The sequence below is a fragment of the Staurois parvus genome, unplaced genomic scaffold (genome assembly GCF_062004578.1).
Source record: "Staurois parvus isolate SC_StPar_1 unplaced genomic scaffold, SC_StPar_1.0 ptg000033l, whole genome shotgun sequence".
Classification (NCBI taxonomy): Eukaryota; Metazoa; Chordata; class Amphibia; order Anura; family Ranidae; genus Staurois; species Staurois parvus.
In genome coordinates, this window is record NW_028317829.1 from 148300 (window position 1) to 288337 (window position 140038).

The following is a 140038-nucleotide window of genomic DNA, read 5'->3' on the forward strand; positions in this document are numbered from 1 at the left end:
AGGTACTCCCCACAGTCAGTAGGCAACGCAGAGTCCGAGGAGGCACACAACACCTTAACAGGTCCACGGATGCAACCGGCCCCACACTGTGGAGACCACGAGAGAATCGGATTGTGCTTCTGAAGCCAGGGATATCCCAAAACCATGAAGTAGTGCGGGGAAGAAATTACCTGGAAACAGGCCAACTCCTTGTGAACAGCCCCAATAGCTACTTCCACCAGCAGGGTCTCGTGGGTAACCCTTCGGCGGTTGCAGGGGCCTGCCATCTATCGCCTTGAGGACCAATGGAGTAACTCGAGCCTGCAGAGGAATGGAGTACTGGGCAGCAAACGAACTGTCCATAAACAACCCGCCAGCACCAGAGTCTACCAACGCCTGGGCCATCACCGAGTCTTCTGCCCAAGAGAGGACAACGGTGATTAGCGGTTTATCTTTGCGGGAAACCCGGGGACGAGGAAACTCCACCCAAGATCTGCCCCCGACAGGATCTCAGGTGCGAGCGTTTCCCAGACAGACTGGACAGGACTGCCGAAAATGCCCACTGAGACCACAGTACAGGCAGCGACTCTCCCGACGCCGAGAGGCCCGCCCCCCCTCAGAAAGGCGAGCAAACCCCAGCTGCATGGGCTCACCGCCAGAAAAGCCATCCACCGGAGGCGTGGGAGGAACAGGTGGGACAGAAAACGTAGACGCCAATCGGTTAGGAGGCCTCCGCAGACGCTCCTTAAGTGAAGGCCTCTCCCTGAGCCTGGTGTCAATCAGGATTAGGAAGGAAATGAGTGCTTCGAGCTCCACAGGCAGTTCTTCGGCTGCAATCTCGTCCTTCAATGCATCTGAGAGACCATGAAAGAAAGCAGCCACCAGAGCCTCATTGTTACAACCCACCTCTGCCGCCAGGGTACGAAATTCTATGACGTACTCGGCAACGGTTTGTGAACCCTGATGCATGGACATGAGCAGCTTAGCAGCAGAGGCGGAGCGAGCAGGCACATCAAATACCATACGGAAGGAGGCAACAAAACCTGCAAACTCATGAATCACAGGGTTATCGTTCTCCCATAAGGGATTTGCCCAGGCCAAGGCCTTGTCCGAGAGCAGCGATATTAGGAAGCCCACCTTTGACCTCTCCGTAGGAAAAGTGTGGGGTATCAATTCAAAATATATGCCCACTTGGTTAAGGAAACCCCGACACTGACTCGGCTCACCCCCAAAGCGCTGTGGAAGGGGGGCTAAACCAGTCATACCTCTGGGCACCGCAGGTGCGGCAGCAGATGCGGAGGTAGGAACAACAACCGCAGCAACAGCGTGAGCGACCACAGGAGTGACAACCGGCCTAATAGCACCAAGAGTAAGCCAGGAAGGATGGTCGCCAGAGCCGGGGTCAGAAGCCAGGAAGGAGTCTTGCCAAAGCCGAGTCGGTATCCAGGAAAGCAATGAGAAACTAAACGAGCTTGCTGCTCTGCAACAGACAGGACACGAATGCAATGGACAGCTACAAACAGTAGACTTATATGTGATAAGCTGCCACCTCCTGGGGGAGGAGCCACAGGGGGCTGAAAGCATAAAGGATCCCACAATGCTTTGCAGACACCTAAGATGGATGCCAGTACCTGGAGCAGCACAAGCCCTGAGGAAAGGTAGGACCTTGACAACAGCAGGGAGCTCCGAGCTATAAAACCTCACTAGCTGGGTGCCTAGCTATCTAAGAAACTGTGCAATCTGGCATATTGTAAAAGCTAAACTAAGCCCTTCACTGAGTTCAAAGACATTCCAGAGAAGTAATAAACTAGATACCATATTTAAAATCCATTTTCTCCCTATGATTTCATATCTTGGAATATGAGAGACTTACATAAAAACCAGGCATATCGTCAGATTGGTTGTGCTAATACAAACCATTTGATATAGTATATTCCCTAGCTGGAATATATAGGAAAGCAGGAAAGTATATCTCCTAAACCATTCAAGTGCATATTTCATGTTTCATCTCTAACCATTCCACAGATGCGGCTGAGTATTAATATACTAGTGCCCAGGCCGGCAAATGTACCTAGGAAAAGTTATGGGCCAAAATATAAGCTATGAGAGATTCTGGTTGTAACTTAGGTCTCCACCTACACCTCCCTCCCCAAAAGGAGACCATTGGTTACTACTCCAAAGAGACACCCTGCTGAGATTCTAGAAAAAGGGCTGTTATGCTTGGAGTTGTGTGTGAGAGAAGAAGATCTCCCTGCCTTAACATCTAAACTACAGAGGGAGATCAAAAGCATCCTTGAGCTCAAAAGACTTGAAACTGCTTAAACCAAGGCAGATTGGCAAGTACTTTAACCCTTTAAACTCCTTTCTGTTTTCTCTTTGCTGTTCTGTTGTTCTCTGTATATTTATATATATACAGTCATGGCCGAAATTGTTGGCACCCTTGATATTTCTCCAGGAAATCATGTATTTCTCACGAAACGTATTGCATTAACACATGTTTTGCTATACACATGTTTATTCCCTTTGTGTGTATTGGGACAAAACAAAAAAAGGGAGGAAAGAAAGCAAATTCGACATAATGTCACACAAACCTCCAAAAATGGGCTGGACAAAAGTATTGGCACCCTTTCACAACTGCGGATAAATAAGAATGTTACAAGCATGTGATGCTCCTGTAAACTCACCTGGGGCAAGTAACAGGTGTGGGCAATATAGAAATCACACCTGAAAGCAGATAAAAAGGAGAGACGTTCACTTAACCTTTGCATTGTGTGTCTGTCTGTGCCACACTAAGCATGGACAACAGAAAGAGGAGACGAGAACTGTCTGAGGACCTGAGAACCAAAATTGTGGCAAAATATCAACAATCTCAAGGTTACAAGTCCATCTCCAGAGAACTAGATTTGCCTTTGTCCACAGTGCGCAACATTATCAAGAAGTTTGCAACCCATGGCACTGTAGCTAATCTCCCTGGTCGTGGACGGATGAGGAAAATTGATGAAAGATTGCAACGCAGAATAGTCCGGATGGTGGATAAGCAGCCCCAAACATGTTCCAAAGACATTCAAGCTGTCCTGCAGGCTCAGGGAGCATCAGTGTCAGCGCGAACTATCCGTCGACATTTAAATGAAATGAAACGCTATGGCAGGAGACCCAGGAGGACCCCACTGCTGACACAGAGACATAAAAAAGCAAGACTACAGTTTGCCAAAATGTACTTGAGTAAGCCAAAAGCCTTCTGGGAAAACGTCTTGTGGACAGATGAGACCAAGATAGAGCTTTTCGGTAAAGCACATCATTCTACTGTTTACCGAAAACGGAATGAGGCCTACAAAGAACAAAACACAGTACCTACGGTAAAATATGGTGGAGGTTCAATGATGTTTTGGGGTTGTTTTGCTGCCTCTGGCACTGGGTGCCTTGACTGTGTGCAAGGCATCATGAAATCTGAGGATTACCAAAGGATTTTGGGTCGCACTGTAGGGCCCAGTGTCAGAAAGCTGGGTTTGCGTCCAAGATCCTGGGTCTTCCAGCAGGACAATGACCCCAAACATACGTCAAAAAGCACTCAGAAATGGATGGCAAAGAAGCGCTGGAGAGTTCTGAAGTGGCCAGCAATGAGCCCAGATCTAAATCCCATTGAACACCTGTGGAGAGATCTTAAAATTGCTGTTGGGAAAAGGTGTCCTTCCAATAAGAGAGACCTGGAGCTGTTTGCAAAGGAAGAGTGGTCCAAAATTCCGGGTGAGAGGTGTCAGAAGCTTATTGATGGTTATAGGAAGCGACTGATTTCAGTTATGTTTTCCAAAGGGTGTGCAACCAAATATTAAGTTAAGGGTGCCAATACTTTTGTCCAGCCCATTTTTGGGGTTTTGTGTGACATTATGTCATATTTGCTTTTCTGCCTCTGTTTTATATTTGTTCCAATACATACAAAGGGAATAAACATGTGTATAGCAAAACATGTGTTAATGCAATACCTTTTTTGTGTGAAATACTTGATTTTCAGGAAAAATATCAAGGGTGCCAACAATTTCGGCCATGACTGTATATATTGGCTACATCTTTTTTCTGTAAATATTTTTATTGCACCCTTTTGACCTTTTAGTAATAAAATCTTACTTTCTGAAAGTGTTGAACTGTTTCTAAAGCTCTTTAATGCAACTTATGAATTCCTGCCGCTGAAGAGGACTACTATGTGTGTTTAACCCTCTGTATAACCTGTCTGCGGTGACAGTGGTATACAGACGATTATTTCAACCATCATAGTGTTATTGCTGATATTGCTGAGTTTCCTCTTTCTCTGTACAAAAAGGAGGTGGTGGCAGTATGAAAGGTTAATTGCGTAATTAATCTGACACAGTAACAATCGCGCTCAGGCTGCCGGTACATCGGTTGTGGTCCATTAGCTGGAAAATCGGTGTGCAGGGTGCAGCTGGGCGTGGCATTGTTACGCACGTGACATCGCGGTATATAGATTGGCTAGTCCTTTGGTCACGAGTTTGGTGAGAAGGGCAGGGGTCTGATGCCGCGATTGTCACATTAGCCAAAAAAATAAAATTGCCAAATGTATCAAAAATGCAACACTTGGATTTTCTTGAGGGGCTATTGAAGTCTAATACAAGCAAAACGCAATCTGCTGTGTGGAAAAAAAGTCCCTGACCCGTTCAAAAAAGCACACCAGCTCAAAACACACGGATGTGAACTGGATCCATGGGAAACCATGTTAAATGGACTGTAATGATTTTCTGCATAAGACACTAAAAATGCATAGGTGTGAACCAAGGCTAAGTGTGGATTCAAACATGTGCCGTGCTGTGCGAATTGAAGTTCACAGCTAATTGACAAAGTAGTAGTTCAACAGTCCAGGATGGTTTAGATCATGTCAGGATTTTATCCTGCTCACAACTGATGACGTATGCCATTCAGAAGAGTTCCCATAGAAGTCAATGAGCCTGAATTCGCATCTGAGGCTGATCGCACTGCTCAAAAAACTGACAGGAGCAATACAAAGTGGGACATAATTTTGAAGTGGAAGGAAAATGATAAATGGTTTTCAAAATTTTTTACAAAGAAATATCTGAAAAGTGGGGTGTGCATTTTGTATTCAGCCCCCTTTACTCTGATACCCCTAACTAAAATCTAGTGGAACCAATTGCCTTCAGAAGTGTTACAAGTTAGTCTGCAGCCTCTTGTTTGTTTGTCTTACCTCCTTGCTGTTCCTTCACATGTGTGTTTCTCTGTGCTCACCTATGGGCGTCATCTGCTATTCCCTGGGTTTTATGTGCTTCCCTTTCATCACTTCCTGGCACAACTCCTAGCTGGCTTGTCTATTTAAGACATGCTCAGTCTGTCTCACTTTGCCTGCTCCAAGTCCATCCCCACCATCAGGGGCTCTGGTGAACAAGCAGGCTGGGGCTTAGACTCTGCGCCCTGGGGAACCCCAAGCTGTGGATTAAGAGCTCACTACCACAGGTGCTGACAGTTTGCTCAGGATACGAGCTCCTCCGAGACAACGCGGCCTCTCCTGGAACAACTTCATGGCTTGGTGCAGAGAGTCAATGTCCAGCAGGCCTATCAAGAACAGATTATGCATTATCTGCAGGAACTCTCCTCCCGGTTGGATCAGCTACAAGCGGGGTCCACCTCCTCATCCCCTGCTTCGGCTTCGGGCCCTGCTCCGGCTCCTGCTGTTCCACCTTCCGCTGTTCCCCCTGTGGAACCCCATCCTTCGAGACTCCAGCTGCCTCCACCACCTCACTTTACTGGTGATCCTAAGGCCTGTCGAGGCTTTATCAATCAGTGCTCGATTCATTTTGAGCTAGCAGCCGATCATTTCCCTACCGATCGTTCCAAGGTGGCATACATGATCTCCATCCTTTCAGGTGAAGCACTGGCTTGGGCCTCACCACTGTGGGAGCGTCAAGACCACACTATCTCCAGTCTCCCAGCCTTCCAGCAAGCTTTCCGGAAAACGTTCCATGTGCCTGGCAGAACTTCATCTGCTGCGGGAGCCCTTCTTCGGCTACGCCAAGGTAGCATGATGGTTGGTCAGTATGCAGTTCGGTTTTGCACCTTGGCTTCAGAACTTGCTTGGAATGATGAGGCCCTTTCTGCAACCTTTTGGCAGGGTTTAGCGGACCGGGTTAAGGACGAATTAGCCGGAAGAAACATACCCACCATCCTGGATGAGTTGATTGCTCTTAGCATCGAAATTGATGTCTGCTTCCAGGAACGAGATCTGGAAAAGTCTGGTCCACGTCACTCCCAAGTGGGTTCGTATGCTCCTGTTTCCCAAAAATTCCTTGTACCACCTACCTCTGCAGCTGGGCCGACTTCCGAGGAACCATTGCAGCTAGGCCGAACACGCCTCACTCCACAGGAGCGATCGCGTCGCCCAAGACTTGGTCTTTGCCATTATTGTGGGGCTAAGGGTCATGCTATTAAGTCTTGTTCAGGCCGACCAGGAAACTCCCGGGTCTAGGTCACTTTGAGGGAGGAGATCTAGACCAGAACCTGAACTCCGCTTCCTTCCCTCGAATTGTTATGCCTGTCTCCATCCATTGGGCTCTGAACTTATACCAGGTTTCGGCTTATGTGGACTCTGGGGCAGCCGGGAATTTCATCGAACAATCCTTGGCCGCTGAATTGGGCATTCCTCTTGTTCCCTTGATGATGCCCCTATCAGTATCTGCAGTTGATAGCTCTACCTTGGCTTTAGGACCTCTACACTTTCGAACTATCAGCATAACTATGCATGTGGGCGTTCTTCATCGTCAGGAAATTTCCTTTCTGGTCCTTCCTATGTCTTCAAGTTCCATAATTCTGGGACTTCCATGGTTGCAGAGACATTCACCCTATCTTGACTGGAACTCTGGCCAAGTATTGTCGTGGGGCTCACAATGTCATCAGACTTGTCTTCCTGAAGTGAGTCTTCCTAGGTGTGTACCTGTGGCTGAGGTCATCACCTCTCCAATACTCCCTCCGCACTATCAGGTCTTCCAAGATGTCTTTTGCAAGAAAGCTGCTGACTCCCTGCCGCCTCACCGTCCCTATGACTGTGCTATCGACCTCCAACCTGGGTCTTCTCCACCACGAGGTAAAGTTTACCCTCTCTCCATTCCCGAGACTCAAGCCATGTCCAAATACGTCCAGGAGAATCTGCAGAAAGGTTTTATCCGGAAGTCCAATTCTCCTGCTGGGGCTGGCTTCTTCTTTGTGGAGAAAAAAGATGGTTCGCTACGACCCTGCATTGATTATAGAGGTCTCAATGCTATCACCGTTAAGAATCGGTACCCCTTACCTCTGATTTCTGAACTCTTTGACAGACTCCGAGATGCTTGAATTTTCACTAAACTAGATCTCCGTGGAGCATACAATCTGGTTAGGATCCGTGAGGGTGATGAGTGGAAGACAGCTTTCAATACCAGAGACGGGCATTTTGAATATCTTGCGATGCTCTTTCGGCTTGTGTAATGTTCCAGTCGTCTTCCAGAACTTTGTTAATGACATTTTTTTCTGATCTGCTGTATGTTTGTGTCATTGTCTATCTGGATGATATACTCATTTTTTCTCCAGATTTAGAAACTCATCGTCAGCACGTGGGTACTGTTCTCCTACGTCTTCGAGACCACCGCCTGTATGCTAAGTTGGAGAAGTGTCTCTTCGAACAAACCCAGGTTCCTTTTCTAGGCTACATAGTCACGGATAAAGGGCTGCTTATGGATCCTGCCAAACTCCAAGCCATTTCCAATTGGCCTCAGTCCTCTGGGTTGAAAGCCACACAGCGCTTCTTGGGATTCACTAACTTCTATCACCAGTTCATTCCTAACTATTCTTCGCTGGTGGCCCCAATCACTTCTTTGACTCAAAAGGGTTCCAACGCCAGAACCTGCCCTTCCGAGGCAGTTGATGCATTCCACAGACTAAAATCCACTTTTCTCTCTGCATCGATTCTCATACGTCCAGACATTTTTCAGCCTTTCTTCTTGGAGGTAGACGCTTCTTCTTTGGGAGTGGGGGCCGTCCTGCTCCAAATGCATGATGGTAAACTCCGTCCTTGTGCCTTCTTTAAGAAATTTTTGGATGCTGAAAAGAATTACACTATCAGTGATCGGGAATTGCTGGCAATAAAGCTGGCACTGCATGAATAGCGACATCTGCTGGAGGGATCCCCACATCGCATTCTGGTTTACACTGATCATAAGAACCTCTAGTATCTCCAGTCCGCCCGGCGTTTGAATCCCAGACAAGCACGATGGGCTCTCTTCTTTGCCAGATTTAATTTTGACATTACCTTCCGGCCTGGTTCCAAAAATGCCTGTGCGGATGCCTTGTCAAGATCATTTGACAGTGATGATTCTGAATGTCATATTGAACCAGAACCTATCATTTCTGCCAATCAGATCTTAGCCACCACTCATCTTCAGCCTAAACGCATCCCATCTGGAAAGACCTTTGTGGTCCCCGCCCTTCGTCTCAAGCTACTCAAATGGGCACATGACTAAACTTTCTGGACATCCTGGGGTACAAAGCACCTGTGCCTTCCTGCAGCGTCATTACTGGTGGCCCTCACTGCAAAAGGATGTTGAAGAATATGTTCAGGCTTGCGCCATTTGTGTGCAATCTAAGTCCTCCATGTCTACTCCAGCAGGTCTCCTATTACCTCTACGGGTTCCAGATGAGCCTTGGCATTGCATTTCCATGGACTTTATTTCCGAGCTACCCCCTTCTGGTTCCACTGTTATCTGGGTGGTTGTGGACAGGTTTTCTAAAATGTGCCACCGAACTCCACTTCCGGGACTTCGGCCGTCACGTTGGCCTCCACCTTCATTAAGGAGATCTTCTGTTTTCACGGTATGCCCTCTCACATTGTTTTGGATACAGGGGTTCAATTTACAGCTCGCTTCTGGAGGGATCTAGCCACGTCCTTTGGAGTCAAGTTGGACTTATCTTCAGCCTTCCATCCACAGTCTAATGGCCAAACCAAAAGGGTCAACCAAAACATGGAACGCTATATTCGTGCCTTCATTTCGGCCCATCAGGATGATTGGGTAGACCTTCTACCATGGGCTGAGTTTGCCCTTAATAACCATGCCAGTGCCAGTACTGGCGATTCCCCCTTTTTCATGTTGTATGGCCATCATCCTTCGGTGCCATTTCCTGTTCCTATCTCCTCTACGGTTCCTGCGGCTGCAGATAAACAACGATCCTTCAATTCCATCTGGGCAGAGATTTCCAAGAATTTACATCTGGCAGCTTCCAAGTAGAAAATGGCTGCAGATCGTTATCGCCGCGTAAGTCCCAAATTCCTCCCTGGTGACAAGGCTTGGCTCTCTACCAAGAATATCCATCTAAGAGTAACCTCTGAAATTTGCTCCTCGTTTCATTGGTCTATTTACCATTCTCCGCCAGGTCAATCCTGTTGCTTTCAAACTTCACCTCACTTCACAGCTGAGAACCCCTAATGTTTTCCATGTTTCTCTTCTGAGACCCTATATTATCAACAGGTTTTCCTGTCCTCATAGTCTTCCTTCTCTAATAGCGAGTATTTCGGATCAGTATGAAGTCAAGCAAATCTTGGATTCTAAGTTCATCAGAGGGAATCTTTTGTATCTTATTGACTGGAAGTGATATGGTCCTGAGGAGAGGTGTTGGATTCCTTCTGCTGATGTTTCTGCTCCCCGTCTGGTGGAATTTTTTCATTGGAAATTTCCCCTTAAGCCTGGCCCTAAAAAAGTGGGGAGACCTCGTAAGAGGGGGGATACTGTCACAAGTTAGCCTGCAGCCTCTTGTTTGTTTGTCTTACCTCCTTGCTGTTCCTTCACATGTGTGTTTCTCTGTGCTCACCTATGGGCATCGTCTGCTATTCCCTGGGTTTTATGTGCTTCCCTTTCATCATTTCCTGGCCCGCCTCCTAGCTGGCTTGTCATCTATTTAAGACATGCTCAGTCTGTCTCACTTTGCCTGAGCAACATTTGTTGTCCGAGCTCCCCTGTGTTCCTCTGAGAATCCGTTCAAGTATATCTGTGTACCAACCCCGGCTTGTCCCTGACATTCCTCCTATATTGTCTATCTGTGTACCGACCTCGGCTTCGTTCCTGACATTGCTTGTCTTCCGCCTGTCCTGACCTCGGCTTGCCTACTGGATCTCCTGAGTTTACTTCTATTGTACCCTGCTCCCGCTAGTGGTCTCTTCTACCTCAGCTGGGTGTACCTTGGGCTGCGACCTGGTTCCAACCTGCTCCAAGTCCATCCCCACCATCAGGGGCTCTGGTGAACAAGCAGGCTGGGGCTTAGACTGGGGCTTAGACTCCGCGCCCTGGGGAACCCCAAGCTGTGGATTAAGAGCTCACTACCACAGGTGCTGACAAGAAGTAAACTAATTAGTCCACCTGTGTATAATTTAATCTCAGTATAAATACAGCTGTTCTGTGAAGCTGTGAGGCTTGTTAAAGAACATTAGTGAACAAACAGCATCATGAAGGCCAAGGAACACACCACACAGGTCAGGGATAAAGTTGTGGAGAAGTTTAACGTAGGGTTAGGTTATGAAAAAAACCCCCAAGCTTTGAACATCTCACGGAGCACTGTTCAATCCATCATCCGAAAATGGAAAGAGTATGGCACAACTGCAAACCTACCAAGACATGGCCGCCCAGTCGTGCACTCCACAAATCTGGCCTCTATGGAAAAGTGGCAAGAAGAAAGCCATTGTTGAAAGAAAGCCATGAGAAGTCCAGTTTAGGAGAAGCCATGTGGGGGACACAGCAAACATGTGGAAGAAGGTGCTCTGGTCAGATGAGACCAAAATTTAACTTTTTGTCCTAAAAGCAAAACACTATGTGTGGCAGACAACTAACACTGCACATCACCCTGAACACACCATCTCCACTGTGAAACATGGTGGTGGCAACATCATGTTGTGGAGATGCATTTCTTCAGCTGGGACAGGGAAGCTGGTCAGAGTTGATGGTAAGATGGATAGAGCCAAATACAGGGCAATCTTAGAAGAAAATCTGTTAGGGCTTGCTCACAGTTGACTTTATTTCTAACTCTTGCCAAACACCCCTATAGCATTTGACAGGTGTTTGGGAAGCGTTTTTAACGCTCCTCAAATGCTCCCCAAACACCCTATGTGCGGTTTTGAAGTGTTCGATAGGCGCTTGCCAAGCGAGAAAACAGCACCACAAATGCCTATAATGAAGTTAAATGGAATTAATGCTCCGCAAACGCCTTGCAACCGCACAACAAACGCCTGCCAGGCGTTTGAGGAACGGCACCATGGACTTGAATGGGAGGCTTCAACTCCTCCTGACTCGACATGAGGCGCCAATTTTGCCGCGACGCAACGCTTCAGTGTGAACAGCACTGTGTGCTGCCACGTGCAGAATTTTCATAGGCATTTGAGAAGCATTAAAAACGCTTCCCAAACGCTTGTCTGACGCCTGCTGACAAAGCTAGTGTGAACGTAGCCTTAGAGTCTGCAAAAGACTTGAGACTAGAGCAGAGGTTCACCTTCCAGCAGGACAACGACCCTAAACATACAGGCGAAGCTACAATGGAATGGTTTAGATCAAAGCACATTCATGTGTTAGCATGGCCCAGTCAAAGTCCAAACCTAAATCCAATTGAGAATCTGTGGCAAGACTTGAAAATTGCTGTTCACAGACGCTCTCCATCCAATCTGACAGAGCTTGAGATATTTTGCTAAGAAGAAATGGGCAAAAATGTCACTCTCTAGATGTGCAAAGCTGGTAGAGACATCCCCAAAAAGACTTGCAGCTGTAACTGCAGCGAAAGGTGGTTCTACAAAGTATTGACTCGGGGGCTGAATACACATGCACGCCACATTTTTCAGATATTTATTTGTAAAAACCATTTTAAAAAAACATTTATCATTTTCTTTCCACTTCACAATTATGTGCCACTTTGTGTTGGTCTGCACATAAAATCCGAATGAAATACATTTACGTTTGTGGTTGTAACATGACAAAATGTGGAAAATTTCAAGGGGTATGAATACTTTTTCAAGGCACTGTACGTGAAGAGGCACAATAGAAACCAATGTTATTTCACATGTCATGCAACTTGGATGCAGTTCAAAACGTATCCAATTCACATATATGTGAACAAATTAGAATTCTCAAAGCTTAATTGAACAAGCTGAAATTAGAAGGTGTAAAGGAAGTATATGTGAGCGCACACATGAAAGAGCAGCTAAGCACAAACGTAAACAAAGCAACAAACCTAATATGAAATAATAAAATAATAGTGCAGTGCTAAAATAAATTTAGACCCTTCTTATCGCTGCCATTTACTTCCAAGCTCCTTGAGTGCCTGGCCAACAATCGCCTAAGTGCCCACCTCACTGATAACAACCTCCTTGATCCACTACAGTCTGGCTTCCGTCCCCTACACTCCACCGAAACCGCCGAACTTAAAATCACCAACGACCTGCTAACCGCCAAAGCTAATGGCCATTACTCAGTCCTCCTACTCCTTGACCTCTCTGCGGCCGTCGACACAGTTGACCACCCTCTCCTCCTTACTAAACTGCACTCCCTTGGCATCAGGGACGCTGCTCTCTCCTGGTTCTCCTCCTACCTATCCCAATGCTCCTTCAGCGTCACCTATAACACTGCCACCTCCCCCTCTCTGTTGGAGTCCCCCAAGGCTCTGTCCTTGGACCCCTCCTCTTCTCCATCTACACCTTCTCCCTTGGCAAACTAATACATTCCCACGGCTTCAATTACCACCTCTATGCCGGCGACACACAAATTTACCTCTCCACCCCCCACCTCACCCCCTCACTCTCCGCCTGCACCCACCTCCTGAACATATCAGACTGGATGTCGCTCCATTTCCTCAAATTAAACCTGTCCAAAACCGAGCTCCTGGTTTTCCCCCCAGCCCGCGCTCCCCCCCATCCTCTCCATCACTACTAGCAACGCCACCATCATTCCCACCCCACACGCCAAAGTCCTGGGGGTCACCCTGGACTCAAACCTTTCCTTCCAACCTCATGTCCAATCACTATCAAGGTCATGCAGGCTCCACCTCCGCAACATCTCCAAAATACGTACATTCCTCACCCCAGACACTACTAAACAACTCGTACACTCCCTCATCATCTCATGCCTGGGCTACTGCAACTCCCTTCTCACTGGCCTACCCAAACAAACGCTATCCCCACTCCAGTCGATCCTGAACTCAGTGGCGAGACTCATCCAGCTCACCAACCGCTCCACATCTGCCAATCCCTTCACTGGCTCCTGATTGCCCAGCGCATCAAATTCAAACTGCTAAGTCTGACCTACAAAGCCACTCACAACGCTGCCCCAAACTACCTAACTGACCTGATACCCAAATACCACCCTACCCGTGCCCTTCGCTCCTCACAGGTCCTCCTACTCTCTAGCTGCCTGGCCTCCTCCTCCCACGCCCGATTGCAGGACTTCTCTAGGACTTCCCCCATCCTCTGGAACTTCCTACCCCAATCCATCAGACTGTCACTTACCCTCCTCACCTTCAGGCGCACCCTGAAAACCCATCTCTTCAGGGAAGCCTACCCCACCCTCACCTAACAACTGATCTCCTCCACTTCTCCCACCACTCCATCCCCCACAGCCACTTCCTCCTGTACCACTTTCCCCTCCCTCCTAGATTGTAAGCTCGAAAGAGCAGGGCCCTCGAACCCCTCGTGTATTGTATTGTTACGTCTTGTCTCATGTTCTGTCCCCCAGCTAATGTACAGCGCTGAGCAAACCTTTTGGCGCTATATAAATACTGTATAATAATAATGATCATAAAATTAATAAAAAGGCTATATACCTTGTCACCATGAGGTGACGAGGAAGTGGCTGTGTGATCAGGGTGTTCTAGGGTGATGGCATCATATAAAAAGGAGCATTGAATTTGCAGATGCCCTGTAAGTGAGACCGATCCATCCCAGTACCCAGAGGGATCCTGCTTATCCAGGAAGCAGCATCCACTTAGCCCTAAAGGTTCGGAACTCTGGCTGTTTGGTCTACATGTAAAGTCCCAGGATTTGACCATCCTATCATCCTGCCCTTTAGAGGGAGTCAACTTGATTACCATACCTACCTTGATGACTTCAGGATAATATCTTGTTGGCGCATGTTTATTGCGTGTCTGGTGAGTGTGCAATTCGCCTCATACCACTGCACAAGCACAGACGTATCAGAATTGAAAGCACCCATAAGAGCACTGAAAGTCACTTTATGACCTTATTAATTAATTTTATGAACTTTTGGTATATAGCCTTTTTATTAATTTTATGACCATAAATTTATTTTAGCGCTGCACTATTATTTTATGAAGTTAGAAGGTGATTGGCTAACCACAGCTGCACCAGATTCTGTATGCTCCAGTTTTAGTAATGGTGCCCATATACTAGATGAAAAATCGTTTGAAAATCTGTCATTTGGACGGTTTGTTCATCTTTCATCCAGGTAATGGGCACAAATAGAAAATCAGTTCTGATGTTTTTGAGCCAAAAAAACTGAAGGAAAAGTTTGGAAAACTTCTACCAAATGGACAATAAATTGAAAGGTTAATGTGATACTTACCCGTAAAAAAATCAAACTGTTGGTACTGTGTATATATGATGAAACGAACGAAAAACTAATTTATGTCCATTAAATGACTTAGGCTCCATGCACACGGGGCGTTTTCATAAAGCTGGTAGTGTTAGCTGTGTAAAGTCACGTTTAAAACTTGAGTTTTTCAGCGTTTTTGTATTAGTGTTTAGCCGCGCTTGCAGTTTTTAGTTTTTTTTTAACAAACGAAAAAATTTTTTTGTCACAAAAAAAGTCCAAAAACGCTGGATTGCCACAACTTACCGTGTTTTGCGGCGTTTTTCAGAGTTAGAGCGTTTTTACAGCTAAAAAACTCCTCTAGAAACCCACTAGTACTGGGTTTTATTTCCAGCCAAAGAACGTTGATTACAGTCTGTGTGTGCATGGACACGTAGGATAACATGCTGGGGGGTTTACTGGCTGTAGGAAAAAAAAAAGTCAAAAGCCAAAAACAGCTGCATTAAAAACGTCCAGTGTGCGTGAGGACTGATTGTTCAAAAATCTGTCATTACTTTGTGGCGATACCATTTTTTTCTCACGACCATGCGTTTTTGTTAAAACACGCTTGAACGATTTGTGGATTAGTGTATGGCTAGCAGAAACCTCCCCCACTGTGTTCAGCACTACACAGGGTTATGTCTTTGCAGTAAACTGGTGATTGTACCCCCCTGTCCGCATCTACAAGAGGTCACCCTTCATCAATGACATAACATTCATAAGGGGCTAGAATCAACGGGGCTACAACAACGGCTATGGTAGAGGGCCTTTACCACGCCCACTTTACATCATCACTCGGCTCCCTGGTGTTTCTCATTCAGCGTCTGCGCCCTCCTCGTCTCTTACGTCGGACCGGAAGCGAGTGGATGTTCCGCTAAGGTGTGGAGAGCGCGGCCTGTATGGGAGGGTTAAGCGGGGAGGTGATGGTCTGTAAGAGAAGGGGAACCTCTACAATGGTAGAGTGTAGCCGCCGTTCCCTGAACGGTTTGACAAGCTGACAGCAATGAGTGTCCCGTCTGCTGTAAGAGGATGGATTCCTATGTAGAATCTAGAGGGAGGTGACATACACATACTTCTTTAGGTTTCTTCAGAACATGTTAGTGTTTATTAATGTGGAGCCATCTCATGGTCATGAAAGGTACAACACGAGTTCACTCCTGTAGTCCTATGGTGTAACTACAGATTTCATAGTATAGCAAGTGCCGTATCCCAAAGGATAGCAAGTGCCGGGCCCCTTAGTGTAGCTTGTGCCGGGCCCCTTAGTGTAGCTTGTGCCGGGCCCCTTAGTGTAGCTTGTGCCGGGCCCCTTAGTGCAGCGAGCGCCGGGCCCCTTAGTATAGCGAGGGCCGGGCCCCACGGGATAGCGAGTGCTGCGCCCCACGGTATAGCGAGTGCTGCGCCCCATGGTATAGAGAGTGCCACATCCAGTAGTGTACCGAGTGCTGCATCCCAATCTCAGGGTTTTGTAGAGGGGTGTGTTGCATGTCATGACCAGCAATGCTTTTCCACCGGGCGTGGGGGTGCCATTAGGAATGACTGAGAGAGGAGAGGCTATGGCACTGCAGAGCAGGCCCCCATTCCTCAGCTCAGGACACACCACATGAGGAGGAGATGTCCACCACTGGGGCTACTACAGCTTGTCAGCCTTTCCCCATATCCTCACACTCTGCCACATGGCACCATGCCCCTCCCCACTCCCCCTCTACATCAGTGTCCCTACCCCTCCCCCCAAGTTCCAGATGTTTCCTCCTCCTCTCAGCTGCTGCTGCGGGAGCTCCATCTAACTGCCTCTTCTACTTGGACTGCCTCCCATCCCTCCTCCTGTCATCTGTCCTCCAGGTTCCAGCACCGTCTGTCCATCTCTGCCCAACTTCCTCTCTCACAGTCCGACAGCGACAGGTCCCCACTTCTTACTCTGGTTCTGTCTTCTTGCTCCTCTGACTAGGGCGGAGCAAGCATGTGGTTGGTTGCTTAGGACACTGGGCAATCAACCACTAGAACTGTAAGTGGGTGTGACGGGCAGGAGGTGGAACGGTCAGGGGCAGGCAGTCAAAAAAAAAAAAAAAAATCCATCCATCTCCAGGCAGCACAGGCAACAGCGGTAAAGGACATTTACTGGCAGTTGACAGCTGCCCTGGCCGCATGTGTCCCTCAAGTTGTATACTCCTGGCCTAGAGAGTGCAATGCTCCAAAGTATGCAATATACAGCACAGCCTAGAAAGTGCAGTTGTCTGGAGTATGTGACATGCAGCACAGCCTAGAGAGCGTAGTGGTCTGGAGTATGTGACATACAGTACAGCCTAGAGCAGGGGTGGACTGACAACTCATGGGGCCCCGGGCAATAGGGGATCATGGAGCCCCTGTGTCCTTGCCCAAACTCAAAAAAGCCTATGAAAAAGGTATCGGGCATCTCATGGGGCCCCCTACTGACCCTGAGTTTCCAAATGGTCAGTCTACCCCTGGCCTAGAGAGTGCAGTGGTCCAGAGTATGAGATATACAGCACAGTCTAGAGAGTGGAGTGGTCCAGAGTATGTGATGTACAGCACAGCCTGGAGAGTGCAGTAGGCCAGAGTATAAGATCTACAGCACAGCCTAGAAAGTGCAGTGGTCTGCAATATGTGACATACAGCACAGCCTAGAAAGTGCAGTGGTCTGAAGTACATGATATACAGCACAGCATAGAGCAGTGGTCAGGAGTATGTGATATACAGCACAGCATAGAGAGTGCAGTTGCCTGGAATATGTGACATACAGCACAGCATAGAGAGTGCAGTGGTCTGAAGTATATGATATACAGCACAGCAAAGAGAGAGCAGTGGTCAGGTGTATGTGATATACAGCACAGCATATAGAGTGCAGTAGTCCGGAGTATGTCATGTCCGGCATACAGAGTGCGGTTCTTCGGAGTATGTGATATACAGCACAGCCTAGAGAGTGCAGTGGTCTGAACCATGTGGCTAGAGAACAGCAAAGAGAGTGCAGTTGATGGAAGCATGTAATGCCCAGCATGGAGTATACAGCACAGCATAGAAAGTACAGATGTCTAAAGCATGTATTGTTCAGCATAGAGTGTAGTGATCTGGAGTATGTGATGTACAGCATCAAGAACATAGTTGTCTAAAGTATGTTATGTACAGCACAGCATAGAGAGTTCAGTCATCTGGTTTATATGATGTAGGGCACAGCATAGCGAGTGCAGCAGTTTGGAGTATTTGATGTATGGCACAGCATAGAGGGTGCAGTGACCGTAAGATCTGAACAGCAGCACATCCTGGAAATTACCTTTATTCTCTTATTTTGTACAACAGCAGACAGGCACAATGGAGAGGGAGCCAGGTAAAAGGCCCTTTTATCCAGCAACCTCTCCATTGTGCCTTTCTGCTGTTTAACAGCTCGCTGTTCCTAGCTGCAGTAGGGGGCTGTGTGGTGCATGATTCAACGCATCACACAACCCCCCCCCTTTTTTTTGTTTTGTAAAAACATTATGTAAAGTATACTAAATGTATACTTTATTCATAGCAATGTACAACAGCATATGCTGCGATGCTGTACATTGCCATGCGATGCTGCGTCCTGCACTGTAATCAAATGTGGCATGTCTAAATTTTATGCAGTGCGGCGCATGCGAGGCCGCCGGGATCTGATGTGCTGGCGATAGCTCCGCACACCTCCGGCGCCGATAACAGCCCATATAAGGGCATAGTGTGACACAACTCCCGGGGCCCCACCCCCGGACCTAGACCGGACCTCAGACACCCGCATGATGCTGGGAAAAACATCGGGGAAAAGCTGTGGTGGTTCCCAGATGCTGCTCACTGCGGGGACTGGGAGGCCCAAGATGGCGCCCGGATCGGCGCCCGTGGCTTCTGTCACCTCCTCTGCCTCTCCAAAGGCAGCATCTCTCCCCCAGAGGGGAAAATCAGGCACTTCATCCCTACCAGGATCGAGGAGGGCTGTGTCAGCATCACCGGCTAGGGTGAGTGACCCCCTGCAGCTCCCCCCGGTCGCCTTCCAGCCCTGTACCACCAGAGTCCCAGGCTTCGGCCTGTTCCTTAGGCCGTGACTCCCCTGTCTCCTCGCCATTGAGTAGCGAGATCGCTGCCATCTTCTCCAGCCAGAATAGCGGTCCAGAGCCCGCAGATGACAGCCCTGCCTTCTCGCCAACAATTCCTCCAGACCTGCCACAATATTCAGGTGACGCGACCCTGATAGCTCGGTTCGCAGATTTGCTGCAACGCGAACTGGATAGAGCTACCTCAAAGTTGGTGGCTGACCTTAAGCAAGATTTCCAGGTCCTGGGCCAATGCCTGGACAGTATCGAGGCTAAAGTTGATGCGACAGCCCATAGTGTCTCCCAAAATTCCAACATGATCACCAACTTGCAAGATCGCCTAGAGCAGTGGTCGGCAAGCCGCGGCTCGCGAGCCTCATGCGGCTCTTTACACGCTTTAATGCGGCTCTTGTGTGCCGGGCGCCCGCTCCCCTCCCTCCTCTTGGGCGGCAGGGACTCTGCAGCGTGATCCAGAAAAAAACAGCCAGGGCAGCGTGCTCAAATGCAATGATTGGCCAGTCTCGCTGGCACTCACATCCTGATAGCCAGTGATTGGCTGTCAGGATGTGTGTAGGCGAGGCAGCGTGACGAACGTGAGAGGAGCTAGGCTCCTCTTACAGTCCGCCCTGAAGACCGGAACGGCGCGGGAACACGGCGAGAGGAACGCGCGGAGCAAAGGTAAGTGAATTGACACGGGGGACTTGGCTTACTACTTACTACTATATGAGGGATGAATTAATAGGGGGGATGAATTACTATAGGGGGGATGAATTACTATAGGGGGGATGAATTACTTTAGGGGGGATGAATTACTATATGGGGGATGAATTACTATGTGGGGGATGAATTACTATGTGGGGGATGAATTACTATGTGGGGGATGAATTACTATGGGGGATTAATTACTATAAAAACTTATTGAAACTAAAAACAGTGTACCATCCTATGTATTTTCAGTTTTAAAAATGTGGCTCTCAAAATAAATTTCAATCGTGGTTTTGGCGAGATTTGGCTCAGTTGAAAAAAAAGGTTGCCCACCACTGGCCTAGAGGAAGCATACTCTAAAATTGATTTGGAGAATCGGGCCAGGCGATGCAATTTTCGCAGTCGAGGTCTCCCTGAGTCGGTTAAGGAGCTCGCTAGCTGCGCACAAACCCTCATGCGGTCTGCTTTGCCCGATATTGATGACTTTCACCTTGAGATAGATCGTATCCACAGAGCACTGATCCCCCCTCGGCAGGGGGGGCCTCCCAGGGATGTCATCGTCAAGCCTTATTTTTTCAGGGTCAAGGAAGCGGTTATGAAGTATGGCAGAGAGAATTACGGGGCACAAGATATACATTTTTGCTGATGTCTTTCCGGCCACTATCCAGAAGCGACGATCCCTCAAGCCACTACTCTCTCACTTAGTACAGAAGGGCGTTAGGTATCGCTGGGCCTACCCCTTTCGCCTGCAGTTCACTCTAAATGGCAAGCCCTATGGGTTTTCTACATTCCAGGATGGCGAGGAATTGCTGCTTCAGCTGGGTGTTATCTCTCGCAGTCCAGCATCCCATTTCCCTACGGGATCGGCTTCTTACCATTGTGGACTATGCCAAATTCTAAGAAGAGGGGGTCACGGAAGCCACCTGAGAAGACCTCTTGAACTTCTTTATCCTTTTGGGGTCCTTTTACTGTGCTTTTTGATAGGCGGTGGCCTCTCTGTGGCTCCTGGGGAGCGTTGGCCGCTGCTGCTTTGTTATTGTGGGGGGGGGGGTGGAGAGGACCAGGGGATTACATTGCATTTGTTTGCTGAATATAATTTAAGAAGGTTCGATTGTTTTGCTCTTATTTTTATATGCACTAAACTTTTGATATATTGCTGATGGGTTACTGTTACTATCGGTGCCGGAGAGTGTCTTTGCACTTTCCTTGACTGGAAGACTCTTCCCTGAGATCGTTTCTCTGGGTAGATCCATTCCACTACAGGGCTATTGCTCTGTTTTTCTTGGTACATAGTCTACTTCGTTTATATAGTATTGTTTCGTTTACCGCTCTTGGGTTGCTCGACATGCATTTTTTTTGTGCTCCGCATGTTTTCTCTTTTCTTTTTCGCCACTTCTTCTCTTCTTATCTTTCCTTGTTTTCCTCCGGGGTCAGCTGGTGACATTTAGGGACACTTCTGACCATTTTCACTTGTCAGGAATGGAGGGTCTCTATCCTACATAGTTCCTTGATTGTTTATAATGACTTCCTTACGGTCCACTAGAGGAGTGATTTGTCTACTTTCTCCCAATGTTCAGGGGCTCAATTCCCCCTCCAAACGCATATAGGCTTTTAGCTCATACCATGCCCTTGGCGCGGATATTGTTGCCCTACAGGAGCGTCATTTCCCCCCCTCCTTCTCTCCGCGATATATCCATAAGAACTACCCTGTCTGCATATTTGCTAATGCTACGGAGAAGAAGCGGGGGGGGTGGCTCTTTGCTTTTCTCGCCGACTATCCTTTACTGAATCTAAAATTGTCTGGGACAGGGAGTGGCGTTATCTTCTGGTGAAAGGCCACTTGGGAGGAAACCTAACCATCTTTCTAATTTATTACAATACAAATACCAATCAGGTGGAATTTTTTCAGTCCCTGTTACGCTCTATGGCCAGGGAATTTGAGGGTGATGTAATTCTGGACGGTGACTCCAATTTAGCACTGGACCAGACTCTGGATCATTCCCAAACCGTTACGCTTCAGCCCCCTTCTAGATGGAGCCGTAAGTTGGCCCAACTATTATTTCGCTATGACTTTATTGATGCGTGGAGAGAAGCTAATCCTTCTCGAGATTACTCCCATTACTCCAGGGCTCATAACAGTTACTCCCGCATTGATCATATATTTCTTCATACGCATTCACTCCCCAGACTTCTTACTGCTAAAATTTTCTCCATGCCCTGGTCTGACCACGACCCAGTTTCTATAACTTTGTCATCCGGGACACTTGGTAAGATAGCTTTTCTTTGGCGTCTTAATGACTTAATCTTGGGTAACCCCTCTCATTGTCGGGAAATCTCACACTTGCAAGCATTGTCGTCAATGAAGGACGAGTTAACCCTACTTGCATGGGTTCAGGCGTGTCAGCTGTCTCCAGGTATCGATTTCCAGCCAGCGGAGCGGACTGGACTGGGACGTGGGGTAACACCCACGTAGGTCTCTGACCCTGGCCAGGCCTTTCCATCCTATGTTCCCGCAACCGTCGGTCAATCTGGATAGCCAGAGTGATGAGGTCCTCCAATGTGGCTGGTATGCCCACTCTGGCTAGTTCGTCCTTTAATGGCTCAGACAATTCTATGCAGAACTGGTGGCGCAGGGCCGCATCGTTCCACTGCGTGTCCCCCATCCAACATCTGAACTCCACAGCATATTCTTCGGCTGCCCGGCGACCTTGTCGGAGTGTTTGTAGGGCCGATTCGGCCGACGCGGTCCGCTGGGGGTAGTCAGAGAGTAGTGCCATTGCTTCAAAAAAGGTCAATACAGTCTCTAACTGTGGTTGACAGATCTCCAGTAGTCGGTGTGCCCAGGCCTGGGGTTTGTCCTGAAGCAGCGATATAACGAATCCCACCTTCATGGATTCTGTGGAAAAGGTCCACGGCTGTAAGCTGAAATAAAGCTGGCAGGCATTGCGGAAGGCCCTGAAATTTGTGCGGTCCCCATTGAACCGTTTCGTTATCGGCACACGAGGTTCCGGTAAAGGCATAGAGGTCGCTGCTCCGGCAGGCACTTCTGAGGGACCTCCGGCCGAAGATGAAGGACCTGAGTCTTGGGGTGGTGAGGCGGACGTAGTTAGCATCTGAATTCGTCCTTCCAAATGAGTTTAACCCTCCTGCAGAGTTTTCACCGCCTGGCTTAGCGCCGCCAAGTGCTGGCATATGTCCTCTAACGGGGATGGTCCTCTTCCAGGCGCCGACATTTGGCCGTTTGGTACTGTCAGACACCGCCTGGTGGTATCTCTAGTAACCCACAGTGCGGGGTTCCTCAAGGCGCGGGGTCTAAAAGTCCCAATCTGCTTATTCACCAGGGCCCCTGATGGTGGGGATGGACTTGGAGCAGACTGAGACCAGGTCGCGACCCCTGAGTACATCCGGCAGTGGTAGAGAGTACCGACAGAGGTGTGCGGGAAATAGAGCCTGACGTGAAGAGGCTGGCAGTCCTGGCAGCAGGGACTGATCTGTGCGGGATGTATGGACAGTCAGAGTAATGTAAGGCGTAGTCAGGCAGGCCGGGTCAGCAACGTGCAGGCAGCGAGGTACCAGAGGAGCAGGCAAAGAATGGTCAGGCTCACGAGCCGGGTTCAGCAAGTAACGGGCAGCGATGTACCAGAGGATCAGGCAGAAGAGTGGTCAGGTCAAGCAGGAGACAATCAGCAGGGTTCGGCAACAGGAAGCTTCACAAATCAGATCACAGGAACAGGACAATAAGACCAAACGGCAGTTGCACATACCTTCTGTCCCGTTTAAATAGTGCGCCCTGCGCTGTCATTGGTGCCAGGCGCGAGTCCGCGAGTGCGCATGCGCGGCCGTCGCCGTGATTCCCCAGGTCCCGCTGCCCGCTGGCTAGAGCGTGTCGGTGTTCTGCGCATGCGCCGCTCGGCGCATTGTGGCAGAACACCCGATCCCTGACAGGTACCTTGAGGATCCAGAGGAGAGGTTTATTTGCTCTGTGGCCCTGCAGGGTCATGATGTGGAGGTGAGAGGCCATTGCAGCCATTCCTTTTGGGTTTACAAGGAGGGTGCTTGGACATCCACGTCGTGCATGAATAAGAAGATCACCACACCATTTATGGACTTGATTTACACTTTATATGTTTATATGATATGTGTTTCACATGGTGTTTTTTTTCTGATCCCATAGCAGGGACTCGCATTTGTATTTTCATTGTGTCACTAATAGGACGCCTGGGGGGTCACGATTTATTATATCGCCATGTGGATTGGGGGCACGTGTGTTGTGTGATTATTGGTTGGTCTACTTGTTAGACTTTTTTTATTTAGACCTATATACCTGTTTTATACCCAATATTGTTCTCTGTACTTGGATTAGCGCTGCATCATCTATGTGTGTTTATGATTTTAGACCTATATGGTATAGGAGAGGATGCTAGCTGCTGTCTTATTTAATTTATATTATATATTTATACATTGGTTCTGCCCTACATAAGAGCGCAGGAGGATCTAGCCTTTTTTACAAGGTAACATATCTGTCACCTCAGGGACACACAGGAATCAATTTAGCGTGCTGCATTTTATCGAAGCTCGCTGTGCTGAATTGCACAGCAATGCAGCACATCGCACTGCTGTACATTGCCATGAATGTAGTGTACATATTGTACAATTAAAATAAAGGTTGTAAAAAAAAAAAAAGACCATGTGATGCGCTGAATTGCGCACCACACTGCCCCCTACCTCAGTCCAGAATATATGATGCATGGTAGTAGCTAACTAGAGCGTATAGTTGCATAGTTAGTCTGGCTGAAAAAAAAGACAAGTCCATCCAGTTTAACCATTAAAAAAAAAAAAAAAAAAGTTATAATCCTATACCCACAGTTGATCCAGAGGAAGGCAAAAAAACCAATTTGCTCCTGCAGGGAAGAAAATTCCTTCTTGATCCCCTGAGAGGATATTCCCTGTATCAACTTTACTTATAAATGTTAGTAACCAGTTATATTCTGTGTATCCAAGAAAGAACCCAGGCCTTTTTAAGGCAATTCATTGAGGGGGCCAGAACCAACTCTTGAGGGAGTCTATTCCACATTTTCACAGCTCTCACTGTGAAGAAACCTTTCCGTGTTTTTTGGGGATTAAATTTATTTTCGTCCAGATGTAAACAGTGCCAACTTGTCCTCTGTGATGACCTCAAGGTGAATAGCTCTACACCGAGTTCACTATATGAACCACTGATGTATTTATAAATGTTGATCATATCCCTCTCTAATCTCTTCTCAAGAGAGAATAAATTAAGTTCCTCTAATCTTTCCTCATAGCTGAGCTCCTTCGTGCCTCTTATCAGTTTGGTTGCCCTTCTCTGTACTTTCTCCAGTTCCCCAATGTTCTTTTTGTGAATTGGTTCCCAAAACTGAACTGCTTTGCACCCGGGTAATATGATATCTCTCTCTCTGGAGTCTATACCTCTTTTAATACAAGAGAAGATTTTGCTAGTTTTAGAAACCGCAGCTTGGCATTGCATGCCATTATTAAGCTTGTGATTTACCAGAACTCCTCCCAGATCCTTCTCCACCATTGATTTCCCCAGTTGTACCCCCCCCCCCCCCAGTATGTATTACGCATGGATATTCTTAGCCCCCAAGTGCATAACCTTACATTTATCAATATTAAACCTAATTTGCCACATAGTTGCCCAATTAAACAGTGCATTGAGGTCGGCTTGTAAGTTGGAGACATCCTGTAAGGACTTTATTCCACTGCACAATTTGGTGTCATCTGCAAAGGCTGAAATGGGATTTTTAATCCCAGACCCTATATCGTTTATAAATATATTAAAAAGTAAGGTTCAACACTGAACCTTGGGGTACACCACTGACAACCCTAGACCATTCAGCGTATGAATCATTAACCACTACTCTTTGAATACGATCTTTCAGCCAGTTTTCTATCCATTTACATACGGATTTTGTCAAGCCCATAGACTTTAGCTTACACATTAGCCGTGTGTGGGGAACTGTGTCAAACGCTTTTGCAGAATCCAAATATACCACGTCCACCGCCACCCATCTGTCCAAGGTTTTGCTCACCTCCTCATAAGAAATCAGATTTGTTTGACAACTTCTGTCTTTCAAGAATCCATGCTGTCTGTTGCTTAAAATATTTTTTTCCAGCAAGAACCCATCTATGTGATCTTTTATTAAACTCTCCAGTATCTTCCAACTATAGAAGTTAAACTAACAGGTCTGTAATTACTTGGTAAAGATTTTGACCCCTTTTTAAATATTGGCACCACATTGGCTTTACACCAATCCAGTGGTACTATGCCAGTAATGAAAGAGTCCCTAAAAATGAGAAACAATGGCTTTGAAATGACAGAGCTCAATTCTTTAAGGACCTGTGGGTGTATGCCATCCGGTCCATGTGCTTTATTCACCTTTATTCTGTCTAAATATTTTTGGATCATATCAATTGTGAGCCAATGTGGATCATCTGGAGCTGTGTCAATACCATGCCCATTCTGAACAAGAGCTCTCCCATGCTCCTTTGTATACACAGAGCTGAAGAAGGTATTTAATAAATTTGCCTTCTCTTTGTCCCCAATCACCCACTCTAGATTATTTTGTAAAGGGCCTACATGCTTGGACCGGACCTTTTTACTATTGTTATATCTGAAGAATGTTTTGGGGTTGGTCCTGCTATCTTTTGTAAACTGTTGTTCGTTTTCAATTTTTGAGGCCTTTATTTCCTTTTTACATATTCTGTCACATTCTTTGTAATGTTTAAGCGATAATAAGATTCCTTCATTTTTATATTTAATAAAAGCTCTTTTCTTATTATCTATAGCTTTTTTAACTTTGGCCGTAAGCCACATAGGTTTGATTTTTAGCCTTTTAAACTTGTGCCCATGGGAATATATTTTGCAGTGTGTTCACATACAGTCTTTTTGAAGAACTCCCATTTCTGTGTTGTGTTCATCAATGCCAATATTCCCTCCCAGTCTGAGTCTTGGAGAGCAGCTCTCAGCCTTGGAAAATTAGCTCTCTTAAAATTGAGCGGTTTTATTTTTCCCTGTTCACAATTAACAATAAATTAAATCATGTTATGGTCACTACCCAGATGTTTTTTTATATGGACATTCGTAATAAGCTCTGCATGGTTTAAGATTATCAGGTCCAGCAGAGCATTATTCCTAGTTAGGGGCCTCTATAAACTGTACCATAAAATTGTCCTGTAGTAGGTTTAAAAATGTTTGCTCTTTAACTGTTCCTGCAGTACCATTACTCCAGTCAATTTCCATGTAGTTAAAATCCCCCATTATTATCACTGTTCCAGACTTTGAAGCCCTTTCGATCTGTGGAAGGAGCTGAGTCTCCACCTCTTCATTAACACTGAGAGGCCTGTAACAAACTCCAATGAGTTTTGTAGCATGCACCCCCATGTACATTTCCACCCATAACACATCAGTCTCATCACACTCTCCATCAACTAGGTCCTTCACACTCCCTCTGAGATCACTTCTCACATAGAGACAGACACCACCACCTTTCCTATTTACCCCGTCTCTCTGAAAGAGAACATAGCCAGGAATATTAATGTCCCAGTCATGTGAAGAATGAAGCCAGTGTAGAGTGTGCCATGGTCTGGGGTGTGCAGCATACAGAACAGCCAAGAGCATGTTGCAGTCAAGAGTATGTGATGCAAATAGTGTTTTTCTGCGGCATGTAATATTCAGCACAGCATAGTGTTGTGCAGTGGTCCAGAGTATGTAATATACAGCAGTTCATAGTATGTGACGTAAAGCACAGTGTAGTGTGTAGTGGTCCAGAGAATGTAGTTTACAGCACAGCATAGAGGGTGCAGTGCTCCAGGGTATGTTATGTACAACACTGCATAGAGAATGCAGCTGTCTGGTGTATATAATGTAAAGTACAGTGTAGAGTGCCATGGTCCAGAGCATGCAGGACAGCTTAGAGAATGTAGTGGTCCGGAGTATGTGATGTATGGCACAGCATAGAGGGTGCAGTGGTCCAGGGTATGTGATGTTCAGCACAGGGTAGAGAATGCAGCTGTCTGGAGTATATGATGGGCTGTCATGGGGAGCTTGCAGCAGTCCCAAGTATGTGATGCACAGCATAGAGAGTGCGGCGGTCCTGAGCATGTAATGTACACCACAGCATGGAGTAGTCTAGAGTTTGTGATGTAAATCAGTGTAAAAGATGTAGTGATCTGGTATGTGTGATGCAAAGCATTGGTATGGAATATGTGATGTAAAGCACTGTTTAGTAGGGATGCACCGATATATATTGGAGGCTGAAATGTATCGGCGGAAAATAGTGTTATTAGCATTTTGCTGATAGGAAAAAAGGTGCTGACAATGGCTGCTGAAAATGCGCGATTTTACAGGTCATGTGATTAAAAAAACCCATCAAAACGCAACGTGTATTTTTTTTATGGGTTTTCAGTGCATTTCAGGCCTTGTTCGCTGCAATTTGCGGTTTTTTGTCTGTTTTGCAGTAGTTCTTGCAGTGCGGTTGGCATTTTTGATTTTTTTTTTTTTTCTATGCATTTTACATTTTTTAAATTTTTTTTTGCTGGGCAGATTGAAAATACAAAACGCAGTACAAATGCGTCACAAACGCACTACATGCATTCTCTGCAGCATCGCCATTGAAGTCCATTCAACCAAAAATGCAACGGTTTGCGTTTAAAAAAAGTCTGACCTTTTCCAAAAATGCAGCAGCTCAATAAAGCATAGATGTGAATGTGTCCTATAGGAAACCATGTTAAATGGACTGTAGTGTGTTTTCTGCCAAAATCCCTAAAAAATGCACAGGTGTGAACCAGACTTAATGGGGAGATGCATTTGTGTTTTTTTTTTTTTTTCTCACTCACCAAATATGTACCAAAAATGCGGCAAGCAGGGTTTCTAACACTGCAAGGGAAGTTCAACAGACCAGTGTGAAGACATACATTGAATTTAAAGGGATTAATTTTTCTTGACCTTTTCTTGTGCCCTTCTCTTTTTTTTTTTTTTTTAACGCAAAATCGTATATAAAACATTTTGGTAAAATGCATCCTGAATTTTTCGGTTTCGGTCCAAGAATTTTCATTTTGGTGCACCGCTACTGTTTGGATAGTACAGCTGTAATTTTTATGTAATTCCACACAGCCTATAGTGCCAGCCGCCACCCCCTGCCTGCTATATGTCCCGGGCTCTGCTTGCCCATCTGTGGACCTGGGACTGGTTCAGTGGGTGCCGGCGGTATGCCGGTATGGAGGAGGTAGGAGTGTGGACACATCCGCTCCCCACCCCTTCTTACCCTGGCCCAGAATTGATGTGATATCACTTCCGGGTCCCTGTTGAAAGATTCCCAAACGTTGAGGCCGGGAAAGACCCAATCATAGAACCCCCCCCAATTTTTTTTTTTTAAAGGCCTCCCCATACCCACATACACTATTTTGCCAAAAGTATTGAGACACACCTCCAAATCATTGAATTCAGGTGTTCCAATCACCTCCATGGCCACAGGTGTATAAAATCAAGCACCTTGACATGCAGATTCGTTCTACAAGCATTTGTGAAAGAATAATGCGGGCCATAGATGGAATGAAAATCGGCCGGAAAAAGAAATAGGCCAATTTTCGGATCGTTAGTGTGGTAATCGGTCGGCTGATTTTTAGTGATTTTTGCCCTTTTTCAATTATCGGTCCTGCTGGAAAAAAAATCGGACAGATTTGTCGTTCTGCCGATTTTCGCAGGAATGATGGACAAATCTGCCTTTTTCCAATTTTTAAAAAAATGGGCATGAGCAGTGGCATGAAAGAAGGAAAAGAAGAAAAGAAAAAAATAGAATATGAATGAGAAGAAGAAATAGAATATGAAGAAGAAAAGTTATTGCCTTTTGTGCCCTAAAATTAACTTAAGTGTATTTTTTACTGACATTTTGCATTTCCTAGACCTTTGTGATAATATTGTGTGATATAAAAAGTTGGAACAACCGCTATTTTATTCTCTAGGGTCTCTGATTTCAGAAAATATATAATGTTTTGGAGTTTTGTGTAATCTTCAGGCCTTAAATAATTTTATACGTGTGAAAAAAAAAGTCTAAGCCGGACACTCCCCTTTCCTGACAATCGCCCAATCTGTGCTCATTACACGGCAAGGTCTCTCCCCTCCTTGCTAGTCCCCAGGTGCTGTGCTGGAGATAGGCAGGGAGGGGAAGAGGAGATAAACAGCAACATTTTAAAAATATTAATCGTGCAAGTCGCCATAAAGCCCCAGACATTACTTAACCTCCCTGGCGGTATTCCCGAGTGTAGCTCTGGGTTAATTATTAGTGCCAAAAGCGGTACACTGGGGATTACCCTGCAGCGTTGCTCTGGGATTCCCTGTTTCACTTACTTTGTCCTGTGCTCCCGCGATGTTCCCTGTGCAGCGTCCCCGGCCATCTCTTCTGGCCGATGCCGGCATCGTCTTCCGGGTTCCGGTCCCTGCGAGGGTCGGGACGTACGGGGGCCGGAATTGGCGGGAAATTAAAACATTTTAAAAAGTGACATTCACTAAATACACTAAAATTGCATAGTAAAAAATTACTGTATCAAAGCATTTCACATACATTTTGTCCCTACTGTTTGTCCTGTGCCCTGCCTGCATTTTTACTGTTCTTTCTGCCTTGAAACTGAGAAAAGTCCATGGCGTCTAAAAAGCGTCCCTTTATGTCAAAAGTGGTTTTAGACCAGCTAGAATACAGCGATTAGTAAATCGGAACCAGTTGCAGAATTGAGTGATAATGATTCGTGGGGAAATTTGTCATCAGACACTGAAAACAATTTTGTGACTAAGCTCAGTGATGTGCGAACTTGGCGCTCTATTTCAAATTTCAGTGTTTTTGGTTTGATTATATTATTGAATTAAATGTATTATATTTTTTTTATGATTATTATATTATAATATTATAATTTATGATTTCGTGATTCAAATTTTATCATACCCGGGATGTTTACTAGACTCTTGTTCGGACAGATTTCAGTGAGTTATTCCTAAAAATTACAGGCCTACAATAAAAGACATATTTCCATGCAAAAAAAAAGGTACCTCTTTGAGCGCAGAAATACTGACATAAGCTAGGGAGGTTAAAGCAGATTTAAATACAGGATTTAAATTTGAGAAAAATGTATTTATTTTTATCAGGTAGATTGTCATGAGGGACAAGTAGATTGGGACACAGATTTAGTCCCTGGACAAGTAGTTTTTTCAAAAATGTCCACACCCCTGTTGAACCTAAATGAAAAGCAGTATGTAATTAAGTTAGCTGATCTGCATAATTGATTAGTTAGTCACAGGAACTAACAGGAGGGTCTAAAGGTATGGAGCCTTTCTCAGTAGGGAATACAGACTTCACTGACTTTTGTATTAGAATGGCCAGAAATCCCAGCACCGACCATGTGGGCTGAGTTCTCTGCTGATCCCAATGTACAATATAGCAGACCTGTGCTAAAACAAGGAAGTCAGTCTTTTACTGAGCTTCCCCCAGTGATGGACACAAGGGAATTGCTGAGTCTGATGGTCCGGTATGAATGGGATACTACTTTCTGGACCGTGGGACTGATGGGACATATAATTCCATATTGTCTGTGCTGTGTGAGGCTCTGAGCTGTGGCTAGAGCCCCCCCCCCCCTCCTCCAAGAGCCTGTGGACTGCATCGTGCCTGTCCTGCTCCTTCTACCGGCCCATAGCCCTTTCTGCCTGCAGAATTACTGCCATATTCTGGGCTTAATCCTCTCCTGGGGAACATTTGCTCTGTGTGCTGGATTTAACACTATTCTGCCTGAAACTTTTGCCCTGCGTGCTGGATTTAACCCTGTTCTGCCTGGACTCTTTGCCCTGTGTACTGGTTTGACCCTGTTCTGCCTGGACCCTTTGGACTGTATGCTGGTTTGACCCTGTTCTGCCTGGACCCATTGCCCTGCGTGCTGGATTGACCCTGTTCTGCCCAGACCCTTTGTCTTGGCCTAAGCCCCCCTGCTTCATTTAGACTCTGGCATGTATTCTACATGGACTGTCTGTGCGGTGATACATTGCTACTCAATGGACTATTTTGTTGTACTGTGTCTTGTTACCCCTACTGTACCCTCAAGTTCTCCAATAAACACCCATACGTTGGGTTTTGTATGATTTGCCTCAGTGTGCTCTCTCTGCACTCCTAGTTTGTCACAGGCACTGATAGGCAACACTGATGGACACTAATAGATTGCACTGATGAGGCTGCATGATAGGCGGCATTGATGTGGCTGCACTGATATGCGTCACTGATGGGTACTGAAAGGCTGTCACAGCATGAGGAAAGGACTGCCAATAGCGAGCAAGTCATTTTGCAAGACTTGCCCATTGTAAAAAGCTGATCACATGGTAAAGGGTCATTGTGATTGGCCTTTTACTGCAATCTGTGATCAGCTCACCAGGAGGCACAAAGGAGGCATGGTTCTGGGAGGACGTTTATAGACGCCCTGTAAGAACTGGATGACCGCGTTGTAGCCGTCTTTTAGCTATAGTGCCGTCAAGAACTGCTTAACTATCAAGGTCTAACAAAATAGTAATGAAAACTTAGTAAAATATAATAAAACAAATGTCACTGTAAAAATTAACTTGGCCTACCTTTAAAAGTGGACGGTGCCAGTGGTTTTCATGTTTATTATTTCTTTACAATTATTATTATTTTTTTTTTTTTTAGCAGCCCTGTTGGGGGGGGTTTTTGTGAAATATCAGGGGTCTAAGCAAACCCCTGACATCTCATTTCTGAGTCAGCGAGAGAGTGATTGCGGACACAGTCCTCAATCACCATCTCTACAGCCTCAGCTGCACAGAATGAATGAAAAGGAAGAGCTATGAACAGTCTCCCTGTTTATTTACAAACCAAGGCATAGTAAGCACAGTAACTATGCTTTAGTTATGAATGAACACAATGTGTGGTCAGTACTGCTGCTGCAGGAGGAAAATACAGGTATCTGTTCCAGGAAATGCCACCCCCGCTCCTGTCCAGGTTCCAGGAGGTGGCCAGGAAGGGATGCGATCTGGCCATCACTGGCCTGCGATCAATGGATTGCAGACCTCTGGCCTAGGGCTAGCATACTGATCCAAGCTTTGCTACATGGGTGAATTGCAGACCTGAAACAAGCATGCAGCAGGGGAAGCATCAGGACATATATTTGTTCTAGGTAGGTAACATGCCAAATCAATCAAACGTTTTCCACTATTGTTCGTAGAACAGTTTAGACACTAAAGTAATACCTCTGAAAGAGTTTGCATTTGGAATTTTTATTTTAATTCGCATATAAATGTTCTCATGCATTTTATGGATTTGTAACTTGTTAAAGAGAGAATGCACTTTATTTTTGTATACTTTAAGTTAAGATTTCTTCTAGTGACATTTTGTTTTATTTTCAAAGTTTTCCTTACTATGGAGTCAGGCCTTGTTTGTTCATTTCTTAACCATTAGCCGCCTGGCCAATGGCCGTTTGGCGGCTTCAGATGTGCTCCTCCATTCCGGGTGCACGCCATTTGGCGTGCTCCCGCACATGCGCCGTTTGCGATCTGTCGGCGGCCGTGCACCTCGGCCACGGCCGATGACAGATCCGAGTACCGGCTCCCATTGCTGGTACCCTGTGACCTGCTGTGACCAATCACAGCAGGTCACATGACAGTTGTATACATGGATGGCTTCATTCATGATGCCATCCATTGTATACTAGTGCCTAGCTGTGAATGGTCACAGCTAATCACATGCACATGTCATGTGATTAGCTGTGACCAAATCACAGCTAAGCACAAAAAAAAAAAAAAAAAGCTGAACGAATCGATTTCATTCAGGTAAATGCTTGCTTATAGCAAAGTAATTCTTTGCTATAAGCAAATTGTGTAAAAAAAAAAAAAAAAAAAAAAAAAAAAAAAAAAAAAAAAATACTGATCACTTCCCCAAAGTAGTACAATGTTACTATGGTAACATTGTACTATTTTGGTCATAGTAAAATATGAAAAAAAATTTAAAAAAATGTACTAAAAAATTAAATATAATAAAAAAATTAAAAAAAAATATATAGATTTTTTTTTCATACTGTCACCAGTCAGTGTCCCTGTTCACCGCCATGCCAGTTATATGATGACGCTGTACTGCACTGGTGACAGTATGTAAAAAAAAAAATAGTGAAAATAATTTTTTTCATTTTTTCATTTTCCGAAAAATTATGACAAAAAAATACAACTTCAAAAAACTCGCCATGCCTCTTATGAAGTACGTCGGACTGTCTACTCTGCAAAAAGGGGTCATTTGGGGGATATCTGTACTGTTCTGACATTCTTGGACCTCAAGAAATTAGATTGGCTGTCAGTACTTCAGGATTGATCAATTTTCAGATCTATACCATAGTTTGTGAACTCTATAACTTTCCTACAAACTAAATAATACATCCTAATTTGGGTTATTTTCACCAAAGACATGTAGCAGAATACATCTCGGCCTAAATTTATGAAGAACAATTATTTATTTGTAAACTTTTATAACAGAAACAAAGAAAAATGTGTTTTTTTTTCAAAATTTTTGGTCTTTTTTTGTTAATTTAGCAAAAAATAAAAACCCCAGCGGTGATTAAATACCACCAAAAGAAAGCTCTAGTTGTGTGAAGAAAATGATAAAATTTTAGTTTGGGTACAGTGTTGTATGACCGCGCAATTGTCATTCAAAGTGTGAGAGCGCTGAAACCTGAAAAATGGCCTGGGCAGGAAGGTGTAAAATTGCACGGTATTGAAACGGTTAAAGTGTTACTAAACCCACAACAGTAAAATCAGTCTGTATATGCAGTAAAGCATGCTTGTTATACTCACTGTGGAACATAAGTGGTTAATCATCTGCATTGTGTAAAATGCTGTTTGATCCTGTCTTCTATGATCCTCCCCTTCTTCCAGTGTCCCCCTCTTATCTGATAAGACATATCGTGTAGACTCACTCTGCACATGCCCAGTTTGGTGTATATTATTAGAGATTTTTTTTTTCTTGGGAGAGTGCATATGATCAGCACAGGGCCAGTCAGCACTAATTAAACACTTCTCCAGTCTGTTCTCATGTTGCTTCTGTCACTTTGCTGGGGCTGGAAGAGAGGGAGTGAAGGAGGAAGCCAGGTGAGAGTGAGCACAGAGACTGTGATTGCTCCTGGGAGGAAAGTAGGAGGGAAATGTAGTCTTAGCATGGGGCTGATGGTAGAGAGAGATGAGGCTCTGTGAAGCGCAGGGACACACAGCAGCGCTGTTTTTGAAAACTAACAAAATTTAACAGAAGGTACACACAAAGATTGTGACAAGAATGCAAATGTAAGTTGATTCCTGTGGTCATGTATGCTTCCATGCTTCATGTTACACCCTAAATATGCCTGTAGCATGGGGAGAAAGGTGACCTTATTCTTTAAGGAAAAAAAAAAGGAACGGTATCTTTCTCATGCCTCTATTTTCACAGCTTCCCTGACACTGTGTACAAGCACAACAAATCTTGGTAAAATCTGTAGAATTTTATTACTGAAGGTGAACTGAAACTTCCTAAGCATGATGAAGGGCATACATACATATACACTTCAGGCTGTTTTTTTTTTCCTTTTCCTCTTTGCTGATTTTTTTTTTTTTTTTTGCAGGTGATTACACTAACATTTCAGTATGGACTTGACTTCCGGTAACAGCATCCTGAACAATTTGATTGGAAAGACTATCAAAATTACAACAACCAATAGGTGCTTTCAAGGAGTTTTATTCAATGTTCATGCAGATCGTGCTGTCACTATAATAAAAGGTAAACAATATATATTTACTACTTATCAATTTTTTATGTTCAGACCCTTAAGTGTCCTTATCCATGATGTATACTGTGAATTGCTTGAATTTGTGCATGATGCCACATTGGATTGTAGTTACAATAGTAACTTGTGTGAAAGTGAACTTGATTGGTTAACTGAGAATTTGGTTATAACCGGGAATTTTAAAGCAGCAGTAAGCCTTCTGTTTTAGTTTAACACATTAGGTACAATAATATAAATATTCCCTAGTAAACTATTTGTTAAAATTCTTATCCCGGCATTTGCAGTTTATAACTATCAATGCTGCTGACTCCTGCCTTTTCAGTTCTGCTTCCCTGAACGAAGCAGTGAACAGTACAGTCTTGAGCCAGTCTCTTGACTTGGAGGAGGGGGAGTGCCTTGCAATCCTAGTCCTCAGAGCTGTGTGCATCTATTAATGCATGCAGAGTAGGGACACACAACTCTAATCCCTGCAGGCAAGGGTGGCTTTATAGGACGCTGCAAAAGAAAGACACACTGAAACAGGAAACTTGGGGCAGTGGTCATAGGTTCAGCTTACAATGGAACATGGGAAAGGATTAAAATGTGAAGAAGTTGCATACTGCATAATTAAATTAGCTGCTTAAATTGCTGAGCCTTGTATATCACTTTAGTAGCATAATTCTGACAGCTGGGGATTTAGGCTTTGTTCACACCATTGTGCAGAGATGTCAGTTTTTCTACACGCGGTTTGCAAGGGCACAGTGCTCCGTTCACAACACTAGTGTCATCTGCAACTTGTATAAAACTCACTGAAACGCGCATGAAAACTGATGTGAACTCATGTCTCTGCAAGTCAAAGTGTGCGTTTTTTTTCTCATCCGTTTTTATGCATGTAGGGTTTTAAAGCCAAAAACTGCAGGAAATTTCTGAACACTGTTTTCTGAAAGTGCCAGTGCTACAGTCCTACAAGCTATGTGGCTCTACATTCTATAAACTAACAAAAATACTTCCAAATCATCTTCCAGGACAGCTACCTAAAAAGCAGTTAAAAGGCACTTCCCATCACCTCTTTCTCAGTTTCATTCTATTTCTGACCCTCCAAGTGAGGATATTTTGTGTTGTTTTTCCCTGGTGGTTGATAGTGGTCATTGGGCCCCCCCCCTTCTAGGGAAGGCAGGGAGTCTGGAGGTTTACCAAGATGACGCCTGATGGTTATTATTGTGGAGGGTGATGACATATTTCCCAAGTGCTGAATGACTCAATTTTAGTTCACTGGCTGCTGTTCATAGTGTCACTGTAGGGGTGGATAAAGCCCTGATTTCTCCCTCCTCCTGTATCTGGTAGTTTGCAGAGGCACTGGTCTCCCCTGCACCATGCACCTTGTTATGAAGTGAGGAAATAATACAGACCCTAAAGGGACTTTCACATGAACAAAGTCTGGCTTCTCCTCTAGGACTAGATCTTAGTTATCAGAGGTAAGACTGTGGTGGGCACATTTTTTTTTCTTCTTTTTCTTCAAAGATTGTCCCAAGACTAGTCCAGAAACTGTGGCATCAGGATCTCAGACTTCTATAGCAAGGCTTTATGTGAAAAAATGTATTATAGTATTTGCAGGGTCTGAGACTGCTTCTATTATGATAGATTTTATGAACTTCATGCAGGATGGGATGATCTCTAGATTTTGCAACTTTAGATCTTCCATCTTACAGTTACAGACAGTAAGTTCTCCAGCAGTTTCCAATTTCGAGGGGAAGAGTCGCTCTTTGGAAGTGAAAGTTCACTCTCAGGAAGTCAGGAAGAGAGAGATGATACAGTGGGAGGCTATGCAACCAGGTTTTTAGTTTTTGTAGAGTAGACAAACGATTTTTTAAAGGCAGTTTATACCTCTGAACAGACTGAGGATGTGCAGCCTGTTCCATAATCCTAGGATGTCATGTTTCAGGTTTTCCCAGAATGTAAGAGTAGAACCTTTCTTGTCCATCAGTCCTTTAAAAGATATGATTTTCAGAATGTGGAAAGAACCTGAGAGGAATTTGCTTATGTCCAGGCCTTAAAAAAAAAATACTTGAAGGGAAATCTACATTTATCTAAACTGCTCTAATTTGGATGCAGCTTTATCACAGGTATCTGAAGACACAGATCTGTCTTTTAAAGATTCTGTGTTTAATGAAAAATCAGATGGAATGGAAAGCAGAATCCTTGCTTGAAGGGTAAGTTCTCTTTAAAAAAAAAATAATAATAATAATAATAAATGCACATCTTTTGCGGGTATTAGAAATCTGAATGTATTATTTATTTATGGATTTTTTGCAGGAGCCTGTAAAGCATTGCACCCTTGACCAGCAGATCACAGGTGCAACGCAGGACTCTTGCAGACTGTCAGTGTATCTGTCTGCTCGTACGGGCAGGCAGTTACACAATGACAGACTCAATAAACTACCTAGAGTGCTCTCCAGTGCCCCGGTAGTTTATTGAGAACTAGAAGCCGCAAAGACTGTCGGTACTTGTAGTTCATTCATTCACAGAACTCTGAATAACATAGCTGTGTGGAGCTCAAATTGTGGAAATGGGTTGGGGGGATCCCTTGCCTGTTGTCACAATGCGGGGGGGGGGGGGGGGCTGCAGGAGCAGGAACATGTTACATATTCCACCCTAAAACTGCCTGGAACACCAGGGAGGCGGACCCTGCTGGAGCCTGGAGCAGCGGATGCCGGGTGGTCACGTGGCCTCCGCGAAGGAGTACTGGGAAGCAGAGACATTGTCTGGCTATGTACGGAGGAGAGCTTGGCCCCACCGACCCAACCATCATAAGCCTACTCTGACTGCTCAGGGGCCTAGAACCCGCAGAACTGTACAGAGGGTGATTCCCCCCCACCAAAACAGTTTGCCATCATTATTGGGGAGATAGGTTGGCTGACAGTGCAAGAGTTCCAAGCGACAAAAGGCAGCCCATCCGTAGCTGAGGCAGCTCTAACTGAAGGAAAGGGGCTACAAGAGGGGACCACTCAGAGGGGCCAGAAGGAGCAGGCTTAGAGGCATAAGAGAGGTGAAGATGCTGGAGACCCCTAGGGAAAAGAAAACCAAAGAAACACTACTCTTGGATGGCTATACCCCCAATTTGCCCAATAGAAGTTAATTTCCAGGTTGGGAAAAGATAGAAAATACATCAATATCATGAATCTTAAAGCGGCAATTGGGGGGGGGGGGTACAAACACATCTCAAATAAGCTCAATTAAAAAATACATACCCCCACAAGAAAAAAATGTGGAGGGACAAACCCCAGAGAGATAACCAGGAGTGAGCATCAGACGGGAGATGGAAACCACCAATGGGGATCGTAGACTGGCTAGGCCACTCCAGGACCTTAATGTTCTTCTTGAGCCACTCCTTTGTTGCCTTGGCTGTGTGTTTTGGGTCATTGCCATGCTGGAACACCCATTCACGACCCATTTTCAATTCCCTGGCTGAGGGAAGAAGGTTCTCACACAAGATTTGACAGTATATTGCTCCATCCATCGTCCCTTTGAATCGGTGCAGTTGTCCTGTCCCCTTAGCAGAAAAACATCCCCAAAGCAGAAAGTTTCCACCACCATGTTTGACAGTTGGGATGGTGTTCTTGGGGTCATAGGCAGCATTCCTCCTCCTCCAAACATGGCGAGTTGAGTTGATGCCAAACAGCTCGATTTTGGTCTCCTTTGACCACAACACTTTCAACCAGTCCTCCTCTGCATCATTCAGATGTTCAGTGGCAAACTTCAGACGGGCCAGGACATGAGCTTTCTTGAGCAGAGGGACCTTGCGGTAACTGCAGGATTTCAATCCTTGTCGGTGTAGTGTGTTACCAGTTGTTTTCTTGGTGACTGGAGATCATTGACAAGATCCTCACATGTAGTTCTGGGATGATTCCTCACTGTTCTCATGATCATTGACACTCCACAAGGTGAGATCTTGCATGGTGCACCAGATCTAGGGAGACTGACAGTTGTTTTGTGTTTCTTCCATTTGTGAATGATTGTACCAACTGTTGTCACCTTCTCACCAAACTGCTTGGCGATAGTTTGGTAGCCCAGTCCAGCCTTGTGTAGGTCTACAATCTTATCCCTGACATCCTTGGACAGCTGTTGGGTCTTTGCCATGGTGGAGAGTTTGGAATCTGATTGTTTGATTGCTCCTGTAGACAGGTGTCTTTTATACAGGTAACAAAATTAGATTAGCCGCACTCCCTTTAAGACACTGCTTCTAATCTCAGCTTGTTACTTGTATGAAAGACACCTGGTAGCCAGAAATCCTGCTGAATGATAAGGGGATCAAATACTTATTTCCCTCATGAACATGCAAATCAGTGCATAATTTGTTAGACATGCATTTCTTTTGAATTTTTTGTTGCTATTCTGTCTCTGTGTTACAATACACCTACCATTTGATTTTTAGAATGATCATTTCATTGTGAGTGAGCAAACATTCAAAATCAGCAGGGGATCAAATACTTATTTCCGTCACTTTAAACTGGAAGATAAGGAGAACAGAGACAGAAGGTGTAATCTGAGGATACAGGGTTTACCTGAGACCTCGGAAGGAGAAGACCTGTTGGGGACTATGGGGAAAATGTTCAATATAATGGACAGACCAGGAACAGAACATCTGAAGATCGACAGAGTGCACAGAAGAGGAAGAGTTCAAGGAAGAGGAAATGGAAACCCAAGAGACGTGACTGTTCGATTCCATCATTCTAAAGATAAAATTGAGTTATAGAAGAAGATAAAGTGAAAACCAGTATTACAATTTGGAGATCAAATTTACAGATTTTTTCTGATTATATCATCAGAAACATTGGCTAGAAGTAGAACGCTGACGCCATTACTGAACAAATGAAAAAAACAAAACGTGCGATACAGCTGGGGGTTTCCTGCATGCCTAATTGGCTGGCAAGACAGTTGCTCTGCAAGATTGAGATTCCTGGAAGATCTGAGAGACTTTTGTGAGAGACTTGAATTACAGCATATAGATATTCCAGGATAGGAGAAGGGAGTAGAAGAGAATATGGGAATAGAAAGTGATTTTTGGCATAAAGCCTCCAAAAACAGAATACACCATAGATAGAATAGGGGAGGAACAGGAGGGAATTTCTGGACGTACGTAGGTACCTTCCGCTTTTTTTTTTTTTCTTTTCTAGTACCTCCTAAATAACGGTAAAATTAAAAATGTGAGGTGAGAAACGGGAAGTCACAGACACATCCAGACATGTGACCCAGGGTCTCGGAACGCGGTCTGGATGGGCTTTTGTGGTCAGAGCTCCGCCCCAGCTCAGAATCTGGTGGGATTAGGACTACAAACGATTCAAAGGCAAGGTATGAGCTCAGGGGGAGGATTGCTCCATGCTCCTTTGAAAGGCTGATGGTACCCTTGGTGGGAAAAATTTAGATGGAGGGAAAAGGAAATGGGAAAGGAGGAGGAAAGGAGAGGGAAAGAAAAAAAATATATATACAGGAGAGATGAAGGAAGTTAATTTTATGATTTATAACGTTAAGGGATTGAATATTCCATAACAAGGCATAAGATCCTTAGGGAATTACAACAACGATCTATTCGAATAGTGGTTTTAGAAGAGGCACATTTATTACAGGAAACAAATGTAAAATTTTACTCTAGATATTACCTAACCTAGTATTATGCTGACTCACTAACTAAGTGTCTAAAGGAGTGGCAATTGGTATAGCTAAGAACTTAAGATTTCAGTTGGAGGATCCTGAGTGGCGTTTTTTGTTCTTGAAGTGGAGATTACAGGAAACTGAGTGTACACTGGCAAATATCTATTGCCCTAACAGAAATCCAGTGGCCTATCTGAAGAATATACTGGGCAGGCTCTTGGATTTCAAAATGGGCAAACCGATCCTGTCAGGGGATTTTAATTTTTGCATGGATCTTCCAATTGATACAACGTGTGCAGAGAGAGGGAAGTAGATGTCGGAAAGCTATGCGAAGCATATAATCGGTGTCAACTACTAGATGTGTGGAGAATTAAACATCCTAGAGATAGACTATACATTCTACTCTCTGGCACATGCAATGTATTCAAGATCAGATTATATATTGATTGAACATAGACTATTAGAGTCCCTGGTTAAAGTAAATATAGAAGTTACAACAATATCGCACCATGCACTAGTCACAATAAAGCTATTATGGGGGAGAGAGCAGAACAAGATAAATATATGGAAGTTAAGTGAGACACTCCTTCAGGATCAGGAGACAGAAGTGAGAATAAAAAAAGAAATAGAGCAGTATTTTGAAAGAAATGCGACTGAAGGAATTTCAATGGCCACAGTTTGGGAAGCCCATACGACATATATCAGGGGAATTCTGATAGCAATTGGGGTAAAAAAAAAAAAAAAAAGGAACAGCAAAATAAAATTAATATGCTATTAAGGGAATTATACAATCTTGAACAGTCACATAAAAACAGAATCGCAACAGACATACAGCAGTAAATAATAAAAAAAGAGAGAGAAATTAGGTTTTAGAGGCGAAAAATATTCTGAACCAATGGACTGCAGACATAGAACAGATGACCAGCGACTGCGGACACAGTAGAGGAGATGACCAGCGACTGCGGACACAGTAGAGGAGATGACCAGCGACTGCGGACACAGTAGAGGAGATGACCAGCGACTGCGGACACAGTAGAGGAGATGACCAGCGACTGCGGACACAGTAGAGGAGATGACCAGCGACTGCGGACACAGTAGAGGAGATGACCAGCGACTGCGGACACAGTAGAGGAGATGACCAGCGACTGCGGACACAGTAGAGGAGATGACCAGCGACTGCGGACACAGTAGAGGAGATGACCAGCGACTGCGGACACAGTAGAGGAGATGACCAGCGACTGCGGACACAGTAGAGGAGATGACCAGCGACTGCGGACACAGTAGAGGAGATGACCAGCGACTGCGGACACAGTAGAGGAGATGACCAGCGACTGCGGACACAGTAGAGGAGATGACCAGCGACTGCGGACACAGTAGAGGAGATGACCAGCGACTGCGGACACAGTAGAGGAGATGACCAGCGACTGCGGACACAGTACAGGAGATGACCAGAGACTGCGGACACAGTGCAGGGAAAATACCAGGGACACAGTACAGATGACCAGAGACTGCAGACAGTGCAGGGGATGACCAGAGGATGCTGACCTTTGGGGAGGGAGGAGGAGCGGGTACCTGAATTTGACAGGTACCCGCTTCCACTTTCGCGGAGTTGTCCTTCCCTCTTCTTCCCGCGCCAAGTTCTGTGACAGCCGGGTGCCCACTGCACATGCGCGAGAAGCGCTGCGCTTTGTGAATGGCCCGGCGCCTTCTGGGACCTGTCGTGTCCCATAAGACACCGGACCATTCACAAAGAGCAGCGCATGCGCAGTGGGCACCCGGCTATCACAGAAGCCAGCACGGGAAGACTGTACAGCGCTGGAGTGAGGAACTGGTAAGGCCCTGCAGGACAGAACAGCTGAGTGGCCGGCCCGGTATTCTGACATGGTGGCGGCAGAAATACTGGACCGGCCGCTTTATATTCGCTCCATAAGACGCACTGACATTTTCCCCCCTTTTTTGGGGGGAAAAAAGTGCGTCTTATGGAGCGAAAAATATGGTAAACTGGGTAAGTATTTATTGAGAGCAGAGAGAAAGAAGAAACCCATGAATTCTATCAAGAAAATGAAAGATAATGGCGAATTGGTGTATTTCAGGGGTTACAATTTCGCGTCCAGACCTACTAGCCGGTCACAAAACTTACTCTCCACCAGTTGCCCCACCCAACCTTGCCCAGGTCTGCCCCCAACCCCACCCACGCCCCCTTAAAACTTATGAAATTAAATTTTTTCTTCAGAATAAATAGTCCAGAATATAAAACTGTACACAGTAATGTATATTCCAGCTCCCTTGTACTCCAATATAGTGATATGACATGTATACAGTAATGATTACTGTATACATGCCATATCACTATAATGGAGTACAGGGGAACTGGAATATACATTACTCAGATGAAAGATGGGACTCAATGTGCCAGTTACAGGCCTATCTCTCTGTTAAATACATATACTAAACTATTTGCAAAGATCCTGGCAACTAGGTTGTAAGACCTAATGCCCGAGTGGATTCATCTGGGTCAAGTGGGATTTGTCCCCGGGAAAGAGGGAAGAGATAATGGGTTAAGATCATTACTCATTCAGAAAAGTAAGAGAGAAAAAACCCCTGTATTGATCTTGTCAGTTGACACAGAGAAAGCTTTTGATAGGGTAGATTTGGGGTTTTATGTTAGACACGCTGGAGATTTTGGGAATTGGTCCCAAGATGAGAGAGTGGATAAGAAAGCTCTATAGTCAACCCTCAGCTGCAGTAAAAGTTAATGGTTCGTTATCAGAATTTTTCAGGGTGTATAATGGGACAAAACAGGGGTGTCCGCTTTTACCTCTGTTGTTTGTTCTATCTTTTGAACCCCTCTTGACAACAGTAAAAAAACAATGTAGACCTAAAATTGATCTGGATAGGGAAGATGGAACATAAAGTGGCAGCATTTGGCGATTGATATGTTGTTCTATGTGGCTAGCCCTATGTTGTCATTGCCTAATCTAATGAAATACTATGGGGAGCTGTCAAATTTTAAAATTAACCTAGTAAAATCAGAGATCTTAAATGTTAATGTTCTGATAATGGAAAAAAAAATTCTGCAAAGAGAATTTCCCTTCTTATGGAGGGAAAGAGAATTAAAATATTTAGGGATAAAACTAACCTCATCTCTAAAGAACTTATATAAAATAAACTATATCCCACTAATAAACAAGATTGAGGAGACTATCCGTAGGACCACTTTCTTGGATAATCTGATAAAAATTGTAATCGTCCTGAAAAAATCCTATATAAATTTCATATGCTGCCTATACAGTTCCCGGGAGCCTTTTTAAAAAAATGTAAACAATATTGAGATACATTTGGGAGAAGAAAAAACTGAGAATAAGCTATGAAGTGTTATGTAGAGACAAGAAGAATGGGGGTTTAGGTGTTCCTGATTTTAACCACTTGCCTACTAGGCACTTATACCCCCTTCCTACCCAGGCCAATTTTTAGCTTTCAGCGCTGTCACACTTTGACAATTGTGTGGTCATGCAACATTGTACCCATATGAAATTTTTATCATATTTTTTCACACATAGAGCTTTCTTTTGGTGGTATTTAATTGCCGCTGGGTGTTTTTTACTTTTTTGCGCTATAAACAAAAAAAGAGCAACAAATTTGTTTCTATTATAAAATTTTGCAAACAGGGAGTTTTTCTCTGGCACTGATGATGCTGTACTGATATGCAACAATGATTGGCACTGACTGCCGGCACTACTGGGCGGCACTGCTGGGCACAGGTGGGTGGCACTACTAGGCACTGATGGGCACTTGTGGGTAGCACTGATGGCACTGATCATCGGTGCCTATTCGTCCTCTGACAATTCCCGGTTATTGGCAGTACTTTCCTCACGTGACAGCGTGAGGAAAGTGCAGCTGATAACCGGCAACTGCATTTACTGGTTATCTGCTGTGTCATTGGACACCGCTGATCACGCGGTAAAAAGCAGCTGTGATTGGCCTTTTACCACATCACGTGATCAGCTGTGTCATGGAGATCGCCGGGGGGCGCGCGGAAGGGTGTGTTCTGGTAGGACGTCATTTAACGCCCTTCTAAAACAGAATAACTGTGCTGTAGCCGTCATTTGGCTATAGTGCGGTTGGCAAGTGGTTTAGAGATATTATTATTCAGTGTTACTTTCACGTATTTTCGATGGGACATAGAACACACTAAGGAAAGGTTGGGTGAATATAGAAAACACACTGAGACACAATTGGATAAGATAGAATGGATACCACATCAATATTGTATGTTAGTGGAAAGTACAAGCACTTACACGAAATGTAATTAGGGTTTGGGATATGATTCACAAACAAATGGGTTGGGAGTTCAATTCTATGTTGATGCCATTGGTAGATATAGATTTCTTCCCTCCAGGGAAGGAAAATATTTCAGGTAAATGGATAAGAAAAGGGAATGTACATTTAAAGGATATAATGGATGGGGGAAAATGTGCTCCTTTCAAGGGGTTAAAAAATGAGTTGTTTTTCACAATAATTGAGTGGAGATATTTTCAGTTAAAACATTTTGTTTTAACGCTCCCTAAGCCCTTAAGACCAATGACGGATTTAAATTTACTAGAACAGCTATTTAATATAAATAAACATGGAAAAATGTTACCTCTCAGATCTGCAAAAATTCTTACCGAAATAACAGAAGTTATTCCTCCTTTATACATAGAGAAATGGGAAAGAGAACTTGGAATATCATTTGAAGAACAACTGAAAAAGAAAATATTTAGATTAGCACATGGGGCTGTAGATATGAGGTTGGTGGAAATTTAATATAGATGTTTAGCAAGGATGTGGGATGAAGTGCAAAATGACACAAATATGGTAGGAGTGTCCTAAAATCCAGGGGTATTGGGGAGAAATAATCAAATTCAGGAGATAATGGGGGTTGTTCTGAAAGACGCAAGCACATGCCTATTCCATAAAACTGAGACTACAGTAGAAAAATATAAGAATTTGATGGTATTCCATCTGATAAATGACAGGGATTGATATCTAAATTTTGGCAGGAACAGGAAGTACCAAAAATAAAGTATTGGATAAGTAGGGTTGACTATGTGTACAAGATGGAGGAACTCTACCACTCAGAAGAAGATAGAATGGAGAGATTTAGAGAAAGGTGGGAGAAATGGGATATGTTTAAAGAGCAATTAAAAAAACAAACAAAATAGCTGAAATGGAAAAAATAGAGCATAGACAGAAAGGAAGAAGGGTGTCTTGAAAGGGCTGAGAAAGTAGGAGGAGTGGAGAGCTAAAAGGGAAAAATTGGGGAGTAGATTGAGGAGGGGGAGGGAATGGGAGGGTGGGTTTTTAGAATGAAGATATATAAGTAAATTGTTTATTATTGAATATTTTGATAATTTATTGGTGTAAAGTAATATACTGAAAATTAATACTATTTATACAAAAATAAAAAATAAAACTGCCTGGAACCAGCAGAACAGGTCTCAGATGAGTTCTAGCACAGGTCAGGCTACCAAGAAGAGATAGTCATTTGACAGGAACAAGGTGGCCCTCTTCATTTCTAGTAACATCCTAAAACAAGTGATGCTAGCTTGGGGGTATAGAGACTTGCACACACACTCACACACACACACCTCTTGCCATTTTTACATCACAAATCTGCCAAGAGTGCAAAGGAAGGCAGAAGCTCTGTTTTTTTTTTTTTTTTTTTTTTTGTGTTGCACCTATCGGACCAGAAAGCTATAGCACATGTCCCTGTGCCTCCTATGTATTTTTGGTATGAAAATTTAGGAAGATACAGAATGATCAGATACTCAACAAGTTTCTCCTATTTACAAGAAATTTACATGGAGGGCATCTAATTGGTGAGAACTTTGCTGCTGTAGGGAGTCTTCATGGTTACTCTGGGTCTCCAGGATACCTACCTGCATGTTCCCAAACATCAACCTTATTAAGGTTTATAAGGTTTACTATTCAAAAGGCCTGCTATATTGACAGTTTCAAGTTCTTCCATTTGGTTTCTCAGCCGCACGGCTTCTCTTTTGAGTTTTGGGTATTCTTTATATTTTCTTATCTAGACTTTTTTTTTTCTGATTTTTCACAAACCAGGGAAAGGTTGGCCTCAGACCTCATCGTAGTTCTCCAGACTTTATGGAGCCAAGAGCAGTTGAACTTTACTCCAAGCCAAGTCCTAGTTTTCCTAGGTTACAGGATAGATTTGGTTCTACAAAGGATTTTTCTTACAGAGGAAAAAATCAATGATTAGATTTCTCAAGGAGACATAACCATCAGGCAGATCATGCAAATGCTAGGCTTAATGACAAGTGCCATTCCAGGTGTAGGTTGGGTTCAGTTGTACACCACAAAGTCTTCATTGGGTTTTGTTGGGAGAATTGGGACTGCAATTGCAGATTCCTGGATATCATGGTCTTGTTGGCAAGAGGAGATTTTCTGGATCTTTCTTGGTGGACCCATAGAACTTGAGTCTGAGACTTAAGGGACACATTCTCTAACTCACATATGGGAATTCTAGAAGGGTTATGCTTTTCTGCCAATTTCAGGATGGTTCTTAGATCTCATGCCCCTGCCTCCTTCCTCCACAGATTCTGCCAGTTCAGTTGGATCTTCTTTTTTCAGGGACCAATGCCATTTAATGGCCTGGAGGCTGAATGAAGGATTCTTGGGGATAAGGGATCTGAAGAGAAAGTGTTTGAAACTATCCTGAGAAGCTTTACATTTTGTACAAGGAAGATGTATGCAAATGTTTGGGAAACATTCTTTACCTGAAAATTAAAATCGGGGAAACAGTTTTGTCACCTAGTAAACTTACCCCTGGTTCACGCCAATGCATTTTTTTAGTGCTTTTTGCAGAAACGCACTACAGTCCATTTAACATGGTTTCCTTTGTGATATGTTCATAGCTATGCTTTTTTGAGCTGCTGCGTTTTTGGAAAGGGTCAGGGACTTTTTTAAAATGCAAAAAGCAGAATTTTTTTCTATAATAGAGTTCAATGGAGAAGCTTCTGAAACGCATGTAGTGCGTTTTTGCCGCATTTTGTGCATTTTTTATTTGCCCAGCAAAAACAAAAATTCCACTTTAACCAAAAAAAAAAAAAATAAAACATGGCAAAAACGTGTGTGTGAAAACGCAAAGCACAATGCAAAAAGCATTATAAAATGGATCAAAAGCATAGGTGTGAACCAAGCCTTAAAGTGCAAGCTTTAAGTGGCAGTTTTTTTTTTTTTTAAGGCTATTGATGGATAAAGTGATTTTATTAAGCTGGAACCCATGTATCTTTTGGATTTCCATAAGCAATGGTCCTTTCTACATTTTGCAGCTTCCCTGTGAATGGAGAAGGAAGTTTCTGTTCAGCTTGACATTTAGGGATTCCTTCTGAAGTATTTAGAGTTTACTAGGGATTTCAGAATATCTAGTCACCTCTTGGTTCTGTTTAGTGGACCAAGTAAGGGTCTTAGGGCTTTCAAAGTTTCGATATCCAGGTGGAATCGTGAAGCTGTTCTCACAGCCTGTGGAAGCCTGAGGCATCAGCCTCCATTTAATAAGATTAGGACACCTTTCACAAGGTCAGTGGCAGCATTCTTCTAGGGCAGAAAAGGCAGGAGCCTCTTGGAAAGGGCTTTTTAGAGCAGCAGTTGGTCTACTGACCATGCTTTCATGAAGCATTACTGTGTGGAACTTCTGTCCTGCAGGCTGTAGTCCCTCATTGTCTTCCGATCTGAGGTTAATTCTTATGTTTGAAGTGGGGGATTCTGGTGCAAAATGTTCTTTTTAATACTGCTACCTTAGAGGCATTATACAGTGATAGGTGCTTTAGGGGCTGTGGCTAACGAGGGAATGTTGTATATATGTGGTGGACCTGCCCACCCCCTCCGTTTTTTTTTTTTTTTTGGCAATTGGTTTATGCTTGCCTTCACTTCTGACTTTCCACAGTATATTCCTAGACTTGGGTAGGTTCCCAGACTTGGGTCATTCTTGCAGACCCACAGCTCCTGCCACGAGGTCAGACAGTTAACATTTTATCCTACAAAATTGCTATGTTCTATATGATTGTACCTACGTTATTACTTGATGCCTCTTCATTGTGATCCCCCTGCGTGGGTGACCAACAGTTTTGTTTTCAAATCTTCAATAAAAATTATTTTACCAGCAGTGGGTAGTTTTGGGGTTTGTTTCAAGGTGCATTTAGGTGGCAGTTCTTACTTTTGATAACCGAGGACAAGGGAGTTGGAGGGGCCTTTTAACTGCTTTTGGCTTTCCTGTAAAAGGCAGAGACGTCATCTCGGGTAGCTGTTGTGGGAGACTCCTTGAAACCGTGGTTTTATGAGGACCTCCTGTAACCCATAATCCCATATGTATGCTACTTTATGCAAAGCCAAGATCACAAAGCATTTCTCCCTGTAGTCACAGTGACAAGCATAGGTAATAGGCTTCCTAACGAATGAAGATGGCCTCCTATTGTAAAGAAACTCAGTCTGATTATTTGGAAAGTTCCTAGTTTTCTAGAGGCTTATGATCCTCTGACAACATGGTGTGTCAGAACTTTAGCTCTGAGAAAATAATCGGTATATAATTTATGAAAACAGGCAAGGACCTGGAGTTAAGGAGATTCCCTAATAATTTTCATAAATCAACTGATAATCCGAGTTCTTTATTTGCACTAATTTGAAGATGAAATAAAAAGCAATAAAATGCAAAAAAAAAAAAAAAAAAAAAAAAAAAAAAAAAAAATATATATATAAATATATATATATATATATATATATATATATATATATAATAAAAATCCGTGCAAATGGTAATTAAAAAGTATAATTGGTGATGGTAAATAATTGAATTGCATTTATGATTTAATTATTCAAAAAGAATGGTTACAAATTCAAACCAGCAAATATTATCAAAAATTAAGGAATTAGGACCAACTGTCTAAATAAGCAGCGTAGGAAACTATCAGTAACTCAGCATAATATGACAAAGGCTATGCAATTTGATCACATGATCTCTCTACAAGCAGATATTCAAAGTGTACCGTTGCAATGAACTGATTTAGCATATCATACACCGGTCAATCCAATAAGCTTAGAATCTATCTGAGGTCAAGAACAAATGTTCACAAAGTTGTCTACTTTGTCATATCTACCCAACTAAACCATTGACTAGAAGCTGAAATCAGCTTGGGGGATATTCCAAAGAGAATCCTTCCCCCAGAGAATCGAAATGAAGATAATTTATACTGCAGTTAAAATTATTTCAAATCCACTCTGATGCTAATCATAACCGTTATCAGACTAAACGATTTAGCTGGAAATATAAGGCGAGCACAAATTTCCCTGCTGCAGAAAATGATTTATACGCTACCAATCTAGATTCTCTTATATCAGTGATGTCCCCTTTAGGTCAACTCCTGTGCAATGTCAAAAGTCGACGTCCTAACTTTCAGCTAGTTGGAATGCAATAAACTTAAGAGGTAGTCGCTCTTTTGACAGATTTGGTTAGACAAACTGGGACCAGTGTCACTTGAAATAATGTATTACCTAAGTGATTCTGAAAAAAATGATGTCTTTACATTTTACAGACATTCGCTCAGGTCATTTGTGCTGAGATTTCTTAATTCTCTAACATTTTCCGTAGCATACAGACGCTGTAATATAATAAACTCAATATAATTATTTATAATGTCGAAAACCTAATATCCAAAATACAGTGGGGATCGAAAGTTTGGGCACCCCAGCTAAAAATTTGTATTAATGTGCATAAAGAAGCCAAGGAAAGATGGAAAAATCTCCAAAAGGCATCAAATTACAGATTAGACATTCTTATATGTCAACAAAAGTTAGATTTTATTTCCATAATTTACACTTTCAAAATAACAGAAAACAAAAAAATGGTGTCTGCAAAAGTTTGGGCACCCTGCAGAATTTATAGCATGCACTGCCCCCTTTGCAAAGCTGAGACCTGCCAGTGTCATGGATTGTTCTCAATCATCGTCTGGGAAGACCAGGTGATGTCAATCTCAAAGGTTTTTAATGCCCAGACTCATTTGACCTTGCCCCAACAATCAGCACCATGGGTTCTTCTAAGCAGTTGTCTAGAAAACTGAAACTGAAAATAGTTGAAGCTCACAAAGCTGGAGAAGGCTATAAGAAGATAGCAAAGTGTTTTCATATGTCAATATCCTCTGTTCGGAATGTAATTAAGAAATGGCAGTCATCAGGAACAGTGGAAGTTAAAGCAAGATCTGGAAGACCAAGCAAAATATCATACAGAACAGCTCGCAGGATTGTGAGAAAAACAATTCAAAACCCACGTTTGACTGCACGATCCCTCCAGAAAGATCTGGAAGACACTGGAGTTGTGGTACACTATTCCACTATAAAGAGATACTTGTACAAATATGGTCTTCATGGAAGAGTCATCAGAAGAAAACCTCTTCTACGTCCTCACCACAAAAATCATCGTTTGAACTTTGCAAATGAACATATAGACAAGCCTGATGCATTTTGGAAACAAGTTCTGTGGACCGATAAGGTTAAAATTGACCTTTTGTGGCCGGAATGAGCAAAGGTACGTTTGGAGAAGAAGGGGCACAGAATTTAATGAAAAGAACCTCTGTCCAACTGTTAAGCATGGGGTTGGATCAATCATGCTTTGGGGTTGTGTTGCAGCCAGTGGCACAGGGAACATCTCACGAGTAGAAGGAAAAATGGATTCAATAAAATTTCAGCAAATTTTGGATGGTAACTTGATGCCATCTGTGAAAAAGCTGAAGTTAAAGAGAGGATGGCTTCTACAAATGGATAATGATCCTAAACACATCTCGAAATCCACGGGGGATTACATCAAGAGGCGTAAACTGAAGGTTTTGCCATGGCCTTTACAATCTCCTGACCTCAACATAATTGAATATCTATGGATAGACCTTAAAAGAGCAGTGCGTGACAGACAGCCCAGAAATCTCAAAGAACTGGAAGACTTTTGTAAGGAAGAATTGGCAAAGATACCTCAAACAAGAATTGAAAGACTCTTGGCTGGCTGCAAAAAGCGTTTACAAGCTGTGATACTTGCCAAAGGGGGCAGTACAAGATATTAACTCTGCAGGGTGCCCAAACTTTTGCAGACGCCATTTTTTTGTTTTCTGTTATTTTGAAAGTGTAAATGATGGAAATAAAATCTAACTTTTGTTGACATATTCTAAGAATGTCTAATCTGTAATTTGACGCCTTTTGGAGATTTTTCCATCTTTCCTTGGCTTCTTTATGCACATTAATACAAATTTTTAGCTGGGGTGCCCAAACTTTCGATCCCCACTGTATATACCAATATGTATTAATTGCTAAAATCGATTAATATAGATACAATATATATAAATATGGAGATTGAATATAGTAATATAAAACCCAAATTACTCTATTTGTGGGGAAAAAAGGACATACATTTCATTTATGTACAACGTTGCATGACTGTGCAATTCTCAGTTAAATTAACACAGCGCCATATCGCAAAAAATGGCCTGGTCAGGAAGGGGGGCAAATCCTATGGAGTGGTTAACGGAAAAACACCTTTTTTCTTCATTTTTGTTATAAAATTTTGCAAATAAATAATTGTTCTTCATTAATTTAATGTATTCTGCTACATATCTTTGGTGAAAAGAACCCATATCAGTATTTTTATTTTTTAGTTTGTGGGAAAGTTATAGAGTACACAAAATATGGTATAAGGTGCAAAAATTTCAGGACAGTACAGATATCCCCCAAATTACCTGTTGAAAGCAACATGTTGCCTGGTAACTGCGTGACAGGTGCAATGATACCGGAAAAGTTCTTAATGAATTTCCTATAGAAATTAGCAAATCCCACAAAGCTTTGTACCGCTTTCCTGTCTCCTGGGACGGGCCACTCTAATACAGAGGTCACTTTTTGAGGATCCATAGCAATGCCATTAGGAGTAATCACAAGTCCGAGGAATTGTATGGTCTGTTTCTCAAATTCACACTTTTCAGCTTTGGCATAGAGGTGATGTTGGTGTAACCTACCCAGTATCTTCTTCACATGGTCCCAGTGTTGTTCAATTGAGCTTGAGAAGACTAGGATGTCATCCAAATAATGATAAATAAATCAAGATAGTCCCGGAATATATCATTAACGAAATGTTGGAATGTTGCTGGGGCATTACAAAGGCCAAGTGGCATAACCAGGTATTTGAAGTGCCCAAAGCGTGTTCGAAAGGCCGTCTTCCATTCATCCCCTTCACGAATTCTGACTATATTGTATGCACCTCTCAGATCTAGTTTTGAAAAGACACATGCCCCTCGTAGCCTTTGGAACAATTCAGGAATCAGAGAAAGAGGATAACGGTTCTTGACTGTTATCTTATTTAGATCACGATAGCCCACACATGGTCTAAGAGTATGATCTTTCTTTTTGACAAAGAAGATGCCAGCTCCTGCTGGTGATGTAGAGGGTCGAATAAACCCTTTTTCCAGGCTTTCATCTATGTAATTCTGGAAAACCTCTAGTTCCAATTCGGAGAGAGGGTAAATTTGCCCAAAAGGGATCTCAGCACTGGGTAGGAGTTCAACAGGACAATCGTAAGGCCGGTGCGGGGAAGGAGCATTGTCACTCTTTTTGTTGAATACATCCAAGTAATCATGGTAGACAGCAGGGACAAGTCTCATCATAAAAGATACAGTAAACTGATCTTTTACTGTAATCTCGCGAGATTATAGTAAAATCAACCGTTTTCCAGAGTTTGTAGACCGTTCTCCAGCATTTGGAGATCGTTCTCCCTTTGTTCGGAGAACTACTTCATAAACTGCATTCACAGGAGAACTGTGTTCTCCGAGAATGCCGGAGAACTGAGCAGCGATCTATTACCGCTGGTTCATAAATGGACACCAGTATTCGGAAGAAAAGAGGATTTCCCCGGAGAGCCAGTTAATGGCTGGGTTGTGAGCCCTTAGCCAGGGCATGCCGAGGATGACCGGAAACATTGGTGAGGTTATGACATCCAGACTTATAAGTTCCTGATGTCCTGAGGATGAGTGGCAGAAGATTGGCATAGTCTCTTGCGTCACTGGGCCTGAACTGATACCAGAGTCATCAGCCAGATGGACCGAAAATCTTTTTTTCTTCATATAGAGAGGGATATTGTATTGATGAGCAAAGGTAGAATCCATGAAACAGCTACAGGCACCAGAGTCTATAATTGCTAAAACAGAAATAGTTCTTCCAGCAAGTTTCAAGTGAAGAAGGAAGGAGAGGTGCGTTTGACTCGTTCCTTGTGGGTGCATCATATGGAACCAGCTAGGAGAGGGCTTAGGAGGTCTCATTGGACATGTCAGTACATAGTGACCCGCATCACCACAGTAGAGGCAGAGGTTGGAGTCTTGTCGTCGAAGACGTTCAGCAGAGGATAACGGTGGTCTCCAAAAGCTCCTACGAGGAGAATTACGAAGCCCCCTTTTGCTGGAGGGTATGTCTGATGCGACAGCAGTGAGTGAGGGGACTGGAGTCTCTATTTTAGAGCAGATCAAGACACCCCTGCTATTTCTTTTGCCCTGCCTTTCCCGGAGCCATCGGTTGATTTGAATGGCTAGGTTTATCAGGTCCTCTAGCCTGGTTGGTACCCCAACTCGAGCAAGTTCATCTTTCAAGATGTTAGAGAGACCAAGGCGAAACTGATGGCGGAGAGCAGACTCGTTCCATTGAGTGTCGGAACTCCATATACGGAACTTGGTGACATATTCCTCTATAGGCCTTTGGCCTTGCTGTAGTTTGCTAAGCATAGATTCCGCAGTCTGGCAACGGAAGGGATCAGTGTAAAGTTGTGACATCGCTGAGAAAAAGGAGTCCGTAGAAGTCAGAGCCGGATCATGTTGCTCACGAAGACGGTGTGCCCAGGATTGGGGTTCATTCTGAAGGAGTGAAATAATCCCACTCTGGTGCTTTGTGATGCAAAGGTTCTTGGTAGCAGAGAAAAATATAGCTCACAGGAGTTATGAAAGGTTCGAAACCTCCTGCGGTCCCCCGTGAAAAACTCAGGTATTGGAACCCGGGGTTCCGGTGGAGGAGAAGTTCCATGAATCATGCTGAGCTCTGTCTGGGTAGTTATGTCTGAGACTGCAGAAAGACCCATGTCTGTTGAGACATCTGACTTGGTTGGTAGTTGGTTTTCCATGTGCTTAAGGTTTCTTTGCAAACTCTGCACCATGTAAGACAAGGCAGAGATTGATTGAAAGGGAGGTCTCTGCAATGGGGGACATCTGTCAGACTCCATCACTGGCTGACTGGTACTGTGATGTACCTGATTGGAGACTGAAATGACGAGGTCGGCCTCACTTGTGTCACTAGCCCTGACCCCACTGGAAGTAAAACAGAGGGTGTCTAGGGACCAGGGGGACAAGAGTGCCAGCAGATGTTGTTTGCAGCTCTTGCAGTTGGAGACTTTGGAAGACTGATGAACCTCCGATTCAGGCACAGTAGTAATATGCAGAGCTGGTATGGTTGATCGCCAGGTGTGCACCAGAGCAAGGCAGGAAGCAGGGATGGGAGACAGGAGCAATGTCATAGGAATAGCTGGGGTCATCCAACGGGCGGACAGTGAGGTACCAAATCATAAGCAACCCAAAGTCAGGAGCAGAGCCGAAGTCAGGAACAAGTATCAAGCAGGAGAGTAATCAGAGTCAGGTCAGGAACAAGCCGGGTCAGCAACAAGGAAATCACACAGGAACGAGCAGGAAACGGGGAACAGCTGAAGACCAGTCAGCACAGGCAGAGGCACCTTTTTAAATAGTCTGTCTGGCGCCAATCTTCACCGTGCATGTGTGTGATTGTGCATTTCTGTGCACATGCGCACGTCTATTCACCAGCTGTCTCATGGGAATTCCCTTACATTACCCCTTTTTGCCAAATACCTTGGACTGTCTACTTTGCAAGAGTTTATTTTTAAGTTGATTGTAATTTTTTGGCGTTTTTCATTAATTTGTTTAATAAAACTGGATTACACTATGGAGGATCTTTTTTGTCTCATTACTATGATTCTCTGATGGAGTGTGAGCGGTATTGCGATTATCTATATCTGGAGGGAACCCAGGAGGAGTAAGTGCTACTTCTGATGAGATCCAGTTCGGTTATCTTCCCTGTGACGTATTAGCTCCTGTAAGGATTGTGGTTGATCCAAAAAGCGAGCTGGCCCTTGTGGTCACCTTGAGGAGGTGAGGGGGCACTCGGTCTATTGAAGGATATTTACACCATTGCTGTGAGCACGAGTTTCACTTCATCACATACATGATCTTCGTTTATGGATCACGTGTATATGTTCACATGTGATTTTTTCAATTGGACTGGCTTTATGCGGACTGCAATTTTTTATGTTATGCATATTCACCTATTTTGTCACTATTATTTGTTTGATGGTTTATTGTGGTTAAATGTGTTTATTTGTGACACTTATCACTTTGAGTTTAGTTTATTCCCTTGTCAGGGGACACACTTTATTATCTTCGTTTTAGGGAACTCACCTTTATATTCACCATATCCTACTATTTTGATTTATTGATCCCCCAGTTGGGAATAAGGAGTTGTGCATATACAGTCAGGTCCATAAATATTGGGACATCGACACAATTCTAACATTTTTGGCTCTGTACACCACCACCATAGATTTGAAATGAAACGAACAAGATGTGCTTTAACTGCAGACTGTCAGCTTTAATTTGAGGATATTTACATCCAAATCAGGTGAACAGTGTAGGAATTACAACAGTTTGCATATGTACCTCCCACTTGTTAAGGGACCAAAAGTAATGGGACAGAATAATCATAAATCAAACTTTCACTCTTTAATACTTGGTTGCAAATCCTTTGCAGTCAATTACAGCCTGAAGTCTGGAATGCATAGACATCACCAGACGCTGAGTTTAATCCCTGGTGATGCTCTGCCAGGCCTCTACTGCAACTGTCTTCAGTTCCTGCTTGTTCTTAGGGCATTTTCCCTTCAGTTTTGTCTTCGGCAAGTGAAATGCATGCTCAATCGGATTCAGGTCAGGTGATTGACTTGGCCATTGCATAACATTCCACTTCTTTCCCTTAAAAAGCTCTTTGGTTGCTTTTGCAGTCTGCTTTGGGTCATTGTCCATCTGCACTGTGAAGCGTCCAATGAGTTCTGAAGCATTTGGCTGAATATGAGCAGATAATATTGCCCGAAACACTTCAGAATTCATCCTGCTGCTTTTGTCAGCAGTCACATCAATAAATACAAGAGAACCAGTTCCATTGGCAGCCATACATGCCCACACCATGACACTACCACCACCATGCTTCACTGATGAGGTGGTATGCTTAGGATCATGAGCAGTTCCTTTCCTTCTCCATACTCTTCTCTTCCCATCACTCTGGTACAAGTTGATCTTGGTCTCATCTGTCCATAGGATGTTGTTCCAGAACTGTGAAGACTTTTTAGATGTCGTTTGGCAAACTCTAATCTGGCCTTCCTGTTTTTGAGGCTCACCAATGGTTTACATTTTGTGCTGAACCCTCTGTATTCACTCTGGTGAAGTCTTCTCTTGATTGTTGACTTTGACACACATACACCTACCTCCTGGAGAGTGTTCTTGATCTGGCCAACTGTTGTGAAGGGTGTTTTCTTCACCAGGGAAAGAATTCTTCGGTCATCCACCACAGTTGTTTTCCGTGGTCTTCCGGGTCTTTGGTGTTGCTGAGCTCACCGGTGCGTTCTTTCTTTTTAAGAATGTTCCAAACAGTTGTTTTGGCCACGCCTAATGTTTTTGCTGTCTCTCTGATGGGTTTGTTTTGTTTTTTCAGCCTAATGATGGCTTGCTTCACTGATAGTGACAGCTCTTTGGATCTCATCTTGAGAGTTGACAGCAACAGATTCCAAATGCAAACAGCACACTTGAAATGAACTCTGGACCTTTTATCTGCTCATTGTAATTGGGATAATGAGGCAATAACACACACCTGGCCATGGAACAGCTGAGAAGCCAATTGTCCCATTACTTTTGGTCCCTTAACAAGTGGGAGGCACATATGCAAACTGTTGTAATTCCTACACCGTTCACCTGATTTGGATGTAAATACCCTCAAATTAAAGCTGACTGTCTGCAGTTAAAGCACATCTTGTTCATTTCATTTCAAATCCATTGTGGTGTACAGAGCCAAAAATGTTAGAATTGTGTCGATGTCCCAATATTTATGGACCTGACTGTATTTGTGTGTTCACTTCACAGGATTTCTCGTGTTACACGATTCACTATAGTATCCAATTTACACTATTGGATCCAGAGAGGATCTTATCACTTGTTTTTTATATAATGTTATATTTATATTTTTGTGATATGCACATATATTTAATTTGTTTGATAACATTTTTAGCGCTACACCATTTTATGTTCATTTGTTGTTTCAACTGTTGGGTTTAGGATTGGGTGTGAGCAGCTTAGGTATAGGGATCATCCATTGAAGCGCAAGAGGATTCATTTTTATTTTTTGCCAGTGACAGCTCTTGCCACAGCATTATCAGGGAGGACGCCATATGACACTCACCCGGATTGAAGAGAGTACCAGTCAAGTGTCATTTTGCTATTGACCGGGCAGGACCTGGTTAAAGTGGTTATAAACCTTTTTCACCTTAATGTACTCCTTGCATTAAGGTAAAAATGTTTACTCCCCCCTCACTTCCTCTTTTACTTACCTGAGCCCCCATTCGATCTTCCGCTGTGCCCATCTGCAGCTCTTCTCTCCCCTTATTTTCTGGTCTTACTGGCTTGTTTGCCAGGTCCGCTGTAAGCAATCCCATTGCACAGAGCAGGTAAGTTTTTTTAAACTTTTTTTTTTTTTTTTTTGGCACCATAATTTCCAGACTGTTCAGTTTAACAAATGTCTTTATATTTCAGTTAAGGATTTGAAGACTGGCGAAGCTGTGCGGGGAGCAAGGCTGTTTTTTGGCCAAAACATTCTGAATGGTAAAGTAAATATCATTTTATTGATTGTATTAACCTCAAGAAAATGAGATGAAGACCCTCATGAGATAGTCATTATTTAATTGTTATGGATATCAAAAATCTGAAAAGGGGGAGGGTAAAAACCCATTTGAAAGTGTTACTAAACCCACAACAGTAAAATCAGTTTGTATATGCAGTAAAGCATGCTTGTTATACTCACTGTGGAACCTAAGGGGTTAATTTGCATTGTGTGAAAACACTGTTTGATCCTGGCTTCTCTGATCCTCCCCTTCTTTCAGTGTCCCCCTCTTATCTCCTGATAAGACATACCGTGTGGAGTCACTCTGCACATGCTCAGTTTGGTGTGTATTGCTAGAGAGGTTTTTTTTTTCTTCTTGGGAGAGTGCATGTGATCAGCACAGGGCCAATCAGCACTGTCCAGACAGAGGGTCAGGGGTTATGCAGCCTCCAAGAGCAAAATGAAAACTCCTCCCACAAGCTTTCACCAGTGCTTGTCTGGAGACTTAAAGAAGTCTCAAGACTGCTCTGTTTATGAGAAAAGGTATTTATTGCATTTCCATGTTCTGTGTACTGTGGGAGACCAGATATGCAGAGTCCTGGGTTTTGTAACACTTTAAAGGATTTTTTTGGGTGCCTTTTCTCTTACCCCAGCTTTTTTTCCTACCTGAAACCACTTTAGAGGGAACTTTGATTTGAGGCCTGAAGGGAACGCTGCACAGCTTCATATTTAGTCTTCCCTGTCGCTTAATTTTCCATGCATGGGTTCTCCAAACACCTTCGACTTCGGGGGGGGGGGGGGGGGGGCATCTGCATCCCCTGAAATGCTTGCATACTGCACAACGAAAAGCTCTCTGAGGCTATGTTTCAGGTAATTGTGCTAAATTACAGAATTGGGAAGATGGTCCAAAATGGTTAAAAGTATCTTGAAGACCTTGTCCACATGGATGTTTGGAGAAAAAGGCAGGGTCTGGTGTACAAATTCCCACATTTTCCCAAGGCCAAGGAGCTGCAGGTGACATGTACAGCCATCTGTGAGGTGAAAGACTGTACATACAAGAAGGGAGTTGGAAGCTTTGGTGCATGAAGAGAACTGTGATTTAATTGGTATGACTGAATCTTGGCTCTGTTCAACACTTGATTAGGCTAATAATATGCCTGGCTATGCTCCTTCAGAGAGGGGGTCAAATGAAAAGGTGGCGGTGTCTATGTGGGAAGGGATCTCAAGAGTGTATTTTAAGAGAATGGGTGGAACTGAATATGGGCGTGTATATGTTAAAGTTAATTATTGGAGTTTGTTATAGACTACCCAGTGTTAATGAGGAAGTGAAGACTCGGCTCCTTGCACAGATATAAGAGGCTAAAAGGTTTGGCACAGTGATGATAATGGAGGATTTTAACTACTTTGGCATTGACTGGAGCAATGGCGCTACTGGAACAGTTACAGGGTCAAAATTTGTATACCTTTTACAATTTTAAGGTACAGTTTTATAGCAGCCCTAACAAGAAATTATGCTCTGCTGGACCTGTTTAATCTAGAACATTGCTGATCATATTTTTTTTAATGTTCATATAAAAGAACATGTGGGTAGCATTGACCAAAAATGTAATGATTTAATTTTAAGTGGGTGTAAACCTCAGACAAACCTCTGAGCAAAGCACATATTTCTGTAGTGTTTACTTGCCTCTCTCCAAAGCACTAATGCCTAGTACACACAATGAGAAAATTGGATGAATGATTGTTCAGAGTTTATTGCATGCTAGTCTCCTATCGAATACGAGAGTGCTACTATGCATGCAAAAACTTTTGCACGATCCAGTTCACCTTCTGTATTTCAAGTGATGTCAACATTATAATATTTACAGAGTGTATACATATCTTTATAAGAAGATCTGCAGATTATAACCAAAATTGTGTAGCATTAAGATTCATTCCATTATTGCAATTAAATATATTTCTGTCCTTTTTGTATTCGAAGATTGTTTTCTTTGCCATATATGTGATCCATGCCTCCTCTGTGTTCACGGGCAGGGGGAACGAATGCGCCCAGCGGTGCTGTGATTCGGTACAGCACGATCACTCATCAGACTCGGGCCAATGATGTTTGACCGAGACCTGCTGATTTGCTGTACTGAATCAGAGATCTACCTGTACCTGTTTTTACATTACACAGGCACAGGAAATGATTTAATCTTCTCTCTCTGGAGTACATGCCATTTCAGAAAAAGAAGCAGATCCAAGTGAGTAAAACCAGCACACTTACACAGTTAAAGCGCTGCTAGACCACATTCAACCCCCCTGATCGTCCCCAGTTAACACTTTCACTGCCTTGTCACCAGTGTCATTAGTACAGTGCACAGATTTTTTTTACTGATTTGTGTCGCAGGCAGCTTCAGATAGTGTTAGCGTCCCTCCCAGACAGCGTCAGATTGCTTGCCACTACATCAGTCATCACATTTAAACCTTTGATTGCCAGGAACTTCGCTCACATACGGATCAATATTTTTTGATCAGATCAGAACTATACAGGCATTCACAATAGTATAGTGTCCCCAAAAGTGCAGCATTAGCAGGATCAGCCCGGACACCTGCCAGTACCTGCATTTAGCATGAACAGGTAAAGTTTTTGCAGTAGTTGGAGCAGTCCCTGACAGGTGCTCTTTTTTTCCCATGAGTCACACTAGGTACCTCTAAATTTAGTGGCCAAAATGTCCAACGAAAGGTACATTAGCCACTTGCCCGCTGCCCCATAGCACATGTACTGCTACAGGATGGCTGTGGTGTACTAAATCACATAAATATGTGATTTTGCATTTCCGGGTAGGGGGCGTGTGCGCCACCCTACACATGCTGCTGTTGGCTGCTGAGGATGTCAATCATCGTGTCCCGGCTGGTGGGCAGAGAGATAGAAAGCAGCAGGTCTCCTCAGTAAAACACAACAAGGTACACAATCTAATCACTCTCTAACACACATTTAACCCTTTGATTGCCCCTGATGTTAACCCCTTCTTGCCCAGTGTCATTAGTACAGTGTCAGTGCTTTTTATTAGCACTGATCACTGTATTAGTGTAACTGGGGATATCAGTGGCAGATAGTTCCCACCCAGTGTCAGAATGCCCACCGCAGTCCAGCTATAAGTCGCTGGTCGCCACCATTACTAGTATGAAAAAATAAATAACAATTCCAGTATGTATACCGTTATTTGTAAGACGCTATAACTTTCACATTAACCAATTAATATACATGTATTGGGATTTTTTTTTAGGAAAGACGTAGCAGAATACATTTTGGGCACATTTCTGAAGAAATTTAATTTTTTTTATTGGATATGTTTTTTTTTGTTTGTAGCGCAAAAAATAAATGCAGCGGTGATCAAATTCCACTGAAAGAAAACTTTGTGGGGGAAAAAAAAGGACTTACATTTCATTCATGTACAGTGTTGCATGACTGTACAATCGTCAGTTAAAGTAACGCAGCGCCGTATCACACAAAATGGCCTAGTCAGGAAGGGGGGGGGGGGGGGAGGATGGAGGCCACACCATAACTTTCTCTCCTTTTATCCCCGTAGCAGCCATTGATGCAGAGGTTTTCTTTGCAGCATGAGGTGGTGCATTGTCATGCATGAAGATTATTTTATTACGGAAAGCATAGTTCTTGCTTCTGTACCAGGGAAAGTGGTCAGTCATAAACTCCACATACTTTGCAGAGGTCATCTTTACACCTTTGGGGACCCTAAAGGGGCCGACCAGCTCTGTTCCCATGATTCCAGCCCAAAACATGACTCCACCACCGCCTTGCTGACGTCGCAGCCTTGTTGGAGCAGGGTGGCCGTCCACCAACTATCCACTACTCCATCCATCTGGACCATCCAGGGTTGCACGGCACTCATCAGTGAACAGGACTGTTTGAAAATTAGTCTTCATGTATTTTTCTGCCCAATGATGCTGTTTCTGCTTGTGAGCATTGGTTAATGGTGGCCGAATAGAAGGTTTATGCACAGTTGCAAGACTCTGGAGGACTCTACACCTTGATGTCCGTGGGACTCCAGAGGCACCAGCAGCTTCAAATATCTGTTTGCTGCTATGTAATGGTATTTTAGCAGCTGGTCTCTTGATCCGATGCATGGATCTAGCAGAAATCTTCCTCAATGTGCCTTTATCTGCACGAACCCGTCTGTGCTCTAAATCAGCCACAAATCTCTTAATAGTGTGATGATCTCACTTAAGTTTTTGTGAAATATCTAATGTTTTCATACCTCGTCCAAGGCATTGAACTATTTCACTCTTTTCGGCAGCAGAGAGATCCTTCTTCTTCCCCCTATTGCTTGAAAATGATGCTCTGCCTAATAATGTGGAACACCCTCCTTTAGTAGTTTTTCCTTAAATTGGGCTCACCTGCCAATCTATCACAGGTGTCCGAGATTGTTTTCAGTGATCAAAAGGGCCCTGAGACACCATCCATGAGTTAAACTGAAAAACAAAATATTTAATCTTTGTGACACTCAAATAGAATTTGCATAATAATTTGGAACCGGGTAGCTAGAGATCATTGGCACCATTCTGGTCTCCAGTCAGCTCTATGGTCAGCTGGCAGAAACACCGGCTGCATTCTCAGGTTCCCCCGATGGCATGGGACTGCCCAAGAAGTCCGTGGAAGGCAGCAGGGGAGGAGGGACATCATCTACCGCTGCTTGTAAAAGCAATCCTGCAGCTAATTAGACACTAGGTTGCTTTTACATGAAAGCCGATCATGGGCTAAAAAAAACGATACCAGGATGATGCCATGATGATCGAGAGAAGGCAAGTGCATTGTGCTTGCAATTAGGCTAGATGGTAGATCAGAGGGTCTTAGTCCCAGTTCCGAAGGAAGAGAGGAGTCAGGGGTTTTATTCTCACATTTTCGTGGTGAAAAAACCCTCAAGCAAATTTCGCCTGATCCTGAATTTGGGACTACTCAACAAGTCAGTAAAGTTAAAACATTTTCGTATGGAGTCAATATACTCTCTCAGGAACACCCTGCGGCAGGGTTGTTTTATGGTGACCTTAGATCTGAAGGATGCATATCTTCATGTACCCATTCATCCTTTTTGTCAGAGGTACCTGAGAATGGCCATCAGGTTGAAGGAGAAGTTTCTGCACTGGCCGTGCAGAGCACTCCCTTTCGGGCTGTCTTCAGCCCCACAGATTTTTTCCAAAGTCCTGGGAGAAGCTCTGGCTCCACTAAGATTAAGGGGCATTTTGATAGTTCCTTATGTAGACGATCTGCTATTACCAGCTCCCTACGAAGAGCAGTTGCAGATAGATCTAAAGTTTACCCAGAATCATGTTCAGGCACTAGGATGATTGATCATCTGGGAAAAATCAAATCTGGAGCCATGTAAGCCAATAAGATTTTTGGGGTACATCATAGACTCAACAGTTGAAAAAGTATTTCTCCCTGCAGACAAACTAGACAAAGTGACGTACCGGGTAGCACAGCTACAGTCAAATCTTCCGGTTCCCCTGAGGGACATTTTGGCAGTATTAGGTCTCATGACAGCGTGTTTTCCAGCAGTACCTTGGGGCCGTTTTCACCAAAGGCCTCTATAGCATTTTGTGCTCAGAGCCTGGGATGGGTGAAGGGATACCCTAGACCTCAGAGTTCTTCCAAGAAGATTCAAGCAGTCTCTATGGTGGTGGAAAACGGAGGCACATCTCACCAAAGGGCTAGAGTGGGTCTGGCCATTTTCCCAAGGATAACGACAGATGCCTCCTCATGGGGTTGGGGGGCACACATACAAAGATTGATCCAGGGCCAGTGGTCAAGGGACGAGGCCAGCTATTCCTCAAACCAAAGGGAACTCTTGACTATGGAAAAGGCAATGACAAGTTTTCAGGTGCAATTGAAGGGTCATCACTTGCAAATCCTCACTTGCAAATCCTCCTAGACAACAGTACATCAGTGGCTTATTTCAACTAACAGGGAGGAACCAGAAGTTCGCGACTGCAGACAATTGCAAAGAGGATCTTGATGTGAGCAGAGGTCTATCTAGCTTCAATTTCGGCCTTACATCTGAAGGGTTCCCTAAACGTATTGGCTGATTTTCTCTTTCAGCTTTCTTTGAGAACGTGCATGGCACGAAACATGTCAGAAAGCTGCCCTCAGTGACTTTCTACCCACGTGGATCTCTTCTGTCTGGCCAACAGGCCCTTGCATATCATGTGAGTTATATTTTTAACCATTTTTTTGCATTTGAATAAAGCAATGCTGCACTTAGATATTTTCGTTTTTTGGCTCTTTTTTTCTTGAGCCAATTTTCCCTAAGGAAATCATGGGATATTCTCCAAAGCTTTATCTCCCTCTGGTGGTTGGTGAATGCATACCTTTTGGTATACTTGGTTTGAGGAGATCCTGGTTGCTGGCTCCCTCTGGTGGTCTACAATCAGAACTCTGCTATTCAGAAACCCTGTTGAAATGCTGGGATAGATGCTGCCACTAGTCAGAATACCTGGGTCCAGATGCTCACGCCTAGATGATCTCATCATCTACATGCGTTTTATATAGCGCTATCTGGTTAGTGCAACCTATTCTCATTTTCCACACCATTGATGTCACGAATATTGTTCGTTCACTACATATAGACTGTCACCCACCTTCACGTTTCTATTTTTGAAGTGAATTCATGAACTTATCCATGCTTGGTGACTCATAGTTGTGTGCGTTTTAAATTATCTTGCACATATATATGCCTAATGTCATTTTCAGAATAATATATTTATGTCTTCATTTGTATTTGCTTTATACCATTGATAGGAGCGCTGCATGTTTGCTTTATATATATATATATATATATATATATATATATATATGTCATCCTAAGAGGTTTTCTGAGGTTTTACCTTTTCTTGCTAGCTGCTCCATTACACAGATCTAGCGCTCGTTTCTTCTAGATATTTGTTTGATTTTCTCAGTCAGGCGGTGCACCAGGAGGAATGGTCGCTGGCGGAAGAGGTTTTCTCTTGGCTCACGGATATGTGGGGCCAACTGGAGATAGACCTGTTTGCCTCTCAAGCAAATGCGAAGGTTCAGAGATTTTTCTCTATGAATCCAGGGGATGCAGCAGTGGCCTTAGATGCTCTGTAAAATCTGTAGCCTAGCTTACGCTTTTCCCCCCTTCAGATTCACCCTTTCAGATTAGTCCCAGCAGTAATACGAAAATTTCAGGTGGAGAAGTTGGATCTCATCCTGATAGCGCCACATTGGCCGAAACACCCTTGGTTTGCCCTCTTGAAATCTATAGCAGTTTGCCCTCCAGTACTGTTCCCAAAAAGGGAGGGTCTGTTGTCACAGGAGCTGATTCGTTTTCCAGGCTTGGACATGTTAAACCTCTGGATGATGGAGATGGGGCATACAGAGACTTCCATTCAGATAATCTTAGATTTTTCTTTTAGGAGGGAGCAGACAAGGAACTATCTCTCAGCATCATAAAGGTCGAGGCAGCAGCCTTGGGAGCTTTTCTGAAAATTTCCCTCCTGGGGGATCCTACAGTTTCCCACTTTTTTAAATCCGTGGCTAGAATGAGACCGGTGCCTTCGAAGTCCTGCCCTTCTTGGGATCTTTCTTTAGTTTTACAGGTGTTGACGTCCAGTCTGTTTTAACCCTTGACAGAAGCTTCCATTAAACTACTTATGTGGAAGACAGCATTTTTGGTGGCTCACTACGGCTCGTAGAATAAGTGAGCTGCTAGCTCTATCAATCAGAGAACCTTTCTTGCGTGTTTTGATGACAGGATTATTCTAAAAACAGACCTGGGTTTTTTGCCAAAAGTAGCCACGACTTTTCACAGGTCACAAGATTTTGTGCCTCTGCCTGGAATGAAAGGGAAGAAAATTTTAGTCGACTGGATGTAAGGAAATGTTTCTTGCATTATTTAGGTCTGATGCTCTATTTATCCTCTTTGCCGGCAAACGTCGAGGATTTCAGGCTTCTAAGCAAACTATTGCGAAATGGATCAAGCAAGCCATTACTTGTTGCTACCAGACCAGGGGGCTACCGGTGCCTTTTATTAATACACATTCTACTAGGGCCTTATCCACATCCTGGGCAGAGTGAGCTGGTGCTTCCCCAGATCAAATTTGTAAGGCGGCAACTTGGTCGAGCTTCTCGGCATTTATCAAGCACTACCGGGTGCATCTCCTGAACAGTCAGGAGCAAACATTTGGGCGTAAGGTCCTCCAGGCAGTGGTCCCACCCTAGGTTGGTAAGTTCTTGCTTATTGTCTTATGCGCTGTCCTGGAAGATAACTTGGGAAAACCGGAGTTAGACTTAATGGTAAATATTTCCAGGAGTCTTCCAGGACAGCTGGATTCCCGTCCGATGCATTATGTTATGCTATGTTATGTTGTGTTGTGTTTTCAGGTCCGTCCTTTGGTACTTGAGGTTTACTGAGGCTGGAGCCTGGAGGGACCGCCTTTTATTCTCTGTGGGGATACATGTTTCCATTTGCATGGGAGGAGTTCTCTGTCTCATGGGCTGTCCTGGAAGACTCCTGGAAATAGTTAAGTCTAACTCCGGTAAGTCTAACGTCTAATCTCTTTTCCTACAGACGTAAAGGGTGCCCCCTTGTCCTCTGTGTTGACTTAAGCGTGAATAACTCTACACAGAGTTCACTATATAGACCGATGATGTATTTATACGTTGATCATATCCCCCTTTAATCTCCTCTTATCGCGAGAGAATACATTCAGTTCCTGTAAACTTTCCTCATAGCTGATCTCCTCCATGCCTCTTATCAGTTTGGTTGCCCTTCTCTGTACTTTCTCCAGTTCCCCAATGTTCTTTTTGTGAATTGGTGCCCAAAACTGAACTGCCTATTTCAGATGAGGTCTTAATAATGATTTGTACAGGGGTAATATATCTCTCTCTTTCTGGAGTCTATACCTCTTTAATACAAGAGAAGATTTTGCTTGCTTTAGAAACCACATTTTAGCATTACAGTACATGCCACTATTAAGCTTGTGATCTACTAGAACTTATTGATTCCCCCAGTTGTACTCCCCCTAGTATTTATGATGCATGCATATTCTTAGCCCCCAAGTGCATAACCTTACATTTATCAACATTAAACCTCATTTGCCACATAGATGCCTGTGACGGAAGCGTAGGCAGGACAGAACGCACAAAAAAGATGGTAAACACACAAAGCTTTATTGAGCTATGAAAGGCACTCAATCAGGACAGTTCATGGCACTCCAACATGCGGCTTATAGGGACACCCACGGTAAGTGGGCTCACGGGGACTCAACGGGACCTTGGCGATGGGGCCTGACCTCAGCACAACCCACACACAGCTTTCTAGGGACAACATCAGGCTCACAGGGACTCAACAGGACCTTGGCTGTGGAGTCTGGTCTCAGCACAGCTCCCACACAGCTTACTAGGGACAACATCAGGCTCACGGGGACACAACAGGACTTTGGCTGTGGAGTCTGGCCTCAGCACAGCTTACTAGGGACAACATCCGGCTCACGGGGACTCAGTGGATAACGATGGCTCATGCACTCAGGGGGGCAGTCCAGGTATCTATACTCCGGGCACGCCATGGGGCAGTTCAAACAAGGGTAGTCTGAGCACACAATAGGGGCAGTTCATGACAAGGGTGGTCTGAGCGCACAAAAGGGGCAGTTCATGACAAGGGTGGTCTGAGCGCACAAAAGGGGCAGTTCATAAGGGTAGTCTGAACGCACAATAGGGGCAGTTCATAAGGGTGGTCTGAGCGCACAATAGGGGCAGTTCATAAGGGTGGTCTGGGTACACAATAGGGACAGTCCAGGGCACTCCGCAACATGCGGCTTGTATGGACACTCACGGTAGGCGGCTTGCAGACACTCAGCAGTAGGCGGCTTGTAGGGACCCTCAGCAACAGACAGCTTACAGGGACACTCAGCAAAGGGTAGCGGCCCTCACAGCGGTCAGCTTTCCAGGGACAGCAGCGGACTGAGATTCTCTCAGGGCTCAGCTTTCCAGGGACAGCAGTGGTCAGCGGACCGAGATCCTCGCAGGGCTCAGCTTTCCAGGGACAGCAGCGGTCAGTGGACCGAGATCCTCGCAGCGGCCAGCTTTCCAGAGACACTTACGGCCCTGGAGGGGCAGCGGGCTCTCCCTACCCTGGGGTTTTTAGCAGAGAGGCAGCGGGTACTCCCCACCCTGGGGGTATTTAGCAGAGCGGCAGCGGATAATAGTCCTGACCTTTGGGGGGGGGGGGGGGTCTCCTGCAGAGTGCTCAGTGGGGATGGCTGCGGAGGCCCGGACCTCCAAGTGGCTTGTAACTCCAGCAGCAGCGGACAGCACAGGAGGAAGAGACCGGCCTGGTACTGCGCCAGCCTTTTTAAGCTGCGTGGGAAGCTTCCGGGTTGCCGCCTGTTGCCGGGGCAACGAGGCACGCCCCCTTGACTCAGGCCGCGCCCTCATGAGCGCAGCCTTTGTCACTGGTGGGCGCAGAGCGCGGGAAGCCCTGCGCCCAACAGGGCGCGCGCGTAGACCTCCTGGCGGGGGGGGTCACAGCTCCTCTGGCTAAATTGCCAGGGGGCTGTGATCCTTGCCGCAGTTGTCCCCTCCCCCGATCCTGCACAGCCTGCTTCAAGGCTGTGTGCAGAATGAGAGGATGCGGCAAGGGGGGAGCGAGCAGGGGCAGCTGGGCACACATGACAATGCCCAATTAAACAGTGCATTGAGGTCAGCTTGTAAGTTGGAGACATCCTGTAAGGACGTTATTCCACTGCACAGCTTGGTGTCATCTGCAAAGACTGAAACTATATTTTTAATCCCAGACCCTATTTTGGTTATAAATATATTAATAAGGGTCCCAACACTGAACCTTGGGGTACACCGCTGACAAACCCTAGACCATTCAGAGTATGAATCATTAACCACTACTCTCTGAATACAATCTTTTAGCCAGTTTTCAATCCTTTTACATACTAATTTTTCCAAGCCTGTAGACTTTACCTTTCACAATAGACGTGTGTGGGGAACTGTGTCAAATGCTTTTGCAAAATCCAAGCATACCACGTCCACCGCCACCCCTCTGTCCAAGGTTTTGCGCACCTTCTCATAAAAAGAAATCAGTTTTGTTTGACTACTTCTATCTTTCATGAATCCATGCTGTCTGTTGCTTAAAATAATTTTTTTTCCAGCAGGAACTCATCTATGTGATCTTTTATTAAACTCTCCAGTATCTTCCCAACTATAGAAGTTAAACTAACAGGTCTATAATTGGTAAAGATCTTGATCCCTTTTTAAATATAAGCACCACATTGGCCTCTTGCCAATCCAGTGGTACTATGCCAGTCATTAGCCACTTGCCCTCCAGAGGATTTACCCCCCTTAACCTCTTCCCGTCCAGCCCATTGCTGATAAACGGCCAGAAGGGAGTGCTGCCGATGCGGGTGGACGTTTCTAAATGTCGTCCCGCATCCATTGCCTGTGCGCACTCCCTGGGAGTGCGTGGCACCGTGAATGGTGCCTGCTGTGTCCTCCGGACACAGCAGAACACAGATCGATGTACGGGACATCTGTGTGAGGTCCCAATTCATGTGATCACTGATTAGCCAATCAGTGATCACATGAATAGTAGTAAACAAGATGTCACTTCCTGATATCATTGCTTACTACTTGTGAAATCTGTGAATGATCACAGAGGTCACATGGTACAAGGCTATTCACAACAGCCTTGTACCATGTAACAAACTGTGACCAATCACAGCTCACACAGTATCTCTCAATGGCAGCAGGAATGCCAGAGAGAAGGAAACATGATTGCTTTTTACAGCCTTTATGGGTGTAAAAGCAATCATTGTAAAAAAAAAACCCCATAAATAATAATATAAAAACTAAAATAAAAATGTAAAAATTTTTTGGGAAAAATTATAATTTTTGGTTATAAACTAATTTTGTTTTTTTTTTTTTACTAAAAAGATTAATACATTTTGGCCACGATTTATAAAGAAAGATTATTTGCTAAATTTTATAAGAAAAACATTTAAATTTTTTCAAAATAGTTTTTTTTCATTTATATAGCAAAAAATAAAAAATCCCAGTGGTTAATAAATACCACCAAAATAAAAGTTTTATCTGCCTTAAAAAATGCTAATTTCATATGGGTACAGTGTTGTATGACCGCACAATTGTCATTCTCAGTGTGATAGCACTGAAAGCTGAAAATTGGCCTGGACTGGAAGGGCGTGAAAGTGTTTGGACTTGAAGTGGTTAATGACCAGGCCTCTTTTTGCTATTCGGTGTTGCACTATTTCAACTATTTCAAATGATGATTGTGCGGTCATGCAATGCTGTACCCAAACAAAATTTTGTCTTTTTTTTTTTGCACAAAAAGAGCTTTCTTTTGGTGGTATTTGGTCACCTGTGCACTTTTTATTTTTTGCGCTATAAACAATAAGACCAAAAATGTTGACAATATTTTTTACTTTTGGCTATAAAAAAATATATAATAAACTCAAAGTTGGTCATAAATTTAGGTCAAAATGTATTCTGCTACATGTTTTTGGTAAAAAAAAAAATCACAATAAGTGTATATTGATTGCCTTGTTTGAAAGTTATAGCGTCTACAAACTATGGTATAGATATTGCAGTTTACGCCATTTTTTGCGATACAGCACTGCACTAGTTTAACTGACAATTGCGCGGTCATGCAATACGGTATATTAATGAAATTTACGCCCTTTTTTTCACACAAATAGAGATTTCTTTTGGTGGTATTTGATCACCTGTGTGCTTTTTTATTTTTGGAGCTATAAACAGTTTTGAAAAAAAATATATATTTTTTTATTTCTGTCATAAAAAATATCTAAACTCCAAATTTCGTCATAAATTTAGGCCAAAATGTATTCTGCTACATGTCTTTGGTAAAAAAAATCCCAATAAATGTATATTGATTGCTTTGTGTGAAAGTTCTAGCATCTACAAACTATGGTATAGATAATAGAATTTAAAAAAATTGCTAAAATATCAGGACAGTACAAACACCCTAAATGACCCCTTTTTGGAAAGTAGACACCCTAAGCTCTGCTGAGAGGCATATTGAGTCCATGGAAGATTTATTTTTTTTTCCTCAAGTTTTTGGAAAATGCCAAAAACATTTTTTTTTACACAAAGTTGTCATTTAAATTATATATTTCCTATACAAGCCATGGGTTTATGTGGAATTACAGCCCAAAATGCATTCTGCTACTTCTACTGAGTATGGGGATACCACATGTGTGAGACGTTTTGGGAAGCCTAGCCACATACAGGAGCCCGAAATCCAATGAACACTTTGAAAGCCTGAAGGTGTGTAACTTCCTCATTTCACTTCTTCACTACCTATCACAGTTTCGGAGGCCCTGAAATGCCAGGATAGCACCCCTTTTTGGAAAGTAGGCATGGTGAGTATGCTGTTATCTTGGCATTTCAGGACCTCCAAAACTGTGATAGGTAGTCAGGAAGTGTAATAAGGAAATAAAGCCCTTTAAAAGCCTGATGGTGCTTATTGGATTTTGGGGTTCTGTACTTGGCTAGACTTCCAAAACGTCTCTCACATTTGGTACCCCCATACTTGGGAGAAGTAGCAGAATGTATTTTGGGGCACGGCATGTGTGAGCAATAAATCCATTTAAGTGACAATCTTTGTGTAAAAAAAAATAAAAAATAAATAAATAAATAAATACATTTTCTTGTCATTTTCCAGAAACTTGTAGTAAAAAAAATTATTCTATTGACTCAACATGCCTCTCAGCAAATATTTTGGGATGTCTACTTTCCAAAAAGGGGTCGTTTTGGGGGTGCGGGCATTTTATACCCAGCATTAGTTTATACCACACATCATTCACTCTTCTAACCACCTGAAGACGAAGCCTTTTCTGACACTTTTTGTTCACATGAAAAATTCAGTATTTTTTGCTATGAAATTACTTTGAACCCCCAAACATTATATATACTTTTTTAAAGCAGACGCCCTAGTAAATAAAATGGTGGGTGCTGCAATTTCTTATGTCACACAGTGCTCGCGCAGTGATTTTTCAAAAACACAATATATTGGCCAATTATTTGGTAAAATATAAAAGATGATGGTATGCCGAGTAAATAGATATCAAACATGACATGCTTTAAAACTGCGCATGGCCTGTGCAATGGCGACAAACTGCATACATTTTAACTATCCATAGGCAATGCTTTTAAAAGCCTTTACAGGCTACCATTTTAGATTTACAGAGGTGGTCTAGTGTTAGAATTACTGCCCTTGATCTGACGTTTGCGGCAATACATCACATGCATGGTGCAACCGCTGTTTACATACCGGCACAGGGCATATTTTTTAAGTTATTTTTACACTGTCCTTTTCATTTTTTTTTTTTTTTTTTTCTAAATCACTTTTAGTGCCATCACAGGGAATGCAAATATCCGATATGGGCCTTGTCATATATTCTTTTTTGAGAAATCTGGGTCTAGCAGACTCTAGATCTCTCCTCTGCCCTTACATTATCTAATCTCACCAAGATCAGTGTGATCAGTTGCTTTCCCAATTTACAAATGGCACTGTTTATATCCTGTGAAACTGAAGTGATAAAATGTATTTAGCTTCCGATTTTGTTAGACTATAGAGATGGTTGGCACCATTCCAGCCTCCAATGAGTTCTATGGTCAGCTGGCAGAAACACCGGCTGCATTCTCCATTTCCCCAGATGCACGGGACTCCCCGAGAAGGCCATGGAAGGCAGTGGGGGAGGGGGGGCATAGTCTTCTGCTGCTTTTAAAAGCAATCCTGCAGCTAATTGGCCACTAGGATTGCTTTTACATGAAAGCCAATCGCTGTCTGACGATACTAGGATGATGCCTGCAGCTGTAGGCAACATCCTGGTAAAAGCATTCTAAGTCCAGTGTTGTACCAGTACATCACTTGTCCTTGTTGGGTATATATGCTATGTTCTCTCTTTTTTTTTTTTTTTTTTTATTCAGCCTGTGTGCTGAATGGAATAAAACAGAAGAAATCTCTGCCAGAAAAAGTGTGTGATATGCCCACCATTAGAATATACCGCTCTGCATCCACCCTCTTCTAATGGTGGGCAAACATTAGGTCGCACGGTGCCACATGCACCAATTCCAAGATTGTACAAAAGTCTAAATAGGGGCACGCTTGAATAAAAATTGTCCACACATAAGTGGTACCCCATATGGAAAAAGGATGACACCAAGTCCAAAAGTATCTTGCCATTACTCCCCATGTAGTCTGGGCATCCGGGGGGCTCCACATGTCTTTTCTCTCGTTAATCCGAAACTTATATGTATAGCCTGTTGCCTTTTCACAGGTCTTCTACATCTTGACCCCATATCTGGCACGCTTGCTGGGGAGAAATTGTTTGAATGGAAGGTGGCCAGAAAAATTAATGAGTGACTCATCAACACAGATGTTTTGCTAGGGAGTATAGACATCTGTAAAGTTTTGGTTAAGGTGATTTACAAGGGGCCAAATTTTGTGTAGACGGTCAAATTCATGGTCACCCCAAGGACGACAGAGTGTGTTGTTGTTGAAATGCATAAAACACATTATACTGTCATATCTATGCCTGGCCATGGCAGCAGAGAACACGGGATATGATGAATCGGGTCTGTGGACCAATACAACCGCATTTCATTTTTTTTAGTAATGCCCATGTTGAGGGTTAGGACTTGAAAAAATTTACATTCAGAAACCATAATGGGTTTCCATGCGAATGGTCTGGCAAGGTTTGAATTTGTGTTGGCAGCGATAAACTGTTGTGCATATAAATTTCTTTGATTCACTATCAATGCATACAGATCTTCCATGAAAAACAGCTCCACAAAATCAAGGGGAGTAGTTAAATTTGCTGTCTCCATCTGAATTCCGGGTTGGGCAGTGAATGGGGGAAGTACAGGTGCTGCAGAATATGTGGGTTGCCAATCGGGATTTGCAAGCACATCCGGAAGGATTCTAGGAGCTCTATGGGCCTGTGTGCAAATTCTTGGTGGTTGCAGGACAATACTTGTTCTCGCCATCACACCAGCTTGTACTGCACTTATGGGACTCGCTATGGGATACTGCAGTGCTGGTATGTGAAAGACCAGGATGTACTAGGCTGCTGGTGCTTGCCAGTTTAACAAAAGGTACAGCGGCACTAGTGCTGGTACTCTGCTGCATGTGAGAGTCATCAAAATTTACCGGCAAGGGCTAACAGAGATCAGGTCTGATTCTGCAAACACTGCTGTTTTGTGTGCAATGTATCAAATGACAGTGACCTACTGACACTGCACTTTGGGGGGAGAAGGGGGGTAAGCGTAGGGGCTAAATGCAGGTGCTGGCAGGTGCTGCCACTGATCCCGCTAACGCTGTGTTTTTGGAGACACTATACTAATGTGAACGCTGGTATAGTGCTGATCTGATCAAAGATATTGATTCGTTCAGACACTATAGTTGCAATGGAGGTTTATTGTGTATGAGCGTGTTCCTGGCAATCAAGGGGTTAAATGTGATTACTGGTGTACTAACAGGTAATCTGACGCTATCTGGGAAGGGCGTGAAAACCACGGGAGCGCAAATCATATATATATATATATATATATATATATATATATATATTGTGGCAGTATGAAAGGCGAGGTGATCAATGGACGCTATGGCCCTGATTCACTATTGGGCGTGGGCGCATATTCATGGGCTTAAGCCCAATTTTCATGGGCGTCTGTCTATTTTTTACCCTGCAACCTAATTCACTATCGACCAGCGCCCATAAGCAGATGTCCAATCTAATTCACAAAAAGACACACGCCCGGAATCAGATTCACAAAGCAGACTTGCTAAGAAGCAAGTCTAACACCATGAAAAATCACTGCAGAGACATGTTCACTTAGAAATTTGCTTTGCCAAATATCAGGACTTCACTTTAAACAATATCTGCTATTTCAAAAAAAATTAAGAATGTGTTAAAAATCGTTTTTTTGAAGGAAATCGACACAGTAAAAATCTAGACGCCCGTGCAGTGTTTTTGGCAGATACAACTGAGCATGTGCAGAACACATTTTAGACTTCTGACATGGGCGTTTGTTTTTTAGCCACTGACTAATAGTGAATCTTACTGTGGATTCCTCTGACAGCCGGCACTCGGTCACGTCTATTGTGTTTAATAAACAGCACTCGGCATATCTTCATGTAATCTAACTAGATTTCTTTAGTTCTAGTGATTCTATTTTTGTTTCTTATCCTTTATAATTATTTCTGTAATGATTTTACTTATTTCAAAGGTCTAGATAATATTTATTTTGACAGCTGAATGTAATAATAAAGGTCCGCAATAAAAAAGAAAAAAAAAAAAAACAGCGTGGGTCCCCCCTCTCATCCTTACCAAGCCCTTCAGGTCTGGTATGGATATTAAGGGGGAACTCCACACTGAAATTAAAAAAAAAAACAGCGTGGGTCCCCCTCAATATCCATACCAGACCCTTATCCGAGCATGCAGCCCGGCAGGTCAGGAAAGGGAGGGGGACGAGCGAGCGCCCCCCCTCCTGAACCATACCAGGCCACATGCCCTCAACATGGGGGGGGTGCTTTGGGGCAGGGGGGGCTCCCCCCCAAAGCACCTTGTCCCCATGTTGATGAGGACAAGGGCCTCTTCCCCACAACCCTGGCCGGTGGTTGTGGGGGTCTGCGGGCGGGGGGCTTATCAGAATCTGGAAGCCCCCTTTAACAAGGGGGCCCCCAGATCCCGGCCCCCCCCCCTACGTGAATGAGTCTGCGGTACATGGTCCAGCAGACTTATTCACAAAAAAACTAAGTGTGGTGTAAAAAAAACACAGTACAGGGTCTTTGACAAGTCCTTTATTAAAACAATGTCCCCCGAAGTAGATCCAATGTGAATTGCGGCGGCAGGGACCCGAAAAAAGAAAAAAAAAAAGGTTCCGCTCCCGTCCGAGGCTTCCAGCCTTGTGAAGAAGAGGCTAGCTGACATTTCTTATATAGGTATGGGGCGGGGCCAGCCGGGGACATCATCCGAGTGACCCGCCCCATGTCACATGCTTGCTGTTCCCGGCTGGCCCCGCCCCATAGCTATATAAGAAATGTCAGACTGTCTCCTGCATTCAGCTAGTTAGCCTCAGTGGAGAGACAGGGTGACATTTCTCAAATAGGTAAGGGGCGGGGATGATGTGCCCGGCTGGCCCCGCCCCATACCTATATAAGAAATGTCAGCTAGCCTCTTCTTCACAAGGCTGGAAGCCTCCGACGGGAGCGGAACCTTTTTTTTTTTTTTTTTTCTTTTTTCGGGTCCCTGCCGCCGCCGCCGTGATTGACGTTGGATCTACTTCGGGGGACATTGTTTTATTAAAGGACTTGTCAAAGACCCTGTACTGTGTTTTTTTTTTTTTACACCACACTTAGTTTTTTTGTGAATAAGTCTGCTGGACCATGTACCGCAGACTCGTTCACGTAGGGGGGGGGCCCCCTTGTTAAAGGGGGCTTCCAGATTCTGATAAGCCCCCTGCCCGCAGACCCCCACAACCACCAGCCAGGGTTGTAGGGAAGAGGCCCTTGTCCTCATCAACATGGGGACAAGGTGCTTTGGGGGGGAGCCCCCCCTGCCCCAAAGCACCCCCCCATGTTGAGGGCATGTGGCCTGGTATGGTTCAGGAGGGGGGGGCGCTCGCTCGTCCCCCCCCCCCCTTTCCTGACCTGCCGGGCTGCATTCTCGGATAAGGGTCTGGTATGGATATTGAGGGGGACCCACGCTGTTTTTATTTTTTTTAATTTCAATGTGGAGTTCCCCCTTAATATCCATACCAGACCTGAAGGGCTTGGTATGGATGAGAGGGGGGACCCACGCTGTTTTTTTTTATTGTTTATTTAATTCACGGAAATAATTTGAAGTTCAGCTGTCAGTGGGAAACCCCGATGACAGCTGAAACATTCCTTCTGTCCCTGCAGAGAGCTCCGCTATTATATTTGACATTAAAAAGTATAGAGACTGCAACATTGTATCTATTTGTATCCATTCCGGATATAGATGTTTTTATTCGGATACAAATAGATACAATGTTGCAACCTTTATACTTTTTAATGTCAAATATAATAGCGCAGCTCTCTGCAGGGACAGAAGTAATTACTTTGCTATTATATTTGCTGGCCATAGACGGGGCGAAAATCGAACAATTTTTTTACCATTGGTGGTAAAGTGGGCCCATTGAACAACCGATTTTTTTTTTTTTTTTTTTAAACGGTCAGTTTTCGCCCCGTCTATGGCCTGCATTTTTCTTTTTCTTATTCTTTTTTTTTTATTCTTTTTCTTGCAGGTCATGGCTCATGTGCAGATTTTTTATCTGTTAAAAGATCTGCCAATTTGCCGATCATTGCAGCTAAAATCGTCCGATCTGCAAAATCGACCAATTTTTATCCAAATTTACCAATTAAAGAAAGTTGCAAAATCCCCCAAAATGGCTGACCAATTAACCCACTAACGGGCCGAAAATCAGCCGATTTTTTTTCCGGACGATTTTAGACCCATGTAAAGCAGGCCATAGATGGGTCTAAAATCGGCCGATTTTTCTGCCGAAAAAAAAATCGAACTATTTTCGGGCCGTTAGTGGGTTAATTGGTCAGCTGTTTTTCGGGATTTTGGCACATTTTTTTTATCAGTAAATTTGGAGCAAAAAATGTTCAACTTTACTGGTAAACAAAATATGCTAAAATCCCAAAAAATGGCTGACCAATTATCCCAATAACGGAAGAGGCCCTTGTCCCCATTAACATGGGGACAAGGTGCTTTGGGGGGGAGCCCCCCTTCCCCAAAGCACCCCCCCATGTTGAGGGCATGTGGCCTGGTATAGTTCAGGAGGGGGGGCGCTCGCTCGTCCCCCCCCCCCCTTTCCTGACCTGCCGGGCTGCATGCTCGGATAAGGGTCTGGTATGGATTTTGGGGGGATCCTCAAGCTGTTTTTTTTTTTTATTTCAGCGTGGAGTTCCCCCTTATATCCATACCAGATCCGAAGGGCTTGGTACGGATGTGAGGGGGAACCCCACGCTTTTGTTTTTTTTTTTTTTACATTCAGCTGTCAGTGGGGAACCCCGCTGACAGTTGAAACATTAACACATGGCTGTCGCTCCTACAATCCCGCATTAGTTATGTTATCAACTCATGCAGCATTTTAGTAGCGAAAACCAATGCAGCGCTCATGTTTAAGCTGTCGGCGGAGTTCCCCACTGACAGTTGATGTAAAAGTATTGCAGGGAATTATAAACAATTTGTAAAAAAACCCGGCGTGGGGTCCCCCATCCCATCCATACTAAGCCCTTCGGGTCTCGTATGGATGTTAAGGGGTAACTCCACGCTGAAATTAAATAAAAAACAGCATGGGGTACCCCCCAAAATCCATAACAGATACTTATCTGAGCATGCAGCCCAGCAGGTCAGGAAAGGGGGGGGGGGACAAGCGAGCGCCTCCCCCCCTCCTGAACCATACCAGGCCACATGCCCATACCAAATTATTCAAACATTTGTAAACAGACCGATTAACTGAAATGGTTTGGCATTTGTACCCCAATTATGACGTTCCCTGAGGCATTGGTAAACCGAGGTACGCCTGTATTAGTATTGCAATCCTTTGTATTGGGATACATAGAACCAACATACATCTGAATTGGCAACATAGCACAACATTTGTGTCACATTGGAGATATCTGGCTAGTTACACTGACCTTGCCCAGGGACCTAAGATTGATTCACAGCACAGAAATACAGGCTGGATTAGCAATGTAGCTCCGTGGATTAGTGGTTAGCATTACTGCCTCACAACTCTAGGGTTGTCGGTTTGAATCCCAACCACGGCAAGGAAGTAGTATGATCTCCGTGTGTGGCTGTCTTCAAATAGATGTTCTGGCAACATCTTTGCTTTCTGTCTAAATGATCCCTAAAATGTGAATTAGAATGAGGCCTTGTCTGTCGAAACACCTTCAAAGCTGCACCTTATGTGAATGTCATACAATGGGGTAAGATAAGGGCCTGGAGCACTAATAGATTTGATAATGATGGTTTACACTCCATCCACTTTTGTGAAGGATTTGGCAAGCAAAGAGCTGACAGAGAGAGAGAGTCTGCAAAGTCGCACCCTATTGTATGCTATTAGAGCGACCACATGGGTGTGTTTCAAACATTGATTTCTATAGTACATATAGTATATGTATATAGTATGTAGTATATAGTAGTACATGTACTACTTTAGTGGCAATTTGCATAGAGATCTGTGTCAGATGTCTTGAAAATTGCATTGAAATGGTCAATTTTACTGTAAGTCGCAGGATTTGTAAATCAGCTTTGCCCAGAGTGTAATGTTTGGTGAAGTTTGATTTCTGGAGTGTTTTGCCAATTGATGGGAAATTCACCATACTAGTCAAATCGATTTGTCATTTTCAGTATTGCATACAAGATGTGGTCATGTGACTGTCTTAACTCATGCGAGAATCTGGAGGGAATTGTGACCATAGTAGCAATAACGGTTCCAATTGGGGTTCCCTTTTACATCCCTGCTCAATGTTCTGTTGTATGCTGCACACATACATTTCACTGTATATTTCTTTCTGATTTGTGGGGCCTGTATACCAAGGGTTAATGCAGGTAGGAAGCAGATTCATCAGGTGAAAACACTTTCACTGACCAAATTAAGGTCAGTGGTGGGTGTGGCTTCATTGGGTGTGGGGCCTTGTTTGGCACGCTCCAAATACAACCTAGCTTATATAAAGACGTGCAGTAGTGAGTAATTCGGCCTGTTACTAGGCCGGGTGGTTTGGGGGAAGAAGAGATTTTGTGCTGAATTGCCCCAGACACCACTCAGGCTGTGTTTGGAAGTGGGCTGGAAATGTTTGCATATTTTTGGCCTTGTAAAGTGTTTGTGTGTTATTGCACAATGATTGTGTTTTTTCTCTTTGCATTGAAAGCCTCACACATGTCAATCGTTTTGTTTAAAATGTGCTCTTGTTTTAATTTTGCTTGCTTATTTAGACTCCAATGCATTTTTCTGACAAACCTGCTGACAAATGTATGTGTAGGGGATTTGTAGAGGTGGGAGGGGATTTGTAGAGGTGGGAGGGTTTTTTTTTCCCATGCTTTGTTTTCTTGATATTTTGATCTGTAGACTTTTTTATGTGAATGGATCTTCATACTAAGTGATTGTGTAAGTAAATCCTATGTGCACGACAATGTTACTTGATTCATCTTCCCCTTTGTTTCCTGCTATAACCTGTTCACACACAGTTCACTAGAAGTATCTTTAGATTGTAAGCTCTTATGAGCAGGAGTGTTTTATTTTTGCCACGTGAATCCTATTTTTGTGACTCACCAAGATATTGACTGTACCTACTTGTTGCTGCTGACCAAATAAATGAAGATATATTTGATCAATAAATGTTTCACCGATGTTTTTGTGTTTTTTTTTATGTTCAATATATGAACAACCTTAATAGTTACTTTGTATACTTATATAATCTGCTCAAATGTAGCTTGTAAGAGCGTGAATATGCAAGTGGGTGCAAACTGGCTTTTTCAAAACCCAAAAAAAAAAAAACCCACTTGCACCACAATATTGTTATGTACTAATGAATGTCACATTCACTGTGCAGCCAGCTACAGGTTTTCTACAATTCGATTTACAGTAATAAAATAGTCCACACTTTGTTGATTTTTGGCCTTTGGCAACAAATATTAGCCAAGGTTAAAAAAAACAAATCAATAAGAAACACACATTTGCGAAAGCTATCATAGCCGTGCATAGAAATGCGCGATTGCAAACAAATAAGCACCAAACAGGTGTCCGCATGGCGCATGAACGGCTATCCTGGAAGTCCGTCATCACGTGCGCGCGCACCCGGAAGTGGTTGTGGGGAGTGTAAGTGGATGACAAGTGGTTGGAGGTTTTGTGTTGGTTGAAAATTTTGATAACTTTATTGGCATTCGGACATGGCGAGAGCACAGTTCTCAACTGAGGAGATGATCCTTATATGTAAAGTAAGTGTGGCCATTGCAAATATGTTTATAACATGTGAGGGACAGGTAATTGCAATTTTGTGGGTGGGGCCTAGCAGAATCTCACTTGGTGCACATGCTACTTATCTGTACATTAGCTCCTGGGTATTGATGGGTCAATGATATTAACCACTTGCCTACTGGGTACTCATACCCCCTTCCTGTCCTGGCCAATTTTCATCTTTCTGCACTGTTACACTTTGAATGACAATTGTGCGGTCATGCCACATTGTACCCATCTTAAATTTGTATCAGTTTTTTCAGACAAATAGAGCTTTCTTTGGGTGGTATTGACTTGCTGCTGTGAGTTTTACTTTTTGCTCGATAAACCACAAAATAGCTCATAATGAATAAAAGTCTGTTTATATTATAACATTTGGTAAACTGGTAATTTAGCAACACTGATGTGCGTTGATGAGGCAGCACTGGTGGGTGGCACTGCTGGCCACAGGTGGGCGGAACTGTTGGGTGGCACTGGTGGGCACTGATCATCGGGGCCGACCCCTGCTTTGATAACTGCTGGTTCTCGGCAGTACTTTCCACACATTCTGACAGCGTGATGAAAGTGCAGCCAAGACCCGGCAAATGCATTTCCCGGTGATCAGCGTGTCATTGGACATGGCTGATCACATGGTAAAAAGCCGCTGTGATTGGCCTTTACCACATCACGTGATCAGCTGTGTCCTTAGGACACAGCAATCATGGAGAGCGCGTTCTGCCAGGATGTCATATGACACCCTCCCAGAGCTGCCTGGATGCAGTGTAGCGTTATTCGGCTATCTGCGGTCGCCAAATAGGTAACCAGCTAGGCCTTCATGGCTAATCTTTGAATATCTGGACATGTATACTGCGTATAATGCATTACATTCTACAATGTGTTGGTGTACATGGTATTACAGTGTGCAATGCGTTGCTGGATTCTGCATGACAGTGGACAGCGTATCACAGTGTGCAATGCGTAGCTCCAGCCTGCATGACAGTGTACAGTGCATTACAGTCTACAATGTGTGGGTGTACACGGTATCACAGTGTGCAATGCGTTGCTCCATCCTGCATGACAGTGTACAGTGCATTACAGTCTACAATGTGTTGGTGTACACGGTATTACATTGTACAGTGTATTACATTATGTATGCATTAGTGTGCAATGCCTTGGACAGTACAATGAATTTGCAGTATTGGTGTATGTTTATTAAGCACAGATAATTAATCTGATTTTAGTTATCAAGGAGAAGTCTTCTCTGTCCCCCTGTTTATGAGGTGGAGGACAATTGTTTTCCGAAGAAGAGAGGAGACATTTTTTCAAGGAGATCTGTATAGATTTCCAGAGATATGTGTAGATGGTTGAGGGGCTGCATGTGATCGCCGGAGATAATTGTGATTAACGATCACCTGAGTTAAACCAGTGAATGAAAAGTTTAAAAAAACATGGATTGAAAATAATCTGCACTGACCACTGTGTTTTGTCAAGCCACATATTGGCACATTCTGGTTTCACACAGATGCGATGTGAAATTTGCAGTGTTTTCTGTGCAAGCGCTGCACCGCATCACAACCGCAACCCCTTCATGCCACCTGCTGCGGCTTTCTAGGTGAAGTTACCAACACACCAAAATTGGTACACAAAGCGTATTGCGATTTGCCAAATTGGATGGCATGCCTATTCACACCCATGTGCATACCCTGAAAAAGGGTCCTGCACATTTTTGGCCCGGATGCGGTGCAATTTGAGGTGTGCAAAATGTTTGTCTCTAATTGCAACGCACACAAATTGCATGTGATTTGCCCAGGAGTGCGGTGTTAGACCACAATGCATGTATGTGAAGCCAGAATAAAAGGATGTGGATTTTGTCTATTTTTACTTGCGCATGTTAACATTATGGAAGTGCATTTTTCTTCTGTTTAACATGCTATAGAAATGCAACATGCATTTGGATGTAGTGTTTTTGTATGTGCATTTTGGAAGTATTCTAAACACACATTGACCCTAGGGCCACACCATATCTTATGCAGGCCATAGATGGGTCGAAAATCGGCCGATTTTTTGGCCGAAAATAAAATCGGCCGATTTTCGGATCGTTAGTGGGCTATTTGTTCGGCCGTTTTTCGGTATTTTGGCAGATTTTTTTTTTCGGTAAAGTTGGAAAAAAAAACGTCCGAATTTGCCGATCGGCTGATATTCGCGGCAATGATGGGCAAATCGGCCGATTTTTTACTGATAAAAAATCTGCACATGAGCAGTGACCTGCAAGAGGAAGACAAAAAGAAGAAGAGGATGATGAAGAAGAAGAAGAGGATGATGAAGAAGAGGATGATGAAGAAGAAGAAGAGGATGATGATGAAGAAGAAGAAGATTAGGATGAAGAAGAAGAAGATTAGGATGAAGAAGAAGAAGAGGATGATGATGATGAAGAAGAGGATGATGAAGAAGAGGATGATGAAGAAGAGGATGATGAAGAAGAGGATGATGATGAAGAAGAGGATGATGATGAAGAAGAGGATGATGATGAAGAAGATGATGATGATGAAGAAGAGGATGATGAAGAAGAAGTAGAAGAGGATGATGATGAAGAAGAAGAAGAGGAAGAAGAAGGATGAAAAATGAGAGGAATTCCAGTATGGCAAAAAGTGTCCCTGCAGAGAGCTCCGCTATTTCTTTGACAGTTCCTTGACATTTACAGCGGTTGCAACATTGTATCTATTTGTTTCCGAATAAAAACATCTGTATCCTAAATGGATACAAATACATTGTTGCAACCGCTATAAATGTCAAAGAACTGTCAAAGAAATAGCGGAGCTCTCTGCAGGGACACTTTTTGCCGGCTGTAGACGGGATGAAAATCGGCCGATTTTTTTTTTTTTTTTTTTTTTTTTTTTTTTTTTTTTTTTTTTTTTACCATTGCTGGTAACGTCGGCCGCTTGAACAACCGATTTTTCATTTTTTAAAAGAAAAATCGGCCGTTTTTCTCCCCGTTTATGGCCTGCATAAGCATTAGTGTGCCTGGGGGAGGGGGGGACCTTTGGCCTTTCCAAACACAGTAGATGCTCCAAGAATGTTTCCTTGAACTCTTGAAATGGTTAAAAAGGAAAGACACTCTAGATAGCCTGCACTGAGAATTGACTGTCATGATGATGTGTCAATGATTATTTGCTCTCATTTTTCAGGAGTGGTACTGCTTGCGGTTGAAGCTGGTAGAAATCCACCTTCACGTCCTCCACTCACCTTCACTTGTGGACAGTGGATATTTTGTGGCCGCAGGCAAGAACTGGCATCGAGGACCTGCATAATGACCCTGGCATGCCAGAGGTGGTTTGGAAGCAGCACAGCAATTTGACCATCCCTTTCCTCTGTTGGTTTTAGGGGTGCAGAATTGCTTCTCGTTCGTGAACGGACTGTCGCTGGATATCAGAGTCCCCATATTTTCAAGATATGTTTTAGCCATGTTGGCTTATTTTTATGTTATTTTCCAAGTGTGTCGCACCTAACCGCACAGTAGTGTGGTGCCATGCGTATTTGTGGCTGTGAATGGGGCTGTTTTTAACCACTTGCCTACCAGGCACTTATACCCCCTTCCTTACCAGGCCAATTTTCAGCTTTCAGCGCTGCCGCACTTTGATTGACAATTGCGCGGTCATGCAACATTGTACCCATATGAAATTTTGATCATTTTTTTCTCACAAATAGAGCTTTCTTTTGGTGGTATTTAATCGCCACTGGGCGCTTTACTTTTTGCGCTATAAATTAAAAATGTGCAAAAAATTTGAAAAAAAAAAAAAGTTTATTTGTTTCTTTTATAAAATTTTTCAAACAGGTATTTTTTCTCCTTCACTGATTTGCGTTGATGAGGCGGCACTGATGGGCACTGATAGGCAGCACTAAAGGGCACTGATAGGCAGTACTAATGAGGTGGCACGGATAGGCGGTACTGATAGACAGCACTAATTAGGGGTCACGGATAGGCGGCACTGATATGCAGCACTGATAGGCGGCACTGATAGGTGACACTGATGATGGGTACTGATAGACGGCACTGACTGGCATCACTTCTGGGCACTGACTGGCACAACCCCTGGGCACTGACTGGTGGCACTGACTGGCAGCACTGCTGGGCTGCACTGGTGGGTGGCACTGGTGGGCAGCACTGGTGGGTGAGCACAGGTGGGTGGCACTGGTGGGCAGCACTGGTGGGTGGGCACAGGTGGGTGGCACTGGTGGGCACAGGTGGGTGGCACTGCTGGGCACATGTAGGTGGCACTTCTGGGCACAGGTAGGTGGCACTGCAGAGTGGCACAGGTGGGGGCACTGCTGGGCACAGGTGGGGGCACTGCTGGGCACAGGTGGGGGCACTGCTGGGAACGGGTGGGCGGGGCTAGTGGGCGCACTGCTGGGCGGAACATGCGGGTTTCACTGCTGGGCACCGATCATCAGGGCACTGATCATCAGTGCCCTGATGATCGGTGCCGATCCCCGCTCTGACAACTGCCGGTTCTCGGCAGTACTTTCCTCACGATCTGACAGCGTGAGGAAAGTGCAGCCGAGAACCGGCACTTGCATTTCCCTGTGATCAGCGTGTCATTGGACACCGCTGATCACGCGGTAAAAGGCCGGTGGGATCGGCCTTTCACCACAGCACGTGATCAGCTGTGTCCGTAGGACACAGCGATCACGGAGATCGCCGGGTGCGCGCCCCCTGGGGCGCGCAGGAGAGCGCGTTCTGGGAGGACGTCATATGACGTCCACTCAGAACTGGCCGGCCGCGGTGAAGCCGTCATTCGGCTATGCGCGGTCGGCAAGAAGTTAATAGACGTGTTTAGGTGCAACAACGTTTTCATCATGGTACCTGCGCACATCTACATAGGGCATTGCATTTCTTTGCTGTGCTGGAAAATGTGTGTTCTTGCATGCGTTTCTGCACCACCAATGGTGGGAACAAGTCCTAAGGGCCGGTTCACACTATAGAAACAGTCTAGATGTGTTCCTGATGGGTTTTATTCATGCCCTTTTGGCATGCATGTTTAGTGTGTTCCAGTACATTTTGGATGCGTTTTGTACATGTTTACATTGCATTTTTGTATCCCTTCCACTTATTTTTTTCTATTTTCTTTGTATTCAATGTAGTTAGGGACATGTGCGTTTTAGTACATTCAAGGACGTTTCAATGTGTTCCAGTACAGTTCTGTGCAGAAACAATGCAGCGTGGTCAACTTTGTTTACAGCACCTGCAATGCACTGAAAATGCAAGCGCTGATGTGAACTATGACATTGACAACCACATAACCTTCTTTCTGTGCGTTTGTGATGCCGAAAAAGCAACTGAAACACATGTAGTGTGAACTGGCCCTAAAGGTTATTAGAGGTCAGGGAACGGGACTGACCAGGAATTGTGAATTCAATCAGACTAGTGGTGAAATACAATCAGCAATTGTATAATAATGTGAGATCTGAGCTGTAGCTGATAGAAAATGAGACACATTCATTTGATCAGTAAATAGATAGTTAAAGAGTGGGGCGGTGATCCATAGATTTACATATGGGACAGGTGATGACGGGGTGGGGGAGGGGGTCAAGTTGTATAAGGAGACAGATTTAAAAGAGAAAAATGTTACAATGAAATATACACGGCATGAAACTTGCACATTTCCTAACTGGCAGAAGAACAGTACATAGGTAACATTCATCCGCTTTCTAGTCATTAGGCAAAATCATAATTGATCAATATTCCTGGCACTGACACAACCCAGAAAATTGATCTCCATTTTTTAGGATGTAGCCATGACTGGGATTAGAGCCCATGACCCAAGTGCTGTAAGTTCTGAGCGCTAACCACTAAACCACTGTGGGAGACACAGTTTGAGCTATAATGTAGAATAGTTACATTGTTTAAAAATGATAGAGCGAGCGCTGGTCAAATGATATAGACTAGTAAAATGGTATTACACAAGATAAATATAACCACGAACAGTAGTGCATGAACTCGTGAAAGGTCATCCACCCCTGTGACAGTGTACTACACTATTGAACACCTTTCTGGCTCCTGTGGCTGAGCTAATTCCTCCCCAGGACCATTTGGGCACCCACCCTGATGGATGGATTGAGCTGGATGACTAACCCATAGCTGCCAGCATACCGCTGCACCCCCAGATGTGTGATGTGTATAACCCATGCACATTAATACTTTTGTTCTGGTGAGTGTAGACCAGTCCCAAGGGTGGTTTACCTTTCACGAGTTCATGCACTACTGTCCGTCACGGAGAGACCACACGTGCCATTCATAGGCACTCTCTGAGTTGGTACTCTCACACGAAGGACATTCCATTATTCAGGAATGATTCTATGAGCTTATTTTAGCACCATTTACAATATTACATCATTGTTGCAATTCTTTGCACTTTTTGGTTTTTACATGCGTTCATTATTGATCACATGCATTTATAGCGCTGCTCTTGTCTTTAACATAGAATAGTTACGTGATTAAAGAGAATGAAGATATATAATTATATTGGGAAATTAGAAGTATATAAATTATTTGAGATATAAGTGTGAAAATGTTTAACATTTGAATACAGAATGTATGACATTCATTAGTAAATGCATTAGTTTCCTGATCATTTTGGAGACACAGCAAAAAAAAGAAATAGAAGAAAATAGAAAATTCTAATACAGGTGTACTATTTATTACATTCTAAGAATTCTCTTTTGCCATCATAAAAACGCCAATATTAATAAAGCCCGCGCTTGTGCGCCATCTAGCGAACATATCCGGTATTGCACATAAACATGTGCCAGACGGGATACCACATTTAGTAATAGCAAAGTAGTCAGTAGACGCTCGTTAATGAGCTTGCTAGACGCTGGTCAGACGACTGATTGATTGACCGGAGTCTGCCTGAATGGTCAGACTCTGCTGATAGACTCACATCTTAGTGAATCAGGGCCTATGTGTCACCTCGCATGCGGTCATATCTAGCACATTAAGGTGGAGGCCACTGCTGGTTTTCCAGACTACTATGGCAGAGGTGTTTCCGGACCGGATTTTGTGGTCCACGGATGACCACCAGCAGGTGGTATAAATCAGGCAGGACTGGAGCAAGAAGTTACTCCTGCCCTGGTACTCAGAGAGCCATATCTGCGTGAGCTGTGGATGAAAGTTTGCGTTGTGCAAGAAAGGAAAAGGTTTGCATACTGTTTTGATTTTGTTGGTGAAAGGGATAAGCCCTTCACCGATGAGATAGGAATCTCCTGTGTTTTAGTGCCTGGATGGCGAGGGTTTATTTTCTGTTTTTGTTTTGTTTATACTTACAACCTTTTAAATAAAATCTGACTTATATTCTGACTCTAAATATTTCTGGATCATATCAATTGTGAGCCAATGTGGATCATCTGGGGCTGTGTCAATACTATGCCCATTATGGACAAGAGCTGGACCAGATGGTATACACCCACGGGTCCTTAACCACTTGCCTACTGGGCGCTTTTACCCTCTTCTTGCCCAGACCAATTTTCAGCTTTCAGCACTCTCATATTTTGAATGACAATTGTGCAGTCATGCAACACTGTACCCAAATTAAGTTTTAATTTTTTTGAGACATGTAGAGCTTTCTTTTGGTGGTATTTGATCACCACTTGGGTCCGTTATAAAGCGTTTTGTAAATAAGTAATTTTTCTCCTTTACTGATGGGCTTCACTATGGGCGGTACTGATGGGCAGCACTGATGGGCACTGTTAGGTTTCGACATGCCGCACCGAGAGGGCTACACTGATCACCAGGACACTGAAGATCAGTGCCCTAATGATCAGTGTAAATTTCCCAATACAAAATGTCGAAACGCCGCTTAGCGGCTCTCCTCGCGTGCTGTCAGTGGGAGGAAAGGACTGCCGATAACCTGGATTTCCTATTTACCTGGTAATCAGCTGTGATGGGTCACATGGCAAAAGAGGCTGTGATTGGCCCGTTCCGTAGCCATGTGATCATGGCCGAAGGACACATTTCAGATCGCGTGCAGTGCGTGCCCCAGGGGGCGCAATTCTGGGAGGACGTCCATGTTAATAGCAAAAAGTCAACAATATAGTTTTTTTTTAAATTGCCAGTCTTTTTTTGTTTATAGCGCAAAAAAATAAAAACTGCACAGGCATTCAAATACCACCAAAAGAAAGCTCTAGTTGTGGGGAAAAAAAGGACGTAACCTTAATTTGGGTGCAATGTTGCATGACCTCACAATTCTCAAAGTAACACAAAGCCGTATCGCAAAAAATGGCCTGGTCAGGAAGGGGGGTAAAACCTCTGGAGGGCAAGTGGTTAAAGCACCCTCGTTCCTCCTGCAATGGCGTATGCAAGCTTCGGCCCCGTGTCTGTATGTAAAAAGCAGTTGCACCATGCATGTGAGGTATCACTGCAAATGTCAGATCGAGGGCAGTAATTCTAGTACTAGACCTCCTGTGTAAATCTAAAGTGATAGCCTGTAAATGCTTTTAAAGCGTTGCCTATGGATATTAAAAATGTAAATAGTTTGACTGTTGCACAAGGCGTGTGCAATTTTAAGGCATGTCATGTTATCTATTTACTTTGGCATAACATCATCTTATATATTTTACCAAACAATTTGCCAATATATTGTGTTTTTGTGCAATAGAATAAAAAAAAAGTGTATTTGTGCTTTTTTCAAAAAATGTGTTTGAAAATCTCTGCACAAGTTTGGGCTCCTGTATGTGGCTAGACTCCCAAAAAGTCTTGCACATGTGGTATGCCCATACTCGGTAAAAGTAGCAAAATGGTTTTTTTTCGGGTTGTAATTCCACATATAACCATGGAACGTGTGAGCAAAAAGATGGTATTCAAAGAGTAGTGGTTAATGATTCATACTCTGAATGGTCTAGGGTTGTCAGTGGTGTGCCCCAAGGTTCAGTGTTGGGACCCTTAGGGCTCGTTCACACTTGGCTGTTTTACCAACATTTGCCAAACGCCCCTATAGCATTTGGCAAGTGTTGGTCCGGCGTTTGTGGAGCTAGGCAAATGCTAGGCATTTGCCAAGCGTTTAAAAACACCCCACAAACGCCTATAATGCAGTTTGAATGGTGTTACCGCTCCGCAAACGCCCCGCAACTGCACGGCAAACGCCGGTTGGGCGTTTGCGAAGCGGCGCCATAGACTAGAATAGGAGGCTTCAACGCCTCCTGACTCGACCAGAGGCGTCTGTTTTGCCGCAACGCGACGCAAACGCTCCCGTTAGAACAGCAACAACGCCTCTCTGTGCCTGCACACAACGCTAGTGTGAACGCAGCCTTACTTTTTAATATATTTATAAATGATATAGGGTCTGGGATTAAAAGTACCATTTCAGTCTTTGCAGAGGGCACCAAGCTGTGCAGTGGAATAGCATCCTTACAGAATGTCTTCAACTTACAAGCCGACCGCAATGCACTGTTTAATTGGACAGGTATGTGGCAAATGAGGTTTAATGTTGATAAATGTAAGGTTATGCACTTGGGGGCTAAGAATATCCATGCGTAATACATACTGGGGGGGGGGTACAACTGGGGGAATCAATGGTGGAGACGGATCTGGGGGTTCTGGTAGATCACAAGCTTAATACCAAGTTTTGGTTTCTAAAGCAAGCAAAATACTCTCTTGTATTAAAAGAGGTATAGACTCCAGAGAGAGAGATATCATTTTACCCCTGTACAAATCATTAGTAAGACCTCATCTGGAATACACAGTTCAGTTTTGGGCACCAGTTCACAAAACGAACACTGGGGAACTGGAGAAAGGCAACCAGACTGATAAAAGGCATGTAGGAGCTCAGCTATGAGGAAAGATTAGAGGAACTGAATTTATTCTCTCTTGAGAAGGAGATTAAGGGGGGATATGATCAACATGTATAAATACATCAGTGGTTCATATAGTGAACTCGGTGTAGAGCTATTCACCCTGATGAATTACAGAGGACAAGGGGGCACTCTTTATGTCTGAAGGAAAATAAATTTAATCTCCAAACACGGAAAGGTTTCTTCACAGTGAGAGCTGTCAAAATGTGGAATAGACTCCCTCAAGAGTTGGTTCTGGTCAGCTCAGTGGATTCATTCTTGGATACACAGAATATAACTGGATACTAACATTTATAGGTAAAGTTGATCCAGGGAATATCTGATTGTCTCTCGGGGGATCAGGAAGGATTTTATTTTTCCCTGCAGGAGCAAATTGTTTCATGCTTTGCTGGGTTTTTTTGCCTTCCTCTGGATTAGTAGGTATAGGATTATAACTTTTTTTTTTCATTTAATGGTTGAACTGGATGGACTTTTGTCTTTTTTCAGCCATACTAACTATGTAACTATCATTTAGGTGACAACTTTGTGTTTAAAAAGAAAAAATTGTCATTCCATAAACTTTTGAAAAATAATCTTCCATGGACTCAACATGCCTCTCGGCAAATAGCTTAGGGTGTCTACTTTCCAAAAAGGGGTAATTTGAGTGTGTTTGTACCGCTCTGGTATTTTAGCACCTCAAGATATGCGATAGGCAGTCAAAGTTAAAGCTGTGTAAATTCCAGTCTATACCATAGCTTGTAGACGCTATAACTTTCACCCAAACCAATTAATATACACTTATTGGGATTTTTTACCAAAGATCTGTAGCAAAATACATTCTGGCCTAAATTTATGATGAAATTTGAGTTTATTGGATATTTTTCATAATTTTAAGAACACATTTTCCAAGGCTAAGGACTGTTGTCCAAGATTTAGACTGAGAGGGAATGTTGTTCTCATTAAAAGAACACAGAACAGATATGGGAATTCTCCAAATCACTGCATGTAAACACATGTAAAATATATTTCCATAGGTAAAAAGTTTAAAAGGCTAAAAATAAAACCTATGTGGTTTACATTTACGGCTCAAAGTTAGAAAAAAAGTAAATAAGAAAAGAGAATTTTGAAAATATACAAATGAACACTATCATCAGTTAAAAATAATAGAAAGAAATATGTAAAAAGGAAATCAAAGCTGCAAAAATTCAAAATGAGCGACTGGTTGCAAAAAATGGGACAATTCCCCCTCCCCAAACAAAATTCTTCAAATAATTAATAGTAAAATGGTCAGGTGTGGCATGTAGGCCCTTTACAAGATGGCAACTGGGGATAAAGAGCAAATTTCTCTTTTGTTCTTTGATGGAAACGGCACTTCACATTCTTGACCATAGGGTTATAGTGGGGTTGATTTACTAAAGGCAAATAGGCTGTGCACTCTGAGTGCAGTTGGAAGAGCACTGCAAGTGCACTGAAAGTACAGTTGCTCTAGATCTGAAGGGAATAATGCACGGAAAACTAAAAAAAAAACAAAACAAAAAACCCCCCAGCATTTTTGCTTGCACACGATTGGATGAAAGAATTAGCAGAGCCTTATTTCAGAGCTTCCCCTCAGATCTAAAGCAACTGAACTTGCAGTGCACTTGAAGCGCACTTGCAGGTGCAGTTGTGTTGCACTGGCAGTGCACAGTATATTTACTTTTAGTAAATAAACCCCAGTGTTACCTTCAGGAGTAGGACACTAGGCAGAAAAAAACAACACAGTTGTAGCAGTTTGTAGTATACCTCTTCTCTGCTATGGGCAGCTCAGATTTTTTTTTTTCTGCCTAGGAAGGACCTTGCTCCCTGCTGGGACCTGTGGTTCTGTAACTTTTTTGCTTTTTATCCTTTCCTTTGGATTTTTTAATCCTCTCTTTGCAGAGATCTTCAATGACCAGCCAGGCTGGGTGACAGTCTGGAGAATATAGGTCCTCGTAGTAACCCCAGCCTGGCTAGCAAGCGCACAGACCTTTTACCTACATGCTGGGTCGGCAGTCTCAGTTCAACATCTTACTAGGACACATATGATCAAGCACCTGATGTCAATGTCACCTTGGCTGACAGCCCCCACACTTCAGTGGCACGCAGATCTTTCTTTGGGAGTGTTACCCACAACTCCTGCAAACTCAGTAAATTCCCCCCCCCCCTCCCTGGGGTGGCCTGCTGGGGTGTTCTCCTCCTCATCCAGATCTGGGCTCCTTTTGCCTGCCCCCTCCCCTTTCTACTAGTACTTCCCATTTTGCCAGGCTTTCTCAGAATAAAAAAGAAAAATTCTGTGCGCTTAGGTATATAACTATATAGTATAGCTGCTATCACCAACAGAGCTTGTGATAATAAGCCCCATAAACTATATTTTTGTGTTTGGTGATACACAATTCACACGTGCTTACATATTCTCAAAAACCTTAACACAAAAACAAAAAAAAAACGGTAATAAACGGTGTCTCAACCCTCTGCAGCATAAAACCTGTGGTTTATAAAGTGATATTCGATCCACGTGCTGAAATATTTTCAAAACATAGCATAAGAAAATTTAAAAAGTATTGTTTAACATTCTCTGAAAACCATAAATAGTAATAATGTGAAAGTGAGCGCTGTCCAGTCAGTAGCTGAACACTCAAGGTAACCAACATAAAACCTTACAATACTAAAATAAGATAAAATAGTGCAGCGCTTGAAAATATGAATCAGCAGAAAAAGGGATATTAAACATCAAACTAATAATATCATTGTAAATAAAAGTTCAATATGCATGACAGTCTGTGTGAATATAAGGTGCCATGCAACTGGTTAAAATTCAGTAGTAGTGCTCCAAGAAATACGGTAAAATTACGCACTCACCAGCTGCATAATTAATATACACATTAAGTATCACATCCAGTGTCTCCTCATCAAGTAGAGGTCTGGTCAGGGGCGTAGGTAATACTCCCTCAGGGTTATGGTCAAAAGTGCCCGGTAGAAGTTTTAACGGATCCAGGTAACCATAGGTCCCTTTAAGGGATGGGTAGGTGAGGATGCCTGCTTACAGGGATCTCCCTTCTCTGGATATAGACGATAGGTGGATGACTGGATCACAAAGAACAGGCTCTGCAAATAAATGCTCCTCAGGGGAGTCAGGGAAGGGTGCCCATAGTGTAGTATTTCAAAAATAGTATTTATTGGTAAAACGAGTGTTTGCAAACAAAAAACAAGCAGTAAAAACAAAATAACAGTGTCAGGACTGCAGAGATGAACTAACCCTCCAGAATCTAAGATGGCCACCGGGCCACCACAATGTCTGATTTTTTTTTTATATAATACCATAATATTTTTATCTATATAATATAATTTTCACTATGGACATAATTTTTGATACTTTTTATTATTTAACTACAACAGGTGTTTTATTGTCATCTTAATCTTTTGACATTTTTATTTTTTATTTTCATTTTTTATTTATGTAATTTTTACAGAAATAATATATCCTTCGTATATAATTTTATCCCAAATACATCAATAGCAATTACATTGCAATTACTTTTTGTTGATATTGATATATACAATTTTAATGCCGTTTTACTTATCGCTATATTTTACGGTGAATTTAAATTAATTAGAGCAAACACCTTTGGCACTTGTATTTTATACTAGTGCTATATTTGTGATATTCTTATTGTTATACTTGCCATATAAACATTAACATACCTGTAAAATCATTACGTTTAAACACAATGTAAGCTTTCTACGTTTGCATATTTTAGGCATCTAAAAAACCTATGGCAAAATGGCGCACAAATGTGCATATATTTAGGCTTTTAAAAAAATCTATAGCAAAATGGCGCATGGGCGCACGCATGTGTAATATTTTCTTAGGCTTCAGCAAGATAATACGCATGCGCCGTCTTGCCTATATAAAGCCCTATGTTACGTTATGGTATCTTCCTCTGAAGAAGTGCATGCGTACAAAACGCGTTAGGGGCCAGGACGACGTGACGTCACGCCGCCGGTGCCACGTGGAGGCCCGGCAGCCATCTTAGACTCTGGAGGGTTAGTTCATTTCTGCAGTCCTGAAGCTGTTTGTCAGGGCCTGGACTTGAACCCGGGCCTTCTGCGGTGGGAGGCAATGTTTTTTCCCACTGAGCCACCTGGAATGCTGGACAGCTCCCTTGACAATTCTTTGGATGATCTTGTTTGTCTTGAACCTTGAACTCCTTGCTCCTCCCATGAACTTCCTATAAAGGCCATGTCCTTGCACTTCCTCCTTGCCAGATTATTGTGCCTTCCAGCCAATATCCCGCTTCTCTGTCCTGCTGCCGTCTACATCTTCGCTACCGACCTTTGGCTTTGTTACTGACCTACGATTTCGTCTCATCCTCATCTGCTACCACTTGTGACCGACCCTTGGTTTGTGACCGACTCCACTACTGTCTGATCCCTAAATGGTTTGATCCGCTATCTGTTTCCAGCTGGTTCATTCCCTGGTGGAGTGAGCCTGAGATCTGCAACCTGGTATTAACACGCAGCCAATTCCATCTCCACCATTAGGAGCTCTGGGGAAAACCGGTTAATACTTAGACCCCGCACCTCAGGTGAGCCTGCGTCATTCCCAGGGTGATCCACTGGTGTACCAACCCTGCTGGTTTCAGGTAAGCCTTACAACTGCTGTAGCAATTGGTCTCTGAACCTGACCTTACACCGTGACAGAATAATCTGGCGCAAACATGGAGGACGCAATAGCAAATGCCATGGCTCCTGTCAGGCAGCAAATTTCAGAGCTGCAAGACTTTAGTGTTACCTACCAAAAGAAATTTTCTGAACTGCAAAGTGTAGTAGAGGGGCAACAGGAAGAGATCCATGCTCTGCAGACACGATTGCTGGAATTGTGTTCCCGCGATGTTGCTAATACACACATGCCTCTGCCACTCAAGTTCAATGGAGACCGCCGCCACTACAGGGGTTTACTTAACCAATGCCGCATTTATTTCCAGATGCAACCTACTGCATTTAATACTGGGAGGCAGAAGGTATTGTTTGTTATAAACCTCCTGACTGAGGAAGCCCTAGCTTGGGCCCCCCCTTATATAGAGCAAAACAATGCAATTTTAAATAGTTTTCAGACTTTTGTGACGTCAATGAACCAGGTCTTTGATGATCCCAACCGCTGCGCTACCGCTGAAGCAAAGCTGCATAGTTTGCGGCAGGGTAGACGCCCTGTTGTGGAGTATACTGAATTGAACTGAATTTCGACGATGGATCTCAGATACCACCTGGAACCCAGCAGCGCAAAAGAGTCAGTTCCGGCAGCGGCTCTCTGAACAGGTGAAGGATGAGCTCGCCAGAGTAGAGACTCCTAACGATCTTGAGGAGTTCATCCAATTATGCATTCGGATTGACCAGAGACTTACAGAAAGAAGAAAGGAGAGATTGGGAATGTTTGGAAGTAATGGTAGCATACGTTTCTCTGCTAATCAGTTCAGTCAGAAGGATCTAAACATTTCTTCAGATTCTAACACACCTGAACCTATACAGGTAGATGCTATTAAAAGATCCATTTCTACTCAAGAGAAAGAGAGAAGACGTTTGGAGAATTTATGTTTATATTGTGGGGACTCTGGGCATTACGCAGTTAATTGTCCCAATAAAGTCAAAAGAACAATTGCTGCAACTGATGTTATCCTGCCTGAACGCATAAATTCAATTACCCAGTCTATCTCCCCATTGATCGATAAAGTTGGTCCTAAACAGTCTCATTTTGTTGTCCCTATCAAACTTTTCACTGAGGGCCATGGAATTCCTTCCTGCTATGTTCTGCTATGCTGGACTCTGGGGCTGGGGGAAACTTTATGGACATAGAGTTTGCCCACAATAACAATATTCTCAGGAGAAACAAATCCGCCCCTATTGATATGGAGACAGTTGATGGTTCACCTTTATCATCAGGACCAGTTACTCATGAAACGGTTCCTCTAGTACTCCAATGTTAGGCTGACCATTTTGAGACCATCAGCTTTCAGCTGATTACATCACCTAAATTTCCTGTCATCTTGGGCATCCCTTGGTTTTCTACCCATAATCCCTCCATCAACTGGGGAGCACAGACCATAAATTTTACATCCTCCCATTGTGAGGAACATTGTAGGAAACCATGTGCTACAAGTTGTCTACCAATCAGGGAATCACAGGCTGATATGGTAACTACACAGTCATATGACAACCTGCCTCCACAATATCATGAGTTTCGAGACGTCTGTGATAAAAAGCATGTGGATCAATTACCTCCCCATCGTCCATATGATTGTCCCATTGAACTGCTTGCAGGAGCAGAAATACCATTCAGCCGCATTTTCAATTTATCAGAACCTGAATTAAAGGCGCTAAGGGAGTGGCTTGATGAGAATTTGGAGAAGGGCTTTATCAGACCCTCAACATCTCCTGCAGGGGCAGCCCTGTTCTTTGTTGAGAAAAAGGACTCCACTTTGAGTCCATGCATTGATTTCAGGGGCTTGAATAAAATCACTGTTAAGAATCGTTACCCACTCCCTTTAATCGCAGAAATGTTGGAAAGACTTCACTCTGCCAAAGTCTTCACAAAACTTGACTTACGGGGGGCATATAACCTGGTACGCATGCTTCAAGGAGACGAATGGAAGACTGCCTTTAGAACCAGATACGGACACTTTGAGTCCCTAGTTATGCCTTTTGGCCTATGCAATGCTCCCGTGACTTTTCAACACTTCATCAATGATGTTTTTCGAGATCTGTTGGACCAGTTTGTCATTGCTTATCTGGACGATATTCTCATCTTTTCGGACAACCAGGAGGAGCATCGTAAGCATGTCTGCACTGTATTCAAAAGGTTAAGGATGAACCGACTTTACATCAAACTGGAGAAGTGTGAATTTGAACAAACCCAGATTCAGTTCTTGGGATATATCATTTCTTCAGAAGGAGTGAGCATGGATCCCGAAAAGATCACGGCAGTGGTGGATTGGACTGCCCCGGGAAACGTTAAGGAAATACAAAGATTTATCGGATTTGCCAACTTTTATAGGAAATTCATAAGAAACTTCTCTAAAGTGATAGCACAAATTTCACAGCTGACAAAGAAAGGAGTACCCTTTGCATGGTCAGCTGAGGCGCAAACTGCTTTTAATAAGCTAAAGACTCTTTTCACTTCTGCACCAATATTGGTATATCCAGATCCTGAGCTACCTTTTATTGTGGAAGTGGATGCCTCAGACTCCGCCGTGGGAGCTATCATTTCTCAACGACTAGGAGAAAAAATGCAGCTTCATCCCTGTGCATATTTTTCTCATTTGATGTCATCAGCTGAAAAGAACTACGACATTGGGAATAAGGAGTTGCTGGCTATTAAGGAAGCTTTTTCCGAATGGAGGCATCTGTTGGAAGGGGCTAAGCATCCTGTGATTGTCTTCACTGATCATAAAAATCTAGAATTCATCCGTTCTGCCAAGAGATTGTCTTCTAGGCAAGCATGTTGGTCACTGTTCTTTTCCAGGTTCAATTTTATCTCATATTGACCTGGGTCAAGAAATGGTAAGGCTGATGCCTTATCACGGATGTCGTCTGGGCCTCTCCAGGAGAACAACTCTGAATGCACAATCTTGCCCCAAAAGAACTTTCTAGGGGGCCACAAGTCCTAAGGCATTTTTGAATCTTCTTAAAGAGGGGTATGAGAATGACCCACTTCTCAATCATCCACCTGAGGACATTAACCTGACTTATAAGAATGGATTTTGGATTCAAGGACATCAACTTTACGTACCTGAAACTGTTTGGGTGGAAGCTCTCAAGTTGGTTCATGATTCCAAACTTGCTGGGCATTTTGGAGTTTCTAAGACTGAAGAACTGTTATCACATACCTTTTGGTGGCCTGGGTGCAAGAAAGATGTCAAACGTTATGTGGCCTCATGCTTGACCTGTGCGCACAATAAAATTCCCCGAGCCTCTCCTTTGGGGTTGCTTCAGCCACTCCCTGTTCCATCAAGACCATGGGGGTCTATTTCTATGGATTTTGTGGTGGATTTACCTCCCTCAAAAGGAATGACCACCATTTTGGTAGTTGTGGACCGTCTCACAAAAATGGCCCATTTTGTTCCAGTTAAGGGGGTGCCCACTGCTGAACAGACTGCAGAACTGATGGTTTGAGAAATCTTTAAACTGCATGGAATCCCTGATGATGTGGTATCTGACAGAGGTGTGCAGTTTACTTCAAAATTCTGGAAGAGCTTTTGCTCAGCCTTGGGTGTTACAATCAATCTGTCCTCTGCTTTTCATCCTCAGTCTAATGGTCAGACTGAGAGAACTAATCAAACAATGGAACAGTATCTTCGATGCTTTGTCACTTATCTTCAGGATGACTGGGTGGACTGTCTTCCCACTGCAGAGTTTGCATACAACTCTAAACATAGTTCCACTTCTCAAAGTCCCTTTTACTTAAACACCGGTTATCATCCAGTTTTTATTCCTGATCTCCCTATCACAACTCCAATTCCTGCTGTTACCAACAGACTAACTAGATTGCAGGAGATTCAGTATAAATTGATTGAGACTTTGAGGGAAGCTCAGAAATATTACAAAAAGGCTGCTGACAGACACCAGAGAGCACTTCCTACGTTTCACGTGGGTGACAAGGGTTGGTTATCAACAAAGAATTTGAAGGTACATGTGCCATCTGCTAAGTTGGGTCAAAGGTTTGTGGGTCCTTTTCAAATTTCTGCTCAAATCAACCCAGTCACCTTTCACCTAAAACTTCCGGACAGTATGAAAATTCACAGTTTTTCACATATCACTACTCAAACCGTTTCAGGAAAATTCTTTCCCTGGAAGAATTCTTCCACCTCCTCCACCTGTTGAGGTACAGGGTGAAGGAGAATATGTGGTGGAGAAAATTCTTGACTCCAGGATCTTTAGGAACAAATTACAATATCTGGTTCAATGGGAAGGATATGGGCCAGAAGAAAAATTCTTGGGAGCCTGAGGAGAATGTTCACGCCTCTAGATTGACAAGAGAATTCCACCAGAGGTTTTCTCACAAACCTGGCCCTAAGACGTCCAGATGACATCCTGGGAGGAGGGGAGTACTGTCAGGGCCTGGACTTGAACCTGGGCCTTCTGCAGTGTGAGGCAATGTTTCTTCTCACTGAGCCACCTGGAATGCTGGACAGCTCCCTTGACAATTCTTTGGATGATCCTGCCTTGGCCCTGCTTGTCATGAACCTTGAACTCCTTGCTCCTCCCATGAACTTCCTATAAAGGCCATGTCCTTGCACTTCCTCCTTGCCAGATTATTGTGCCTTCCAGCCAATATCCCACTTCTCTGTCCTGCTGCCGTCTACATCTTTGCTACCGACCTTTTGGCTTTGTTACTGACTACGATTTCATCTCATCCTCATCTGCTACCACTTGTGACCGACCCTTGGCTTGTGACCGACTCCGCTACTGTCTGATCCCTAAACTGTTTGATCCGCTATCTGTTTCCAGCTGGTTCATTCCCTGGTGGGGTGAGCCTGAGATCTGCGACCTGGTATTAACACGCAGCCAATTCCATCTCCACCATTAGGAGCTCTGGGGAAAACCGGTTAATACTTAGACCCCGCACCTCAGGTGAGCCTGCATCATTCCCAGGGTGATCCACTGGTGTATCAACCCTGCTTGTTTCAGGTAAGCCTTACAACTGCTGTAGCAATTGGTCTCTGAACCTGACCTTACACCGTGACACTGTTATTTTGTTTTTACTGCTTGTTTTTTATTTGCAAACACTCATTTTACCAATAAATACTATTTTTGAAATACTACACTATGGGCACCCTTCCCTGACTCCCCTGAGGAGCATTTATTTGCAGAGCCTGTTCTTTGTGATCCAGTCATCCACCTATCATCTATATCCAGAGAAGGGAGTTCCATGTAAGCAGGCATCCTCACCTACCCATCCCTTAAAGGGACCTCTGGTTACCTGGATCTGTTTAAACTTCTACCATTTTTTTTTTTTTTTTTTTTTTTTACCATAACCCTGAGGGAGTATTACCTACGCCCCTGACCAGACCTCTACTTGATGAGGAGACCCTGGATGTGATACTTAATGCGTATATTGCGCATATGGTGAGTGTGTAATTTTACCGTATTTCTTGGAGCAACACCACCGAATTTTAACCAGTTGCATGGCATCATATATTCACACAGACTGTCATTCATATTGAACTTTTATTTACAATTATATTATTTGATGTTTAATATCCCTTTTACTGCTGATTCCTATTTTTAAGTGCTGCACTATTTTATCCTATTCTCTGAAAACCATTTATACACAAAAGGAAAAGTCATCAAATCATAAAGAGAGGAAACTTTATCCAAGTGTGTGTATAAAAAGAAATCTAACAAATCTGCACCATGCCGCAAACCCAGTGCTCTAATGGATACCAATCCACCCATGGAAAGGAGCAAGAAAAGGCAGCTGCCTATGAGATGACCATGATCATTTCTAAGTAAATGGCTACACAGCTCATGTAGGGTCAGTGAGGCCATCCCTCAGCTAATGAATCACCACTGCTCCGAACACCCAACCACGGAGACCAAAGGCAGGAAGCACTTACATAGTGTAAATACCGCATTTAAAAGTTTATGCTTATAATTAAACACAAAGTACAAGGGCCAAAAGGCTTCACAGCATATATAGCACAAATTGCATACTGTTCCTATGGGCTGATGTTGCTCCCGAAAGCTGCACTCTACGCATTTTGTCATATATGATGTCATCAGGGGGTGGCCCTAGCAGAATGTTTTTTGTTTTTTTTGTTTTGCTAGTGTTCAGTCACCTGACAACCTGCACATAACCCATGGTGTATGACTACAGCTTTCTATCCTGTCCTCCCATATAAGGAATTTAGAGGTAAGTCAAACTTCCATTATCTTTATTGTACAGTACTTAACACAAAGCTGTAGTAATAGACTATGACGCTGCCTTCAGGTGATTGGATTGCTAAGTATCGTCAAGGACAAAATCCAAGGTCACATTGCAGGTAGCCTGGTTGTACAATAGGGTCATGCCCCCAAAGGGTACAAGTGATAAAGACACAATGTGTAACAAAAAAAAGCAAAACCTGCGAGAGGAGGCACCATAAAGAGAAATTTCAGCCCAGGGGAAGGAGAGATGGAACCCCCTGTCAGCGGTCCACACACCCTCCTCCCTCCAGCAAACAAGCGCCCAGGAAAGAAGAGAAAAAAAAAGGGAAGGGAGGGAAGAGGAAGAAAAGAAATAGAAGAATAGACCCGCCTGAGGAAAGGCGCCCAGAGGGATAACAAACCAGAAAGGAAGGAAAGAGATAACTCCCGTTCAAGCAGTCAAGAGAGCACAGAGTGCAGAGGACTCCCTGTACATATTCCAGTGGAGCCAGGTCTGACAACAGCGTTCGAAAGTGCCCAATTCCTGAGCCAAGAGCGACTCCATATGTTCAATATGATCCATCTCCTCAACCCACTCCAGAATCTTCACCAGATTTAAAGCGGAACTCCACTCAAGGGACTTCTGTTTTAAGGACTGGTCCCCCACTTCCCATGAGGAATTGGCACTTTTGGGGAGCAGGGGGAGTTAGGGGGCTGCAGGCAACTGGTTTTGACAGGTACCCACTTCCACTCTGACTGCATAGGCGATCGGAAGCATAAAATGTCACACACCCCCCCCATTCCCCATAGTCTTCGGGACCATTCACAATATGCAGCACTATTCCTGCATGTTCAGTGAGCACCCAGCTGTGAGGTTGCAAGCTGTCACAGCCGGGTGCCCACACTTAAGATGTCGGCGCCGGGGAGAGAGGACAACCTGTAGACCTGGCTGGTATGAACACACCGCTGGATCATAGGACAGGTGAGTGGCTGTTTTTTAAAAGTCAGTTTTTGTAGCTGCTGACATTTAATTTTTTTCAAGTGAAACTGGAGCTCTGCTTTAATTTCCTACTTCAAAATCTGACCACTGTGGATATATATAGCGCGTATAATACTCCCTGGCGTGTGTATTAACTTCAACAAAATAAAACCTAGTCATGTCTCAGCTCTTATTACACATAAGTAATCCTAACTAACAGGCTGTCCAGGCCTAATGCAAGTCAGTCTCCACGTACAGTTTTGCAGTTTGCACGAACATTTAGCTCTAACAGACCTGACCTGTCCCCCAAGCTGCAAAGCACTGACTGTGAACCTAAAATGAAACCTAAATTGCCTGACGGAGCCGTGCAAAAGCTGGAGTGAATCAGATGTTGACAGGTGTAAGAAAGAAGCCTGGGAGATGTGTCAATCCCTAACATGATTTCCTCCTATTATTGATGGACACAACTGCTTCTTATTCATGACCATAGAGTTATATTGCCAACCAGAGGAGTAGGACACTAGGCAGAAAAAAACTGCACCGCCTATGGGCAGTCCCACCTGGCATACAACTCCCTCTGTGCTATAGGCAATCCAGTTTTTTTCTGCCTAATGTAGGAGTAGGAACTAGCTCCCTGCTGGCACCTGTGTTCCATACTTTTTTTTCCCTTTTTTTCTTCTTCTGGGATGTTTTCCTGCAGAGATCTTATATCAACAGCCATGTTGGATGACATACTGGATAATATAGATCCTGGCGTGAACACTCTTCCCTTCTCCCCTTCCCGGGGCTCCTTCATGTGCTGCTCAGCTCTCTCTTCCCTTACCCCCTGTCAGGTCAATGGGGGCCAGGAGCTGCAGGATGCCAAAAGCATTTTTACTATTGAACTAAGCCCTAATTGTAAATCATCATCTTTGGCAAATAACAAATCTACACCGGACGAGGGTGCATTTCCCTACGCACCATCTGGCCAATTGATGAATCTAAAATAAATAACCTTTATTCAAATATATAAAAAATGTATGCTCAGCTGTAATTAATGCCTATTGGTGTGGAATGTACTACGCACAACAATATAACTGGACACCATTGCAGTTATTTACCTTACATCCAAATGGTTGATGAAGTGACGGCATACAAAAAGGCACTGTAGTTTGATCATAAACCTATCAGCTAGAATATATCTCTGTTTAGGAAATGGAGTTACCCCATGGACAAAACTAATTTGATAGTATAATCTATCTTGCTACAGATATGTAATACAGGTACACTCATCCACGGGCTTAAATGTCAGCCTCCCATGGATAAGCCCCATACGTCACCATATCCACCAAAAATACCTCACTGTCTTGAGGAATGCAAATGCTGCACTATAAAACGCAGTACACACCTCTCCAAAAAAAGGGGGGAGAGGAGTAAATACCATGTGCATTCAAAAAGTGCTCCCAAAGAAAAAAAGAAACTCTACATGTTTCACTCCAGAAAACAGAGCTTCGTTAGGAGTATAAAGAATTAAAATAGGTCACATAGTGGCTGGAAGTTGTGCTCAGCTGCACATGGTGACAAAATGGCACCTATCGTTTGGCAAAATGGCACTCTATAAATAGAGATGGCCATTAAAATGGCCCCCCGCACATGCTCAATTCCTCAACATAGACCATCTTGTAGACAAAAAACTGCACATGCCCAGTACCTCAACAGACAAAAAAACAATACCACAGCAGCACATTATTCCACGACACAATAGACACTGCTGGTGCTCTCAAACACTGTTAATGCCCCACTAATTAAGGACCACAATTACATTTCATACCATTATATAGCATTTATGGAGCAAAATTAAACAAAAAGCACAGAATCTCTAATCACACACAAAAGGATGGAAGGTAAATCCTTCATTTGAACCATAAGGTGCTCTTGAGCCTAAACAGAAAATCCATTTTGCTTCGAGTTTCAAAATACATTTATCTAGGTCTCCTTTTCTAGGACCCAGATCATGTTTGTCAATAATCCAAGAGTCTTAAGAGGTCATCCTTACCAGCATGTTTTTGTATCATATGTCTTTCTACTGGTCTATCCTTGTTTCGAGCAATATCGTTCACATGTTCAAGAACTCGGGCTCCTAAAGGGGCGAATGTTTTTTTTTCTACATATATTAGGGGGCATGGGCATTTTAAAGCATAAATCACCCCCTCTATGCTGCAATTATAGAAATCTCTTATTTTAAAAATCTCCCCATTTTTAGGGTTAAAAACTCTTTGGTATTGTTCAAGAAAGTACATACCTTAGAGTGACCACACCTGAAACTACCTTTTGGTTTCTCAGGTAGCCAAGTGTGTTTCATTGATGTTTTAGAGTTTTTTTTCTAGATAACTATGTACTAACATGTCTCTCAAATTCCTACCCCGTCTATTGGTTTTCTTTGGGCCTTTTGATAGGGTCTGTGATAGATATTTGTCCTCATGAAACTGTTCCAATATCTCTTTATGATGCTGAAAATTTGCTCTGATTGATTTGAATATTTACCTATGATATGCATGCCTTGCTGGTCATCCACTTTTTATGGTTTTCTGACCCAACAGAGATTCTCTTCCGCTGAGCAGTTTCTCTTTGCTCTCATAAATTGACCAGTGGGAATTCCCCTTTTCAAGGCTGCTGGATGTGAACTTCCCCAACAGGCTATTCGTGGAGGTCGGTTTTCGATAGATTGTGTTATTAATATTGGCTTCTTCACCCCTTGTAATCCAAAAAATGTATGCTATCATATTTAATTTCACTCGTGAAATACATCCCAATATGTTTTGATTTAAGGTGGCTACAAATTCCACGAACAGATCCTTTTGACCTTGCCATAATATGAACACATCATCAGTGAATCTTGCCCACATAAGAATGTGTGACGTAAAACTTTCTAGTTCTTCTACAAAGACCATAGTACACTCCCACCACCCAAGAAAGTGATTTGCATACGTAGGTGCACACGATGAACCCATTGCAGTTCCTCTGTGCTGTCTATATACTTTGCCATCAAATAGGAAAAAATTGTGTTCTAATACAAACTGCAAAAGTGGGAGAGTAAATGTAGTATGGTTCTCAAATAGTTTGCCTCTAGTTTCCAGAAAGGATTTACAAGCTTTTAGACCCAAGTCATGACGGATATTACTATATAAAGCCTCCACATCTAGATTAGCTAACCACACATCATCTTCCATTGTGATATCTATTAGTCTGTTTACAAAGTCTTGTGTATTTTCGATATATGAAGGTAAACTAAATACAAATGGACGCATGATATAATCTAGATATTTGCTTGTTCCTTCCGTAAGATTGTTTTTGCTGTGATAATAGGGTGGCCAGGAGGTTTTTCTTTGTTTGCGTACCTCCCTTTCCTTAACAGAGATTATATATTCAGCTGATAGGTTTATGATCAAACTACAGTGCCTCTTTGTATGCCATCACTTCATCTAAAACGGTATGGTAGTTGATTTGGTCTGGTGTTATTAACCATTTGGATGTAAGGTAAATAATTGCAATGGTGTTCAGTTATGTTGTTGTGCGCAGTACATTCCACTCCAATAGTCATTAATTACAGCTGAGCATACATTTTTTATATATTTGAATAAAGGTTATTTATTTTAGATTCATCAATTGGCCAGATGGTGTATAGGGAAATGCACCCTTGTCCAGTATAAACTAGCATTTTTATCCAGTGTGGGGGTCACTGTCCTGCAGGTCTGCTGGTGCCTCCTGCTGGCCCAGCAGTGGGTCTGCATGCCACGCAGTCGGACGATCAACTAATTTAGGCTGCGGCCTGCTGGAGGGGGCGGTGCTGTGTGTCCTCCCCTTCTTGGCTGTCCTGGGGAGGAGCAGGTGGTGGCCATCTTGCTTTTTGTGTTGTGAGGTAACCCACTGGCTTTCTTGCCCGGATGACCCTCAGGGGTCTGTCTCGTGTCAGAGGGTTTATTTCCCACCTGTGGGCACCATTTAGGCCTCCGCAGATGGGGTCGGAGTGCTCCTGGATCCTCCAGTCCACCATGCCCACGGATGAATCTTCCTCTGCTTGCAGGTTTGCCTTTCCTGTTTCTTGGGTAGGGGGTCATATTGCTGGTTCACGGGCAATAGACCTTCTTGATCCGATGGGTAGGTCCGTGAACTGATTATATTTGCCTGCACAGTAGCATAACCTCCTTCATCTCTGGAGCAGTTCTTCCCCCACATGGCTTCTTCCCCTGCCACTGCACCTAGTTCAGGACTGCCTCCCTAGGAGGTAACTGTCCCAGTCCATGAGCCGGTATGGCTCAGAGGGTCTCTGTAATGATAGGGGTTCCCCTGATTTGGGGCCTGAGGGACCCTGTCTCACTCCATGCTGATTCAGAATCTCGAGTTGGGAGTCCATCCGTCGGTGGTAACCTGTCTTTCTCAGGCATCTGACGGTGAGGATGCATGTCTACACGTTCCCTCTTGTGAGGTGCGAAAGCGGTCCCTATGCTTTGGTTGAGGACACACCTTACCTAAGGGTGGTGCTCCCCTTCAGGGTGGCTTCGACTTCATGGAGTTTTTTCTTCAGGGTACCTGATCTCAGTGTTGCTGAGATGATGGCAGTTGCTGTCAGGAGCCGCAGCGGCGTGTGGCTCAGCGCAGGCGCAGTGTGCCGACTCGCACTGGTGTACGGGAACTAGGTCCTGGCCGGCCACGACGACGGAACTCGTGCATGCGCACTCGGGACCGCGGGTGCGCGCCTGGCACCAATGACAGCGCAGGGCGCGGTATTTAAATCCGCTCTGCGCTGACACTGTTTGCCGTAGGGTCTCTTCTGTTGTTCCTGCTCCTGTATCTGTGCTGATTGATCGTTGCTGACCCGGATTGTTCCTGACTGTGCTGTATCTCCTGCTCTGACCCCTGGCTTGCCTGACCTCTCTTTTGGATGCCCCTCATTGGATCTGACCTTCCATTACTGACCCGGCGAGTGACCCGACTATTCTCTGCATGCTGCCTTGTACCGCGCTGTCCCCACGGTTACCGACTCAGCCTGTCCGACCATGCTTTTGCTCAGCCATCCATCCATCCTGCTCGGACCCATCCGCCTCTTCACATCAGGCTCTCATCCTGCAGATACCTCTGGCGGATCCCTCTACCACGTGTGGGTGTACTCAGGGGCCGCGACCTGGTCTCTGTCTGCTCCAAGTCCATCCCCACCATCAGGGGCCCTGTGAACAAGCAGACTGGGACTCTGCGCTCTGGGGAATCCTATTCCGTGGGTTGCTAGAGGTACCGCCAGGTGGTTCTTTACAGTTGCTGAGATTTGGTCGACTTGCTCCTGTGGGTGGCTTCGCAGGTCGCATCCACAAGCTATGTGGTGCTTTCTAGACTCTATCTGCTTACCGTCGTATGGGTTCTGACCCTCAGGAAGTCGTCACAGACTGGTGTGACTGGGCTTGTTCTCGACTTAGAGCTGGCCTCAGTGTCTTCTGGTGGGAATTGAACGAATGCTTTGGATGGTTGTCCAAATGTTCTGGTCCCGCGACCAGTCCTCCCTGCGGTCTTGCATGCAGGCTCTAGGTCTTCTGATGTCCACCTTCGGGGCTGCCCCATCTGAGTGGTGCCCTACAAGTTGATAAAAAGCTAAAAATATGAGCACTAGGTAGGTGCTCTACAAGTGTCTGCAGTGGGAAATCCTATTCATCTGGAACGGATCTGTGGGATCCCTTGATACCTCGGTTCACCTGGAATGTTTTGCCTTCCACTGGTACTGGTCCCAGCTCCCTGTTCTGTGAGCCAAGAGGTCCATCTCCCCTTCCACTGAGCGTCACGAAATCTCTGTCACTGTGGTTGCCTATGCCAACCTTCAGGGCTGTGCAAAGATGGTGACAGCGGTGCTGGTGGCATCCTGCTTGTTGCGAACAGCATGTTGTGGCCTTTCTGTGGATTACTTCAGTCATCAGATACTGGCTCACGGAGAGTGTCTCTTGCACATGAACGAGTTTCGTCAAATTTACCTGTGTTGAGTATCCCTGGACATGGATCTTCTGGCTTCCTACCTCTACAGGGTGGTGCCACGGTTCATAACGTGGATGCAGGCAGCTTGGTGGACATACTGGTTGTTTTGATGACATTGTGGGACTAGTATCGTCTCCTCTCCGGCTGCTTCCTTGTTCTGCTACGCAGGATCACAGAAGGGTTTCTGTTCGTCCTGATGGCTCCAGACTGGTCTGTGCTTCATTGACTTGGTGCAGCTGGTAACGGGCACTCCCTGGCAGTTGTCTCTCGGACAGTGCGTTTCCATTTCAGGGGACTTGTTGTCACAGCTGGAAAGCTAAGCTATGCTGGCTGCAATGCTCTGGGTGTCTGTCCACATCTCTCCTTTTTGATTCGTGGGTTGGCCTTGCTTCTATGGAGCATGAAACAAGATGTTGTCTGTGACAAGAAGGGGGGTTTCTACTCTTGCTGCCTTCTTTTCTAGTGTACCTTGGCCACACAATTCTATCTTTCTACTTCTACAAACCTTTCTTCTTGGGGTTCTTGGGGCTATTAGGTTCCTTGTTTGCCCCTTTTTGGGGTCATTTGGGTGGCTGGCAAGTTTACCTGGTTGCTCCAGTTGGTTTTTTGATTTGCCAACCCCTTGTTGAGACTTTGCTTTCGGATGACCCTATGGTCATGAATAAGAAGCAGCTGTGTCCATCAATGAACGTGAGAGAAAATTGAATTTTTTTATTTTTTTACCGTAAAATTCCTCTCTCTGAGTTCATTGATGGACACAGCACCCATCTCTCTATTGGAATTTTTACTTCTAACACTGCTTGGTGACTAACAGGGGGTTGTATGCCAGCTAGGACTGCCCATAGGCGGTGCTCTGTAATTCTTTTTTAAATTTTTTTTCTGCCTAATCTCCTACTAGATGGCTATACAGTGGGCCAAAAAAGTATTTAGTCAGCCACTAATTGTGCAAGTTCTCCCACTTAAAAAGATGAGAGAGGCCTGTAATTGGCATCATAGGTAGACCTCAACTATGAGAGACAAAATGAGAAAAAAAATCCAGACAATCACATTGGCTGATTTGGAAAGAATTTATTTCCAAATTATGGTGGAAAATAAGTATTTGGTCAATATCAAAAGTTCATCTCAATACTTTGTTATATATCCTTTGTTGGCAATGACAGAGGTCAAACGTTTCCTGTAAGTCTTCACAAGGTTGGCACACACTGTTGCTGGTATGTTGGCCCATTCCTTCATGCAGATCTCCTCTAGAGCAGTGATGTTTTGGGGCTGTCGCTGGGCAACACGGACTTTCAACTCCCTCCAAAGGTTTTCTATGGGGTTGAGATCTGGAGACTGGCTAGGCCACTCCAGGACCTTGAAATGCTTCTTATGAAGCCACTCCTTGGTTGTCCGGGTGGTATGTTTGGGATCATTGTCATGTTGGAAGACCCAGCCACATTTCATCTTCAATGCCCTTGCTGATGGAAGGAGGTTTGCACTCAAAATCTCACGATACATGGCCCCATTCATGCTGTCCTGTACATGGATCAGTCGTCCTGGTCCCTTTTGCGGAGAAACAGCCCCAAAGCATGATGTTGCCACCCCCATGCTTCACAGTAGGTATGGTGTTCTTTGGATGCAACTCAGCATTCTTTCTCCTCCAAACACGACGAGTTGTGTTTCTACCAAACAGTTCTATTTTGGTTTTATCTGACCATATGACATTCTCCCAATCCTCTTCTGGATCATCCAAATGCTCACTAGCAAACTTCAGACAGGCCCGGACATGTACTGGCTTAAGCAGGGGGACACGTCTGGCACTGCAGGATCTGAGTCCCTGGTGGCGTAGTGTGTTACTGATGGTAGCCTTTGTTACGTTGGTCCCAGCTCTCTGCAGGTCATTCACTAGGTCCCCCGTGTGGTCCTGGGATTTTTGCTCACCGTTCTTGGGATCATTTTGCCCCACGGGGTGAGATCTTGCGTGGAGCCCCAGATCGAGGGAGATTATCAGTGGTCTTGTATATCTTCCATTTTCTAATTATTGCTCCCACAGTTGATTTGTTCACACCAAGCTGCTTGCCTATTGCAGATTCAGTCTTCCCAGCCTGGTGCAGGTCTACAATTTTGTTTCTGGTGTCCTTCGACAGCTCTTTGGTCTTCACCATAGTGGAGTTTGGAGTGTGACTGTTTGAGGTTGTGGACAGGTGTCTTTTTATACTGATAACAAGTTCAAACAGGTGCCATTGATACAGGTAATGAGTGCAGGACAAAGGAGCCTCTTGAAGAAGGTACAGGTCTGTGAGAGCCAGAAATCTTGCTTGTTTGTAGGTGACCAAATACTTATTTTCCACCATAATTTGCAAATAAATTCTTTCCAAATCAGCCAATGTGATTGTCTGGATTTTTTTTTTTTTTCATTTTGTCTCTCATAGTTGAGGTCTACCTATGATGCCAGTTACAGGCCTCTCTCATCTTTTTAAGTGGGAGAATTTGCACAATTGGTGGCTGACTAAATACTTTTTTGCCCCACTGTATATCCCTGTGATCATGAAAAGAAGCATATGTGTCCATCAATGAACTCCTGAGAAAGGGATCTTATGGTAACAAAAATTCCAGTTTTTTCAGGCTCCGTTCAAGACACTCTGCTACACCACTTACTGTCTTCAAGGCTCATTATCAGTTTCTGAATCTGTGACTCTTGAGCACCCTTAGGGAATTGTACCCGGACCCTGAAGTGGGGCAGGCCTGTTTTTGTTTTCTTTGGTCACTGGATCCTATGTTTGGCACTCACCTTAACACATGGTACAATGAGTGTAGTTAGCCATTTGATGTTTATACAGGTCCTGGTTTATGCTCCATTCCTGTGGCAACCAACTCTGAAAGGAAACAGCCATTGCAACTTGGTTATTGCCTAGGTTACTGCAACCCCTTCAAACCAGGAAAGGCTAAACCCCCCTTAATCTACATTCATGCACTTAACACTGCATCTACCATCCCTATTAAGGACTTTCCCTCCTTAAGGGTGCATTCACACTTGCAAATGAACCCTTCCTGCGATTACATGCGCAAACCCCAGCAGGAGCTCTGCAATTAGTGGTGAGATGCAGCTCCATTAAAAGCAATAGAAGGATACTGGCTGTTGCAGCTAATTGCACCCACTCACATGTAACCTGCATCCAGGGAAGATCACTCACATAACTGCATGAGCAATTACAATGTAGTTGTACATTCCAGCTGATTGTGGAACTTCCATTGGGGTTTGCACATTATGGTGTGGGTGCATTTGCAAGTGTGAATGCACCCTTAACCGCCTCCCTTCCGCCATATAATAGAATGACGGACGCGAGGCGGTTCTCTCGTTCTGGGAGGACGTCATATGACATCCTCCCTTTCTAACTGCGCATGCCCATCAGTGCCATATCAATGCCACATATCAGTGCCCATCTGAGCTGCCTTTCAGTGCCAGTCAGTGCCACCTGTAAGTGCCAGTCAGTGCCACCTATCGGTGCTGCCAATCAGTGCCAATTTATATCTATCATTTCATATTTTTAAACAGACAGAAACCGCTACATTCCGTTAGACAGCTGCCACCATCCAAGTTGGCTACGTAACATCCCAAAAGAGCAATTCTCACGAATTAGACGCAATTGTACAAATATTAGTACATATTATAAACAAGCGTCTATTATAAAAACTACGTTCCTGGAAAAAGGATATAATGAACCCACGTTGGACCAGGTTATGGTAGACATAGGAAGCTCTAATAGAGATAATATGCTAAATAATGATGTTACACAAAAACAAAAGAAGATCTGCCCGTTTGTTACTAACTACTCTATCCAACATAAAGCCATCACTAAGGTCATCAATAATAATTGGAAAATTCTAAAATCCGATCCTGTTTTGAGTCACATATTACCAGAGAAACCAGAAATTGCATTTAGAAAAGTAACACTTAGTAACAGAATAGCTCCTAATATCATTGACCCTCCTGAAAAAATTTAAGTTCTTTTCAAACATGAACGGATTTTATCCCTGCAAAAAATGTATAATCTGCCAATGCAGTAGATTCACCAGGAAATATAATTGTTTCAGTTCTGTGGTAAATGGCAATACCTATAACATTGAGGATTTTATTACCTGTACCAGTACACATGTGGTATATTTACTGCAATGTCCATACAGTATGTAGGACACACCACAAGATGCTTAAGAGACAGACTGAGAGAACATGTGAACAATATTAAAAAGGGTTACAAGGCGCATTCTTTATCACACCAATATAGGATACATCATAACAGAGATCCATTCTCGCTCAAATTTATGGGCATAAGTATTATTAACGCTCACTGGAGAGGGTCAAATAAGAAGAAAGCAGTTTCACAATCTGAATCTAAATGGATTTATGAATTAGGTTCCCTACATCCTAAAGGGCTCAACATTGATTTCGATATAAACTGCTTTCGATATAAACTGTTTGCTGTATTTTATTATATATTATATTTATATCGAGCATTTCATCGATTTCATTTTATATATGTGATATATTATTTTATTTCATACTGACCTATGTTGTTTTTATTATCATCGGATTTCATAATGTTCCAGTTCACCAGCATGATTTCTTACAATTTCTACATTATTATCTATTAATTATTTGCATATATATACAGTTGCAAGAAAAAGTATGTGAACCCCTTGAGATTAAGTGGAGTTTTGCATGAATTGGGCATAAAATGCGCTCTGAATGTCATCTAGGTAACAACAATAGAAGAACACAGTCTGCTGAACATAATACTACACAAACATTAGATGTTGCCATGGTTTAATTGCACATAACATGTAAACATTCACAGTGCAGGGAGGAAAAAGTATGTGAACCTTTGGACTTAATAACTGGTTGACCCTCCTTTGGCAGCAATAACCTCAACCAAACGTTTCCTGTAGTTGCAGATCAGACCTGCACAATGATCTGGAGTAATTTTGGACCACTCCTCTTCACAAAACTGTTTCAGTGTAGCAATATTCTTGGGATGTCTGGTGTGAATCGCTCTCTTAAGGTCATGCCACAGCATTTCAATCGGGTTGAGGTCAGGACTCTGACTGGGCCACTCCAGAAGGCATATTCTGTGCTGTTGCAGCCATTGTTTTGTTGAATTACTTGTATGCTTTGGGTCATTGTCCTGTTGCATCACCCATCCTCTGCGGAGCTTCAGTTGGCGGACAGATGGCCATACGTTTTCCTGAAAAATGTATTGATAAACTGTGGAATTCATTTTCCCATCAATGACAACAATCCGTCCAGGCCCTGAGGCAGCAAAGCAGCCCCAAACCATGATGCTCCCTCCGCCATGTTTTACAGTGGGGATGAGGTTTTGATGTTGGTGTGCTGTGCCTTTTTTTCTCCACACAGTGTTGTGTGTTCTTCCCAAACAACTCAATCTCGGTTTCATCTGTCCACAGTATATTTTGCCAGTAGTGCTGTGGAACATCCAGGTGCTCTTTTGCAAACTTCAAACGTGCTGCAATATTCTTTTTGGACAGCAATGACTTCCTCCGTAGTGTCCTCCCATGTACTCCATTCTTGTTTAATGTTTTCCTTATTGTAGATGTGTCAACAAAAATGTTAGCATGTGCCAGAGATTTCTGTAGGTCTTTAGCTGACAGTCTGGGATTCTTCTTTACCTCATGCAGCATTCTGCGCTGTGCTCTTGCAGTCATTTTTACAGGACGACCACGCCTAGGGAGAGTAGCAACAGTGCTAAACTTTCTCCATTTGTAGACAGTCTGTCTTACCAAGGACACATGAACATCAAGGCTTTTGGAGATACTTTTGTAACCCTTTCCAGCTTCATGCAAGTCAACAATTCTTGATCGTAGTTCTTCTGAGAGCTCTTTTCTGCGAGGCATGGTTCACATCAGACAGTGCTTCTTGAAACCAGTAAACCCAAAACAGGTGTGTGTTTTTTAAGGGCAGGACAGCTGTAAGCAACACATCCAATATCATCACACTGATTGGAGTCAAGGTTGGCTCACTCCTGGCTCCAATTAGCTCTTGGACAAGTCATTAAGCTATTGCCTCGCATACTTTTTCCTCCCTGCACTGTGAATGTTTACATGTTATGTGCAATTAAACCATGGCAACATCTAATGTTTGTGTAGTAATATGTTCAGCAGACTGTGTTCTTCTATTGTTGTGACTTAGATGACGTTCAGAGCATATTTTATGCCCAATTCATGCAAAACTCAGCGTAATCCCAAGGGGTTCACATACTTTTTCTTGCAACTGTAACTAAGCCATTCAATTATATGAACAAAAGGGGAATTATTCCACAATATACTAACTACTGCGCATAATATGTCCTTTTATACAAAAGATATACATTAAGTAAGTATTCTCAAATTCATCCCCTTTCTTCAGGCTTAATATCAATTTTTATCTTAAGTGGAACTTATTTACCACGATCCCTGGATGGATACATAATAGCTGCTGAACTGTCTCATTAAATCTGTGTTAACTGCCAATAAAATGGTGCCGCTGCGCACGCATACCCGCCAAAGACACAGGGACATGTAAGTGTTATTCCTGGTCCACGGCAAAATGGCGCGTGGAGTACTGCGCATGCGAGCAAAGTCGGCAAAATGGCGGGCGCGATAAGCGCGAGTGCCATTTTTGAAAATAAATAAAAGTGTATAGATGTCTCCTGCTGTAAGCCCGCACTCTGTGACTAAGTGCCCCGCATGAAACGCGTCGGGGGGCTACAACATCCAGATGTCATGCCACCACTGGTGACCATCCTGATACATTTATGGTCAGTGTTTTTATCTTTTTATACACCTGTTTCTGTGGAAATAAAAATCATCCTTTATGCAGTATCACGCTATGTGGTGTCCTTCATTGGGCTCTCCTTGTGAGTGCCGTCATTTGCAGAGCCCACTTTAGAGATGACCCAACGCGGTGATACACACTAAGGGACCCCAGAGAGTCTTACACAGACGTGACCAGACGTTGTGATACCTGCCTAAGCACCCTAAAGGTGTATAGGAACCTGGCTGAACCTGGGAGCAGCTGACCTGATTATACCTGATGAGACAGGATATATCTCAAATGTGTGTTTAAAGCGCACTTCTGGTGAGTGCGCATTTTGCTTATTCAGTTACTTCATCTGTCACCCCTGGATCAGTTACCCATTGATTGTGATCTTGAAGGGATCCTCATGTCTTCATTTTGAGACAATTTATCACCATTTTTATCACCTTATGGTGATATACCTTACACTCTATATTCATTTACGTATTTATTTATTTATTATATAATATTGATGATCACTCTGCACTTTATTATGCAAATGATCTCGTTTCAACGCTGCACTTTTTATCTGTTAAGCGCCACCTATCAGTGTGCATCAGTGCCATATGAGCGCTGCCTTTCAGTGCCCATCAGTGATGCCTGTCAATGCACATCAGTGCCACCTACCATTGCCTCCTCATCAGTGCCCATCAGTGCCACCTATCAGTGTCCATCAGTGCCCATCACTACAGCCTCATTAGGGTACATCAGTGAAGGAGAAAAATCACTTATTTACAAAATTTTATAACAAAAACTAAGAAAAAACGTTTTTTTTTCAAAATTTTCAGTGGTTTTTGGTTTGTTTAAGAAAAAATAAAAAACCCAGAGGTGATTACCACCAAAATAAAGCTCTATCTGTCACAAAAAATGATAAAAATTTCATATGGGTACAGTGTTGCATGACCGCGCAATTGACATTCAAAGTGCAACAGTGCTGAAAGCTGGAAATTGGCCTGGACAGGAAGGGGGTATAAATGCCCTGTAGGCTAGTGGTTAAAGTTTCAGTGGATAGGTGTTTGGAAACCTTTCTAAAAAAACATCCTTTGTGCTAGCAGGCTCTGCTCTACAGCTTGCTGCTGTCACCTTAGTTACAACTTTTGCCTTCGACCACATTATTCTGTGTGGGTGTCATGGAAAATTGGATTAGCCAGATCACTTGAATGACTTTCCTTTCTGTGCATATGGCTTCAAGAAATGCATCAGTGTTTTTGCATTTATCATTGAACAAGTGCACTGGCCTGTTAGAGCCCACTAACTGCAGATGGTGTCATGCATTTCTGACAGGTTGACCTTTTAGGGCTAATTCTCACACGGGTTGATTTACTAAAGGCAAATATCTCCTAGATTGTAAGATCCAAGGAGTAGGGCCCTCCTATCCCTCTTGTATTGAACTGTATTGTTGCTGTATTGTCTCCTTTTATATTGTAAAGCGCTGAACAAACTGTTGGCGCTATATAAATCTGTATAATAATAATGTGCACTTTGCAAAGTGCAATTGCACTCTGCAAGAGCAGTTGCTCCAGACCTTAGTACATTAGAGGAAGCTCTGCTGACTTCCATCATCCAATCACATGCATGCAAAAATGTTTAATTTTCCTTGCATGGATTGGTTGTTCTGTGCAAAGTGAAGCTTTACCTCATTTTCTAAACTCTGGAGCAACTGCACTTTGCAAAGTGCACAGTCAATTCGGATTTACTAAATTAACCCCATAGTTTGGTGACAGATGTTTTTACTTCACTGTAACATCCCTGTCACCACAAGAACACACAGAAAAAATTTTTCTCCTGTGTGTCCCATTCACTCTGCAATGCAAACTAGAGCTGCACTAAAAGGCAGATATGCTGCATTTTATTGCAGTGCACTGTACGGAACCGCATGGCACTGGCGTTCACCCGATATATATCTGCCTTCCTAACATACACTTCCTCCCTTCACGCTGCCAAGCAAGCCTACTTTGTTACCCTCATTAATACCTTCTCCTCCAGTCCTCGCCGGCTCTTCTCTACTTTTAACTCTCTACTCTCTCCGCCCCCACCTCCACCCAGTACCTCACTCACCACCCACGAGGTTGCTAACACTTCAAAAACAAGATCGACGCAATTCGTAGGGACATCGCCGCTGCTCAGACTTTCACCCCACCTAGCATTCCTCACACTAAAACCCCCTCAACACTCCACTCCTTTGACCTCGCTACTACTGAAGAGGTCACTAAGGTCTTCTCAGAAGCCCGCCTCACCACCTGCCCCCTTGACCTTGTCCCCTCACTACGGTCACCTTCTTCTTCCATCCTACGCTCCCTCACTCACATCTTTAATCTTTCCCTCTCTACTGGCACCTTCCCCTCCCCTCTAAAGCATGCACACATCACTCCCATACTTAAAAACCCTTCCTAGATCCCACCGATTTGAACAACCTAAGACCCATCTCCTTGCTGCCATTTACATCCAAACTCCTAGAGCGCTTAGTCTATAATTGCCTGAGTTCCCACCTCACTGACAACAACCTCCTCGATCTCCTACAGTCTGGCTTCCGCCCCCTACACTCCACTGAAACTGCCCTACTCAAACTCACAAACAACCTGCTAACCGCCAAAACCAATGGCCACTATACTGTACTCCTACTCCTCGACCTCTCTGCGGCTTTTGACACGGTTGACCACCCCCTCCTCCTCAAAAAAACTACATTCTTGGCCTCAGAGACTCCGCTCTCTCCTGGCTCTCCTCCTATCTATCACAGCGCTCCTTCAGTGTTACCTATAACGCTGCCACCTCCTCTTCACTCCCTCTCTGTTAGGGTCCCTCAAGGTTCTGTCCTCGGACCCCTTCTCTTCTCCATCTACACCTCCTCCCTTGGCCAATTGATAAATTCCCACGGCTTCAATTACCATCTCTATGCCGACGACACGCAAGTCTATCTCTCTACCCCTCACCTCACCCCTTCAGTCTCTGCCCGTATCACAAGCCTACTAAGCGACATATCGGATTGGATGTCACTCCACTTCCTCAAACAAAATCTTTCCAAAACTGAACATGAATGCTGCGGCCAGACTCATCCACCTTACTAACCGTTCCGTATCTGCCACCCCCCTCTGCCAATCCCTCCACTGGCTTCCAATTGCCCAACGGATAAAATTCAAAACGTTAACAATGACGTATAAAGCCGCTCATAATACTTCCCCAAACTACATCACCGATCTTGTCTCCCTACCCCAATCCATCAGACTATCACCTACTCTGCTCACCTTTAGGCGCACTCTGAAAACCTATCTCTTCAGGGAAGCTTACCCCGCCCTCAGCTAATACTGAACTCCTCTACCCTTCCAACCACTCCATCCCCCACAGCTATTTCCTCCTGTACCACTATCCCCTCCCTCCTAGATTGTAAGCTCCAAGGAGCAGGGCCCTCGAACCCCTCTTGTATTGAATTGTATTGTTACTGTACTGTCCCGTGTACTGTCTCCCACCATTATGTAAAACACTGAGCAAACTGTCTGCGCTATATAAATCCTGTATAATAATACAGCAGCGCAGTGCATCCAGCTGTTGTACAAAGCCATAAATGAAGTGTAGTTTTTTACACTTCAGATAAAGCTTGGACAAAAAATAGGGGGAGCTGTGTGTGATGCGCTGAATCGCACACCAAATTGCCCCTTAGTGAAGTCAGGAACAGACAACTGCTTGGAAGGTAAAGCTCTCCATAGCTGTCCGTTCCTGTGTGAATACAGCCTTAGAGTTGTTGGCCACATACTTCATGTTTACCAGAAATAATTGTTCATACATGGAAAGAGCGCCAGAGCAAAAGATAGTAGTACAAATTCATTTATTGGTATTTGTGCTAAGACAGTCAATGCATTCTGGGGTCAAAGGAACTCCTCCTTCAGGGCTACAACAAAACATAGTATAATGTAAATATAATTGTAACAAAATCGTGAGGTTAACAATCCTATAACATAAGTAGACATGTGTACACATACGTGCATCAAAAAATTCCTGCATATACACATACAATACATGTATAGAAATGGAGATGAAGAAATATCAGATTGTGACAAAGTGTAATGGGTTCATTTTTGGAATTAATATTATCAGATTCTGCATGGTTAGTAGATTACTTTTTTTTTTTTCTTCACACTCAATTTTTATTCTTCATCCACACTTGTCTAGAGATATTCTGGTTGAGTTAACTAGGGTTAAATTCAGAACGTGTGCCAAAATGATTTCTTAGTAGTGGTAGAGTGGGGAAGGGTTAAGAACGTCTGTCAGATTTTTAGTGCTGTTGTGTACTCAATACAACTCATAAATGCTCATTTAAACAGGAATAACATGGAATATGTGCCATATTGGTAGATTTGAAACCATAATAATTGTAATACTATTCACACTTCTTATGTTATTATAATTCATACCTGAAATAACAAAAATTGTTCTCTCAAATGTCACAGTAGTAGATGCATGCAGTAAAAGTGGTATTGTAGGCAGTTAGCAGTGGTTTAACTGCTCAGATATAAGTCTGTAAGAATCTTATTTCCTTTAGCATCCAGTTATTGTTTATATATTTAATCCAGATTAGCAAAATTAAATGGATAAATCATAATGATTCTTTGTACAGTTTTGGTCTTATAAAGCCATCTTTATATCTTTGTGTTTGACACAATTGCTATAACAGGAATGCTTCTCTCATCTCCATTCCATTTGTGATTATATACAATTAGTAACATTTTATTTACATTTTTCTTATACATGTATATCTTTTTTTCCCCTATATCAGTGGAACCAGTGGAAGAATCTAAACATGTTGGCCAAGAGGTTGAAGGAGAAACATCAGAAGAAAGGTAAGATGTTTGTGTGTGCATACCAATGCATCTGGCAATGTTACTAAATGCTAGGATACTACAGGGCTGTTAATTTTTGTTTGTACTTAATTCAATTCTCTAGTCTGGTGGTTGAATAACTATTGCATGTCCTGCCTACCATCTGCATATACACTTTGTCCTGCACATTGCATCTTCTACCCCGATTTTCCACTAGTTATCATGAGTGGTTTACAAACAAGTGAATGCCATTGCTGCAAATCGTGGTGTTCACACACAGGTGTGAGGTTTGTGTTTCATAAAAACATTCCAAGTTTCTACTGCCATTTCAGCTTGAAGATGTGTCTCTGTTTAATACTGTAATGGGTTCACTTACAGTATAGAAAAATTATATTGTGTTGTCACTTGTGTATTTTTTAGCCTATAAAATTGTTATCAGAATATTAGATTGGTGTGTCAAGCGTTATCAGTGTCCTTAAAGGTTAACCCCACTTTCTTGGTAAAAAAAAATAGCAAATAAATTAACGTTTATACAGTTGTTTCACATGCAATATTGTAATTGAATGTTGTTCAAAAATTACCTTTCTGTTGCAGTCTACAGTACTGTAATTCTCTGTAAAATTCAATGTAATATGTAAGCCTGTAGGCCTTCTGTACACATACTGTACACGTGTGTATGCACTTCCCCAGAAATGTAATTGTGTGATCGGATCACTCATTTTCCCAGTAGTCTGCACTAAGCTACAATCAGATTTTAGGAATCCTCAGCAACAACATTTCATTTTGGTGAGATACTCCCACGGGATAACTTTAAAAGGGATGCAGGGCCTGTAACTTTCCTCTTTAGCACACAGAATGCATCAGCTGATTAGTAATGTATAGGTCACTCCCATTAAGTTTAACTCTGCACAGAACAAAGAGCTATTTCTTCAGGGCAGAAACAGGTAGAAATCTGCAACAAAGTTTGTTAAAATTTATGTAGTGTACATTGATCTCCCTGAGGGGATGTAAAGTCTTTAAAGCCAGAGACATATATATATATATATATATTTTTTTTTTTTTTTTAATTGGTACAATGGGCAGTACTTAATGAGAAGTAAACCTTGGGCTGTTGTTTTGGTTGAAATTTGAAGGCCTCTGTGCTATGTTCGTTCTCCGTGGTCTCACTTTATGTAGGAATGTAGATGCCTTCTTTTGTTTGTTCCTGAGATGGACTACGGACTATGGAATTTGTAGTGTGCATAGAGCAGGGCATACGACTACAGCTAGCATGCACTGCTTCTTCCAAGCAAGTGGCAGTGAGGGGATAAAATGAGAGGTTCTGGAGCACATGGAGGACGTTGGGAGTAACCAGTAAGAGCAAGATGCAGGAACATGGTTACCCTTCAGCAAACTGGAACAAAGCCAGAACACAAGTCCAAGGTTGTCAACAGTCAGACAGCAAGGTACCGAATCTGAAGGCAGGAACAGCATCAGGATACAAGCCAAGGTCAGTAACAGCCAGGCAGTGAAGAACAAGAACATAGGGCAGTGGCAATGTCCATTTACAGGCCAAGGTTAGATAACAAGCAGGGCAGCAAAGTACCAAATCAGATGATAGGATGCAGTGTCTGAAATACAGGCGAATGTCACAATGGGTAGACAAGAATACAGAGACAAGTCAAAGGCAAACAGAGCTGTACACAAAAAGACAAAAGTGTAAGGGCACGTCACAGGTAAATCAAAAACTAGCTGAAGACTACTCTGCAATCTATCCATGTCACACTCCAGTTTATATAGGCCCTTTGTAGTGGAAGTGTAAGGGGTTATTTTTAGAAAACTAAGATATTGTCTTAATTTAATTCTAAAACCCAAAACAAAAAATGGTGGCCATCTTCACACAGACTCCCTGTTGTGTAAATAGCTACATAGCTATTCTGGCTGAAAAAAGACAAAAGTCCATCCAGTTCACCTCCCCCAAAAAAAAAAAATCTATTCCCACAGTTTATCCAGAGGAAGGCAAGAAAACCCAGAAAAGCATGATCCAATTTGCTCCTGCAGGGGAAAAGATTCCTTCCTAATCCCCCGAGAGGCAATTGGATATTCACTGGATCAACTTTACCTATAAATGTTAGTATCCATTTATATTCTGTGTATCTAGGAAAGAAACTAGGTCTTTGTTTAACGCAATCTACTGAGCTGGCCAGAACCAACTCTTGAGGGAGTCTATTCCACATTTTCACAGCACTTACTGTAAAGAAAACGTTCCATATTTGGAGATCAAATCTTTTTCTCCAGACGTAAAGAGTGACCCCTTGTGCTCTGTGATGACCTCAGGGTGAATAACTCTACACTGAGTTCACTATATGAACCATTGATGTATTTATACATGTTGATCATATCCCCCCTTAAAGTAATACGAAACCAGGACCCTGCATTCACTATATCTGGTCTCCCACAGTACACACAGCATGGACATGCAATTATTTGAACAAATATAAACTGCCAAATACCTTTCTCATCAGCAGTTAGAGCAGTCTTGTGACTTCAGCAGAACACTGGTTAAAGCTTGTAGGAGGAGTTTTATTTCTGCTCTAGGAGGATGTGAAACCCTTAACCCTCTGTCTGTACAGTGCTGATTGGCCCTGTGCTGATCACATGCACTCTCCCAAGAAAGAGAAAAAAACCTCTCTTGCAATACACATCAAATTGAGCATGTGCATGTGACTACAGATTCAGTCTATATCAGTCTATATCAGTCTTTTTCAACAAGAGAAGGGGCAGGGAAGAAAGGATAAAACAGCCTTTTTACACAGTGCAGAGGATTAAGCTCTTAGGTTCCACAATGAGTATAACTAGCATGCTTTACTGCATACACAGACTGATTTTACTGTTGTGGGTATAGTAACACTTTAATGACCTCTTCTCAAGAGTGAATAAATTCAATTCCTTTAATATTTCCTCATAGCTGAGCTCCTTCTTGCCTCTTATCAGTTTGGTTGCCCTTCTCTGCACTTTCTCCAGTTCTCCAATATTCTTTTGTGAATTAGTAACCAAAACTAAACTGCATATTCCAGATGAGGTATTACTAATGATTTGTACAGGGGTAAAATAATATCTTTCTCTCCGGTGTCTATACCTCTTTTCAAGAGAGGATTTTGCTCGCTGTAGAAACCGCATCTTGGCTTTGCATGCCGTTATTGAGCTTATGATCTACCAAAACTCCCATATCTTTTTCCACCATTGATTCCCCCAGTTGTCCCCCCTGAGTATGTATGATGCATGCATATTCTTAGCCCCCCAAGTGCATAACCTTACATTTATCAACATTAAATCTCATTTGCCACATAGTTGCCCAATTAAGCAGTCTAAAAATTATATATGGTATCCCCTTCACTAATGTTATACCAAATCCCAAAACGTATATAAACACTTTCTCCCCAAAAAGTGTAGTAATCTGTGAAAAATAGTATGCTTACTAACAAAATCACAACCCAAATCATGCAGATATAAAAATCAGAATAGCACAAAAATTAACCAAGATTCCAATATAAAAAAATATATAAATAATGTCCTCCAATATTGTTATAATAATCACACAAACTAAAGTCACTCAAAAAATTCAAAGGAAAAAAATCTTCATGTTGAAAAACTTCCAAAGTGACTCCTGAGACCAATCAGAACCTCAAAAAAAAAGAATGTAATCCACTAAATAAACAATGTGATTCACACGCAAAAACACACGTGATCACTACTAGTGCAAAAAGTGAATCACTGTGTAAAACGTGACAGTGAAGCAGTCTCGTGAGAAACCAATTCAACCACAAAACTGTGAAAAAAAACTGTGTCCACTTCTATAGTGTACAGATTAAATACCCTTACCAAATAAAATAAACCACAGGGCTTGTAATCATCTAGGCAGGATGATGTCATACAATATGCTCCACCAAAGAGATCCTCACAGCCACATAGATGTACTCCTCTTTTAAACACCAGTCTCCGTTCTCCAAACGAATGCCCACCATATATAAAATGAATTAGTGTAAATCCCTATAATAACAATCAAAATTATACTTTATTTTCTTACATAGTAATCCATCTTTTAAAATCACCATATAATAACTGACAGCCAGACCACTGGAGATCCTCTGATATCCTTCTCCTGAGTTTTAGAGGGAAACTACCAGGATCCAAAATGGCCGCTCGGTCACTTCCGGTTCCGCTGTGCGTCTGACGTCACTTCCCTTGACGCGTTTCGTCATCTGAGTTATTCATAAGGGATAGAGACGTCAAGCAGGAAGGTCCTACTTATACCCCTCTCTGACATGAGCGCCGAGACCAAAGCCGCCATGTCAGGGATGGGACCTGTCAGGGCAGGGCTTTGGAACGGACAGGTAGGCCTAGTGGCAGGGTAACGCACTGACTGACGGCAACCACCACCAACAGACCGAAGTCCCTCAGGGCGCGGAGTCTAAGTCCCAGGCTGCCCTTCACCAGGGCCCCTGATGGTGGGGATGGACTTGACGCAGCTAGGAACCAAGTCACGGCCCCGAGACACCCCGACTGTGGTAATGTGGCCGCCGCCAATGGCGTGTAGCTGGTAGGAATGACAATAGCGTAGTCAGGCAGGCCGGGTCGACAACAACGGGACAAAACGGTACAGAACAGTAGACAAGAATCACAGGTCACGGGCCGGGTTCAGCAACGGAAGGTCAGATCAAAGGAAAACACAGAGAATGGTCTAGTCACAAGCCGAGTCAGATTCCAGGAGAGTCACGAGAGTATACACAGAGCTGTAACAACACAAAGACACAAGACACAAGTGCAAAGAGCATGTGCGGATCACAGGCTTATATGTACTCAGCCACACCCCTCTGGGGAATGGACCTCAGAGACCTCAGAGACCTGAAGGCAGACTCCCACCATGCTCTGCAGAAACCCAAGATGGACGCCAGTACATGAAGCCGCACAATCTCTTGGAAAAGGTAGGACCTTGACAGGACCGCTGCCCATACTGCGCTATATTACAATAGTAATTACCGCGGCTGAAAAACCCACTGCACTCTGCATTTTACCGAAGACTGTCCACGGAAATAGCATAAACATCAACAGCCCTATACATAATACAGTTAAAATATACAATTAAACACACATTGTTATATCCATATAAGCACATTGGATCCTCCACCTCCCCCTGGAGGCCAATACTAAATTAAAACCATCATTACTAAGTGACTTTCCCTATTCAAAACCATTTAAACCTTCAAACTAAATACTCTCATAATAAATACAGTATAATGTTATACTAATTTATTCCAATTATTAATGGTATAGGGTCTATACATTCTAGAATGGGGGAGTATATTGATTGGTATCTGAAATCTATAGTTAAACAGATGCCTTCCTATTTAAAGGATGGGAAGGATGTTATTGGTTTGGTGGAATATATGAAAGTGTCTGAGGATACAATATTGGTGACCATTGATGTAAATTCCCTGTACACAAACATTAAACATGAGGACGGGATTAGAGCCATTAAATGGGCCTTGAAAAAGTATACGGATCTCCATGCGAAACAGAGGAAATTTATTGTAAAACTATTAGAATTTTACATGGATAAAAATTACTTTTGGTATGGAGGTATTTTTTATGAGCAGAAGAAAGGTGTAACGATGGGCGCGAAGTTCGCTCCCAGCCTAGCAAACATTTTTTTTAAGTAAATGGGAGGAGAAGGTGATTTTTAACAAAAAGTGGTCAGGGCTTACCCTTTGGAAAAGATATATTGATGACATTTTGGTTATCTGGGAAGGCTCGATAGATACATTGAAGTTATTGAAAAAAATGAACATGACCTAGGTTTTTCTATCAATATGAATAAGATATCAGTGAATTTTTTTAGATCTGAGTATTTTTAAAGAAAATGGTGTCTTATTTACTAAGACGTATTTTAAGGAGACGGATAGAAATGGGTATATCCCAACTAATAGCTGTCACCACCCTTCCTGGATTAATGGCATACCTAAAGGACAATTCATTAGAATCTTGAGAAATTGCTCGAGATTAAAAGACTTTATAGAACAAATGGAGATAATAAAAAATAGATTCATACAAAAAGCCTTTTTATTTACAGGAAAAATAATAATTTAAGAGAGGTTTTAGTTAATATTATTTCTCCCCCAAAACTAAATAAATTACATATGTTTGATTTTAAAGGGTTCTACCCATGCAAAAAATGCACAATGTGTAAGGTCACCAATATGTAAAAGAGATCAATATCGGATTTTACATCATGTAGCACAGGCAGTGATTTTAAAATTAAGTTTATTACCTGCTCCACCAAGTATGTAACCTACCTATTGGAATGTCCTTGCAGACTCCAGTATGTGGGCAGGACATCTAGGTCGTTACATATTAGACTTGTTGAACATATAAATAATATTAAGAAAGGGAAAAAGGACCACTGTCTTTCTAGACACTTTAGGGATTGTCATGATTGTGACCCTAGTGTGTTGAGCTTTTTGTGGGATAGACAGGATGGAAGCTCATTGGAGAGGTGGGGACAAATTAAAGGCCATCTCCCAAAACAAAACTTTTTGGATTTTTGAGTTTAAGACCCTGAGACCACGCGGTTTAAACATGGATGTAGATTTAAATTCCTTTATTTCTAATTTCTAATTTTGATGTATTGAGCAGAGAATAAGTAATTTTATTATGTAGCAATTTGTATTAATGAGTCCAATTTTAAAATATGAATTTTAAAAGAAGAAATATGTAATTTTGTTTTAAAATAATTTTATTGATGGTATTTATTAATTTTAGGAATAGGAAGTAATATAGATTAATAATTTATGGATGATCAAAGGTAGATTGAAAGATTTATTAGTATGAATCATTTATATGTAATGATATGGTATTATTAGGGTTTTAATTATTATTTATTAATTTTATATTTAAATATTATTGAAAAATTTGAAACATACAGAATAACTGAAAACAATGGTATAAAGAGGTTCACAATTAATACAAACGTATGGGTAGGAGAAGATGGAGTGGCGGTACCCCGCCAGTTGGCCGAGGTACATTGCAAAGTCTTGGCTCAGTTACATGAGAGGTATGCTCTTTTTTGTGAACCTTATTGAAACTTTGGTAGTTATATTTAAGGGGGGATTAGAAAGGGGAAATAGGGGGGAAAGGGGGAGGTAGGGGCACCTAAGGTGTCGAAGTCCTGTAGCGTGGGTGGATATTATAGAATCATTTTATTGAACAATTGGGGTTATGCAACCATTGAATCCAGTGGGTCTCAAATTTGTGATACGAGAAATTATGGAGGGCTGTTCTTCTCTCCATTTCACATAGGAAATTAAGGTCGGTCAGTAGTCGGGACAAAGAGGGAGTGTTAATAGACCGCCAGAGCCTGGTGATATTGAGCTTTGCAGCTGACAAAATGTGTATGATAATAATGCGTGACGATAGTGGAGTTCTGTCTATGCCAATATGGAGGAGCGCTAGAGCAGGGTTTGGGGTTATTGGAGTCTTTGTGATGGAAGAGATTATTTGGAAAACTTGGTTCTAGTAAGAGGTAAGGGATTTACATGCCCACAGTAAGTGGAGAAGAGAACCTGTTTCACCGCAATGTCTCCAGCAGGTTTGGGGATGTTGAGGATAGAATAAGGATAGCTTAACGGGAATTAAGTACCATTGGTGGAGTATTTTCAAGTATGTTTCCCAGTGTGAGCTGCACTTTGAGGCTTTGAAAGTAATGGTAAAAGTTTTCTCCCAAGTGCTGAGAGATATTGGTTGGTGGGTTACTTTTTCCCAGTTTGCTAGGGACGACGTGGATGTGGTAAATTGTGATTCAACTAGAGCCGTGTAAAAAGTTGATATACCTTTTTTTGGGTAAGTTGTTTTTTGGAAGAAATGTTGTGCAGTTGCTGGGATTTTTATGTTAAGTGGTACATTCGCCTTGTAGAGGGTATGGGTTATACGTATATAGGTAAAATATTCAGTAGCCGGGATTCAATATTTTTCTCGAATAGTCTGAAAGGAATGTAGTTTATTGTTAGTGTATAGGTCTTGTATGTGAAGTATTCCATGGTTTATCCATAAGCTTAGGTTTAAATGAGGAGAGAGGAAGTGTAGGGACGAAAGCGGAGTGGGAATTTGAAGGTTGTCCTTGCGTAATTGGGTATGAGTAATAAAGTCATACCAAGCAGTTAGAGAAGCTAGTATGCAAGGGTGGTTGTGTGGGTGTGTAAGGTGTGCTCCGCGGGGTATAAATAATAGGTCTGTCAAAGTGTGCGGTAGGAACAAGGAAGTTTCCATAAGAGTCCAGGTTTTGCTTATTGTGGGCTGCCACCAGAAGAAGAGCTGATCGAGTAGAGCGGCAAGGTAATGTGGGAGGCTCGCTCCGCCTCTGGAGGGTGGGCGGATTAGAAGATTTGTGGCACATCTAGGCTTTTTCGAGTTCCAAAGGAATTTGTTCAATATTGCCTGAAGTTTTGTAAAAATAAATTGGAGGGACTGGGATAGGGAGTGTGCGAAAGATGTAGAGTATCTTGGGTAATATACACATTTTAACTGTCGCCATTCTGCCTTACGTCGAGAGAGTAGTGGTGCGTAGTCCTTTAATCTCTTGCAGAATAGATTCAAGTAATGGTTTAAAATTAGCATTATATAGTTGGTTGGTCCTTGCAGTAAGTTTAATTCCCAAGTACGGGATGCTAAGTTGTTCCCAAGTAAAGGGGAAGTGTTTAGAAATTAGGCTTTGGGTAATCTCAGGTGTGTGTAGATTCAGTATGGAAGATTTCGGCTCATTGAGTTTGTAGTAAGATACGGATGCGTAGTTTTGAATGTGCGTTCGTATCGTGTTGAGGGAGTTGTATGGATTAATAACCATTAGGATAATGTCATCTGCAAATAGACTGATCTTGTGTTCGGATTTTAGGAATTTAATTCTCGTGCAAATTAGGGTCGTTTCTAAGGTTGGTTGCTAGTGGTTCAATGAGTAGAGCAAAAATTATAGGGGATAATGGGCAGCCTTGCCTAGTTCCGTTGGAAATGTAGAAGGGTTGAGATAGTGTGCCGTTAGTTAGAACTCTGGCTGATGGCTTAGAGTAAAGGGACAAAATGGCTGATAACATCCAATCAGATATTCCAAATTTTTGGAGAGTATGCGACATAAACTGCCAATGGATTCGGTCAAACGCTTTTTCTGCATCAAGCGATAGTAGGAGCGAGGGTTGGGTATCTAATTCAAGGTGGTGTATCGGGGATATGATTCGTCTAGTGGCGTCAGGGGCCTGTCTTCCAGGAATAAATCCTACTTGGTCTGGATGAATTAAAGTTGGTAGGTAAGGGAGTAGTCTTAGGGCGATTATCTTAGCGTATATCTTTATATCTGTGTTGAGAAGCGAAATTGGCCTGTAATTTTGTACTAGTTGAGGGCGACATGGTTGTATAGGAGAGATAGATGCGAAGTGAGGTTGGGGGCAAATGTTTTGTAATATTCATTAGTGAAGCCATCCTTCCCTGGTGATTTGTTCAGAGGAAGGGTGCGTATGATTTTCTCAATCTCAGCAGGAGAAATCGGTAGAGAGATAGATTCAAGTTGAGATGGGGTTATGCGTGGGAGATTAGTGTTATGCAGAAATTGTTCTACTGATTGTGTTGTAGGTTGGGTCTTATTAGTGTCATCTTTTAGGTTATATAATGTCTGGTAGTAGGCCGCAAAAGCATTGGTAACATCATGTCGGTTTGTCAGAGTGTTGTGCGAAGTAGGATGTCGGATTGTGGAGATTTTGGTTTTAAGTCGTTTTTGTTTGATAATTTTACTAAGGAGTGGATTTGCTTTGTTACCGAGTGCATAGAATTTAGCTTTTGTTTTTTGCAAATTGGCGTCGTATACGTGCAGTAAAATGGTGCGTAATTTATTCCTATCTGAGTTAAGGGTCGCTGTTGTAGTGGGATTTGGATGCTGTTTGTTGAGTTTTTCATTTAAGCGGATGGAGGTCATGAGTTGGTCAATTTGTTGGGAACGTTGTCTCTTAGTGCGGGAGTTGGATGAGGATACCTCTCATGTAGGCCTTGTAGGCCGACCAAAGTGTGGTGATGGATATATCATGGGTGGTATTGGTATAAAAAAAGAGTTTGTGAGCTTCTTGGATATGTTTCTGGTTTTCCGGTGCTGTTAGAAGTGAGGAATTAAGTCTCCAGATAGGTGGGAGCTCTGTGTTTTGATCGTCGTCTAATGATATTTGGATTGGAGCATGGTCTGACCAGGTTATAGTCCCTATTTTGGATGATGTCACATGTTGCAATGTCCATTTGTCTGTGATAAACATGTCTATTCGTGAGTATGAAAGATGTGGAGGGGAGTAATAAGTATAGTCTCTTTCAGAACCGTGTTGACATCTCCAGATGTCATAAAGGTCGTTGTCGTGCAGAAACTGGTTAAGAGTAGGTTTCGTGAATTTCGAAGTGGAGGATGAGTCCATGTCCGAATTTCCCATAATATTGAAATCGCCACCGACGATGAGTTTCCCTTGTTTAAGTATGGAGAAGGTTTTGTAAAGTTTACGGTAGAAACTTAACTGTTTGCAGTTCGAGCCATAAACATTCACTAATGTATGGGTCTTGTCGTTTATTTGGCACACTAAAATGTGGAAGCGTCCTTGTGGATCCGCCGTCTGTGGTAGGATACGGAATGAAAGAGAGTCCTTAATGGCCGTAATCACTCCATTCTTCTTTTTGGGATTGGTTGCCATAAATATTTGAGAGAAACGATGAAGCTATAATTTGGGTGTCTTTTTGGTAGCGAAGTGTGTTTCTTGTATGAAGAGTATGTCCGCTCGTGACTTCCGTGCTTCTCTAGATAGTAATGAACGTTTTTATGGTGAGTTTAGGCCTCGGACGTTTAATGACGTAAGATTATTCATTAGTAATCATAATTCCAAGATTTTCCGTAAACTGAGGTGGTGTTTGGGAGAAGCATATGATTGTGTACTTTTCAAGAGAATAGGTGTTCGAGCGGAGGTGATAGAGTTGTGACTCAATCGGAGCGTTGAGGGGAGTATTCCAAGATGTGTTGAAGTAAGTAACACTTGGGTATTGAGTGGATGTCCAAAGGTGCCAGGGTAAGGAAGGGGTAAGGATATAAAGAACAATAAAAAACCATTTGCGAAAAATGCAAATATCTCGAGTAGCCAACATTGCTAACTCAAAACCAGGGGATTCGGATGGGCTTGACCACCAGGAGGGGGTCAGGCCAATTGTAAATACCTTAAACGAACTTTAAAGAATTTAGGCCAAACGCCAGACAGATGAAATGAAAAAATGGCTCCTGGGAGAAAGTGTGAGCATATTTTAGTAAAAGAAAAAATATGTCCTGTAAAGACTATGTTGCCTCCATAGAGCAGGAGAACTTAAGCAGCAGGAAGACACAACAACAGCAAGAAACTCTACTGCATGCTGGATAGACTGCAAGGAAACATCTTTTGCATACCTGAGTCCCACTCCATGTACCTTTTTATATAATACACCCCTCTTCTCCTCTTCATATTACTATACTCTGTTCCCAAATCTCATTTCTTTACCCCTCTGCTCCACCCCAAAACTTGTACATCTCCCCCTCATTGCTATAATCTCCCTACTATTGCTTTCATCACCTCCCCAATATGCCTCTTCCACTCCTCCTTCTCATTTTCCTCTCCTCTGTTCCCAAAATCCATTCACTATATCCCTCTGCTCCTCCCAAACATTTGTATATTGTGTCCTCACTGCTTCCCTCACCCCTCTATGGCACCCACCACCTCCTCCTATTACTCCACTCTCCCACTGACCCCCAAACACCTCCACTAGTAGTTTCTCACGCTCCTGCACATCCCGCTCCCATGCCACCTTTCTCACCCTTCTCCTCCTCCTAGCCGCGGGGGACATCTCCCCAAATCCTGGCCCTCCACCACCTCCCTCACCCGCACAAAACCCTCCTGCCTCCACGTCCTGCCACAACCCCCGCAACTTAGTATCTGTCCCCCTGCTCCCTAAAATCTCCCCCCCGTTTTCATGTGCACTCGTGAACGCCCGATCGGTGTGCAACAAGCTTACCGCCATCCACGACCTCTTTGTTTCCCGCTCCCTCAACCTCCTGGCGATTACGGAAACCTGGATCCAGCCCACTGACTCTACCTCCCCTGCTGCACTCTCCTACGGAGGTCTCACCTGGACCCACTCACCCAGGCCCAACGGTCGTAAAGGTGGTGGGGTTGGCCTGCTCCTGTCACCGCTGAGCACCTTCCGAGTCCTCCCAAACCCCCCCTCCCTATCCTTCTCCTCCTTTGAGGCCCACTGCGTCCAACTATTCTCCCCAACCCCCCTGAAGATTGCTGTGATATACCGGCCTCCTGGATCCATACCCCGCTTCCTGGAAGACTTCTCCTTCTGGCTACCCTTCTTCCTCTCCTCTGAGCTACCCACTATCATCCTTGGGGATTTCAACATCCCTGTCAACCTCGACAACCCGGACACAGCCCGTCTCCTCCACTTAACCTCCTCCTTTGCACTTGCACAGTGCATACAATCCACCACCCACTCCGACGGTAATATCCTTGATCTTGTCTTCTCCAACCGCTGCGCTCCCCACAACCTCACTAACACCCCCTTCCCTCTCTCTGACCACAACCTGATTACCTTCTCTATCTCCTCATCCTCCAACGCCTACCCCTCCAAATGTCACACTTCTACCAGCCGTAACCGCAACCTTAACCCTGCCTCCCTCCACTCTGCAGCTGATCAACTCTATGACCGCATCCTCCCCCTGTCCTGCCCCGACTTGGCTATGACCGCCTACAACAATGCTCTGTCAACTGCCCTTGACTCACTAGCGCCTTTAACCACACGCAACATCAGACCCCGACCGCTCCAGCCCTGGCAGACTGATCACACCAAAACCCTCAAACGACACAGTCGTGCCCTGGAGCGACTATGGCGCAAAACCAAATCCCAACAAGCCTTCACCCGCTACAAATCTGCCTTCCACACCTACACCTCCTCCCTCCATACTGCCAAACAAGCCTACTTCCTGACCCTCATCAAGGCCCTCTCCTCCAATCCTCGCCGACTCTTCTCCACCTTCAACTCTCTACTCTCGCAACCCCCACCTCCACCCAGCACCTCACTCACTGCCCTTGAGATTGCCAATCACTTCAAAAACAAGATTGACACAATTCGCAAGGACATTGCCGCAACTCACACGCCTTCTCAACCCATCCCCTCTCACACAGCTACCCCCTCATCCCCCCTCCCCCTCGACATAACCCACAGGGACTTCTTCGCTGCTCAAACTCCCTCCAACCTCCTTCCCCCTCACTCAGCTACCCCCTCATCACCCCTCTCCCACGGCCCCACCACTGCTCTGACCTCCTCTCCCACCCCACCCTACATTCCTCATACTGAAGCTCCCCCAACACTCCGCACCTTTGACCTTACTACCATCGAAGAAGTCTCCAAGATCCTCTCTGATGCCCGCCTCACCACCTGCCCCCTCGACCCTATCCCCTCACAACTCCTACAACCTCCCTCCCCCTCCATCCTACGCTCCCTCACCCACATCTTCAATCTCTCCCTCTCCTCCAGCACTTTCCCTTCCCCTCTGAAACATGCACACATCACCCCCATACTTAAAAAGCCCTCCCTGGACCCCAATGACCCGAACAACCTCAGACCCATCTCCCTGCTCCCATTTACATCTAAACTCCTCGAGCGCCTAGTCTACGCCCGCCTGTGCTCTCACCTCAACGACAACAACCTCCTCGATCCCCTACAGTCCGGCTTCCGTCCCCTACACTCCACCGAAACTGCCTTACTCAAACTCTCCAACGACCTGCTAACCGCCAAAACTAATGGCCACTATTCAGTGCTCCTACTCCTTGACCTCTCTGCGGCCTTTGACACAGTCGACCACCCCCTCCTCCTCAAAAAACTACACTCCCTCGGCCTCAGAGATTCTGCTCTCTCCTGGCTCTCATCCTACCTGTCACAACGCTCTTTCAGCGTTACCTATAATGCCATCACCTCCCTCTCACTCCCCCTCTCTGTTGGGGTCCCTCAATGCTCTGTCCTTGGGCCCCTTCTCTTCTCCATCTACACCTCCTCCCTTGGCCAACTCATACACTCTCACGGCTTCAACTACCAGCTCTATGCCGACGACACACAAATCTATCTCTCAACCCCCCACCTCACCCCCTCGGTCTCCGCCCGAATCACACACCTGTTGAGCGACATATCAGACTGGATGTCGCTCCACTTCCTTAAACTGAACCTCTCCAAAACCGAGTTTCTTGTCTTCCCTCCAGCCCGGACACCACCCCCCATTGACTTCTCCATCATGTCCAACAACGCCACCATCAAACCCGCCCCGCAGGCCAGAGTACTTGGTGTCATTTTGGACTCCAACCTATCCTTCCAGCCCCAAGTCCACTCTTTAACAAACTCGTGCAGACTCCACCTCCGCAACATCGCCAAAATCCGCACGTTCCTAACTCCAGAAACCACCAAACAGCTCATCCACTCCCTCATCATATCACGACTCGACTACTGCAACTCCCTCCTCACTGGCCTGCCTCGCCGCTGGCTATCCCCGCTTCAGTCCATCCTGAATACAGCTGCCAGACTCATTCACCTTTCCAACCGCTCCGTTTCCGCCACCCCCCTCTGCCAATCCCTCCCCTGGCTTCCGATTGCGCAACGGATCAAATTCAAAATCCTAACGCTGACGTACAAAGCTGTCCACCATACTGCCCCGAACTACATCACTGACCTAATATCCAAGTACCGCCCAGCACGCACACTCCGCTCCTCACAAGACCTCCTTCTCTCTAGTTCCCTGGTCTCCTCCTCTCATGCCCGCCTCCAGGACTTCTCCAGGGTATCACCCATCCTCTGGAACTCCCTGCCCCAACCCATCAGATTATCACCTACTCTCCTCTCCTTTAGGCGCACCCTGAAAACCCATCTCTTCAGGGAAGCCTACCCCGCCCCCTGCTAACTTGCCGACCTCCTCCACTCTTCCTACCACTCCATCCCCCATAGCTATCTCCTCCTGTGCCACCATCCCCTCCCTCCTAGATTGTAAGCTCGAAAGAGCAGGGCCCTCGATCCCCTCATGTTTTGCATTGTATTGGTATTGTTTTGCATTGTATTGTTCTGTCACATGTTCTGTTCCCCTCTGTAATGTACAGCGCTGAGCGAACTATTGGCGCTTTATAAACACTGTATAATAATAGAGCTATGCGCGGGTTCTTGTGTTTCCGCAGGGAGGATATTCCAGGTTTTTAGTAGATCCAGGCCTGCCTCCAGTGTTTTAATAGTGAAAATCCTACCATGTTGCCGCACCGTTAATTTGGTGGGGAACCCCCATTGGTATGCTATGCGGTGGTTTCTGATGGCCTTGGTGATGGATAGCATTTGTTTTCTGTTAAGGAGGGTAGCTTTAGATAAATCCGCATACAAGTGGAGATTTGTGTGCGATGGCGGGAGCGGCCGTGGATTTCGGGCCGGCCGACATAATTTTGTCTTTCACATGGAAGAAATTAATGCGGGCCAGTACATCTCTAGGGGTGGATGTTGGTAAAAAGGAGGGTTTAGGTAGGCGATGCACACAATCAATTGCGATCTCGAAGTCAGAGAGTGATGGGAGGAGGATTTTGATATATTGCTGTATGTATGGGAGTAAGTAATCGTTGGCGACAGATTCGGGAATTCCTCTGAACTTGATGTTGTTGCGGCGTGATCTGTCTTCTAAATCGGCTAATTTTTGATTGATTTGCTCGATGTTGGTTGAGTGCTCTGTGTGAGCATCAATTAAGTTGTTGTGCGCCGTAATTATGTCTCCCATGCTATTTTCAATGTGGCTTATTCTGTGTTCCTGTTGTTGTACTATATTTGATAGTTGGTTGAGTGGCGTAAAGATATCATTATGTAGAGATTGGCGCAAAGACGTGAGCATGTTTTTCATGCATATTTCTGTCAGAGGTAGGTCCGACGCAGGGAATGCATCTATGTCAGGCATAGCTGTGTGGGATGGTTGTAATGGAGGGTTTGAGGCCTGGTATAGTGTGCTGGGGTCCTGCTCTAGCCGTGGCCTGGATTTAGCTGGGCTGCGTGACGTAGGGGACAGTGGGGGTGACAACTCACCAGGGTCCCCGGGATAGAGCGAGTGCTGCAGCCTGGAATCTCGTTGCTGGAACCTGTAGTCCTCCTGCTGGGCGCTGCTGCTGTCTCCCTGTTTGCAACCACGGGTGCCATCTTGGATTCCCGGCCCGACGGCCGGGAAGAATTGTGTCCGCTTTCCAGGCTGATACAGGGATTTTTTCCTCCTCGGCATGTCTCGGATGGTCGGGCACCTTATACAGTCGGTGCGGTGCTGATGTGGAGTCCCAGGGCCGGTTTGAGCCGCTTATAGGCTGGCGGGTGGACGGCGCTGTCTCACTGCACGTCCACCTTCAGAGCTGGCCGCGCATGCGCCCTATTTATTAATTTTAGTATTGGGTTATTAGAATCATAGGCTAATCACACAATAAAATATAAGGAATAAATTAGTAAAATATTATACTGTATTTATTATGAGAGTAAGGTTTACATGGTTTTGAATAGGGAAAGTCACTTAGTAATGATGGTTTTAATTTAGTATTGGCCTCCAGGGGGAGCTGGAGGATCCAATGTGCTTATATGGATATAGCGATGTGTGTTTAATTGTATATTTTAACTGTATTATGTATAGGGCTGTTGATGTTTATGCTATTTCCGGGGACAGTCTTCAGTATAATGCAGAGTGCAGCAGATTTGTCAGCCGCGGTAATTACTATTGTAATATAGCGCAGTATGCACAGCGGTCCCTTCCATGACATGGCGGCTTTGGTCTCGGTGCTCATGTCAGAGAGGGGTATAAGTAGGACCTTCCTGTTTGACGTCTCTATCCCTTATGAATAAGTCAGATGATGAAACGCATCAAGGGAAGTGACGTCAGACGCACAGCGGAACCGGAAGTGACCGAGCGGTCATTTTGGATCCTGGCAGTTTCCCTCTAAAACTCAGGAGAAGGATATCAGGGGATCTCCAGAGGTCTGGCTGTCAAGTTATTTTTATATATGGCAATTAAACAGTGCATTGTGGTTGACTTGTAAGTTGGAGACATCCTGTAAGGACGTTATTCCACTGCACAGCTTGGTGTCATCCACAAAGACTGAAACTGTATTTTTAATCCCAGATCCTATATCGTTTATAAAGTAAGGGTTCAAAAACTGAACCTTGGAGTACACCACTAACAACCCTAGACCATTCAGAGTATGAATCATTAACCACAACTCTCTGAATTCGGTCTTTAAGCCAGTTTTCTATCCATTTACATACTGATTTTTTCAAGCCTGTAGACTTGACCTTACACTTTAGCCCTGTGTGGAGAACTGTAAAACGCTTTTGCACAATCCAAGTATACCACAGCCACCCCTCTGTCCAAGGTTTTGCTCACCTCCTCATAAAAATAAATCAGATTTGTTTGACTACTTCTGTCTTTAATGAATCCATGCTGTCTGTTGCTTAAAATATTTTTTTCAAGCAAGAACCATCCATGTGGTCTTTTATTAAACTCTCCAGTATCTTCCCAACTATAGAAGTTAAATCAACCAATCTATAATTACTTGGTAAAGATTTTGATCACTTTTTAAATATAGGCACCATATTGGCCTTATGCCGATCCAGTGGCACTATGCCAGTCATTAAAGAGTCTCTAAAAATTAGAAACCATGACTTTGATATGACCGAACTCAATTCTTTAAGGACCCATGGGCGTATGCCATCCGTTCCAGGTGCTTTATTCACCTTTATTCTGTCTAAATATTTCTGGATCATATCAATTGTGAGCCAATGTGGATCATCTGGGGCTGTGTCAATACCATGACCATTCTGGACAAGAGCTCCCCCATGCTCCTTTGTATACACAGAGCTGAAGAAGGTATTTAATAAATTTGCCTTCAATGGTTGAACTGCATGGACTTTAGTCGTTTTGTCTTTTTTCAGCGAGACTAACTATGTAACTATGCCTTCACTTTGTAAAGGGCCTTACAGCTTGGACCTGACCTTTTTACTATTAATATATTTTAAGAATTTTTGGGGTTTGTTCTGCTATCTTTTGCAATCTGTCATTCGTTTTCAATTTTTTGCGGCCTTGATTTCCTTTTTACATATTCTGTTATATTTTTTGTAATGTTTAACCACTTGAGCTCCTGAGGATTTACCCCCCTTAATGACCAGGCCTCTTTTTGCTACTCGGCGCTGCACTAATTCAACTGATAATTGTGCGGTCATGCAATGCTGCACTTAAACGAAATTTACGTCCTTTTTTTCACACAAATAGAGCTTTCTTTCGGTGGTATTTGATCACCTGTGCGCTTTTTATTTTTCACGCTATAAAAAAAAAAAACCAAATATTTTGAAGAAAAACAATATTTTTTACTTTCAGCTATAAAAAATATATAGTAAACTCAAAGTTCGTTTTAAATTTAGGCCAAAATGTATTCTGCTACATGTTTTTGGTAAAAAAAAATCCCAATAAGTGTATATTGATTGCTTTGTGTGTAAGTTATAGCGTCTACAAACTATGGTATAGATACTGCAATTTACGACATTTTTTTGCAATACAGCGCTGTGCTAGTTTAACTGACAATTGCGCGGTCATGCAATACGGTACATAAATGAAATTTATGTCCTTTTTTTAACACAAATAGAGCATTCTTTTGGTGGTATTTAATCACCTGTGCACGTTTTATTTTTGGCGCTATAACCAGAAATTTTGAAGAAAAACATTTTTTTTTAAAAAACTATTTTCTCATTTTGGTCATAAAAAATA

At 43.5% G+C, this 140038-nt stretch overlaps 1 long non-coding RNA gene across 1 annotated transcript; it reads left to right on the forward strand.

The window, feature by feature from the left end:
• The first annotated feature begins 15332 nt into the window (after nt 1-15332).
• On the forward strand, nt 15333-121182 carry LOC149470721 (uncharacterized). Its single transcript, XR_016308161.1, has 4 exons — nt 15333-15455; nt 34994-35148; nt 58711-58779; nt 121119-121182. It is a non-coding gene; the product is annotated as an uncharacterized LOC149470721 (long non-coding RNA).
• Nucleotides 121183-140038: the final 18856 nt, after the last annotated feature.